At 45.8% G+C, this 121,896-nt stretch overlaps 5 protein-coding genes across 5 annotated transcripts; 3 read left to right on the top strand and 2 right to left on the bottom strand.

The window, feature by feature from the left end:
• Positions 1–26,889: 26,889 nt before the first annotated feature.
• Positions 26,890–100,515, top strand: LOC135900239 (uncharacterized). The gene is made up of 4 exons (XM_070532509.1): positions 26,890–26,997; positions 89,469–89,740; positions 97,451–97,594; positions 99,826–100,515. The coding sequence occupies exons 1-4, from the start codon at positions 26,931–26,933 to the stop codon at positions 100,405–100,407; spliced, it is 1,065 nt and encodes a 354-aa protein (XP_070388610.1). The 5' UTR covers positions 26,890–26,930; the 3' UTR covers positions 100,408–100,515.
• Positions 48,079–54,029, bottom strand: LOC139055006 (adult-specific rigid cuticular protein 15.7-like). Its single transcript, XM_070532714.1, has 3 exons — positions 53,943–54,029; positions 50,438–50,581; positions 48,079–48,660 (listed from the first exon to the last, which is right to left on the bottom strand). Exons 1-3 carry the CDS (start codon positions 53,952–53,954, stop codon positions 48,079–48,081), a joined length of 738 nt encoding a protein of 245 aa, XP_070388815.1. The 5' UTR covers positions 53,955–54,029.
• On the bottom strand, positions 65,819–87,619 carry LOC139055007 (pro-resilin-like). Its single transcript, XM_070532716.1, has 6 exons — positions 87,565–87,619; positions 85,178–85,321; positions 82,511–83,033; positions 75,405–75,511; positions 68,636–68,779; positions 65,819–66,400 (listed from the first exon to the last, which is right to left on the bottom strand). The coding sequence occupies exons 1-6, from the start codon at positions 87,574–87,576 to the stop codon at positions 65,819–65,821; spliced, it is 1,512 nt and encodes a 503-aa protein (XP_070388817.1). The 5' UTR covers positions 87,577–87,619.
• A 538-nt stretch (positions 100,516–101,053) lies between the features above and the next one.
• On the top strand, positions 101,054–101,902 carry LOC139054518 (uncharacterized). Its single transcript, XM_070531597.1, has one exon. It carries the CDS (start codon positions 101,054–101,056, stop codon positions 101,900–101,902), a length of 849 nt encoding a protein of 282 aa, XP_070387698.1.
• A 10,192-nt stretch (positions 101,903–112,094) lies between these two features.
• Positions 112,095–117,897, top strand: LOC135900238 (cuticle protein 2-like). Its single transcript, XM_065429658.2, has 4 exons — positions 112,095–112,106; positions 114,698–114,841; positions 117,083–117,626; positions 117,839–117,897. Exons 1-4 carry the CDS (start codon positions 112,095–112,097, stop codon positions 117,895–117,897), a joined length of 759 nt encoding a protein of 252 aa, XP_065285730.2.
• The last annotated feature ends 3,999 nt before the right edge of the window (positions 117,898–121,896 follow it).

Genomic DNA, 121,896 nt, shown 5'->3' on the forward strand with positions numbered 1-121,896 from the left:
GTGGTCAAAGGTAGAACCTCCACCCACTTCGAAAAGGCGTCCACCACTACCACGAAATAATGGCCGTTGAACAGTCCCCCAAAATCCACATGTAAGCAGGCCCAGGGTCTCTGTGGGAACGGCCAGGGGGTGATTTCCACATGACGTGAGGCCCACTGATGCTCCTGGCAGATTTGGCAGCTCTGCACCATGTGAGGGATGTCCTCATCCAGGCCAGGCCACCAAACATGGGACCGGGCCACCATCTTGGTCTTTTCCACGCAAGGATGACACGCGTACAGCAACTGCAGGACCCTGGACCGGAGACTTTGCGGGATCACCACCCTGGAACCCCACAGTAGGCAGCCCTACTGCAAGCTCAGCTCGGCGGCCTTGTAGCTATAGGCTTGCTGAACCAATTCCTCCCCATGGGACATCGCCTTGACCACCTGAGACAGGATTGGGTCCCAGCTGGTTGCTTGAGATACCGCAGATCTGGAGAGCACCTCCGGGTACGCGGGCTCCAGCATGAACACTTCAGCAGGTTCCGGAACAGCATTAGGCACCTCTGGCAGGGGCAGGCGGCTCAGGGCATCAGCAGGTCCCAGGTGCTTTCCGGCTTCCAGTTACCAGCTTGTAACTGTAAGCTGCCAGCCTCAAGGCCCAGCGTACCACTCGAGGTGACGCCTGCACAGGAACTGGCTTGTAAGGCGCTAGCAGCCCAAACAGCGGCTTGTGATCCATGACCGCCTGGAACTTCCGACCTCACAGATACTGGTGGAAGCGTTCGACACCGAACATGAGGGCCAAACCTTCCTTGTCGATCTGGCTGTAACATTGCTCTGCAGCATGAAGCCGGCGAGAAGCAAATGACACAGGGCGTTCCTGGCCATCCTTGTCCCGCTGCACCAAGACGGCTCCCACGCCGTACGGCGACGCATGTACGGTCTGGACAACAGGCTTGGCAGGATCGAAGTGTATAGCGCTGGAGCCTTGGTGATTAGCTCCTTGCTGCGCTGGAAGGCCCGGTCCTGCTCCTTCTTCAATGCTCATTGCTGACCATCCCGAAGCAGAAGATGGAGCGGCTGTAGATGCCCCGACAGGTTCGGCAGGAAACTCCTGTAGAAGTTGGTGAGGCCGAGATAGCTCTGAAGCTCTATCGCGTTCAGGGGCTTAGGGGCCTTGAGCACAGCATCAACTATGCGGGGAGCCGGAGCTGGGCCGGCCTGGGAAATGACATGTCCCAAGTACTCAATACTGGGGGCTAGGAAAATGCACTTTTCCAGCTTGAGCTTGAGGCGGCGTCCTGCAGTCGTGCCAGGACGTTGTGCAAGTTCTGCAGGTAGTCCCCGTCGTCGCTGCCAGTAACCAGGATGTCGGCCAAGTACACCGCCACGTGCCTCATGCCTATGAAGAGGTTGTCCATCTCCCTCTGAAATATCGCTGGGGCCGGGGCCACGCCAAACGGTAAGCGCGTGTACTGGAAGAGTCCCAATGTTGTCGACATTATTACATACTTCCGGGAGGTATCTTGGAGCACCAGCTGCTGGTAAGCATCTCTGAGGTCGAGCTTGGTGAACTTCTTTCCACCGGACAACGCTGACCACAGATCTTCAATCCGGGGCAACGGGTACTTCTCGACGGTAGTGATTGGTAGTGATTGTGCCTGAGAGAAATGGCACTATGTAGGGGAGTGGGCACAACCACAGCGACCACTACTACCCATTGTCTACTACTACCCATTGTACTACCCATTGTCGCCAACTTGTTGACCGCCGCTTCCGCCGACGGTGAACCAGTTACACGGGCAATCTCGCCGGCGTCCTTGGAGACAGCGTCCAATGCCAGCGCTGCCTTCACGGCGTCGTGCAGTGAGGGGTCGGGAAGCTGCAGGATTCACGTCTGCGTGACGGTGTTGTTGATACCGCAGACGAAACGGTCCCGGAGCGTACTAGCTTCGGCAGGCCGCCAGCCTGGCAGGCCAGCAAGCCTGGCGGGCCAACGAAAATGATGCCCGAGGGGGCGTCACCTGCTTGCTACATTTCTCTTCGTCGGTGGCGTGCTAGCTGCCCTAGACCGGCTTGAACGGCGTCATCTGCGCTATTTACTGCACAGCCATGTTTAAGCGAAAGTTACCTACAGTCGCGATCTTTTTTGAACGTGAACACAGGAACGCGTGGTTTTGTGTACTGCCAGGGCCATGGCTGGCGCAGTCAAGCGACGCCTCAAAACATCTGAGAGTAGCTTCCCTTCGTGCGCATTACATCATCAGAGCGCTCACTTGTCCACTGCTAATGTATTCTTTTGCTCGGTGGTGACTGCATTATCGCAAAACAAAATTGGGGTGCTTCCAGTTCAAATGGCGCGTTCGTCGTGCTTACCATTACCTTAGTTACTTGAAAATTGTTGCCTAGTTTTCTTGTTTGTTATTTTCGCCCGGCATCTTTTAGTCACTGTAGTCAAGAGTTCGACGAAAGTTCGTCTCGTCAAGTAACATGATGATGCAGAAATGGTGGTCGCTGACCAAGTCAAGGTGAAAATACCACAGAGACGTTTCGGACGCTTTACGCCTCCTGCGTCTTCTCAACTCAGCAGACGCCGACATACAATTTACTACAGAATACGAGTGTGACAGTAGCCTCTTCTTCCTTGACGTCCTCGTGCGGCGAAGTGGAACGAGACTCTCATTTGCTGTGCATAGGAAGGCGACTCATACCGGCCGATACTCAAACTTTGTCACCCGGCTTGCCACAAGCAATCTGTCGTCTCATTTCTCGTGACGCGGGCCACATGCATCTGCTCAAGTGACGACGAAATGCAGAACGAACTGAAGACAATTCGTCACGATTTATCCAGGAACAGGTACGCCAAGAAGTTTCTCAACAAAATGGAGACTCGTGTTCTCCATCCCAAGACGTCTCAAGGTAAGTCGCTCAAGAAACGCGCTGGCGTCCCATATGTGCCTTGCGTCAGTGAAGCTCTTCGCCGCGTTTTCTCAAGATACGATCTTCGAATAGCACACTTACCATCCAACAAGCTCAGAAATCAGCTTGTTGACGTAAAGGATCGGCTTGAAAGCAGGAATTACATCGGTGTCATCTAGAAGGTACTGTGCGCAGACTACAGCTGGAGTTACATTGGTGAAACTGGCAAATTCACGCGGAGGCTAAAAGAGCACCAAAAAGACGTTTTCAACAATAAAAAAGCATCGAACGCCCTTGCCGAACATGCCGATAATCGCAGTCACCGCATCGATTGGGAAAACGCTGCTATAATATCTAAGGAAAAGAATCCCATGACGCGACTCTTGTTAGAATGTTTATTTATTCAAACAATGGACAACAGTATCAACAGGACTGATGGAAATCTGCCTGCCAACTACACCCGTTCTCTAGGTCACGTTTTGGAATAAAAATGACTTGTGGCTCTTGCCTGCTTTTAATGTGATTAAGGAACCCGTACGTGTCCCCAAACGTCTCTGTCTTATTTTCGCCTTGACGTGGTTAGTGACCGCAATTTCTTCATCATCTTTAGTCACACAATGCAGAAAACGGGCTAAGAAATACAAACGACCGACCTTTTTTTTCTGTACTTTTCGTAAAATGTTGAAAGACTTCGAAAAGTAACAGCAGTAAACTGCAATTATTCGCTGTTTGAGTTTCGTTAATACCGGTATTTTGTCGTATCCCCTTTTGCAGCAGCCAATGCTGACATTCTAGACGGCAGTGAAGAGCACACGGCAGGCACTCAGTTATCATTTGCTCTAAGATGCTCCAAATCTTGGCAACCAACTACTCACAGCTCTCAACAGTCGCCGAATAAATACGGTGTCGCAACATGGCTGCTTTTATGCGCTCCCGCACATTTTCGCGGGTGCTTATGTCAGCGCCATTTGCCGGTCAGGGGATCAGATGTACCCTACAAGCTTTTAGGCGCTCTTTCTCAACCTTCGCAGTGTGCACTTACGCAAAGTCACGTGGAAGCACAATAGAATGGAATAGAATTTATTGACAGGAAAGACAGAGGCCCTCTCTACGGCCCATAGCTGACCAGCAAGGTTGAAGCTGTTGAGCACCTGCTCCCACTCTTCTTCCTTAGTGAGGTCGACCTGTGCTAGTGTGCTCCACTCTGCTTCTCTGCACTGGGGAAGCGGGTAGGGTAGTGAAAGTGCTGGGATGGATGATAATGATAAATAATAATATATGGGCTTTTACGTGCCAAAACCACTTTCTGATTATGAGGCACGCCGTAGTGGGGGACTCCGGAAATTTGGACCACCTGGGGTTCTTTAACGTGCACCTAAATCTAAGTACACGGGTGTTTTCGCATTTCGCCCCCATCGAAATGCGGCCGCCGTGGCCGGGATTCGATCCCGCGACCTCGTGCTCAGGGTGCATGATAATGATAAGAGAAGTGGTGAGTACTTATGTATATGAGACAGTTGCCTTTCTAGAGCCGTTCGTCAAGCTTGGTGTCCTGCAGAGACTTCAATGACACTTTAGTTGCACGCATTCAACTTGCAGTGTCAGGCCACAGGCCGAGGATTAATGAACGCCTACGGGAGCGCAAGCTTTCGCTGAAAAATGCTTATGACCCAAACTTGTCGCTTCATTGCAAGGCATGTGGGAATGAGAATAAGCAAGTATGTGAAGCCATGCGTCATGATAAAACAATCATGTTTAAAAGCAAAGACACTGTGGCGCGTGAGCTGTTGGAGACCAACCAGACTAAGACAGAGGGTACGCCTGTGTCAGCACTCCGTCTCGGAATATTTACACAAATGAATGCATGTTTTTAGATGAGGCTTAGATTTTGGTTAATCTTGTGATTCGCTTCATATACATCTTCTGTGTTCTCGCGCATGCGCATTCACATAATGAGTGCTTCTTTTCTTTCCCCTCTCCCTATGGCTATATATTAAGCCACTTTTATCTCAATAAAGAGTTGCAAGTAGCGCCTAATTGTCCTGTCTTTGTTCTTTCTTAGTGTGCTGTCTCTGTTGCACCTTTATCTTTTGAAAGGTAGTTTTTCCCCTTCCTTAAACTCATCTAGCACTGTAGAGAAGACCGAAAACAAACCACTCTACCCATTTAGTAGCCTTACTTCACGTCATTTAGGGTAAAAGGTTCCAGTGAAGCAGAATAGCTTTACTATGGTGGCTCTCACAGCAGCTAGTGTTTTACTAGTTGACAGTGTTCTCGACTGTGAGAAGTCCCTAATAAGGGGTTGATAAACTTTTAATGTCTCCTACAAAGTGCCACGCATATTGAAGGAAGCAAAACTACTACTGAAAGGCGAGCTCCGCTATCTAGGCCTCAAGATTTTTTGTGGTGAGCATCGAGCTGGAGCTATTCGTCGCATTCAAAGGTGTTTTTACCTTTTGTATTGGTGCACCCGAACACTGAAGCATGTTGCTACAGGAACACCAGAGAGCACTTTTAACACTTGGTACCACCCCGAAGGGGGGGGGGGGGGGGAGCTTCCATAACCAAGTACAATTTTTGCTTTTAACAATGCGTTCGCACTGTTTTTTGGCATGCATCGCCAAGAAGCATTTAATGGAGTTGAACGTAGCTGACGTCTCAGGTCAGACAACTTCGAGGAAGCCAAGCCCTACGACTGCTATGCAATCTGTACACAAAGGCTACCGTCAATTCAAGCAAACTGCTCGGAGAGTTGGAACTACCTTTTTATTGTCAGCGCCAGCCAATCTGGGCACGTACAAAAATGTTAAGCGGACCAGGCCAAGACGTGAAGTTTGCATCAAAAAGTATGTGCTGGAGTTCGTAGGAACCGCATTCATGGTTCGTGCTGTTTACAACATCCCACTGTCCTGCAGCAGCAATTATGTAGGACAGACCGGCCGACAATTAAAGGATTATCTTACGAAGCATGCAGAAACCCTTGACAAAACATGGGGGAGCAATGTAGCTATTGATGCTGCTTTGTGCAGTTGTGCACCAAAGCTTTAGCCGTAAGGTATCTTCATGACAGATTTTCAAAGCATACACATTTTGCAGAATAGCTCCCACTATGCTAGCGTGTCATCACTTAACCTGTTTGGCAAATTGAAGTATTCAGATCAAACTGCTGGGGCGTTCTGAATTGGGCTGCTTGTGCATGCTTAAAAGGGAATCGAACAGACAGGACAAAGAGAATATGTTGCTGTCTCTGCCGCCGTCACTTCGTACTGGCAATAGCACCGTTCATTCCATTTTAAATATTCATATATTTTGGTCGCCTGAGCATGTGACACAGCTGCGACCTCAGGCTACAATTTTACATTGTTATGTTCCCTTCCAATGTCGCATTTAATTACGTCATCGTATATTCAGCTATTACAGGTAGCTCAACGCTAGCTCACAGGGAGCTTTCTTGTGGGTTAGCTTAGTTACCATGGATCCCATGCATGACAGTGCTAGTAATCAGTATGCAGTGTTTTTGCATACTCATTAAGGCAACACTAAGCAATTATTTTATTGGTGCATGTTTTATCTGTTGCCTAAAACCATGAATTCTGGCACTATTAGTGTTTTTCAAACACCACTCATTTCCACACGCAAGTCAGGTACGAAACAATTTCAGTTTCATGTCGACGTGCTCATGCTGAACCAATTTGTTGCCACAGGAAAACAAATCATCAATTATCTTTCGAATACAACTGTAAGAATGACTCTACTTGCATAGGCCTCGTCATTGTACAAATGCAGTCACTGTTCATTAAGGTTGCATAAGCAAGACAGATATACAAAAGAATGGCACAGATTACCAGAACAAAGAACACACTGGTATTGCAAGCAGGCCCCCTTGGACGAGAAATTGGTACCTTCAGTTGTACCGTTCAACTCATTTAAAAATAAGACTTTATGAAGCGCCTTCTATTCGGCAAAACAGCAGACATTTTGCTCTACATAACTCACAACATGCATTTTAGAATAATTATTGTAATCATGCGCATATGCAGAAAGCTAGTCTACGCAACTAGAGCGTTAGTATCAGAACCAGCCTTTAACATCAGTGTTGACACATCTTTTGATTTCTTTTATACTAGTTTGGAACATTTGTAACTTTGGAATGTCCATTATACACTTTTGGCGACCGCTATGCGGTGTCAAGGTTACGTTAAAAATTACTTATCGTGTTCATTTGCTTTACCATTACCGCGGCATATGAGCAGAATTGACGCGGCAATTCACTCCCAAAATACGTCGAATGCTGACGTATTGCGCCAGAACGTTGATCGTCAGCCTGGTAGCTGTCAGAAGAAGAAACAAAATAAAGAAATTAGAGAAACATCTGATGCCGATTAGACGCTTGCGAAATAATCCATTTCTTCTGCAGCGACTCTTCATTGGTATCACGCAGACACTTTCAATTGCGACCGCGCACGATTGCTCGGGCTCGATCCCAAATTAAAGAGTACCCTGTGACACCAGTGTGACCTCACACTGCAGATCTCACGAGTTTACGGCAGCAAGCACGCTACACCGTCCTTTCATTGTAATGTAGGGGCATCGCATCCAATAAGCTCTATGAGGTCTTCATAAACAAGCAAGGTTTCAATTCCGGACAAGCAATCATTCAGTTACGGGTATGCACACAGCAATTATGCACGTCGAACCAGGACACTGCGTCCTAAGCTTACGCAAAAATGGAATTTCGCTGTGATGCAATCCGTCGCCGAGTACGGCTAACATAGTGTTACACCGCGTCGTGAGAGACTGCTAAGGGGAACACTGACTTCGCTTAATGTTTGGAATGCCGAGAACACAGCACAAAAAAATTACATTATGGGGCTTTACGTGCCAAAACCACTTTCTGATTATGAGACAGGCCGTAGTGGAGGACTCCGGAAATTTCGACCACCTGGGGTTCTCAACTACGTTGCTAACACAACATAGTTGAGCCCGTCACCGGCCATCACAGTGGACTTCGCACGCGCGTCATGCACTAACAACGAAAAAAGGACACTTAAATCACTTACCTGCGTAGCAGTCCATCGTCATTCCCTTCCTATTCTCAGAGGGAAATCCCAAATGGAACACGTATACCACCTCAGCACACCGCCATTTCCAGTCGCCGTTCGCTCTTTACTGTAGTGCCGGAGGAATACAATCCGTCGTGTAACAGCGATGAAGGGTGGTAAGCATCGTCACCACTGAAACGTCGTCCATTTGTCCGTGTGCATTTGCGATTCGCCTACGAAAAATATTCAAACAGCGTTACCTATGGTGATATTATGTAAGTGCTGGTGAGCGTGGGCCGTGTCTGTTCTTTGTATTATTTGCGTGCTGTTTTTTCGCTCTTAAAATACTGAGCTGCCCTCCCCATCAAAGTACGGACGGCTCTCCATATTTCAAAAACAGAGCTCACGTCTGTTTTTTTGTTTTTTGTGAAACTAAACGGTCTACGTAATTTTTACGGCAGGTTTGACCTATTCGTCACGCAAATTTTTTACAATGTGCTCTGTATGCTCGCGGAACGTGTGCCGGAGAAAACGCCAGTTGGCTTTAAGTTTTCCTTTTTAAGGATCTGCCACGATGCCGGAAGATCATCGGAACCACGTACCCCGGATTTGGGTTAAGTAAGGTTAAAAATAAAGTCATACGAAGCAGCGTTTATCATGAAACCCTGCAGTAACCGTTCAACCCATAAGCAATATGAATGTCACTCGTTACTTCGTCTCGTTTTTCTCTAATTGCACAGCCGTTTTCGTGAAAACTTAGTATTTGGAGATAAGGGTTTCAAGGCAGTCAGGCAGGCAATGAACTTTATTTAGGTCCTGAGGAGCGATTCCGAAACCGCCTTACTAAGGAAGAGGCGCTGCGGGGCACTCCCATGTCGCGACGGGCAGGCCGTGCCTGACCGCGGTGCCATGGGCCCTCGGTACGGCCCATAGCTGACCAGCAAGGTTGGAGCTCTTGAGCACCTCCTCCCACTCTTCCATGTTGAGATGAGAGTGGTTTCGTAACGAGGGACACCGCAAAAGCATGTGTTCTAATGTGCAGAAGGAATCTCCGCAATCCGTACAATCAGGCTCGAACGAGACCCGCCGTGGTTGCTCAGTGGCTATGGTGTTATGCTGCTGAGCACGAGGTCGCGCGATCGAATCCCGGCAGTGGCGGCCGTATTTCGATGGGGGCGAAATGCAAAAACACCCGTGTACTCAGATTTAGGTGCACGTTAAAGAACCCCAGGTGGTCGAAACTTCCGGAGTGCTCCACTACGGCGTGCCTCATAATCAGAAAGTTGTTTTGGCACGTAAAACCCCATAATTGGGCTTGAACGAGTCTGTGTACCTGCTGGCCCTGGCTAGGCTGGGATAGGACCCGGTCTGCAGCATGCGAATGGTGGAAGACTGAGGCCTGGAGAGCTTGGCGTGGGGCGGGGGATAGACCCTCCGGCCGAGCTGATAGTGCTTTGTAATCTCATTGAACGTTTGGAGAGAGTCTTTGTGGTGCCCTGCGACCGCGTCCTCGCCCGCGAGCGGCGTTTCCCCGGCTAGATGAGTAAGTTCAAGGACACGGGCGTGGGTCAGCTCGTTGGCGTTGGGAACGAAGGGGAGACCGAAGGCCCCACGTGGACTGGGAACCAATTGATGACGGGTGGGGGGGGGGGGCGACACGCCTGCAGCAAAGCAGCGCGGCCTCCCTCGAGACCGAACCCGTGGCAAAGGCCCTGACCGCCAACCGAGAATCCGTGTAGACCTGTGGTCTGCTCCCGTCCAGGCGGGCGGGGGCCATCGTGACCTGCTCCGTCAGTGCCGGAGACGAGCCTTGCATCGACGCGGCGTTAAGGGGGTTGCCCTTATGATCTACCAGGGCTGCCATGAACCGGTCGGAGGAACCGTATTGGGCGGCGTCAACAAACGCGACCGACCTTGGAGCGCTGGCGACGGATCCGAGAAGTGCGGCCACCATTGCGCGACGTCTGCCTACATTGTGTTGCGGGTGCACGTTGTGCGGGAACGGCGAGACCGTGACGGCCTTCCGCGTCCCCGCGTCGATCGCGCACCGCGTTTCTCTGACGGCAGTGGGGTTCCAATCCAGCGCCTACAGGATCCGCCTCCCCGCAGACGAGGAAGAGAGGCTCACAACCTGGACCATCTGCTGTGCCTCCACAACCTCGTCGAGGGTGTTGCGTATTCCCAGCTGCATGAGCTTCTCCGTGCCGATGCCCATGGAAATGCTGAGTACCTTTTCGATGCTCTTGCGCATCAGCGCTTCATGCTTTCCTATCCGTGCCAACGATGCAAGGCGGCCACGTACGTGATGTAACATCAGAAATTAAGCAATTTACTGAGGGCAGAGTCCAAACAACAGCCAAAAAGCAAGAAAAAGCAAAAATTAACAAATTTAGTGGTTGTTTGTAAGACTATTTATGAATCAACACCTTTTCATCTAAAGAGGAAGTAGAGAAGACGTTGCCGGAAGTGGAGTGTAATTCCGTGTGTTTGGAATGGCGCTTCTACAGCCGCGTGACGTAGCCAACTTTCTGCTGTGCTTATGTGGGTGGTTTCATAACGCAGTGGGCGCAGTACATCTATAATAGCAGCGTACTGCGCTCTGCGCGGTTGCACGGGACTAGCGGCCCTGTATCGTTACGCAACTTCCCGAATAACAATACCAGTCGGTTTCGGCAGTTAGTAGAGCAGCAAACTAGAGATTCAAAAGAACTGTGATTGTGCCGCAAATAAGCATTTCTCTATCATTCTTCCATAGCTAATTCCCTAAACGCTACTAGAAATCCTAAATTTATACTTTCGCTTGTTTACCTGTTCTTAGCAGTGGTTACTTGTTCAGGCTCATACCCCGAAAAATTGTTCTGGGTACGGGCCTGCACCAGCCAGATCTGGTCATCCGAGCAAGTGGCCCGAAGAGCGGCCTCCCACGAGGAAAAGGAGAGGTTGGGAATAGGTTCTGCCACCATGGGCTTGGGGCAGCTCCACAGACAGTGGAAAAGATCTGCCCGGGGCGCTCGGCAGGAGGTACATTGTGGATTAAGAAATGTGCTGGATAGGGGGGAAAATGCTTTGGTCTCGAGATGGCGCTAGATTGAACCCTGACGGGGGTAAGGGAAAGGCGAGGGGTAGGTAAATCTCGTCTACCTTTCCAGTATTACGTGTTAATCTGGTGCTAGGTGCTAGGTGACCATTTGCGCACTACCCAAGGGTTACCGCAGGGGTCTATATTAGGTCCACATTTGTATTTATTGTATATAAATGACATCTGTAACATAGCGGATTCTCCAGATTAGGTTATGTGTGCTGACGATACAAATATTTTTTTTCACATCACGTACTCTGCCGGAATTAGAAACTATCGTGAACGCTTATTTGGTAAAATTATACGCTTGCATGCAGGCGAATAAGTTTAGTTTAAACTTGTCAAAAACGAGGTACATAATTTTCAGACCAATTATTGCCTCTGTTCATTACTCACTTAACCTAATATACGCCAACACAAAGCTGCAACAGGTAACAACTCAGAAATTTCTTGGTGTCTGGTTTATTGAGCACTTATCATGGAACACACATATTTCAAAACTTATTACGGACCTTAGTAAAACTGTAGGTTGTCTTTACCGGATCAGCGATCTCTTGCCCATTTCCCTAAAGGTGTCCATATACTATGCACTATTTTTTCCCAAATTTTCCTATTGTGCACTGGTCTGGGGCACTACAACAATAAGTAATTTACAGAAGTTATTGCTTTTGCAAAAGAAGGCATTGCGGGCTATTGAGGGTTACCATGGTAGGCCCGAAAACCTACCAACATTACCACTCTATCATAAGCATAATTTACTCAAAGCAAACCATGTTTACATATATCGCCTGTTACAGTACATTCATCCTAATCGTTTGTATTCCACTGCTCCAAACCGCCCTCCTTTTAGATATCCCCTTCGGCAACACAGAAACTTTGTCCCTAAAACGAGGACAAATTACGGTAAACAAAAGCTCGATTACCAAATTACAGTAGTTCTCAATAAACCATCTTTAAGCGTCATGTTTGATATCCCTAAGAACAAATTCAAAAAAGATATAAAAAAGTTACTAATTAGCACTGACTCAATATAATTTCGGTTTTTTACTTAGCGAAGCATTTCTCGTTTTCGTATCAAGTTGTTTATGTGTGTGTTTTCTTTATCGACCTCATGCAATGTTTATACACTGCCTTTGATTTATGGTGCACTGTCTTTGAATTAAAAGTAATATTTTTCACGGTAATATTGTCGTTTCATGAAATGTAGTTTGTTCACTATCATACTATGATGCAATGTATTTGATGCAATGTTGTTTTGATGCAATGTATTTTTCACTATCATACTATGTTAATATTTATTTCTGTGTTGCTCACTACTGTATCGGATGTTTTGGGGAACTGTGACCTCGTCAGGCTTTACCGCCTTTTGTCGCAGTTCCCTCTTTCATCTTTGAAGGAGAATATACCTCAACTTTAGCTTCAACTTCAATTCCCCTCTCCTGGTTTCCCCATGGGGTGGGCTGAGTCGTCATCCAGGGTCCGGTTCATGGGGACGCACTCATGCCCAGGCACCGACGTGATGGTCACCCGATGTGGAAGCGAAGGGATGCTTTGTAAAATGTGTGTGACCGTCTTCGGCGCTACGCGTTAGAGGAAGTAACGGTATGCACTTTGAGAACCGGTGCAGGTTTCAGTAATGGGAGAATCCGCAGCTGCATGCGTCACTGCTAAGCCTAATGCGACCCTCTCAGCCACGTCGGTGAGCGCTGTTTTAATCAAGGCAGAAATGTTAATGTGTCCTTCCTCCGTCAAGGCAGCAGCCGCGACTGTTCCTTCGAGCGGACCGACCGCGACGTCAACGCAGATGACGTCTTCGTGGTTTTGATAACGCCGCACGTAGTAATCAGCCTGCGCCTTGTGTCGGTCCGCCTGTCGGTGCAGTTTCACGTATCTTGGCAACGGTTTGAGTAGCGTGTTAGCCGCATGTCTTAGAGGAATGGGGGAAAATGGCTCATTATTAGGCATCGTGCCGCTTGACTCGCACCCCAGAGTTTGGAGCAGGTTTCGCACAGTGGATGTTCGGGAGAGGCTCAGAAGTTGATTACTCCTCCGTACCTCTATGACTTTCTCGACGGTATTACCGATACCAGTCTGTTTCAGGCGGGCAGTGCTAATGCGCACCGGCAGCCTTTGTGCTGTCTTAACCGCCCCCCTGATTACGTTGTTTTTAAATGAGCTGGTGATATCGGCGGTAGCTGTCTACGGGTAGAATCTCGGGATTTCGTCATGGCGTAATGTCGACATAAAACTATCATCATCAATGGTTCATACCCCCAACTGCAATGGTTCGTACCACCGTAAAGCAAAATCTACAAGCGCTCAGCAAAGTGAAGGCAACGGTGCATACATTCTTTGGAACCACGCGTACAACATAGAGAACAGCATGTGTTTCAATAAAGGAGTAGTTCAAAACAAGGGTATGAACTACATATTTGATGACAGGAGCGCCTACATGCAATTCTAAGTACGCAGCGCTCCCCGGATGCCTTTCCCGGTAAAGATTTCCCGGTAAAGCGGCGACGGCAGCTTGCAACGTTGGGAGTGGCGTTACTACCCTTACGTATATAAAATAACCAGCCTATCAAGAGATTTCAGTGTTTCTAAAGCACCGCTATGGGTGGCGGTGAGCTGTCAAGATTACCATTACTCCCATTACTACCATTACTCTCAAATAGCGTCCGTTACTCCATCCATAAAGCACTGTATACCCCCCTCAGCAGTTCTAGTGGCGGTTTTCCACAGCTTCGTTGGCCATCCAAAGTCGCAAGGCCGCGATTGTGAGTCATTTTTTTTTAAATCTGACTGAACAACCACTGCATGCGCTTATTGTGTCTTGTGTATTTTTCCTCGGCTTGTTGTTTTCCCGTGAGTGTAAAAGTATGTGTACATACGTCAGCCTGTAAACAAAAGAAATTAAGAAAGGTGAAAGCGAAATGGTCTTTTGAATTCGTGCTTCCATCTTCTAGTGGACTTACGCTATATGCACGTTTACGTACTAATCTTTTTTAGGGCAGATCAGTGGTTCGGCGTTTCTATGAAACCTTTTTTCGCTACATACGCTTATAATTCTGTAATTCCACAACAAATGTAAGGTCGACATGGAACGTACTGTAAAAAATCCAGAAAACTTGGCTCGAGTGTTGAGAAAGCAATGTGTGTGGAGCTAGAAATATTTTTCACGATCAAAACCCACAACGCAAATGCCGTTTAAAGCAACTGTGTCGGGAAAGGGTACCTGGCAGATAGCCGTGTCTAAGTATCTTCAGAAGCACCTTTCTGCGTTAACCATAACAGACCCTTTCTATGCTAACAACTCCGGCATTATCTTGGAGAACCTTATCAGGAATGACCTTGCTGGCTTCACAGCCTTCAGCATTGACGTAGTTAATCTGTATTATGGCTTGCCGCACGACAAATTGTTAAGCCATGTTGAAGGATGTATTTTAGAATCTAACGACGAACTTGCCTTTAGGAATAGATGTGGCGTCTCGGTTGAGTCAATTTTGACATTTTTGACCTTCTACTTAAAGTCTACCTTCGTGCTTTGGCGCGGAAAACTATATATACAGAAATAAGGTGTTTGTATAGGTTCCTGCCTGGCGCCAATATTAAGTTCTATATTTATTGGCGCTGAAGATAGTGCTGTGAACGCCAAACATTAAGAGGGTATAGCAGTCTTCAAACATGTGGACGTATACTTGATTTTTATTGACAGATCACGTGCGTCAGACAGAACGGAAGAGATTGTCGATTGCCTGCAAAAGGAAGGCATGAGTCTAAAATTCACCTCCGAGCGACCGAGAAATAATAGATTACAGTTTCTTGACTTGTGCATGAATTTTGATTCGAATCATGTTTCCTGGCTCTACAGTCTAGGATCTGCAAAACCTTAATTAGATTTCACGTCGGGCCACTCAAAAATTGTGAAACGCGAAATTGTTCAGTCGTGCTTACGCGCGGCCTTGGAAAAAAACTTGCGTGCACAAGTTCAGCACGAGTTTTCGAATGCAAGTGGAACGCCCGATGGCCGCGGGTTACCCTATGTACCTCATCGCATCAGTTTGTTAAAACCTCGTGCGAATTGCAAAGCAAGAAAAATAGGGGCATCATCCTCCTGTTCAAAATTGAGGAAAAGGAAAATTGGCTGTGATCCCCCTGTGTGCATAAAATTTCTTACGGCCTAAAAAACGTGGCAAAGCGTTCTGGTCTTTGGGTGTCATTTTCTGCACCACACAGGCTTAGTCGTATTTGCTCCATTGTGCACAGACGGGTACAGGTCAGCCACGTCAGTGTGTGATAGAGGGTGCAACCAGAAACTTGTTAATCGTTTTGTCGATTGTGTCTCAGGAGTAGTATACCTAATTCCCCTAAGCTGTGGTAATATGTACATTGGTCAAACAGGCAGATGTGTCAACATACGCCTTAGAGAACACAGCAATTAATTAAACGGCACGCCATCCTCTCATCCCGCCTTACATTGTAAATCATGTCTGTGTAAAGCATCTTCGAAAACACAGTCATTTTGGTGTGTCCGCCTAACCAAACCACACGTGAAATCTCGGAAGCCTATCATATCACCAAAAATGCCACGCTGTGTGTAAACCAACCATCCATATTACTACATGATAAAATATTCAACCTTATTAATCGATGTTCACACGTGCCTTAGATGCATGCTGTTTTTATACCTCATCTTGACATGCGCGAAGCGTCCACTTTCTATATATGTATTTTTCGATACGTGCACCAGTTGCGAGTGAGTGCGTGTGGTGCCTGTTTCTCTATCTGGCGTCCTTGGTGTTTTTAGCGCTCGAAGTTTTTGTTAAGATATCTAGCACGTGCCGTTCATTTTCGCTGCGGAATACAGTCACATTTGCATTTGGGGTGTGCCTTCCAGGCGAAATGAATGCAGATACGTAGACCTGTAGTAATATTGTTGCACGCCGTCACCGTGCGTAAGACAAGGCGCCAGCAAGCTGACGAAGACGACGACTCAAGTAGCGCTCATGTGGTGCACCGTCTCGGCTGTAGCTTCATTGTGTTCATATTCCGTAAACATATTTTCCCTTTACTTCAGCGTACCTTTATCCCCGTCACAATACTAGTGACAATGAAAACTGCAGAGCGCAAAGTCCAGAGAACGTATTTTGAGTGCGCATATTTCTCTAACAACAGGAAAGAAGAACAGGCCTCGTATAGCATATGCGATAGGATGACATTGTTTTATTAGCAGTATTCACACAACACACAATAACTTCTGCAGAAATTCCGGTCTGAAAGAACAGAGGGGTGTTTGTTCAACGTTAATCCAAGACCGATAGAGGGAAAACAAGGGTTAGCATACGCGGGGAGCTAAACCAGACAGACAAATGGTTTGCTATCCTACTCTTGGGCAAGAGCAAATAGAGAGAAAATCTACACAACGGTCACATAGGCTTGCGCACTTCAATATTTGCAGTAGGGTGTGAATAGGTTTTATGCCAGCCATGGATGGCCCCGCCATTTTGACTGACAAATTGATCTAGAATACCGACAGTGTAAGTTGCATGGAGAGATACAGAGGTCCGACGTCATGCCGAAAACATGAGCAGAACAGGTGCTCTGTGGTTTTCTCGCACGTGCAGATGCCACCCGTATGAATATGGATCAATCCATTACGACATCAGTCTATAAGCGGCCCAGCGCTGTTGCTCCACACCAGTAGGGGCTAGTAGCCATTTGTAGCCATAGTGAACAGTTCACGTTACGCAGGAGACAATTGTAAGCACTCGAAGAACTCAAGAAAGCTTTTGACTGTGCGAGCAAGTAGACAATGTTCTTTGCATCCACATTCGCGAAAGAAACTTTACGCCACTCGGTGCCTTCGTGGGCCTTCTCAGCTAAGTCGTTGCCGACGGTGCCACAGTGAACAGGAAGCCACTGAAAGACGTGGTCGTGCCGTTTTTCCCGAGCAAGATGATTAATTTCTTTTATTTCTGGTACTATCTGCTCGTATCATCTGTGACGTAAAGCAGGCGGCAGGCTCAGAAGAGGTGCTTTAAAACCAGAAAATAGCAATCATTGCTGTGCCGGTTCATCTGTGGCGTAGCTCAAAGCGGGACGCAGCGCTGCAACTCCTTCTGCCAAAGTTGTCGTAATGTGTGGCATCTTGAATTTAAATGCGACGTGTTTCTTCCTGCCTACAAGCTAATTGAGATTTTGTGACTCCGGCGACAAAGAAAGAACGATGAAAGTGTGGGATAGCCCACAAGGCCCGTAGCTCTTGTAATGCTCGCAGAACACACATTGCCCTAACATCGAGAGTTAGCGGTCATGTGAAGTGACGTTGCCGGCACGATCGTGATGGTTTGAGACCGCCAAATTTCTTCGATGCTCTCACAATATAAGGGAACTAGTAGTACTGTGAAGCCGCCAGAAGCCTCTGGAGAGAGAGTAAGCGAAAAAGGCTCAGCAGTTTGATTTTACTCGGTTTGGTTCACAATAAAGTTTTCTTTCTTGGCCTCCATCCATGATTCCGTCTTCTAGCAAAATGCAGGAGAGAAACTTCGAAGACAGCCAGACAATAAATGGCACATTTTGAGCACGTGGTTCTGGAAATTCGAGTCTAAGTGTCCAGTAAAATGTTAGGGTTTGATTACTATACACGAACTCAATTGTGGAACTACACGACACCTTCGAATTTCGCTAATTAAGAGGTAGTTAGTAGTTAGCGCGATACGTTCATTATTTGTAACGGTCATACATCGTCGAAATTCTGAAGTTAGCGAATGCGATGAACCTTGGTAAAAAATTCCTTTTCTTTAACGCTTTGTTTTTTTTTTGAAATCCGAAACATAGATAAGAGAAACACGTGAGACGATATTCTGCCGAAACTGCGAATGTGCCTTTTTAGAACAGTCTCATTGAGATATTAGACCGTTCATTCGGCGCATGATTGTGTCCACCACAACAACGTTGCCGACGCAGCTCTTTCGAAATGGGGGCCCTGAATAAGGGGCTTGTATGATCGACGCGGTATCTACGTTTACATACCATCGCTTTAAACACATACCAAATAAGAGTTACGTGCTGTTTAGAAATTGAATGAAGTTATAGTCGGAAAGCCCAAGTATAGGACGCAAAGCTTTGAAAAACAGCTTAGTATATAGGAGGTGCCCGGTAATCTATAACCATGTCAAGTTCCTTTATTGTGCATCCACTGTGCTTTTCTTTCCTGCCAGAGTGCGTTCATATTCTGCCCTCTCATAAGTAAGTCAAAAATATTTAGATCAACACAGTTTACTCGTTGCAAGTTAAAATGGCATAATATTGCACTAGGATAATTAATTCGCACGCACCACGCATTACATTAGAATGTTGGGGGTTAGGTTATATAAATACCTGACAGGTGATAAAATTATTAGTTTCAGTACTAGGCATGTAGACGGCGAGGTCTTGAAAAAAAAAAGGGGGTAACACAACTAACCAATACACGAGCTTCTCTGCTAGCTATGTCACGCATGTGACGTCAACGCACAACGAACACCAGAAAAAAATCAAAATATTGGGTTTTACGCGTAAAATTGGCGCCCGACTGGGCGTTTGACTTGCTTTGCGTGTATTCACGGGCTTCTTTCAGGCTCGGAAAAACAATTTTATGTAGCACGTATTGTGCAACAGAAAGCTGTATCGGGAGTTTTTCATGTCGCTCTACAATTTTATCATTGACACTTTATATCAAATTTTATTATTTGAGAAGTTGGTTAATTAATTAAGTCTAATTATCTAATTAGGCGGAATGTAAAAGCAATCTGAGAATGCAAACAGTGGTACATTGGTGCTGTCCAGCTACGTGGCATTTCCGTATTTGTAAATCTTGCTGCACGATAGCTCGGACAGCCTGCATATCAGCCCTAATTGCAGCCTTTATTTGAAAGGTTTCCACGCGTGCAGAAGGAAGGGAGCCGCACGTTGCGACGACGACCGAGTATCAGCTCAAAACAAAGCACGAGAATCGCGAAAAGCATAGCGCTCGCAAACGTCGCGAAGAATGCCGATAATTGAAACACTTGCGTGACCCCCTCCTCGCTTGGGACGCCATGAGTTTGCGGGTTGCCTCTAGTGTCCCGGGTGCAACGCTGCGACCTGCCGTTGTACGGGTTCAGTGCCGTCTCGAACAATCTCTGCAGCACTTGGTCGTAGGCTCGAAAGTGAGGATAACCCTTCCGCACAGGAGTCGTGGCGAAAGCCAGGTTCAGTGCCTCGCGGGACTGCACGTAGCTGTGGCTCGCTGCTTTGGCCTCGCAAGTGCCGAGACCGCACATTAAACACACGAAGCCGCGCTCGCTTGCGCACTTAAGGCACGCGCCCGCGTGATTGAACGCGTTCTGTCTCCCCTTTTTGTTATGAAGGTACGCGTGCCTCAGCTTCCGGTGTAGCGTCTGGTTCCTGTAGGGAACGCCGCCTTCGACGACCGTCTGCAAGCATCCGTCTCTGACGATGCAAAGCCGGACTTCATCTCTGTCCAGCGCGCTTTCAAGTTTTTCGAGTGTGTCCATGTAATCGGGGGGGACGGTGACCGTCATTCGGGAGGTGAGCTCGCTGCGAAAGTACACCGACAATGGGAATATTCCCAGCATCCACGCTCCCAGAGTAAGCATGCGCGCATGTCTCCACCTGCGCCTGGTGTGTCTTGAACAAGCAGTGTGAGTCGGCGCGGAGTTGGCGAGAAAAGAAGCGACCAGAAACATTGCGGTGTCAAGCACTCGATCTGTACAAACACTTCCCGAGTACAAATAATCCCAAAGGCTCAACGCTAGCCACACGGCAATCATGACGACAATAATAATCGAGAGTTCTCGGCACGAATACCGCAGTACCGCGAAAAAGGACACTTCGGCCTTGTTTGCGTGCTTCCCCGAATAGAATGTTTCGTACGAGTACCTTGCCGGACGCGGAACGGCAAACACCTCCATGATTTCTTCGTCCGATTTGACGAACATCATGAGAACGTCGGCCTTACCACGAAATATGGCGGTAACGGCTCTGGCCGAATTTTCGTGTAGCTGCAGCGCGAACGTCGCATTGTACGCGACGAAAGCTTTCTGTATTTCCCTGAAGAAGCGAGTTTGACAGCTGTATTCTCCAGTGTGTTTTTCAACTTTCGACGGAGTGCAAGCCAGAACAATTTCCTGCCCAGCGAGAGCCTCACTCGGTTTATTTATTTCGTTGCTTTGCGTTACGCTGTACCTCCTGGACAGTACAGTCGCTCCTTCCAATGGTAGGCAAACTGGCGATTTCTCAGACAAATTAGTCAAAGTTGCACAAGCTCGGGGCGTTTGGCCAAATTCTCTCTGCGCGCTCGCGTCACTAGCATCAAGATGTATCCAATCGGTCATTTGCACCACGAAGGATCTGTTTTTGACCAACCTGAAACAACGATCGCGCTCTGCTCGACCACCCAGAAGGAGAACAAGAGTGTGCACGCCTTTCTTAGTGTTTCTTGCCAGTTTTTGGTAAAAACTCTTATGCGCAGAAGACCAGAGCATCCAGTGTCTTGGTAGAGAACGTATCAACGGGTGCTCGAAGTTGCTTGGATGGTTTGAGCACGCGAGAAATATCACTTGGTCGGAGATTTCAATGCGGTATTCAGTGAGTGAGGAATTGATTTCGACAGGAATGATTGAAGGAATAGTAGAAGCTGCATAAACATTCCTGGACGCCGTTGCTAAAATATAGAATAAAATCTGCCCACAAACAAGGAAAGTCATTTGCTTGAATAACATAGTTCAAGCACTGATTCACACTCTGCTTAGGCAGCGATACGTGCTTCCCCCTTCAATACGTTGCAAGAAATTTTAACTATAAATGTGCCCTAAGGTTTCAAAAACCTAAATAAGGGTGGATTGTTCGCAATATCCTCTTGCAGCTTATTTGCAACAGTGTTATTATTATTTTCGCTAAAGCTTCGCTTACTTTGATATCGCCAAGAACTGCAATGTCAGCAGACCTGCTGGCATTATGGCTTCCAATAGTTCACGCTTTGAGCACATGTGTTCACAAGAGGCACTTGCAAGTGAATAATATTAACGTTTGCAGAGAAGGTATTCAATACGGAACAGGCTCACGAAGTTTTTGTCCCTGCGCTTAGCGTTCACATTCTTTCTCGTGTGCAAGTCACCCACATGTCGATGCATCGATCCAGAATTGGTGAAGGCGTAGATTGAAGAAGGCGCATGCACTACTGTGAAGGACTTTAGTTTTGACGAGGAGTCCAGGTCCTGAAGAGTACTCAGCTTTGAACGTAGCTTTAGAGGCATCGGTTGTACCACCGGGAACAATGTTACTCTTGACAACGGGTCCTGGCTCCAAAAGGCACGTACAGAATCAAGCCGGCAGTAGGTTGACGAGTTTCGTTCCCATTGGATTACGGTCACTTGTCCTCGAGCCGCGCGCTGATTGGCTCTGTGTAACACTACGACCAACTCATTGGGTGTGCCCTTGTTCACTGCCCATCCAATCCCGATATACCGTGTTGCCATGCCGCAGCATGAAAACACAAGTGCTCGTTACCATGCACGAAAAACTGATCTCCTCGTGAAAATTGCTGCTGGGACAAGAGCGTGTGTTGACGAACTATTTTCCATCCACTTGTTGATTTCAATGTAGCAGTGTGCAACGTATTCCTATGTTAATGAAATAGTCCTGTATAAGTGCATATCTCAAGCAAACGCCAAAGGTAACACAATTTATTGACGCTGTCTTGGCCTGTTTATGTCGTCTCGTCGTTCCAAATTTGAAACGGGTCAATCGTTGCCTCAATCGCTCTACACTGACAGCGTGAGTAAAGTTCGGTTTTATCAAGAGTCTGGTGAAATTGCAGCATGTGTCGGCGACTTATCCGCACGAACCTAATTGACTAGCTGGGATGGCTGCGATGTCGCCAGTGGTAATGGTTGCGAAATATTTTATGTATTTCCTGCGGAAACATTATATGTGATGTGAGGCTACCCATCAACGTTTTGCCTTTTTGCTGTGCTATCAAAACTGATAAAATAGCAAATAGAAATGCGCGAATGAATTCAGGGTGAGCATCACGTCGCGAAACCAATTCGTGGGACGGTGATCGATGTTGTAGCTTAGGTCGTCTCCAATCTACTCTTTCGCTATGACGGCGAAACATCGTACACTAAGACGATTGTTTTGAAACTCCGGCACGTTCCTCTGCAGTAAGCCCTTAGTGTATTACAATATAGCGTGATAAAGCGGACGCATGCCTTCATTTTCGATCAGCTGCATTTCAAAGTAGGCACCGCTTGAATGCTATGTTTGAGATATAATGTTTAGAAATGCGTATAATAAGTGGCAATCCAAGCTTCAAAAAAAAAAGAGCCGCGATATGAGGATTCGCAGCTACCTCGACTACAGCTTCATGACCCCCCCCCCTTTTTTTTTAGAATGGAGCCCTGTATGACTTGTTTAATCATTTTTAGGAGATAAAAATTGCAGGAATGAATGTTATTGTGACGTGCGTAACATGGTTCCTCGTATTCTTTTTGTCCGCTTAATGATCTGGTGTTATGTTTGCTGTGCAACATGGTGAGGTATGCTGATCAATTTCTCATTTAACACTCGAAATCGGTGCGCTACCAAAGGTCAAAGTCATATTCATATCGCCAAGCTGCAGTTACGGTCAAGAAATATACCGCGGCACATCAGCGTGTCACAGAACCCTGTATTGTGTGGAGCTGTGCCAACAAAATCAAGTTGAACTGAGGCTGAAGGACAGTGAAAAGCACATGTATCCATTATCGCAATCTGGCCAGCTGGCCAGACGCCTTGGCTATTTCTACTTGACTCGCCGAAAGTTCTAGCATAATCACTGCTGCCAGCACATGTTCTAGAATGTAGAACACTATTCGCGTCACGCATGTAATTTGATCACAAAGGCGACAACACGCACAAAATAGATTCGGCTGCGAGAATCGAGAAAGTTCTGATACATGCAGGTACGTCTTGCGCCCAACGATACCGTTTAGCATTTGTTAGACGGTGAACAGTTCTTACTGGAAATGTATAAACTGCTACGCGTGTCAGGGGCATTTCCTAAAACATGACAATATTATTAATTTAATAGTTCGGGAGCAATCAGACAGCCTAAAGCACCATTCCTTGGGGCAAATTATTATTACTATTTAGCTAAACGTAGATTTTTAGCCGTGTAGCGCAAAGAAATTCCTAATCTCCTAGCCTTGCTGGAAACGCTTCGTTTTATGTTGTTAGACCCAGGTTGTTGGCCACTCAGAAGCGAGTGTCAAATGTTCGATGGAGATACGGCGACAAGCTGACTACGCTAACAAACGTAGAGTGGTAGGTAAGACAAAAGCCGAATGCTATATGAAGCTGTGACCAAAACTGTGTATTGAGGGGAAGTCACTACCCTCTCAAAAAGCTGCAGCCAACTTTGGCTACTTTATTACCTTAAATGCATTACTGTGACTAGACTTGTTACAATGTTCTTTAGGTTTGCGATCCCAGCTCAGCAATAATAAATATCACACTTCCTAATTACACCTTGCAAATTTCACTTGCATTTTAAGCGTTAAGAGCCCCGTGTCATTTAAAATCCGGCGTCAGCGTCCCGCGTCCAGCGTCAACCGTCTTGTAAGAGAAAAATTATACCGAACATATACTTCTCCCGCAAAAACTCCCGCTTATCGCGTATTGAGTGCAGGTTAATGAACCCCAGGTGGTAAGAGTTATTCCGCAGCCTCGCAGTACGGCGTGCCTCATAATACAATCCTGGTTTTTGCACGTGAAACCATGAAATGTTTTTTATTTTTGACTACTGTTTAGCCAGTGTAGAGCGATTTAACTTTAATTATGAAGGCTTCATACAAACGGCGGCAGTCTGTCCCATTCTGTGTGAATGGAGCCAAATATGAAGCAGTGCCGTTACTATATACGTTATCGTGAAAAACCCGTGCGCTTTTCTGGTTGGTGTGCACATTTTGTTTTTCCCTTTTAATTAGCATCAACGTTTACCGATAATATTTCTCAAGAGTTATTGATTCATTTTAACATATAATATGACAATGCTAGGCAAATAATGCCGGAAAATATATTGATGCCGTTGAAATGTTTATTACAAATTGATACCGAAAGGTGGATGGGTGCAGGCCAAAGGTGGATGTAAGCAGGCCAAAGAAACAGTCAAAAACCTTGGGTTCATATCTTTGTAAATGTCAGCTTGCTTAGTTGTGTTGCTAAACCGCACTTGTACTATATGAAATGTTGCAACCCAAATCTCATTTTATACAGTAATGCGTGCAGGCACACACATACGCATATGCGGTGTACATATTTTGAAGTATTCGCTTATGTCGTCCTATGAGAGCGAGTAGTAAGCAACACGCGGAATAAACGACATGAGCCCGTTCACTGATAGCATGACCGACAAGCGCGGTCACTGATAGCGTGATCGTACATAATGCATCTGTAGTTGAAGCTATACTCTTAGGGCGAATCACTACACACCCCTATTCGGCAGATTACTTTTCCAGGAAGGGGGGTGGGGGATCTGCATCAACGCCGACAAGCGCAACCACATCCGCCGTTCACCGCACCACCATCAAACAATTGACAGTGAAAGTGACACGCATTTTTCGAGCGAAGCCTTCTAGATAGATAGATAGATAGATAGATAGATAGATAGATAGATAGATAGATAGATAGATAGATAGATAGATAGATAGATAGATAGATAGATAGATAGATAGATAGATAGATAGATAGATGGATAGATAGATAGATAGATAGATAGATAGATAGATAGATAGATAGATGGATGGATGGATGGATGGATGGATAGATAGATAGATAGATAGATAGATAGATAGATAGATAGATAGATAGATAGATAGATAGATAGATAGATAGATAGATAGATAGATAGATAGATAGATAGATAGATAGATAGATAGATAGATAGATAGATAGATAGATAGATAGATAGATAAACTTTATTAAAAGAATAATGAGAAAAACTGCTAATGGTCGGGGTTCTTTGTCCAGGGCTCCGCTGGCTCTTGCCATCTTCTCAGCTCTCTTTATCAGCTTGAGCTGGTCGTCGAGGGCCGAGCTGGACAGCAGTGCCTCCCATTGCTCCCTCGCGGTGTTCGTGTCTGGGTGTTCATGTCTGGGTGTTCTATGTTATGTAGTGTGCACTCCCACGTAATGTGGTATAGGGTTGTTGTGGCCCCACACCATGGGCATTCGTCCCTGTAGGCTGTGAGGTGTATCCGATGTAATATGTGTAGGTTCGTGTAAGTGCCTGTCTGGAGCCTACGCCAGGCAGCGGCATCTTCTGTCTTTAGGTTTCGACGGGGTGGTGGATATCGCAAGTGACGCCCTCTGTGGTAGTTCGCGATGGCTGAATACTCCAGATCGACAGGGTCCAGGTCTTCTGCAGCCGGCGAGATGAGTGCTCGGTTGTGTACGAGTCCTCGAGCTGCTCTGCCGGCTTGCAGGTTGCCCGTGACGCCAGTGTGGCCCGGTATCCAGATGATGGTTTGGGCGGTGAAGTCCTTCTATGCCTCACTGTTTCGTGCGTGAGTGGCGTGAGCGCCGAAAACGCATCGTAGAAAAGTCAACTTACACATGTGCGTAGAACCATAGAGAAAGGATTCAACAAGAGTGGGCACTCCCACAGAGCCCAGCGGCCGAACTGACTGCAGCGCACCAAGCCGTCGACGTTAATACCTGAACCAGACTTCCGATTTCAGTTTCGGGCGCGCGCGTTTTGAGCGCTAGCCGGTACGCGTTATGCCTGCTGCGCTGATCGGTGCGTTTTCTTTTTCTCTTTGCTTCTATAGCTCAACCGCGCGTGGTCTTGGTGTGGAATCATTTTATTAAGTAAAATTGATTGCGAACGATCTTTACAAGCCTCCATCGAATATGTGCCACATCCAATTTCATAAAAACGCAAGACGCCTTGTGATATAAGGAACTGTTCATTTTATTCTATGTAAATGCTCGTTGCGGTCTTTTTGTGCAATTCATCCAACGTTGTGGTACCAGGTAAGCAGCAGTAGCTCTCGTACGAAGCTCCGCCGGACCACGTCAGCTGAAAAAATTTAATTACAGGCACCTGTTATTTTGCAATAAACACATACGAATAATGCGTGTAGAGGCGAGATGTACGAAAATGGTGAACGGGCGGCATTACAAATAAAAGCAGTTCCACTTTTACACTCTAAAAACCAGAGATGGTATTGCAGGAGTAAAGCGGCCGATTTAATCTTCAAAGAGTTCTTTTACTCTCGCAAAATGTCGAGAGGAGTGAAATGCATTGTTCGCTACGTCACCAAGGAGAGAGTGAAATCTGATTATCACTCTGCCCTTCTGGGAGATAGAGTAGAATGCCCCTTCTACTCTTGCGGCAATAGAGAACAAAACGTAGCCTAAGTTCTGCTTCAACTGTATGAGGCCGACCCTGAACATGACGATGTATCGCTGACGCACACTGAGCAAAGAACACGCCGTTTTGCTCCTAAGATAACAGGCAGCCACAGTCAGTGGCGTAGCAACAGGGGGGGGGGGGGCCGGGGGGCCGTGGGCCCCGGGTGCAAGGGGCCAGAGGGGGGGTGGGGTTGTCATATACGTCTGAAGACACCCGGAAATTGTCGATATCCTCGCCTTCTTCGACTACAGCCGGGGGAGAGGGGATGATAGAAGACCTATGGGCCCCGGGTGCCAGACGACCTAGCTACGCCACTGGCCACAGTGCAATAGAACGCGGAGCGAGCGCTTTACTTTTTTACTCGGAGTTGCTCCACCGCGTGCGCGCTCAACATCGCAGAACAACACAGCACCGGAGAAAGCTGATCCGTCCAGCGAGTGACAACGAAGGGAGATCGTGTGTCAGCCATGTCGCGTCGCTGCGAAAACACGACAGTCGTTCGTCATTCGTGGGATATAACAAAAAGCCTCCACGGTAAGTGAATTCTAACTTACGTGCACATTCCGCCTATATGACATTCTATCGCCAGGAAGTCGTCGCGGCGCTTAGCCGACGCGATGGCGCTCTTGCATTGCCCAGGGGGCACTGCGAAAAAGGTGCTAAAAAGCGCCCTCTGTCCTAAAGTGGGTCGTACCAAGCTTGGTCGTCTGCTTCGGAAAGCACGTTTACAATATGTACCCGCCACTTTCGGTTGGGTTGTAGCACGGCCTGCAGCGAATATCGGGCGCCGAAGATTTTTTCAGGTGTGGCACGCTGCGTAAAGGCAAGAAATTATGCAGTGCCGAATGCGTGTACGCCGTTCAAGAATTGAGCGGCGAAGTTTTAGCGCGGTGTCAATCGCAAGTGAAGGGAGTCGCGTACGAAGTGGAACTTCAGGTAAGGTTTGCACGCTGCTAGATTCAGGCGCACGAACGCGCGGAAATGTTTGCTATAAATGAATCCACAGCAGCGATAAGCAGACATCATGTGTACGGAACTGCTCGAGCGCACGACGCGGTACGCGCCGCCATGTACGAACTGCTCGAGCGCACGATCGTACGCGCCGCGACGGCAGCGGTCTTTCGACATGCCGCGAAACGGCGGGCCTCCTGTAATCTTTATTGACTGCATGCCGTTATACAAGTAGCTGTGTCTGCGTTGTAGTAGCGGCCATCTGTCCCTTTTAGTAACTGGTAATAACTGATGCAATGCATATGAGCTCGCACGTACGTGCGAATCGCGCTGTAGCGCGAGCTCGTGCGCTGCTCGCTTGACGTAGCTTTTAATGACAGCGCTCGAATATCGATCTGCTGTAATCAATACTACCTTGCTGCGCTGCCTCAACATGCTGGCTTGAGGTGAAGTATGAGCACATTGAACTCTCTAACCTGTGCTGCTCGTAGTGGGGTAGTGAATTGTCACCGAATCAGCCCGGCCATTTGTGATCATTTGCACACACCTGGTCACTTCACCACTTCGCATCGGTCGAATTGTTAATTGTCGCTGTGGCCGGGTTTCGAATCGTGAATTACCAGCCATGCCTGCTGCTGTGTCGGTCTGCTGTCGGGACTGTAGGTGCAAAAGACCGAAATTTAGAACGCAGATTATCAAGCAAGCTTCAAGACAGGCGAAGCAGTCAGCATGGCGCGAAGCTTCGCTTACCCAGCGCGACGAACTGCAGCTATGCAGCGCGCCCGTCGCTCCACTTCGTGAGGCCTTGAAGGAAAACAGTAGAATCTGATGTTGGGATTCAGGCCTTCTTGTTCATGGCAGCCCACGACGCAGAAGTAATGACGGTGACGCCTTTTCGAGGCTGGGCTAGGTCTCTCCGGATCGGCGTCACCGATTCCTTCTGCTCTCAGCATTACGTACCACGGCACACGGAGAGTCCGTTTTCGTTAAACTATAGGCTGTGGCGAGCTCGCAGCGTGGTCGGCATGGTCTGTGAGAAGTGACGAGCATTTTCGCACTCGCAACAGGGCAGAAAAATGTGCGAATCAACGCAAAACTCGGCCTAGAAACGTGCTTCGCCACAGCCAGGGCTCAATACGACCCCACCTGGTACGACCCAGATGTCGTTTCCCGCGCCGCTACCAGGCGCCGCTACTATACCTCAAGCTCCAGCGCAAGACGCCCATTGACAACGGGCTAGGCAAGCTCACTGTGTCTCTCGATGTCAATCGAAAAAGCCAGGCGGCGCAATAACTGCAGGTGATTTTATCACTTGCCGCTATGCAGAAGAGCTTTGAAAATCGAAAACGCTGCCAGAACCATGGTATGTTCACTAAGACGTCAGGCGAGAGGACGCTTAAAATTGTTTGTTCACCAGCCCATGATTCCGAGCCTATGCGGAGCGTGCTTAGCGAGCGTTTTGTGTGTTTGAATGTATTCACTTTTGCAGTCTACTGTGTACGGGACGCTGTTGAAATAAGGAGTCACATAACTTAAGGCGTCATTTCGCTGGCGGCTTGCTTTCGTTATAAATAAGCAGCGCTTGACACTGTTTTTCGCCAATAGGTAATCGCGACCACTGAAGTTACATGCAGCGCCAGTGCTAGTTAGGAACTTTGCCGCAGGCATTCAGCTGAATGCTGCAAGAGGTCAGTTGGGCACGTTATCTTGAACTTACTGAAAGCGCATGAGGAATTCATGTTTTATACTCAAGGAAGTATAAGCCCCATATAAGCGATCTCGCGCGTGACAGCGACAAGCGATGGCATGAAAGTGGCTGTGGCGTTCGTTCGTCGCCTACAAGTAGTACTCCGTGCGAGCGACGATATTGAGCGACGTCTTCCCTGTGTTGCCGGTATGAGGGTTGAAAATACGAGTCGAAACTAGCTTGACGCGCACTTAATAATTTAAGTTGATGTATTTTACTGTAACACGTAGCATCAAATATTTCCGAAGGTCTTGCAGTAGGTTCTTGTCCTTGCACGTATCGAAATTCAATCGTTTGCTCGTTCCGTGCGACGATCGGTAGTATTTGAGCGATTTACATCCAGTTCCGGCTTCGCGCTATTGGCTAGTCGCTCATAGCACTTCCGGGAGACGAGCGACGATTTCCAAATTTCCAGAACCGAGCGATCTGTTCAAGCGACGGCCCGTTTTGTCGCTCGTCGCCGTCGCGCACTAAATTGCTCTCACGGGTTTTTAGCCCTAAGACTGAACTGATTTTGCTCATGTATGGAGATGATTTGATTATATGTCTGATTTTATGTCTCCTGTTGCGGTTTTCGAGCATGGTGCGATTCCAAAAGGTCGCTTATGTCTACGGTTTCAGTGAATTGTCAAGCAGTGAGTTATGCATGGACATCGAATATAACGGCTGCTGTGTGAAATTACAATTGCAGGCGCGCTTCGTATTCGCTTATTATTTTGGACATGCCTGTGCATTTACTAATATGAGTTGGCGTTTCAGAGTTATGTCATCTGAACAGCTAAATCACCCTTCCTCTGGGGGTTACAAGCGTAATGTGTACATCTTGCTACTGCATGACAGATACAAATGCGTTTACCGCTTCAATAGTTTCATTGGAGAAATAAAGTATCAAAATGAAACGTCGCTCTAATTCCGTGTTACCACTCGTCTGTCGTACAAAAAAGAAAGTGTTGGTCTAATAAACTAATAACTGCGGTCTAACAGGAACTTTTACATGCATACAAGAATGTAAAATGCTAGATTTCAAACTGCAGCAGTAGAAGAGTCTGTCAAAAATGAACTCAATTGCGCACCACATCAATGAAAATAAGGTCATGCCTTTTAGTAAGCTTATATGCAAGGGCAGTGAACTTTCTTGTTATTATTGAAATGTGGCTAAGCTTGCCATAACAGGCCTTGTTGCCCTTTCTTATAGGCACATCCAGTCATATTCATTGAACGGGAAGACGATATTTTCATCGAGCGACAACGCCCGAGGTAGTTTGGTGATAGTAGCTGTGACACCACAGACGGGTGGTTTGCCATTTCTAGCGCGTTCAGTTTTGTCCCGTGGCTGTTGGCCGTCTCCATCATGTGGTTGATTTGTAGCGTTAGCCTGTCGTAACCTTCCTTGAGGGTTCCTACAGTCGTCGCAAGTTTATCTTGCCCTTCCTTCAGTGACGCGCTGGTAGTTGAAAGGCCACCGAGCAGTTCCTTGATTTCCTTATTGTCCCTGTCCATGTCCGAGGGATGTGTGTTTGTCACGGTTTTTCTCTTATGCGGATTGCGCGTGGATTCCGCGACTAGTACCTCCACTACCATGGGTTCTGATGTGGTTTCGGTTTGATTAGAGTCGGAGGGTGGTGGCATTTTGAGTTGTCCGATTTCCTCGATAAGTTGTGTGATTCTTTGCCTTAACTCTTTGTTTTCGTAATCTAGTCCTTTAATCGTATTTGCTATTTCTACTTGCTCTGGCCGTGCCGTCGGATTCACCTGGTTGGCGCCCTGCTGTTGCTGCTGCTGTTCTTGTCGCTTCTGTTGTTGCTGCTTCTGAGCTCATTGGGCCCACGTCAACCACTCATCAACGCCAACTCGTGGGCTGGGGGGAATCGTATTCTTGACGTGGATCTCTGGCTCGGGTTCCTGGAGCGCCTTCCGGACCGTGACGACGGGTGATGGCGATTCCTCAATCTCGAGCGCCCCCGCTCGCCGGACAAGTGAGCATCTGCGTTGGCGTCCACGTTGTCGTTGATGGCGCTACTGTCGCCGTTCTTGAGCGGCGGGAAGTCTTGCTGGCTCGGGGTGATTGGTACTGATCTCTTGGTGCTTTTGCTTGCGTTTGCTGCGATTCTTCTTTCAACTCGTCTTCTTCGGACGACGTAGGGAAGTTGGAAGCGGTTCGTGCATTCCTTGCTGGCCGTGACGTGATTTCCCTCGCAGAGCGCACATTTGATCGTGGTGCACACATGGTCTGCTTTAGGGTTAGCTAGTCCACAGCCTTTGCAAATGGCGTCGTCGAGCGAAGGGCATACGTTGGCACGATGGCCAAGTCTGGCGCACACATGGCACATGGCCATCTGCTTGCGGTAAAGAGAACACTTGATCAGGGCGTTGTCGTATCTGGCATAGTTCGGGACTCGAAAGCCGTCGAAGGCGATGATGACCGTGCCAGTTTCCTTGATACTCTTTCCCGCCAGTGCGAGCGGGTTCCGTGGGTTGACGATCTTGCGGTTTATGGAGTCCTGCGTCTCCTCGAGCGGAACCTCTCTTATAGCGCCTTTGCACGTTTCGTGCGGCGCCGTCCTATATGCAGTGGTTTGAAACGTTTGCTCTCCTATGGAAATGTTGCGGATCCTGAGGTATTTCGCTGCGTTCGCTTCGGACGGTGTGCTGACCACCATGATGTTTCGCCTCAAATTAGGGCATATCGTGTCCTCGCTTCGCTCGTTAGGTTCGATGCAAGCAGCCATGCAAATTGCTTTGGTAACCGTAAGTTGGCCTACCTTGGCTATGTTGATTCCGCCACGCATGCAAATCACGATCTTGATGTCGTCTTGGGGCAGCGCGGGTATCCTGCATGCTTTACATCACGGAGTTTCTCGCTGTTGAGACGGTGCGTTCGTTTTTCCTCCCTTACGCTGGAGGTTAGCGAGGTTGGGCTGGCTCAACGCAGTCTTGATTACTCACCGGCGCGGCGCCACGATAGTCCAGCCGGCGTCTGCGGTGAAGTCGTCCGGGCTCATTTCTTGGCCATTGACTTCATATGCCATCGCTCTAAGGTCGTTCTTGGGTGGAAGGCTCGTTTGTTGTAATCGCTGGAGGACCCCGCAATCGGGGTGTGGGCGGGGAGGTCTGAGGTCGGTGGTGGCTTAGTCGGAATCGAGACGGGCGTTAATGGCGGCGGCCGTACTCTTCGTTAGGCTTAGACCCCGTGGAGGGGCGGTGAGAGATGAAATCACTCGTAAAGAAGTCACGCACTTGCCGAAATGTGGTCCTCCTAGGTGGAAAAGAACTTCAAGAATGCGATTCCGAGTAGAAAATGCACAAAACTGAGCAAAAGGCACATTTAAATTGGCAAGAAAGCAGGAGCCGGCGCGGACGCATCCGCAGCAAGCACATGCTCCTTCTTTTTTCGTAAACTGTTATGGGCTCAATTCAATAACCATTTCGGTTGGCGATGTTTCTCGCTGTTCCTGTTGTCTGCCGTAGCAATTGCCATTGGAGGAGGAAGAATAAACTTTTATTTTGGAAACAGTATTCCGGGGTAAGCCCTGGTTCAACTCTCGGTGGGAGGTCTCCTCATTCCAGGAACCCTCTGGCCTTCGCTGCTTCCTTGGCCCTGGCAACGAGACGTCCTTGTTGTTCCAGGTCCTTGGAGTCTAGCTTGGCCTCCCACGTTTCCATGAGGTCATCGCTTTGTCTGGCGTTGCAACAGTCTCTCGATGAAGGCAATGCGTCTTTGTCTAGATGCCATGGACATTCGATGATCAGGTGCGCTAAGGTGTCCGGTACACCGCACATTGGGCAGTGGTATCCTTGTAGCGTTGGGTACAGTCTATGCATGATGATTCCGTGGATATAAGTATTAGTTCGCAGTCTTCTGAGTGTAGTACTTTCTTCTTTGTTGAGCTTTGGGTGAGGTGGTGGGTACACCCTGCGTTCCAGCCTGTGATGTTGAAGGATCCCTGAATACGTGATGGGTATGGTCTCTGCCTCCGCTGGCGCAGACCGGGCGTCTCGAGAGTAGGAAGGGTTGGCCCGGCAGGTGTGGCCTCGGGCCGCGGCGTGTGCCGCTTCGTTCCCCTCCAGCCCCTCGTGCCCAGGAACCCATGTCACGCAGGTGTAGGGGATCGGAATACTTCGGTGCTCCAATAGCTTCAGTGCTTGTGTTGATACGCGACCCTTAGCGTAGTTTCTGACGGCTGCTTGAGAATCGGAGAAGATGACAGCTGCGTCCATGCACGTGGTAGTCGCTAGGGCGATCGCTGTCTCTTCTGCAGTCTCGGGGTCTTGTGGATGGACTGGGGCAGACGCTAGCTCTCTGCCCTGAGAATCTACGACGCTCAGGGCGTAAGCGTTTCTTTGCGGGTATTTGGCTGCGTCGGTGTATCTGGCGTCCGGATCTTGCCTGTGTCTTCGCCGTAGAGCATCCACTCGGGCTTGTCTTCTTTCCTTGTGGTACGTGGGGTGCATGTTGCGTGGAATTGGGGCTATGCACAGGGATTCGCGGAGGTTTGCAGGAATTTGTTCTTTTCGGTCCGTGGTGGCTATAAAGGTTTCGCCGTAGCTCAGCCGTTGCAGCACTGATCTTCCGGTGGGCGTGAGCTTCAGTCATTCTAATTGACTGGCTTTGTGAGCTTCAGCTAGCTCTTGCCAGGTGTTGTGTACGCCCTGTCAGGATTGGGGGCTCAATCCCATCGTCCGTGGTCCTTTGCCAAGATTGGAGTACGGCATGAATTCGAAGGTAGCTGGCCCATGCCGTAGTCCAACTTATTTACGCTGAGATCGTTGATGAAGTGAAGAACTGTTTCTCATCGAGAACGAGGAAAAGGGTTTATTTACAGAAACTAAATCAGTTTAACATGACTGCTTGAGAAAAAGAGTATTAGTCCAACAGGACTGCATGAGAGAAGTGACTCAGTCTAACATGACTGCTCAAGAGAAGTGTCCTCAGCATTCGCACAACCACAGTTTTTATACACTCGATCCGCCGGTCCTACGACGCGGCGACTGTTCGTTTACTCATCACCAACTCGCCGCCGCTCTGCAGATCAGTTTACGTACACAAAGGCAACCGCGCTCTGATGCACGACGACGGCGTTGGCGGGGGTGCCGAAGCGTGAGACGCACCAAAATACGTTGTCCCCACGGCAGCTTGTCCATGCGTGTCAAATCAGCTCCGCGTTGGGGAACTCCGGAATCATTGTTCACACACGCCGAACTAGTCCCGTCACAATGTCGATGGGGCGGGTGGAAGGCGGCGGATTCCAGCGCAAAGGCCGCTTCTTTGAACGCCTCCCAGCTGCAGCGACGGAGAGGGAGAGGTGCGCGTCGTGTCGTCCTGTCGTAACTGTGTGGCAATCTTGTTTCGCAGCCCGCCATTCTTGACAGCGCCTCCATGGCCCGGAAAGTCTCGACTGTCTAGCGCTGACAACCGCTAGGCAGGAAGAGAACTGCTGCTGGTCAGGGGGGGGGGGGGGGGATTGATGTCTTGGCTCGCAGCGACCACTTGTGCATTGATGTCACCGCCCCAAAACATCCAACAAGGACAGGCAACTGCAAAAGGAACCCCACAACACGGCTCTGCGCCGAGATGACGTGCATTGGCTCTCACTTTAGACTCGCTAGGCTTCAAAAAAACAACAACAACATAAGTGCAGAAACAAAAAAAAATGCTACATTTCACTATGCCAATTTCTGAAGCAAATTCCTGCTGACAAATTCAGCAATTAATGGAGGGAATTCTGCTGAATGAGAGGGGATTTTCTTCGCCTAAAGAAAAGCTAACACTAGTAACCCCAAAATTTAGGCGGGACCCTCAAACGCAGAATTCAAATTAGCCTGCTCAAATCATCCGCATTGCTATGCAACTTTCCCTTCTTATATCTAACGGAGAAGTTGTACTCTTGGAGATTGAGGCTCCATCGGAGCAAGCGGCCGTTTTTGTGTGACATTTGATTGAGCCACGTCAGAGGACAGTGGTCGGTCTCGAAGATGAACTTCGCTCCGTACAAGTAACACGACAACTTCTGGGCGGCCCAAACCAAACAAGCGCATTCCTTCTCTGAAGCGCTGTAGGCTTCTTCTCTTACATTTAGTTTACGGCTGGCGTAGAGGATAGGATGCTCCTCGTTATCGTCGCCGACCTGACTAAGTACCACGCCCATACCTCTGTCGCTTGCGTCGCATTGAACTATGAATTCCTTTGTGTAGTCTGGCGCGCGAAGCACAGGGCGAGAAACCAATAGCGCTTTCAAACTTTGGAAAGCGTTCTCCTTGTCCTTATCACAGTGTACGTTACTCGGTGCTCCCTTTCGGAGGGCGTCTGTTAATGGACTTGCCAATTGCGAGTAATTCGGAATGTACCGTTGATAGTACCCCACAAGTCCCAAAAATGAACGAAGGTCCGTTTTCGTGCGCGGCTGAGAAAAATCTCCAATCGTCGCTATTTTCAGCTCAGCCGGCCGTCTCATGCCCTGACCGACAACATGGCCCAGATAAGTAACCTGCGAACAACCAAACCTACACTTTTCCGCTTTCATCGTTAAGTCGACTTTAAACGTACGAAGCCTCGCATTCTTGTCGTAATAGAATTTGGCGTTCATTTGAGCTATTGCCATGTTCTTTCCGACTAATTTCTGGGTTGCGCTTAGCCGTTCCAATAAATTTAGCACGTATTCAACCACGGTTGGACTCTCCCCTCTTTCCTCCCACATCTCTCTTAACATTCTCAGTGGAGAACGGAGTGTCCTCCCATACACTAGTTCTGCTGGTGAGAACCCTGTTGCTTCATGTGGAACCGTTCGCAAAGCAAACAAAGTTGCCGGCAGACAGTTCTCCCAGTCCTCCTTGTGCTCGTAACAGAGCGCACGCAAAACTCGCTTAAGCACCGAATGCCACCTCTCTACACTGTTTGACTGAGGGTGATAGACAGAACTGTGTATTAACTTTACCCCGCACTTTTGCAAGAATGTGGAAGTCAGTGCGCTCGTGAATACTGACCCTTGATCTGCCTGAATTTCGGCTGGAAACCCAACTCGTGCAAACACTGTCAAAAGCGCGTCTACTACTTCGGTGGAGCTGAGCTCTTTCAAAGGGATTGCTTCTGGAAACTTGGTAGCCGGACACAGCATGGTAAACAAGTACCTGTAGCCTGATTTTGTTTTTGGAAGAGGCCCTACCGTGTCTATTACAAGTCGTCTGAAAGGCTCTGTTATTAAGGGCACTACCTTCAGTGGAGCTTTCCAAGTCTCTCCTGGTTTACCAGAACGCTGGCAGGCGTCGCATGATCTTACAAAGTTTTCTACATCTTTGAAACAGCCAGGCCAGTAGTATTCCATAAGCAATCTCTCCTTTGATTTGTTTATCCCTAGGTGGCCGGACCACCCTTTTCCATGACAAAGACTCAAAAGGTCCTCCCTATACTTAGTAGGTATGACTAACTGATCTAAAATCCTACCCTTTCGATCTCTGTAATGCCGATACAACAATCCTCCTCTCTCATGTATCGTTACGTTGCGCCTAGCAATGCCTTCTTTAGCTGTGTCACGTAATCTAGCTAAGCTCTCATCATTCTTTTGCTCAGCTGCCAGGGACTCTCTATCCACGCGTAAGAGTTGATCAAAGTTCTTTGAGGCCGGTGATAATAACGACCCTGTCTCTCTAGTGAGCGCGTCTGCTTTCTCTTCCTGCAGGCTAGAACTCTGACACTCTAGTGCTACGCTCTCATTGAGCTGGTCAGCTGGCAGGCTCTCCTCAACTGTTCTTTTGTCCCTCGGGCCTAGCTCGGATTCGGGTATTGAAGTTATTCCCTTTTCTGCTTCCGCTGGAGGAGCTTGAGCATTTTCAGCCGAAAGCGCTGCGATCTTACGAGCTTGGCCTCGGGTCAATGCCTGTACTATGCCCTCTCCCAGTTTGAGCCCTCTGTCACGCAGTAACTGATTCGAACGATTCGAAAAGAGGTAGGGATACTGCAGTGACAAAAATTTGGAAACTGCATCCTCAGTCTCTAGCTCCCCGAATGGTCCACTGATTTTGACTTTGGCCATGGGCAGACACACGCTGTGTTCTTCTACAACCTGTTTTATCCATGCTACTTCTCCGGTGAAGTCATCTACCATCACGTAAGACGGATTGACAATGTCCAGCGTGGCGGCACTGTCTCTTAGCACTCGGCATGGTTTTCCATTAACTTGCAGGTTGTGGAGATACGGACTTAAAAGTTCCATATTCTCATCTTTTTCCTCCACGTAGGAAAAAACTACGCTAGACTTCTCGCAGTTTACAGCTATATGTCCCAGTTTGTGGCATTTGTAACAGCGAATTGGTCTAACAGATTCGAATTTTCTTTTCTGTTCTTTTTGTGCGGTTTCTCCGTTAAGTTTCTCCTCGCTCTTTTCTGCGGGCTTTTCCGCCATGTCTACAGGCTCTGATCGTCTAGTTTGCGCACCCTTTTTGAACGGAAATGGTTTCCGCGGTCCATTTCGACCGTCCCAGTTTCCCTCCTCGGCGTTCAACTTTCTACGGGTTGCGTACTCTTCGGCTAATTCAGCCGCCCTTTCCACAGTGTTTACATTACCTCTGTCTTGCACCCACAGTTTCACAGCTTGGGGGATGGTTTTGTAAAACTGCTCTAGACACATGCATTCAATGATCATGTCTCTGCTGTCGTACGCTTCCGCGCTTTTAAGCCACTCGACTAGGTTGGCCTTTAAGCTATATGCAAACTCCGGATAGCCCTCGCTATCTTTCTTGCCTGTGCTCCTAAACCACTGCCGGAAAGCTTCGGCTGAAAGGCGGTATTTCTTCAGGAGACTAGCCTTAACTTTTGCATAATCATATGCATCCTGCGCACTCAGCGGTATTTCTTCAGGAGACTAGCCTTAACTTTTGCATAATCATATGCATCCTGCGCACTCAATCTGGCGATTACTTCCGCTGCCTCACACGGCAACGTAGACAGCAACCGCTGTGGCCATGTACTCGGGCCGAAGTTCATCTTTTCGCAAGTCCTTTCAAAATTGCTTAGGAACAAGCCTATGTCGGTCCCGACCTCAAATGGCTTTAATAGCCTGTCCATGCGGTATGATTCTGCCTCACTTGATCGTCCCAGAGCGCCTTCACTTCCTTGAGACAACTCCAAATGTTTGCTTTCAAGTTCAAGTTGCATTTTTCTTAACTCGCGATCTTTATCGCGTTCCTCCCTTTCTTTATCGCGTTCCTCCCTTTCTTTTCTCTCTCGTTCTTCTCTCTTTTTCAGAAGTTCAAACCCCAGTTCAACTTCTTCCTCACTGGCCTGTTCGGAAATGATATGGAATAATTCTGATTTTAGCATTTCCTTACGTACATCTAGGCCCAGTTCCTCACCAACAATCAACAACTCGTCTCTCAGCAGTGTCCTTAATTCCATGACTGCTGCTTTACTGCCTTGATTCTGCTCTCTAAATCTAGCTAGGAAAACACAACCTAGCTAACACACAACAATCTAGCTTCCCTACTGTTCTAAACAGAACAACCACAAAATGAAGCCTAGAGAGTCAAAGCAAAAACCAAGCACTCACCGCAGATACAGCGCCATGTCGCAAAGTCCATCTCACCGCTGTCAGCCAGTTGTCAGGATTGGGGGCTCAATCCCATCGTCCGTGGTCCTTTGCCAAGATTGGAGTACGGCATGAATTCCAAGGTAGCTGGCCCATGCCGTAGTCCAACTCATTTACGCTGAGATCGTTGATGAAGTGAAGAACTGTTTCTCATCGAGAACGAGGAAAAGGGTTTATTTACAGAAACTAAATCAGTCTAACATGACTGCTTGAGAAAAAGAGTATTAGTCCAACAGGACTGCATGATAGAAGTGCCTCAGTCTAACATGACTGCTCAAGAGAAGTGTCCTCAGCATTCGCACAACCACAGTTTTTATACACTCGATCCGCCGGTCCTACGACGCGGCGACTGTTCGTTTACTCATCACCAACTCGCCGCCGCTCTGCAGATCAGTTTACGTACACAAAGGCAACCGCGCTCTGATGCCCGACGACGGCGTTGGCGGGGGTGCCGAAGCGTGAGACGCACCAAAATACGTTGTCCCCACGGCAGCTTGTCCATGCGTGTCAAATCAGCTCCGCGTTGGGGAACTCCGGAATCATTGTTCACACACGCCGAACTAGTCCCGTCACAATGTCGATGGGGCGGGTGGAAGGCGGCGGATTCCAGCGCAAAGGCCGCTTCTTTGAACGCCTCCCAGCTGCAGCGACGGAGAGGGAGAGGTGCGCGTCGTGTCGCCCTGTCGTAACTGTGTGGCAATCTTGTTTCGCAGCCCGCCATTCTTGACAGCCCATCTTGAGAAGCCTCGTAGTCGAAGCCGTAGATGGTAGGCCCAGGGCGATTTTGGCGGCTTTCCGTATTTCAATGTTAATTTCTACCTCTACATTCTTCAGCGCGAGGTAGGGCGTGCCGTATGTTATTCGACTGGTGAGGAGTGCTTGCATCACGCGTAGCGTGTCCTGTTCTTTAAGTCCGCTTCTATGGCTTGCAACTCTCCTGACGAGATGCGTGAGCTGTGATAGCGTTCGCTGTAGTCGAGGGAGGGTGGCCGCCCCGGACCCGTCTTTGTGTATGTGTAACCCTAGGACTCGTAGGGTTTCCACTTTTGGAATGGGCGTTCCATTGAGGGTGACGTTAGGATCGGGTTCATCGTAGCCGGGTGGTCTGCCTCTCGTTCTTGACTTGAGGACGAGGTGTTCGGACTTCTCGGGAGCACAGCAGAGGCCGCATTTGTGCAAGTAGCTCTCGACGGTATCTGCTGCTTCCTGTAGGCGTGTTTCTTGTGTTCCAGTGTTTGAGGCCCTTGTCCATAACGTGATATCATCTGCATAGAAAGCGTGTCTTACGTCTGGTATCGCGTCAAGGAGGCTGGGTAGTTTGATCATTGCGACGTTGAAGAGCAACGGCGATATGACCGAACCCTGCGGGGTGCCTTTGCTCTGTAGTCGGAAGCTGTCGCTGCGCAGGTTGTATGGGAATGAGAAAAACAAGTAAACACCCAGTCCCACGCAAACTAAAGGAGGGCTCTCTGCGCGGAAGTCAGCTACTCTACCGTGTCCACGCTTTTTTTATTATGGGGTTTTACGTGCCAAAACCACATTCTGATTATAAGGCACGCTGTAGCGGAGGACTCCGGAAACTTCGACCACCTGGGGTTCTTTAACGTGCACCTAAATCTAAGCACACGGGTGTTTTCGCATTTCGCCCCCATCGAAATGCGGCCACCGCGGCCGGGATTCAATCCCGCGACCTCGTGCTCAGCAGCCTAACACCATAGCCACTGAGCAACCACGGCGGGTCACGTCCGCACTTGCTTGCCACTGCGAAAACACTCCCCACACACGCGTCCTTGCACGCGAGGAGACATGCGACGCGAGATGCGCGCCATGCAGCATTGATACGGGCACATTGTGCATTGCAGTTGCATATTATTGCAACAAGTGGTGCAATAAAAAGTAAAAGTAAAGTTGTACAGTAAAAAGTAAAACGTCGAATTATGCACACAAGGTGACTTCGGCCTTCACCTGCACATCAAGCAACGTAGTCTACTGTCTAGAATGCGCCGTTTGTAGCAAACAATACATAGGTGAGACTGGACAACAATTTCATACAAGACTCAACGGTCACCATGCGGACACAAAACACAATTTACCCAAAGCAGTAGCGAACCACTTTAATGAACATGGTCATACATTTCACAAAGCAAGGCCCTATATACTATAAACAAATTTCCGTTCCCCTCGCGAAAGGAAATATACAGAATCGTACCTAATACACAAGTTTAATTGCCTACACTCGACGGGAATTAATTTGGCACGTGGCAACTTAGAATCTTTAAAACCGGTAACTTAAATTTGAAATTCTCATATCATCAACAAAGACACAAAACACAACATGCCACCAGGTAACCTTCATTCTTAACCTCACCTACTCTTTCAATTCGAAAATTTTTTCCTGCCTACTACTCAATTTAATATACTCTTTCAGGTTTTTGCGTTTATATCAACTGTATGACCCCCTTCTCCCATGTACACTTGACCCGCCCGTTTCTGCACACGTCACCCACCCATTAGTTATTCCGGTTTCGGTTCCCCCCCTCTCTTTTCCTTTTTATATACTTTTTGAAACACCCCCACCAACACATTCCGAAGTCAATATGACTTTCTCGGCGATCAACCCAGGGTATCGCCATTTCTGCATGCTGCCGTAGCGACACCTACGTTGAGGGCCCAGGGCAATGCCCCTTGAAAGACCATGTCGCTGCCTTTCAGTCACCCCATGCATTGCACCTCAGACTCCTCGTCGCCATCTTAACTGCTTCAAAGTTACTCGACGTATTGCTGCTATGCTACTGAAGTCACTCTTTCCACTCATGTTTTTTTTGTCTTTTGTGTTACTCGCGCACTGACCGCCCGACCGGCTCTTCTAATGCCACAAAACATGCCGCCAACGACGCCCCTGAACGCTCCCTAACCTCTCGCCTCCGCAACGCCCTCCCATGCCCCGTCTTTCTTCAATTTTTTTCTTGTTCTTGCTCTCTATTTTGTCTTGATGTCGCCATGGTTTTTTTTCTCTGCTTATTTTTTTTCTTTCCGCGTTCCCACTCTTCCGATATTCTGCCCTCGTCTTGGGAACGAAGCTCGCAGATGTCGGACGACAGCGCTCATTACCTCTGAAGTCTCTCCCTTTAAAACCAGCCGCCAGCGACAACACCCGCACGTGACGTCACTGCACTAACCCTTTAAAACTAACATGCCGAGGATGACGATGCCGCCTTTTACGAAGATAGGTCATCCTATCGAAACGTTGACCAGCCTTTCTGAGGCACGTTATCCCTGTTTACAAACTTTATACCACAGTATGGTATTCCATCTGTCAGCCCCTTTCTTGATTTTCGACTTCAAGTGACCAGTTACTTAAGAATACCAAAATTTCGACGATACAATTGAGTAAGCATGCCATCAGATTCTTGATATTGCACTCCACAGAGAAGACGCGTCATTTGATGTGCATTTCCTAATTGGACAACATAGCCCATGGATGACACGCATGACGGACCGAAACGGTGCGCCACAAATGCATTGCGCACTCGCTGCTTTTCAACGAACGTCTTTCGCGCCACGGCTTTAGCTAGCTGCGCCTTGAATGCATGTCACGCTATACAATGAAAGTCTGGCCAACTTGGGTAACGGAATGCGTACCACTGGATGTTCGGCAAAAGAGGCAACAATTGCTTCTCTAACGTACGCCTTAAGTACGTGGGTGTTTTCTCATTTCACACCCATCGAAGTACGGCTGCCGTAGCTGGGATCCGACCCTGCGACCTCGTGGTTAGCAGCCGAATTCTTCCAATCCCGAATTCTTCCAAATCCAGGCCTCTGAATACCTCCTGTAAACACGCCGTGAACAGCATTGGAGAGGTCGTATCTTCTTGCCTGACGCCTTTCATTATTGGGATTTTGTTGCTTTCTTTATGGAGGACTACGATGGCTGTGCAGCCGGTATGGATATCTTTCAGTATTTTTATATACGACTCGTCTACACTGTGATTGCGTAATCCCTCCATAACTGCTGATGTTTCGAATGAATCAAACACTTTCTCGTAATCAATGAAAGCTATATATAAGGGTTGGTTATATTCCGCACATTTCTCTATCACCTGATTGATAGTGTTAACATGGTCTATTGTTGAGTAGCCTTTACGGAATCCTGCCTGGTCCTTTGGTAGACGGAAGTGTAAGGTGTTCCTGATGATGAGATTGTTCCTTGAAAAATTTTCAATTCTTTGGCGTCCCCTTTCTTATGGATTAGGATTATGTTAGCGTTCTTCCAAGATTCCGGTACGCTCGAGTTCATCAGGCATTGCGTACACAGGTTGGCCAGGTTTTCTAGAGCATTCGGCCCACCATCCTTCCACAAATCTGCGGTTAACTGATCCTCCCCAGCTGCCTACCCTCTTTGCATAGCTCACAAGCCTTCCTTTACTTCTTCTGGCGTTGCTTGTGGGATTTCAAATTTCTCTAGACCATTCTCTCTACCATGATCATCGTGGGTACCCACATTAGTAATCCACATTAGTAATGCTAGCTCTATTAATAACTCTCCCCTGCTATTCCTAGAGCCTATACCGTATTCCCCCACTGACTTGTCTCCAGCCTGATTCTTGCCTACCATGGCATTGAGGTCGCTAATCAGTATAGTGTATTTCGTTTTGACTTTACCCATTGCCAATTCGACGTCTTCATAGAAACTTTCGACTTCCTGGTCATCATGACTGGATGTAAGGGCGTAGACCTGTACGACCTTCAATTGTAGGACAGGATGTGCCCGCTTTTAAGCACTGCTTCTTTTGTCCTCCTAACTTCATTGAGCCCTATTATATCCCATTTGCTGCCCTCTAATTCCTCCAATAGCATTGCTGGACTCCCCTCACTAGATGGCGTTCTAGCGTTAAACGTTGCCAGTTTCAGATTCCAATGGTGGCCTGTTCGGATCCAGGTATTCTTAGCAACCTCTGCTGCATCATAGGTCTGACCGCCACCGTGGTCAGTTGCTTCGCAGCCGCTGGGAACTGAGGGGCCGGGGTTTGATTGTTGTATTCATATATGAGGTTGTGGCCAAGTACTCCACAAGGGTGGCCAAATATGCTCTGGTGAGGGAGGGCGTTACCTGTTCTGGTCACCGGGATCAGGCCGCACTGCAGGCCTGTTAATGCAATTTTATCAACACGCGGATTTTTTTTAATGCGGCGGAAAATTACGCGGCACCGGAATTCGAACCACGGCTCTCTTGCACGCGAGGTGGATACTCTACGTCTACGCCGCCGCTGCACCGTTGCACTGCTGCCCCGCTAAGACGTTTATGATGACGCTACCCGGTCTTGCCGTCATTTGCACAACAGAATTTTACCCGTCAAAATTGGTGTTGCTCATGGGCAACAACCCGCATATGCGGATTAGTGATGAGGATATACTGCTTGACAGTACTTTGCATCACGTTAAACACAGCTCATTTTTGAGCTGTTTGAACTGTTGCACAAGCTCATCCTGGAAACCAACCAGTTTCTTTACTCTAGCATCGACATCATTGTATCTTCTGATTGACTCGTATTCACCTCCATTCTTATCCTTGCTCACGTATAATTTGAGGCACCCGAGAACGCTCCATGCTTGACTGTCATTTTTGTCATGTGTTGGACTTAGCTTTAAACACAGAAGGTTTCAGAGCGCGTACTTACATGCAAAGGCCGATATGCACAGAAACTAACTCCTTAAAATGCCGCACATACCTAAGGTATGACACGCGTTCGCACATGTTCAAGGATGCGGCCACGCTCTCACTGTCCTGTCAAAGCAATATTCCGGATACTAGTGCACGCACGCACGCACGCACGCACCGCACCGCACCGCACCGCACACACACACACACACACACACACACGCACACCCGCCATGGTTGCTCAGTGGCTATGGTGTTAGGCTGCTGAGCACGAGGTCGCGGGATCGAATCCCGGCCACAGCTGCCGCATTTCGATGGGGGCGAAATGCGAAAATACCCGTGTACTTAAATTAAGGTGCACGTTAAAGAACCCCAGGGGGTCGAAATTTACGGACTTCCCCACTACGGCGTGCCTCATAATCAGAAAGTGGGTTTGGCTCGTAAAACCCCATAATTTAATTTTTTTACCACTCGCTGCACACACACACACACACACACACAAACACTCACACACACACACACACACACACACACACACACATATATTAAAACCAATGATAGCTCACGATCTTGCCAGTTCCACACTACTATTCAGACACTATAAAGACTTAACGCCTCACACGCTTGCGCGTGTTGAAACACGTGGCACGAACGGAAGCTCTGACTATCCTGTGAAACCAAATAAGCACGAAACACGCCCGCGCACACGGAAAAAGAAAGAAAAAATAAACAATGAGAAAACAAGAATACTATCAAATTACTGCGGAAAGGCTAAAAAATCTGTAAATCAAGAAAACATAGGCATACTCAAAGCATGCACAAAATTTTATGGTTTCATCGCTGCCTCGGAGCCCTGGAAAAAGACGTCAGTCCACCACAAACATCTGTGACAAGTTTCAGCGCCACCCATGATTTGATCTAGATTTGCTCTAGATTTGCTTTAACAGGCTCGCCGGAAAGCAAGTTGGAATGTCTTGTCAGGTGAGTAGGCTCTCATATTTATCGTATGGCGTGGTCATGTCTAAGGGCTCGTCACTAATAGGTTCCTGCGATTCTTTTTTCCACTGCCGGCAACAGAATTTCATTTCAAATATTTCCGCCTTAAAGACTCAAAGCATTGTAAGAAGTTTGCGTTGACTTGTTTTTCTGTAACCCTGAGAATTACAAGCGCAATAAGTAACGATAACAAAAGAAACGAACGCAACTCGAGAATGAAGTTTGTCAATATAATTTCATGTTAGTATAAGTGTTTCCTTAGTTTGTGGCAATAATTCCATGGGGCGACATTAATCTACAAAATCAATGTTAGCTGCAAGTAATATTAAACATTAAATGTCTTAGAAAACAACAACTTATGAGCAGGATTAGAGAAATGTGCATGCCTCAGTTAACTCTGTCTTGCGCACAAAAAGAATGTTTAGAGCTGCGTGTCATGCAAACCGTTCAGTGATCAAAGATTGAGTGCTACAGTTCTGATTGATAACTTAACAAGAAACATTAAGAAGGCGCCTTGCTGTCAGCAACAACTATATTTGCATCCCTTGTCCCCAAATACTTGCCTTCGAAGACCGTGCTGCAGCACTCGCTGCATTTTTGAAGGGCCATCAATAGTGTAGACAATGTGACGTAGTGCTTGATCTCATTCAACAGCAGTTATATTGCAGTACTGCGCCAGAAAGTATTCATTTGGATGTTGAGATGGACGCCTTCAGGGTCGCTTGATGATTGTCAGGGAATGTTGAATTGGGTCGCCATCTGTGCCATCTTTCTGGCGTTGTCTGCTTCCAATTCACAAATTTCGACAACCACCAAGTGCGCACGCTGCTATCGTTCTTCTTTCAGTCTCACTTATTCTTCTAGGCAAAGATTCGCTTAATCAACAGTTAGTTTCGGGACTCACATTCTTGGTACGGCGTTTTTCGCCGTCGCTACAGCGTGGCAGTAAATATCACAAACTCTTCTTTATAGCAGTGCATGGCAGACCTGGGCGGTACTGAAGTCCTTGCTGTTTTTGACGACGGGTAGCTCAAAATAGTGGACCCGGTTGTAAACTCCGCGTTGATGATTGGAGCATATGGCTGGAGCACTGCCATTGTTGCTGCATCGCAACATACGCGCTGAAGTTATCATAAATGGATGCATTAAAATTGCGTTAAGCAAGCTTTCCCCTATATTGCATAAATTCTTATGTCTCTGATTGCTCGGAATTCAGGTGAAACAGTATTCGCATATTGATTCTTATCTCCTATACGAATAGATCCCCAGGTGATGGTCGCTGTAGGAACATTATGACCAGGCTGTAGAGGCCTTGCGTTTTATCATTATCGAGAAACAATTGGGGCCGACGTATGTAATTTTGGTCACTTTCTTACTGGGCTTCCGCTTTTGTGTGAGGCAGGTATTGACTATATCGCAACCATTAATACTTGGATTGCCAGTTTCTTCACTTACTAAGTATTATGAGGCACATCTTCTAAGACTGTTACATGATCTGGCACAAACCGCTGTGGTTGCTCAGTTACTCAGTGGCACTCCTGAACACGAGGTCGTTGGCTCGATCACGGTCACGGGGTTCGCGTTCCGAAGGTGAAGGACAGCAATAAAGCTGCAAGAAGGGCACAACAAACTTATCCTGCATGACAGCTCCGAATGTTCTTACGCGGTCCAGGCAGCTCTGAAATGACATATCAGCAAATAACAGCCATTACGCATGTAAATATTCGTGACATTTAATAATGATCTACCCATTTATTTATATAATTGGAAACGTTTTCTTTACGCCGATGATACACCCATTGTAGCATTTGCCATAAACCCCCTACTGAACATTTAGATAACTTAAGCTACACTGTACGCTGGCTGGAAGAGTGGCGTCATAAATATTGTATAGGCATAGACCCTGCTAAGTCTCACTTTATAGCTTTTCATTCTCCTCAAAGATCTACGACTCCTAAAATACACATACGGTACATACGGCTAAATTACGCACAAGCAATGTTGACGTTAAGCAAATAGGTTTTGCGATGTTCCTAGGAGTCAGTCTAGATTCCAATCTAAGATTTGACGCTCGCATTGATGCAGTGGTTAAGGAAACATCGACATAAGAACTTCGACATAACTTCGAGAACTTCGAGCCGTCGACATAAGAACTTCAATTAAACTGGTTCAGCTTTCAGCATCAATACATTTCTCTCACCTTACCACGCTTTCATCTACACACTGATTGAATGTTGTATTACTGCTTGGGGAAATACTTGTCATGCTCACATGTCTCGCTTTGTGAGTCTACACAAGCGGGCATTGAAAATTATAGTCAACCGACTCGGTAGCTCTACTGCTATGGCTTTGTCCTGCTAAACGTGACGCCGTTTGTTCAACCTTCCCGTGGCCGCCATGCTCCAATGGTGGGGAATGCAAGAAACGCATCAAAATGTGTACAACCGCTTGTTACAACGTGGCAGCGTCGAAGGTTCCAGCGTGTTCGAGGCGTTTCCGAAATGATATACTGCAAATAACACCCTTCAGGCTAGTAAATATGTAAAAAATACTTTGTTTCGCGTATCACATAAAATTTTTATTCGCTCTTTGCTTCAACTGTACAACATCCACCATACACACTTTACGATGCTACAAGTCTAGGTTCTCAGGCACGTGTTGCATACACAGGACAAAAGACTTCATTAACGACGGCGGTATCCATGATGATTAGAAGGCCAACCTCCGTATCCAGCTGGAGCACCATAGACACCCGGAGCGTAATCCGCTGCATATCCGGTAGCTCCGTAGCCATAGGGAACACTGCCGCCGTAAGCGTATCCTCCAAGTGCTGGACCACTGGCAACGTATCCTTGACGTCCGTAAGGGGCGTAACCACGGGCTCCAGCAGCGCCTGCGTAGGGGTTGTATCCGTATCTGCCGTACCCACTGTAGCCACCAGCATTGTAAGGCAATGCCGCCCTAGCAGCGAAGGCTGTGGGTGCACCAATCTGTGCAGCTCCCGAAGGAACCGGAGGGACGACTGGCGCAGCGTTGAAGACCGCGTCGGCGCTGCCACCAGGCGCGGTGCCCGGCTCGTTGGTGTCCACGGTGACACGGAAGCCGTTCGCATCGGCCACGTAGTTCACCCGGCGGTAGAGACCATTCGCGTCTCGATATCCATAGGAGCCGGTCTTGGCGTTGCTGGAATCACCTTGCTCACTGCGGAACTGCCGGTTGCCGTACTCGTCCACATTGTCGTAGCCGAAGCTATACGGCTGAGGTGGCTGCAAGGTATAGTGAGAACGAAATCTTAATTGCTATAGGAATTTTATGGACACTCCAGGCGAATTTTCGCCGCCGTCATCGTGAAATACCGTACCTATTTAGATATATCTGCGGTATATCATCATGCCATGTTCTATGATGTGCGGTATATGTGGGTGAGGCGGGGGCGGGTATATTGCCGGGCCATTCATTCAAAACAACAACTCATTTTTAATTAGTCAGCTTGCATTAACTTCATTTCATGCTGCCACAACAGCTATGCCTCTTCGTGTAATATTCCATGTTGCTAGCGCGTTCACTGCTTTGCACTTAGGCTAAATGGGTATTTCGTTGTTGTAACAAAACGTCGAATGGTGTGCAACTAAAATATTGGAAACATTGTAGGCAAACAAGCTCTTGACAGCTTTGCTTTTTTGACTCTTGCTGTCATAATGGCAAAGGCATGCTAAACAGTGTTAAGGCTACAAACAAAAACTTAAGGTAGCACTGGACCATGAGATATACAAGTTGACTTACTATGTACTTATTTACGTAGTACTGAAACTAAGCGATATGCTAAAGTACCTGCGTTCATGACGTTGTTATCGCAGAATTAGTAAATCGACAGCCAACCCGATAAGCGTATTACGTGCGCAGATGCCGTTGCCATGCGGCTAACACATTGGCGCTCCTCGGCAGCACTAGGGGTGCTCCCATATGCAAAGGAGACCAGGTATACCCAGAAAATGCTTGTTACGGCTGTTCCAGCGTGCTTCTGACATGTGCTTACGCCATTTTCACGAGCTCCCGCGAAATCACCAGGCTCTTATGTGATTGTCAAGCCAACTAAAACTTTATAAAAAAGCGCCGTAATTATAAAGGTTAGTGCTGGTAATGAGCTGGGCTGCCTAAGCGGTAATGGCTAAGCATAAAGAGTTTCTGAAGTTCGCCTTGTAACAGCGATGCATGAAGTCATATATGTCACACGTATCACGGCGATTCCCGCATACCACCGGGTTTTGCTATCTGAGTGGCACATTGATTGGGCAGATTAGTCCTCTTAGGCTTACTCTTCAGCAATTCATTCATTTTTCTGTTCACCATACAAACTGGACACCAAGCCTTTTTAAACGTAACATTGTAAATCAGCCGAACTGTATTGTGCCCAGTTATTTACAGAGTAGGAAAAGAAAGCTTCGCTTTTTAAAACGAACTTCTTGTGGTCTTCTGACTTCTGGAATCGAACAGCTAGGTTTCGTTAGTTTCAGGAACACAGATGCTATGACCGGCTTTAAAGCTCTCCACATATATGGAAGGTCTGTGGTACCCCGTTTACCTATCCTTGACTATAGCGTTTGTACAATAAGCGCTAGACTCCCGGCACTTCATCTCATTCATCGGGGTGGATGAGGGAAATACGTTTATTTCTATGTTCGATTGGAACGCTAGGCCCATTCAAGAGCCGCAATCATTGTGAAGTTCTCTTTGCAAGATGTTTCTAAGCTTTCCGTAAGATGAGCGTTCAAGCTGAGTTTGAGCACAAGCTTGAGATCTGACACGAAACTTCAGCATGTGCTAGAAGCCTGCTTCGTTCTTTGGACTACGCGTGACGTACGGTTTTCCTGTTTGCTTACAAAGTGTCAGCGCCGGTTTCCTGTAATGCCGAGGACTACACTGAAGAATGCAGAAGAGCGTGCATAAAGTCTCGAGTGTGACGTGAGCTATCATGGCCTCCTTAACTCTGCGGCTTCAAGTGCAAGAAAGCGTAGCGGCATAAAAGACACCCTCGATGCTCACAGAGGCATAGGCGTTGTATCTTCCGTAGGGCGCCGACGGAGTAGCATAGCCTCCAAAGCCTACACCCGTGTATCCAGCCAGGTTCGGCTGGTGATGGTCTAGGGCGTAGGCTTGAAGGACGACGCAGACGAACAGCACTTGCACCTGGGATAATTGAAAACAGTAGTGGAGTTCATGTAGGACATTATGAATGAATCTGTACAAAATTCGTAGAATTGCTTAAGTTGGTGTGGCGATCAGCGCAGCAAACTGCGTAACGCATATTGGTGTCGACCTCCGGCGATAAATTATTTGAAGACGACACCTCATCTTAAAGGCAAAGGTAATAAGGATAAGAGATGCTCGCATAGGCCAGTTACAGTAACGTCGGTGGTATACAGAATGACAATGCAAGCCATAGATTTAAAACTGCTGAAGTGGGTGGAGAAAAATTAGGTAGTGGGAGAACTACATTATGGGATCAGGCTAAGCAGGCGCTTTGAGGGTATGCTTGTACTAACGCAGTGCATAGAGATTACAGTGGCTCAAAACGGACCTTTATGGATGGCACTTCCGGATATATGGGGAGCCTATCGTAACATAGACTGGAAATTTTTATGGGATATTTCTAAGCACGAAGTTATACATCACGATATCGTGATATCACAATTTAGAGAGAACTGTGTAAAAATTTTGTGGGAAGCAGGAAAATGCAACAAAGTGGTGGAAATTCACCAATGACATAAGCAAGGCTGTCCACTATCTTTTTGCTTGTTTATCCTTTATGTTAATGGCATACAAAGACAACAACTGGAAGGCATTGAATTTGGGTTTGACTAGTCCTACATGCGTAATGGACAAATGGTGCAACAGAAGCTGCCTGGACCGATGTATGCGTACGAGATATATAGTGCTACTGGAACAAAATAAAATAGATTTACCGACACTTGCGAATATATGTATGTAGCTACACAGCAACAAATGTCCACCTTAAGCTTAGCCCAGAGAATTCGGGAATTATCATATTTAATTAGGAGACGAGTAACTACGTGGTTTCGATTTAAAAGCATGTATTATCTATAGTAAATCGATATAAATACCTCTGCACCTGTATAAATGAAGGAAAGACTTACACAATCACGCACCAACATAATAAAAATGTCACGCTGACAACAAGTATCCCCGTGACATTCTTGGTGGGGAGGAGTGAAGTCGGCGTTGTTTGTGCGGACAGCTGCATGCAATTGTCGCGCGGGGTGGTCAAAGGGGACGAGTGGTTCGACACCAAGACGGCGGCGACTTATAGCATCGTGGGTGGGGGACCCTCGGTCTACGAAGAGCGCGTAGGAGGGGTGACTGTGTGTCGGGCTTCCGCCACCCGGTTCGCGGAAGCAATGCCCTGGCCTTGAAGTCAGCCCCTCGTCGCTTAACCGCACTGTGCCGAGACATTCGCAAGCTGTCCAGATGCCCGAACAGAACGCGGAAGTGCTTTCTTCGGGAAGTGTGTTTTTTTTGCGAGGTTGTGAGACAAAAGGGGACTCGTTGCACTGCAAGGGATTTGTGGCAACGACCTGGACGTATTGGAACTCCCGATAGTGTCACCTTGGAGCCCCGTTGTGTGCACACTGCGCGCACCGCAGTGTGATTGGACGAACGATGGGGCGAGGGGGTTGCTGGGAATGCTTTTAGGTGCGTGCGGGGCCGTTGGTGGGGATTCGGTGGAGATTCGGCTGAGAAAGAAGACCAAAATTCTAACATGTTACTCGTAGTGATGTCCGTGTAAATACTTTCCTTTCTATCGCTTGCATATTCTATCTTAATAAACAGTTAACCCCATTGCAATCAGCGTCACTGGCTTGCCTACTGTAACGTGACTTCGCGACATCCATAATATCTTCAAGTTTCCCTCACTGACATCGAGGCGAACATCAACTAACGGGGAAGCGAAATTTAGCATTTATAAAACATCGTGCACTTCGGGGCACAATAAGTATGAGGTGGTGTGTGGAATATGGAAATGAGTAATGGTGCCAGTGCTAACGTTCCCAAATGCAAGTCTGCGCTTAAAATCGGAGATCTCCTCGGGGCTCGAAATTACCCAAGACCGGTAGGCACGTTGGTTTTAGGTGCTTGAAAACCACAAATGAGGCAGTGTAGGGGGACATGGGTTGAGCTGAGCATCGTTTGAACTCAGAGAAACGCAGATCAAAATTAATTTTGAAGACTCAGGAACATGGATCGAAATCAATGGGCAGATAAAGTTCACAAGCATCTTTACCCGAAAAGCGTGGACTCAGAATGGAGGAAGAGGTCAAGAATGTTGGCCACCAAGCACAGGGTAATTGACAGTGCAGATAGACAGCCAGGAGTAATCAGAAGAAAAGTTAGAGAAAGAGGGACAGCGAATTTGATGGAAAGAATGGTAACGATAAATACCATGGAGATTTACAAGAATGAGAAGATAGGAATAGAGAAACCTGTAAGATAATGGAAAGAACAGCGCCTTGCAATTTGAGGCTCGAGGTGGTTGCCTATGGAGAAAAACATACAAAAACATACCGAAGCAAACATTCGCTACTAGATTAGGCATTTCTATGCTGCAGGATAAATCTGGAGACCACTCAACACATCCTCATGAAATGCCAATGTACTACCCAGTGAAACCAGTATGCGACGAATACATCTTCCAGAAGCGCTTGGAGTTAAAGGGGACGAAAGCACCAACCGGTCAGCCGTCGATATGAGAAAAATACGTTTAGCGTATTTGCAGGAAAAAGCGGAAGGCAGAGATTGATATGACCGAATTCGTTATAGTCCTAGGCAGAGGTACACGGAAGGGGAGTTTTGAGGAAGAGAAAAAGATTTAAAGAGATGCAAATGAAAATGCCAGAATGAAAAGCATGTACAGCACACGTGATTAGCTCAACCATGCTAGGTGTTCGTTTGCCACGGCCCCGTTTCTAAGGAGATGGCAATAAATCATGATGATCATCAATTGATGTTGTTGCTTGAAATTTTAACCGCACCTAGAGAGGATGGGGTGAAAGCATTTTGCGCCTTGCAAGGATTATCTGCAAAATAAAAGCACAGTGGAGTGCGGTTTTTGCGAAAAACTGGAATCTCTAGGGTAGTGCAGCTGTAAATTCAGGCAAGTGAACTGTATTGTTCTCGTAGTGAACTTCCAGCTAAAGTTCTTAATTCTGGGCTGCATCATTAAAGGTCGTATTATTTCGCTTTGTTTGGCGTTATTGGGAAGTGAGCTGTTCGTATACCTTTAGTTAGGAAAATACATGTAAGGATTATGACAGCATTGATTTCTGATTGTTATAGCTCACGTACTCAGTAGTTGCCTCTGTCCGATGGAGGTCAATGCCTAAATTTGCTAAAAAAGTTACCTCCGTAGTAATGCACCGTTACAGTAAATCTGTCATTATTTTTTCCCGAACCTCGATTGAATCGAGGCGGAGAAGGCATACGGCAGCGGACTTCTGCTTTGTTCGGAAAATATTATCATAAACACCCTCACCTTAAGGAACATTGCGGCGGTGGCGAAGATCCCGCAAGTAGTCCGTAGAGCTACAATCTACCCTGCAACGCAGAAGGGAATGCGACTGTCTTCTGTTGGTCTCTGCCTGCGCACAGGGGGCTTTTATATTCGACACAGCGACACCTGTCTAGTTGTTGCCACACAGTGTTGCAGCCCACATGGCTCCATTGCAGTGTTCGCTTTGCTTTTGCATCTGGCAAAACTGAAATGTCGTGCGTCATGGTGCTCCAAGTTTGCTTTTACTTAAAGTTGCGTCTTCTTCCAAACACGCCACTGCGTCTAGGACACAACTAAACACACATTCGGATGTATGGACCATAAATGCGCCATCATTCATTTATTATATTAAGTGGTGGTAGGAAACAAGGGCCTCAAAAAATTGAACATAGCGAGTATCTGGATTTTTTTGAAGAAGCTGTAGCAAACGTACGAATTGCTACCAATACAATTTAGCTCGCATTATTTGTGTGAACAGTCTTAATCTAATAGCATCTTTTCCTACACTTTGCATTTTTCACATCATTTATTGCAGCTATTCCTTATAATCTTGCATATATTATTGCAGGGTGTCACAATGCAGCATCTGACTTCTGGATCTCCGACTATGTATCATTTTACTGTGTTACACATATTGCCTCAATAAACTTTTTACCACTAGTGGTTTCAACGATTGAAAATAATCATGCCATTGACTGTCGATGAAGTTGTACTGATGGATTCTGAGGTGACGGACAAAATAGTTTGGCAAACATTATCGCTATGTGTAATCCTGAATATTTGTGCTATTTAGAAAAAAGAAAATTCAGTGCACCTGCTTCTTTGAGAGTAGGTTGGCGTGTTCGGAACGTCTGGGGCGACATCTTTCCGAATTCAAATGGGCGCTAAAATATGCCTCGGTATGGACAGTTCATTGTTTCTGGTTATCTCATTCCTTTCTCATAGTGCGTCTTGGCTATAGTCTATGCGGTACATTGGAAGTTCGTGTAAAATCTGCCGTTCAGCAGTTAACGCTTACTTGTGGTTCTTTATTCGAAGAGGCTGAAATAATCTGTTTACACAAGGGAAATCACTATGTTGGGGAAGGGTATCTAGTGTTGCTACAATATAGCAACAAATTCACGACTGCTCGACGCTCGACAACAAATTGTGCGGGAATAAACTCTGAATTGCACGAGGTTTTTGGCCCGTGAGTAAATTTCCTCACGTTTGAAATAATTCGTATAAGGCGCCCCTGATTTTTCCGCAGCACGTGTGCGCGAGGAACTTAGCCCAGCAGCTGAACTTCATAGCATTAGATTTGTTCTTCTGCATCAGGGGCCCTATAACGTAAAACTAGTCCAATATGTTTTATACCAATCTCCTGACGTTACATTTACGTAGCCACCGACGCAAGTATCGGGCGGTGGCCCGCAGCGTTGCCAGAATAGCCAAATCAAACGCTATCCTCGTTAATAGAAGTTAACCTTGCTTACTTTCAAAACGAATAACATTGCTCACATTGAGCAGTTTTGCTTATTTAATTGGATGACAAGAGACCAGCAGCACCCCCAAGCGGAGAGGACCCCAATCGCACCAAGCCAGCGCATGGTAAATAGAGAACCGGATAAAGAGGGAGCTGTCGGCGTCTGCGATTAATCCGCTTTCCCTTACCTAGATGGCGATGGTTTGTCTAAGATCACTGCGACCTGCAACGGGTAGTTAAAAATGCCGCTAAAGAGGATTCTCAGGAAAGAACAGTTGGCAGATCGATCTCGTATACGTGCCGAAAAGGCTCGTAAACGTTACACGGTCACGCACAATGTTTTGTAATACGCAAATAAAGCCATACTCTCCGGCAGGTGCGAGTAGCCAGTGCCTGAGCAATCGGTGGCAGATGTCATCTATTTCTTTTGGCAGACTCCGACTATTCAGAAAAGAAGAAAAGAAATTCGATTTTGTTCGGCAAGTTAATGTATCATTAAAGCGTACACGTCGCTTGGACGCAATTAATTTTTGCGGTTTTGTGATATCGCGTGACAGACAGGTGAAGTGGGTGCAGCCTGAAACTTTTTGGCCAATAGCGGCGGGTTAATCGCAAAAAGGCGACGAATCCGAAATAATAATTTTCCTTTGTATGGTCGAAGCATGCATAGGTAGCGTGTAAACATAATGTTAGATTGGGAGCCATTGCGGTTTTCATCACGCCGCACGACAGACAGGCGACAGACAGGCGAAATAAACAAAATTTCACTGCAGAATTTTATAACCCGTTACTTCAGCGCACAATGAAATTTAGGAATTACCAGTGATTTCGCAAGGAACATCCACGTGTAAATAATTTTAAACTTCCACCAGTCTTCAGATACAGGTTGCCGAATTCTGGATAGAAACGTAACGTTGTTCCAATTACTAATTTAACAAAATGTCTTTTGATGCATTGAAAGTAAAAAAAATAATATTAACGCCAACGCATGTCGTGCACACTCTGGGAATGCACATCTCAAAACAAAGGTCATCTTCGAAATTGGTTCCTAGTGCATATGCCACGCGGACTCACAGCCACAGTTCCTAAACTTCAACATGTGCCTTAATTTTTTGGAATTCACGTAGCGAAATTTTGGTAATTCGTCATAAACGCATTTCGATTTTGCACGCAAATAATGTCCGAGTAATTGTGCCAAACAGTTGCAAGTGGGGCACCTGCCTCTGGCGTTTTATGCGATTCTGCTTATGGATGAAAAAACGAAGTGTATAAAGCAAGGTCGGATGTACGCGCGAACAGCCAATGTGTCATCTTTATTTTATTTTTTTACTTATTGATACTGTCAACCCTCATAGAGGGTCATAACAGAGAGGATAATATAATTACATACATCAAATATGTACAATGCCTATGTACGTAAAGTAGCTTAACACATATCAGTTGACAGTAACTAAGATGTTCACTTGAATGATGTTCCGCACACTTCTGACATTTATCAAAATACTTACACTGAACATCGAGTCGCACATATCACTTGGCACTTCAAAACTAAATCGGAAACTCGCGTAAATACGCCTCAGCTGCATTTTCAAAGTTGGTGACATCTTTTAGACTAACAATAATGTTTGGCGATTGGTTTCACATTTCTATTGCATCCGGGAAAAAAGAGTATCGATATGTATCAGTGTTGGTACGGTACGGCTTTATGACGTAGTCGTGGTTAGTTCGCCAGTTTCTTTTGCCTGGAGCGTGTAGATATTTGAGCTTATCAATCTTAAGTTGACCCTGCATTATTTGATAAAGCACCTTCAGCCTATATCTCTTTCTACGTACCTCAAGAAAATCCAAGTTGCAACGTTGTAACATAAGCGTGACCGATTCCTTCCTTCGGTACATCGAACAATTGAAACGCGCCGCCAGTCTCTGTATCCATTCCAACTTTCTCTTAAGCGTCACTTGATGGGGAATCCAAACGACGGCTGAATATTCTAGTATCGCCCTAATGAAGGTGGTGTATGCAATAAGTTTTACATTACGCGATGCATGTTCCAGTTTTTTTCTCAGAAAGTATAACTTTGATAGGGAGTCATGCAGACGCTATCTATATGTTGGTTCCATGTCAAATTTTGTGTTATTGTTACGCCTAGATATTTGAACTGGCGCGCATTCTCCAATAAATGTCCTCCAATGCTGTAAAAAAGGAATAGACAGTTTTCTTTTTGGTGATGTGTGTATATGTAGATCTGGGATAATTTATTTCCATTTTCCTTTTCCGACACCAGTCGTCAAAATTTTGGAAACATTTCTGAATTTTAAGCTGGCCATCAAGTTTAGTAATTGTGGTGTAAATTAAGCAGTCGTCTGCGAAAAGCTTCAACTGAACACCCTCTTCTGCCACGCTACTAATGTCATTGATATAAAGGAGAAACAATAGTTGTCCGAATACTGAGCCTTGGGACACTCCTGAGGGTATACCAATGAATCTGCTTCATAACCATCCAGTTTAAGTACCTGCGTACTGTTGGTTAAATATGCTTCAATTCATTTTATTATCAATTCATTTAATCCTGCACTACCTAATTTGAAGAATAATTGGACATGAGGTACTTTACCGAAAGCTTTCGCAAAATCCACGCAAACCACATGAACCTGTTGTTTTATATCTAAAGCACCCGCAAAGTCATGAATTGTTTCCATTAACTGTGTAACAGTTGATAACCCAGTCCTAAAGCCATGTTGATAAGGATATAGTAAATTGTTCTGATCTAGAAACCTGAGTATGTGTGTTGCTATTATATGTTCGAAGACTTTGCAATTATCTGAAGTAAGTGATACTGGACGGTAATTTGTTGCCTGTCTTCGATTACCTCCTCTAAATGCAGGTATCACGAATGCGGTGCACCAGTCTTGCAGCCATGAGTGAGTTGTATAAGATTTGCGAAATATGACAGTTAGATAATGTGACATCCATTCTGCGTATCGTTTCGTATATTATCGGCTCCGCTCGATTTTTTCGTATCTAATTTGAGTAGTTGCTGAAATATTCCTTGCTGGGTGATTTCAGGGGTTTCCATTGGAACAGTAGGGGGAATATGCAAGGCTTCTTCTAAATTCACATTAGTTCCTGGGACGTTAAATACAGATTGGAAGAAATGGTTGAGATTGGTTGGTATTTCATCATTTTCTCTTATACTGTCGCTTCCATCATGAATTTCGCCAATCATTTCTTTTCTGTCGCTAAAATATCGGAAAAATGATTGAGCTGAGGACCTAAGGAAATCACTGAGGCTTTTTTTCAGAGAATGTTTGTTTAGATTTAGCCAAAGTACGTTTGGGTTCAGTTTTAAGATTGGCCAAGACCTTTGGCGACTCGCTCCCATTACGCCATCTCTTAATTTTTCTTTTCGTATGAATTATATCTCGGGTTATCCAAGGACTTGTCTGCTTTGTTTTCTTAACCCGTGATGGAACATATTTGTCCATGCAATGACTTATAATACAGTATAATTCCTGTCATAATTCTTCTACTGTGTTTAGACCAGCGGTACTCTGGAAAGTATCAAATTGAATCTCCAAAAAATCAAGAATCGAAGTGTCATCAGCCCTAGCATAGTCCTTAATTTTTACTGGCACATAGCTCTTTATTTGCCCAGTTGCTCGGATAGGCACATCGAGACAGATCATCCTGTGATCCGATATACCATCTTCTACCGTCACATTGTAATAATTTTATTTATTGGATAGGAACACCAAGTCTAGTATTGAGCTTGGCGTCGGCGTAATTCTGGTATCTTCAAGCACGATTTGTTTCAAATTGTACGTAAACATAATGTCTAGTATTTTTTCAGCGCTTACTGATTCCACACCACTATACGAAAAATTTTTCCAGTTTATGTGTGGTAAGTTAAAATCTCCAGTCATTACCAACCTAGTGTTCCCATTTACATGAGAATATAAAAACTTGTTCAGGTTTTCGAGAAACTCAGGGGAGCTTGAGGGTGGCCGATATACAACTCCGATAAGGAAAACAGTACTTTTACAAGTTATTTTACACCACAGAGTTTCTGGTACTTCACAATCAATGAACGAAGCATTCAGAGAATATTTAACTAATATACAAACCCCACCTCCACGTGAGTCTCTGGCGTTTCTGAATATTGCCACGTCCTATATGGTCGCCGCGGGTATGTGCGAGGCGATGAGAATGACGCTGAAGTGGCGCGCGAGTGGAAAAACAGAGTCGACAACGACGTCGCGTTGACTGCTCTCATAAAAGTGCTTTTACACGTCCTCTACGCCGACTTTCCCGTCTCCTAATAGGCTGCGACACTGGTGGAGGTGCGGGGTAGGATTGTCTCATGCTCGGCACCCCTTCGTGGAGCCATACCTCGAAAGCGGAATCACCTTCGTTCATCGAAACTCCTGTTCACTGGTACATTCGCCGCCTGCTAGGCCTGACGCCCGAGTTCAACCCTTTGCAGGACCCTGCTGGAACGCGTCAACCTACTTCCGCCACGGCTACTGCAACTCCATCGCAGGTGACGCTGCAGAATCCCAAGATACCAGAAAGTTTCCACGGCGACGCTTTTGAGGATGTCCAAGATTAGCTTGACCAATTTGAGCGTGTCGCCAGTTATAATGACTGGGGCTCCCAACAAAAGCTGTCTCATGTCTATTTTGCGCTTCAAGACAGTGCGCGGACGTGGTTTGTGAACCGGGAGAGAAATTTGACCACGTGGGATGCCTTCCGCACCCAGCTGCTAGATACGTTCACAAGTAGCGACAGAAGAGACAACGCGCAGCGCCTACTTAAATCCTGTATTCAAAAACCAAACCAGAGCGTTGCCATCTTTGCAGAAGATATGGCCCGCCTTTTCCGCTGAGCAGACCCTGAGATGGCCAAAGAAAAGAAGTTGCGCTATCTCTTGCGCGGAGTGAAGGAGGAACTCTTTGCCGGGCTCGTGAGGAACCCACCGATGACAGTGGCCGAATTTACCAAGGAGGCTACCGCTATAGAACGGGCACTACAGCGATGGTACCGCCAATATGATCGCAAGAGCTCGCCGGTGAATGCTTCCATTCTACCTGAGAGCTCCAGCACGTCTTTACGTGAAGTCATCAGAGAGATTGTGCGAGAGGAGATCCTGCAGCTCGGGATCTCTCCCATGGCACCAGCGGTGGCTTCTGTCGCTGATATCGTTCGGGAGGAAGTTCGAGAGGCCTTTTCGTCGCCCGACTGGCAGGCGGTGCCGCGACGATTGACCTACGCGGAAGCTGTCTGCCGTCCACCTCCTGCCACTTCGACGCAGCCATCACCGCCACCCCCGACGCCCTATTTCCGACAGTCACAGCCGCCGCCAACTATGCCGTATCGCCGCCAGTCGATCGCTGCGCCTCGTTTCTACAGTGAATCCTCTGCCGGCTACCCGCTTCGAAAGACCTATTTGTGGCGCACCGCTGACCGCCGGCAGCTATGCTTTCATTGCGGCGAAGCCGGACATGTTTACCGCGCGTGCCACTACCGCGCAGCTGGGTATCCAAAATTTCCAGCTGCAGTTAACCTGTGTCTGATGCTGCACGTAGCCGCGACGGAAATTCTACAAACGTTCGGCCAGAAGGTTCAACGACGCCTCGACCACGTTTCCCCTCTCCGGCTCGTTAAACCCCACCGACGAAAAATCGGTGTACCAAGTCTCAATTAAATCTCTGTCTTTTTGTAGCACGGTCTTGCTTTGGACTGAACGTATGCGATGGTAAACGACGTGGTCGTTTCCGAAGAGACGCATATGAAAAGAAATACCACTGGAAAGATGAGTAACAAATAATTCCATAAGGAGAAGGCCCATAAAAGCCCTTCCTAAGCCCGGCCATGGGTTTTGTGGTGTCCGAATGAGCAGCGCCCTGCGAGGACGCAGCCAATCCAGCCAAAGACACGGGAGACAAGGGTAAGCTAGGACAGCATTAGTTGCTGCTGTGGAACACAATCAAAGGTGTTCAGTAAGTCTGGGTAGCGGAAATGGACGTCAAACGAAACGTCTAGGTATAAGTGCAGATCAGTTGTTAATTCCAGAACTCGCATTTCACATGGAAGTGCAAAACGAAAATGCTGTCGGTTGTTGAATGAAGATTTATTGTCAATGTGGGAAATGACGTGCGAATGAAGTATTATGTGCTGAATAACCTTGCAAGTCATACTGGTTAGAAACCTGTGGCAGTCTATGATTTAGTGCGATAGCTCGATCGAAAAATGGGGTGAACATGAATACCTCTCCAGTCAATTGGCAGGGAAATACGTTCAAGGGGTTGCACAAAGATATTGCTAGGATATGGCTGGGAATAGGTTTTGTGTTCTTTAATAAGTTTGGGTTCATTTTGTCTTGACCGCAGTACTGGGAGATTGTAACATCGTAAATGAGCTTGCAATGTCTTCACTGGAGATATAACTGTGGGTTTGTAGCCTGGCGAAACAAAATTGTTATGTACAAAAATTGGCGGATTAAAATCGGGACAAGTTTTAGTTCATGGCACTTGAGCATACGTCAGGTGGAACCTGAGAGCCATCTAGATAACGCAAAGAAATGACGTGTGAGCTGTTCCTTTCCTTGTAGGATATTATGTAGGTCCAAAGAAGAAAATCTGCTTGGATTTGCTTTAATGGGCTAGTGCATTAATCGAGGCGCGCCAGATAGCTTGCCAAGATTTAAGGAAACTGAGAACTCAGGGTCACAGCAGAGTGGCTTTTTACATTTCAGTAATTTTGCAACGAAATTTGAAAACAAAGGTTTTACCGTGTTGCCACGAATGCAAGCGACCGCCTCGTATAGCTTTAAACCAAAGAAGGTAACCCTTTACACACATATATATATCTGTATGTATATATATATATATATATATATATATATATATATATATATATATATATATATATATATATATATATATATATATATATATATATATATATATATGCAGTAGCGAGGTTTCGTCTGCTGTTGATAGGATGCAGTAGGCACGAAAGGACATGTACAAAACAGGAAAGAACGTAGGTTTACATGAGCAATCCTCTGTTTCAATCATTACCTGAACGCCCCTGTGGACGGCGGTCACTTTATGCCACAACGCGCGCGCAAATCCTTCCTGCGCCCTATTTAGGTAATCAAGGGTGTGAGCGTGAGAAGCAGCCGTGATGTTACAAAAGAAGCCTGATGTTAAATAACGAGCCGTGATACTACACGCAGCCGTGATGTATACGAAACAGTGATGTTATGTTGAATCGTGGCGTTAAAGAAGAGGCCTTGATGTTACAAGGAACCGTGATATTACGCGCAGCCGTGATGCTATACAGAACCATGAATGTTATGCAAGCACTCTTGATGTTACAAGGAACCGCGATGTTACAAGCAACCAGGACATTACAAGGAACTCTGATGTTAACAGAACCGTGATGTTACAAGCAGCCGTCATATAAGGAAACCGCGATGTTGCAAACTTCCGGCAAGTTACAAAGATCATAATGTAGCGCAGTATACATAATCCTTTAACTGAAGGTTTTTTAATAAAGACCAAATTATTTATAGTTTCGAATCTGATGAGGGGAGACGAGTTTGGTTTGGCATAGCGTTGTGCGGCTGTAGCGTTTCGTGGTCACATAGGAGAATAGGGTAATATTGCGATTCAAGAAAATTACATGACTGATGACATAGATTTTATTCATTGCGCAATATCCCTTTCTGAAGCCAGCATTTTGCCTTGGTTGATTGAAGTTAATTGTTGCCCTGATTCTATTGAAAATTATATTGGTGAATGTTTTATATAATACTAAAAGCAATTTTAATGGGCCTATAGCTCAATTCTCTAACGTCTCCCCTCGTATGAATTTTATTCTTGTGCTTTACGTGGCAAAACCACGATTTGATTATGAGGAACGCCGTAGTAAGGCAGTTTAGATTTATTTTGACCTCCAGGGGATTCTTAACACGCCGCCTATGCACGGGACACGGGCGTTCTTGCATTTCGCCCCCCCCCCCCTCGAAAGGCGGCTGCAGCGGCCGGGATTTGACCCCGCGACCTCTTGCATAGCAGCGAAACATCATAGCCGCTAAGCCGCCATGGTAGGTAAGCGCTGCAGATCATGCATGAATTAAGAATAAAGAATAAAGTACAGTAATCCGTGAGACCCGCAGAAATTTACATTGTTTAAGGTTCATCCCTAGGAGCGATTGGTTACACCAATTAGGGCGTCAACGTCAAAGCGGACCATATTGAAATCTTCACAACTGTTTTTATTTCTGTGTGGGTAACTTAACCATCAGTAAATAGATGAACGCTGAAGAATTTTACTTAAACGCGCTTAAAGTAAGGGGAAGCCTGAGGGGGCCCGGATTCCTCGCCATTTATTAACGAGTGGTTCGCCTCCCCCTGCTTCCCCACCCCCCTCGGAAGGTCAACTGCAGCACTGCGGCATGACTTCGATAAGCGCTGGAGGAGGTTTGGTTAGCAGTAGTGCCTTGTGCCGGATAATTCTTACGCTGCATTTTTATAGTGCAGCACTTTGGCGCCCATTCCGGCGGCGAGGGTCGGCATAACTGAGCAAACCAGCACAGCGAAGGGTAAAAGTGCTAATACGAAGCGCAGCGGGGGATGAAAGATGCAAGCAGGAAAGCTGAGGAGGAGGGTTTGGCGAAAGTGTGAGCAGAAATATAGTAGCGGATTCGCCCGCAAGGCGAAGCATCGATTTCGAGAGCAAATTAGTGCGCAGCTATGCGAAGTAAGTATGGTAGTTTTATCGGCCGTATAAGCTTGCAAACATTCGCTTTCTAACTGAATTAACAAGCGTATGGTATCAACAAGCACGAGAAAGCATGAACACATCACACTCGATGTGCGCGGACACTCGCTGTGAAAACGCTGGTGTGAGCAACACTGCTGCAGCAGCGAGCGCAGTGACCTTCGTGCTGTCTACCACTTCAACGGAAGAGTAGCGAGCACACAACGCATACAAAGGTGTGAGCAGTCTGCAGGTAATTTTCAAGACACGGCGTGCGCGACAGCGGCCGACCGTACAAAGAACACACTTGTCAAGTTAGGTGCGCGCTGTACGCAGCACCAACACTAGATCGCTTTCTGCAGGCTACGAGCCTGCGAGATAGACTGCGACTTGTGGCACTTTAATTTTCTTCGCCAATTGCCGTTTCTGAGCTCACCTTTCTCTCGTCCTATATTTTTAAATCCATTTACCTGTTTCCCCGTGCAGCTTAGCAAAGCGAAAATATTTTGGTTAACCTCACTGCCTTCTACTTGTTTCCCTCTCTATCGCCACCTAAACATTTGCGGAGGTTGCATCGCAGTCAGAGTCCCTGAGGCGCGCAATAAAATTGCAGTGATTGCACAGCGTCCCGGTTGCCGACTTTATTCATTATGAAGAAACCGCATGATCGACAGAAATGCTGCGCCAGCTCACTTGATATGGTCTGTTTCAAGAAGCTGCTGAAATGAGAAAGCGGGGTCGACACCTTCGATCGCATTCATGAGTGTCTTGCGCCCCTTAGGGCTTGTACTTGTTTGCCCGAATGTTTAAGTTTCATCGAACTCTTTCTCGTATCGTGCGTTTTTAGGTGCCTGCGTGTATACATGTAATGTATATAGTGTTCGCAAATGTTACGGAACCAATTTCCGTGCAATAAAGTAAGCAACAAGCGTGGTGGGTAGCGCACCCGAATCCGAATTGAACATTGCTCCAATAAGATTGGTTGACATCCTGGTCGTGGCGTTTGCGGGTAGTCTTTCTTAGCCCTGTAGCCATAGTGAAGCTGGAGGGCGCAGCAAATGAGTAGATTTATAGCGTTTTATCAATCTGGAGAAGCAAATCATAAGGTGTACATAACTTTGGTCACTCTTGTTTCTGTGCGTCAGCTTTCGTGGTTGACCGCTTTCGAATGTAATGGAGTTTTACAGCTCGGAATGTTAATTCCTCAGATTGCTGTTAAATATAACAAGGACGTTCTAAGGTTTTTTTTTTAGATGTGCCCCGACGCGGTAGCTCCATTGCTATGGCATTGCGCTGCTAAACGTGAGGTCGTTTGTTCAACCAGGCCATGGCCGCCATGTTCCAGTGGGGGTGGACTTCAACAAACACCGTAAAAAAGTGTACAACGATGTGTTACGACGTGGCATTTTGCAATGTTCTTGCGTTGTCCAGGCGTTTCTGAAATGACATATCTGCAAATAACACCCATCAGGCTAGTAAATATGAAAAAAATGCTTTCTTTCGCGTATCACATACCATTTTTATTCGCTTTTTGCTTCAACTATAGAACATGCACCATACACACATTACGATGCTACATGTCTAGCTTCTCAGGCACGTGTTGCATACACATGGCAAACGACTTCATTACCGACGGCGGTATCCATGATGAGCAGAAGGCCAACCACCGTATCCAGCTGGGGCACCATAAACACCCGGAGCGTAACCCGCTGCATATCCGGCAGCGCCGTAACCATAGGGAATACTGCCGCCGTAAGCGTATCCTCCAAGCGCTGGATCGCTGGCAACGTATCCCTGACGTCCGTAAGGGGCGTTACCACGGGCTCCAGCAGCGCCTGCGTAGGGGTTGTATCCGTACATGCCGTACCCACTGTAGCCACCAGCATTGTAAGGCGATGCCGCCCAAGCAGCAAATGCTGTAGGTGCACCAGTCTGTGTAGCTCCTGAAGGAACCGGAGGGACGACTGGCGCAGCGTTGAAGACCGCGTCGGCGCTGGCACCAGGGGCGGTGCCCGGCTCGTTGGTGTCCACGGTGACACGGAAGCCGTTCGCATCGGCCACGTAGTTCACCCGGCGGTAGAGACCATTCGCGTCTCGATATCCATAGGAGCCGGTCTTGGCGTTGCTCGAATCACCTTGCTCGCTGCGGAACTGCCGGTTGCCGTACTCGTCCACATTGTCGTAGCCGAAGCTATACGGCTGAGGTGGCTGCAATATATAGTGAGAACGAAAGCTTTATTGCGATAGCAATTCTATGGACACTCCAGGCGAAATTTCGCGCGCCGTCATCGTGAAATTCCCTATGTATTTAGATATATGTATGTTCTATGTCATGCCATGCTATATGACGTGTGGTATATGGGGGAGGGGGAGGGGCGGTTGTATTGCCGGGCCAATCACTCACTAAAGTTGATCATACCAGCTCTTTTTCTATTTCTTGAAAAACTTATTCCTCAGAAGTTTGAGAATGGCAGCCTACAAATAAATTCATTGGAAGAGAACAGCGACAGCGCATGCCTTTTATCTTAAATCTTCCCAGACTTAAATAATGAAAGTGCAAAAAAAAACCCAGCTCAAATCTGAACGGGATGTAAGTGTTTTGGCCCGGCTGTGCACTACCTCAGGGGTCAGCCTAGGACTGAGGCTTGAAACATACCTGAGGCCGAAAAGTTGTGGTACAGTGGCTAAGAAAGACGCTCTCTTTAATAAAAAAAAACATAAATGAAATTGTCAGGTGACATTATTCAGACATACCTGACACGGAAATGTTCTGACAAAGCCGCTAAGGACTGCATCAACTTTAATCAATAAACAAAAATTAACTTATCTGATGGCCGGATTCAAACCGAGGACCTTTGGAACAACAACTCGTTTTTAATTAGTCAGCTTCCGTTAACTTCAGTTCATGCTGGCACAACAGCTATGCCACTTCTTGTAATATTCCAACATGTGTCTATCGCGTTCACTGCTTCGAACTTACGGCTAAACGGGTATTTTGTTGGGGTAACAAAATGTCGAGTGGTGTGCAACTAAAATATTGGAAACATTGTAGGCAAGCAAGCTCTTGACGGTTGTCCTTTCTTGACTGTTGCTGTCATAATGGCAAAGGCATACTAAACAGTGTTAAGGCTGCAAACAAAAACTTAAGGCAGCACTGGTGCACGAGGTATCCAAGTTGACTTACTATGTACTTAATTACGTAGCACTGAAAGTAAGCGATATACTTAAGTAACTGCGTTCACGACGTTGTTATCGCAGAATTAGTAAATCGACAACCAAACCGATAAGCGTATCACGTGCGCAGATGCCGTTGCCATGCGGCTAACACATTGGCGCTCCTCGGCAGCACTAGGGGTGCTCCCATATCCAGGGGACACCAGGTATACGCAGAAAATGCTTGTTACTGCTGTTCCAGCGTGATTCTGACATGTGCTTACGCCATTTTCAGGAGGTCCCACGAAAGAAACATGCTTTTATGTGATGGTCAAGTCAACTTAAAAATCAGAAAAAGCGCCGTACTAATAAAGGTTGGTACTGATAATGAGCTGGCCTACGTAAGCGTTAATGCATAACCCTAAAGAGTTTCTGAAGTTCGCCTTGTAACAGCGATGCATAAGGTCATACATGGGACACGTCTCACGGCGATTCCCGCACACCACCGGGTTTTGCTATCTGAGTGGAACATTGATTGGGCTGATTAGTCCTATTAGGCTTACTCTTCAGCGGTTGATTCATTTTTCTGGTCACCATACACACTGGGCACCAAGCCTCTTCGAACGTAACATTGTAAATCAGCCGAACTGTATTGTGCCCAGTTATTTACAGAGTAGGAAAATAAAGCTTCGCTATTTAAAACGAACTTTTTGTGGTTTTCTGACTTCTGGTAATGAACAGCTAGGTTGCGTTGGCTTCAGGAACACAGATGCTCTCACCGCCTTTAAAGCTCCCCACATTTATGGAAGGTCTGGGATACCCCTTTTTCATATGTGCGACTATAGCGTTTGTACCATAAGTGCTAGATTCCCGGCATTTCTGCTCCATCATCGTGATAGATTAGGTAAATACGCTTATTCCTATGTTCGAGTGCGACGCTGGGCCCAATCAGGACCCACAATCATTGCCAAGTTTTCTTTGAAAGATGTCTCTGTGCTTTCCGTAAGATGAGCGTTCAAGCTGAATTTGAGCTCAAGCTTGAGGTCTGACACGAAACTTCATCATGTGCTAGAAGCCTGCTTCGTTCTTTGGTTTTCGCGAGACGTATGGTATTCCGGTTCGCTTACAAACTGTCAGCACCGGTTTCCTGTAACGCCGAGGACTACACTGACGAATGCTGAAGGGCGTGCATAAAGACTCGAGTGCGACGTGAGCAATCATGGACTCCTTAATTCTTCGGCTTCAAGTGCAAGAAAGTGTAGCCGCATAGAAGACACACTCGACGCTCACAGAGGTATAGGCGTCGTATCTTCCGTAGGGCGCCGACGGAGTAGCATAGCCTGCAAAGCCTACACCCGTGTATCCAGCCAGGTTCGGCTGGTGATGGTCTAGGGCGTAGGCTTGAAGGACGACGCAGACGAACAGCACTTGCACCTGGGATAATTGAAAACAGGAATGGACTTGATGTAGGACATCACGAATGCATCTGTATAAAAGTCGTAGAATTGCTTGAGTTCGTGTGGCGATCAGCGCAGCAAGCTGCGCAAGGCCAATTGGTGTCGACCTCAAACGATAAATTGCTTGAAGGCGACACCTCATTTTAAAGGAAAAGGTGATAAGGATAAGACATGCTCTCATAGGCCAGTTACAGTAACGTCGGTGGCATATAGAATGCCAATGCAAGCAATAGAATTAAAACTGCTAAATTGGGTGGAGAAATAATATTTAGTGGGTGAACAACAGTATAGGTTCAGGCTAGGCATGCGCTTTGAAGGTATGTTTGTACTGACGCAGTTCATAGAGATTTCAGTATCTCAATAAGAGCCTTTATGGATAGTATTTCTAGATATAAGGGGAGCCTATCGTAGGAAAGACAGGAAATTGTTATGGGACAATTCCGAGCACTAAGTTATACATCATGATATCGAGAAGCTGCTGAAGGAGATTTGTAGAGAGAACTGTGTAAAAATTGTATGAGAAGGCAAGAAAATGTAACGAAGTGGTGGAAATTAACCAATGACTCAAACAAGGATGTCCCCAGTCTGCATGCTTGTTTATGCTTTATGTTATGTCATACAAACACAACAACTGGAATGCATTGAATTTGGGTTTGACTAGTCCTACATGCGTAATGCACAATTGGCGCAACAGCAGCACCCTGGAATTATGGATGTGTGCGACCTCTATAGTGCTACTAGCACAAAAAAAATAGATTCAGACACTTGCGAATATATGTGGCAACGCAGCGACAAATCTAGTCCTTAAGCTTAGCCTAGAGAATTCGGCAATTATCATCTTTAATAAAGAGACGAGTAACTACGTGCTTTCGGTTCAACAGCAAGTCTTATCTATAGAAAGCAATATATATACCTCTGCGTATACATAAATGAAGGAAAGTCTTACAGAATCACTCACCAACATAATTATAAAATAACGGGGAAGCGCAATACGGCATTTATAAAGCATACCGCACTGCGGGGCAGAATAAGTATGAGGTGGTGCGTGGAATATGGAAAGGAGTAATCGTGCAAGCGCTAACATTTCCAAATGCCATTCTGCGCTTAAAATCGGACATCTTCTCGGGGATGGAAGTTAAACAAGACCGGTAGGCCCGTTGGTTTTTGGGTGCTTGAAAACCACAAATGAGGCAGTGTAGTGGGACATGGGTTGAGTTGAGCCTCGTTTGAAGTCAGAGAAAGTCAGATAAAAATTACTTTTGGGGACTCAGGAACATGGATCGAAATAAATGGGCAGATAAAGTTCACAAGCATCTTTACCCGAAAAGCGTGGACGCAGAATGGAGGAAGAGGTCAAGAAAGTTGTCAACCAAGCACAGGGTAATTGAGAGTGCAGATAGACAGCCAGGAGTAATCCGAAAGAAAGTTAGAGAAACAGAGACAGCGAATTGGATGCAAAGAATGGTAACGATAAATACCATGGAGATTTACAAGAATGAGAACATAGGAATAGAAAAATCTGTACGATGGCAGGAAGGACAGCGCCTTGCTATTTGAGGATGGAGGTGGTCGCCTATGGAGAAAATAATGCAAAAACCTACCGAAGCAAACATTTACAAGTAGATTAGGCATTTCTATGCTGCAGGAAAAATTTGGAGGCCACTCAACACATCCTCATGAAATGCCAATGTACTACCCGGCGAAACCATCAGGCGACGAATACACCTTCCAGAATCACTTAGAGTTAAAGTAGACGAAAGCACCATCCGGTCAGCCGTTGACATGAGAAAAATACGTTTAGAGCATTGCCGCGAAAAAGAGCAAGGAAGAGATTGGTATGACCGGATTCGTTACAGTCATAGGCAGCGGTACAATGTAGAGAAGTTTTGAGGAAGGGAAAAATGTTTAAGGAGGTGCCAAAAAAAGTGCCAGAATGAAAAGCGTGTGTAGCATACCTGATTAACTCAAGCATGCTAGGTGTTGGTTTGTCCCGGCCCTGTTTCAAAGGGGATGGCTGTAAATCATTATGATCAACATTGATGTTGTCACTTTGAAATTTTAACGGAACCTAGGGGCGGTGGGGTGACAAGCATTTTGCCCCTTGCAAGGATTATCTGCAGAATAAAGGCACAGTTGAGTGCGGTTTTCGCGAAAAACTGGAATCTCTAGCGTAGTGCAGCTGTAAATTCAGGCAAGTGAACTGTAATATTCTCGTAGGGAAATTCAAGCTACAGTTCTTAATTCCAGACTGCATCATTAAAGGTCGAATTATTTCGCTTTATTTAGCGTTAATGGGGAATTAGCCATTCGTACACCTTTAGTCAGGTACGTACATGTAAAGATTCTGTCAACATTGATTTCTGATGGTTATAGCTTACGTACTCAGTAGTTGCCACTGTCCGATGGAGGTCAATGCTTAAGTTTGCTAAAAAAGTTTGCTCCGCAGTCATGCACCGTTACAATAAATCTGTCATTATTTTTTCCCGAACCTCGATTGAATCGAGGCGGAGAAGCCATACGGCAGCGGATTTCTGCTTTGTTCGGAAAATAATATCATAAACACCCTCACCTTTAGGAACATTGCGGTAGTGGCGAAGATCCCGCGAGTAGTACGCAGAGCTACAATATACCCTGCAACGCAGAAGGGAAGGCGACTGTCTTCTGTCGGTCTCTGCATGCGCGCAGGGGGCTTTTATACTCGACACAGCGACACCTCTCTAGTTGTTGCCACACAATGTTGCAGCGTACTTGGCTGTATTGCAGTGTTCGCTTTGCTTTTGCATCTTGCAAAACTGAAATGTCGTGCGTCATGGTGCTCCGAGTTTGATTTTACTTAAAGTAGCGTCTTCTTTCCAACACGCCACTGCGTCTAGGACACAACTAAACGCACATTCGGACGAATAAGCAATAAATCCGCCATCATTCATTTATTATAATATATGGTGGCAGGAAACAAGGGCCTTAAGGATTGAACATAGCGAGGATCTGGATTTTGTTGAAGAAATTTCAGCAAACATGCGGATTACTACCAATACAATTTAGCTCGATTTATTTCTATTAACAGTCTTAATCCAATAATTTCTTTTCCTACACTTTGCCTTTTCACAATGATTTCTTGCAGCTTTTCCTTTTAGTCTTTCATATATTTGTGGAGGGTGTCCCAATGCAGCATCTGACTTCTGGATCTCCCACTATGTATCATATTACTGTGTTACACATATTACCTCAATAAACTTCTTACCACTAGTGGTTTCAACGATTGAAAATAATCATGCCATTGACTGTCGATGAAGTTGTACTGATGAATTTTGAGGTTCGGACGAAGTAGTTTGGCACACATTATCGCTTTGTGTAATCCTCAATATTTGTGCTGTTTAGAAAAAAGAAAATTCAGTGCATCTGCTTCTTTCAGAATAGGTCGGCGTGTTCGGAACGTATGGGGTGACATCTTTCCGAATTCAAATGTGCGCCCAATATGCCTCGGTACGGACAGTTCATTGTTTCTGGTTATCTCATCCCTGTCTCATAGTGCGTCTTGGCGATGGTCTATGCGGTACATTGGAAACTCGTGTAAAATCTTTCGTTGAGCAGTTAACGCTTAGTTGTGGTTTTATATTCAAAGAGGCTGAATTAATCTGTTTAACACAAGTGAAATCACTATCTGGCGGAAGGGTGTTTAGTGTTGCGACAAAATGGTGACGATTTCGCGACTGCTCGACGCTCGACAACAAATTGTGCGGGAATAAACTCTGAACTGCACGAGGTTTTCGACCCATGAGTAAATTTGCGCACGCTTGACATAATTCGTATAAGCCGCCCCTTATTTTTCCGCAGCACGTGTGCGCGAGGAACTTGGCCCGGCAGCTGAACTTCATAGCATTAGATTTGTTCTTCTACATCAGGGGCCCTATAACGTAAAACTAGTCCAATATGTTTTTATACCAATCTCCTGACGTGAGATTTACGTAAGCACTGAAGCAAGTATCGTGCGGTGGCCCGCAGCGTTGCTCGCACGGCCAAATCAAACGCTATCCTCCTTTATAGAAAGTAACCTTGTTTACTTTCAAAATGAATAACATTGCTTACATTGATCAGTTTTGGTTATTTAATTGGATGATAAGAGGTCAGGAGCACGCCCAAGTGGATAGGACTCCGATGGGGCCAAGCCAGCGCCATAGAATACAGAATAAAGAAACATTAGAGTAGGTAAACTGTACCTACCACAGTGGTTCGAAAATAATAAGCAGCAGCGCATGGAACTTAGGTGGACGCCAGAAGACGTTGCTCAATCCGGAAGCGGAAGTACACTTTTTTTAGAACAAAATCTAATATGGCCGCTTTTCGCCGGTCGCGTACGCGGGTACGCGCCGTGCTTGCCCTGTCGGCTATGCGGCATGCCTCAATGCATTCGCTGCCGCGTAGCTGGTGCGTTGTAATTGCCAAGAGCCTCTACTGACGCCCATACAAACAAGCCACTAGTGAGTGAACAGAACGCGCGACTTCATTGGCAGAAGACAAGCAGTGTACATTCTCGTGCAATAGCAGAAATGAAATTTGCATGTCGAGATACGCTGGAATCATTGACGCGAGCTCGTAAACGGCTCACCGTCGTCGTGGCACGTGGTTGTCAGATCAACGAGCGACAACCAGCAGTGGAAACAGATTGGACAGTGTGCCACCTGTTTGCAGCGACAGTCACCGTTAAAAATGCCCAAATTGGATTCCGAAGCAATTGGGTGACGCAGGCATCTGCTGCCGCAGACTACACAGCGACATGGACTACCCCGGATTTTAGCCGTTCACTCCATTCCAACCTACACGTTTCTTTTCTTTCGGGGGCCGCTAATGTGTGGCTCACACTTGGCGTCCCACATTGTCTCAATATGGACAAGTCGCTTTCGTGGGCATCACCTTCATCAGCCACTTTTGCGGGCCTTTCCACCCAACTTCATACACGTCCGACCATGTAAGCACGTACGCTCGTCTCCGTTCATGCTTAATCCCAGCCAAGAAAGGCAGAGGCACAATTTGCCCATGGATGCCGCAGGAAAGGGTGAACGGGGAGCACAAATCACGGTGTGAGTAAATTGGGAGTCTATGTCGCTGTGAAGACTGCAGGAGCACATGCTTACTTCGAGAGACTGCTTCTCAGTGCAACTGACCGGGCCGCAATATTCGAAAAACATAACACTGCGACCGTAACCAAGTGACATAACAGCGAAATTAAACAGCAATGAATCAACACATGACGTTCAGACAATACATTATACATTGGCTACGGACCATCTTAGAGGCATAATGCTTGCTTTTGTCGCATGTGGTGGTCTGGCAACGTGCGACAACCAGCGGTACAAACAGATTGGACAGAGCTTCGCACCTATTTGAACCAACAGTTGCCGTTGAAGATGAGCAACTTCCATTGCGAAGCAATCAAGTGACGCAGGCATCTACTGCCGCAACCAACACAGCGACATGGACTACCCGGCATTTTAGCATTAACTCCTTTCCAACATGCACATTTATTTTCTTTCGTGGGCCGCTAATGTGTGGCTCGCACTTTATGTCCCACTTTGTGTTAATGTGAACAAGTCGCTTTTGTGGGCATCACCATCGGCAGCCATTTTTGCGGGCCTTTCCACCCATACGGCTATCAACTTTATACACTTCGAACCATGTAAGCACATATGCTGGTCTCCGTTTTGAGCAAATCATGGCCGAGATAGGCGACAAGCCCAATTTGCGCTGTAGCATGCAAGAACGAACGGGGAGCACCAGTTACGGTGTGTGTGTACTGGGAGTCTATGTCTCTTTGCCGACTGCAGGAGCAGATGCTTACCTCGCGGGACTGCTTACCAATGTAACTGACCAGGCACCCACATCCGAGAAACGTAACACAGTTACCACAACCAAGTGGGGCAGCAAAACCAGATTCTGCAATCAATCACGTCACTGTAGCTTGCGCAAGGACCCAGGCTATGGAGGAAGAAGAGCAATCATCAACGAGACTAGGAATATGGGAAATGAGAAAGCTTGCATTCAAGAGAGAAGCCACTCTGCTCTGCAGGCATTAAAGGATCAAAACATCAAGAAAAGTAAAGTGGTGCATAGCACATGGTGCATAGGTTAATGCAAGACACATACCGATGCTGCATCAGCTATTTCAGGAGAGGAACTGTGCATGACAACATAAACTGGAAGATACTGCTACAGATATGTTAAGCTACTAGACAGTGACTGGTATTAAGTATCAGAGAAGAATCGGTTGACCTTTATGTTTGGATGGGGATGAATGACCTCTAACAAAAATGGGCAATGAAAAAGCTTGCATATACAGAAGAAAAATTACACTTGGCACAAACGGAATTGACATGGCTAGGAAGCTGATTAAGGGAAAACTGACGGAATTCGATCTTTTGGCCAGCGTCGTCCGTGTTTGGTCAGATGTTGCAGGTGCATCTGAAGACGAAGAATTTCTAGAAAGTACTTTTTGAGTTACCTGGATGACTCAGCCAAATGTCCGTGCTGGTGGAATGGTGGCTGAAGCTATTTTCAGTTTTAGCACAGTCCTCTGCAGACTTGATATATCATCCATATTCTTCTGCATGCGCTTCTTTGTTCGTGATGTAGAAGCCTTGCAAAGTCGGCTCCAGCCCCATCCTGTTGGTGCAGATAGGAGCTCCTGTGATGACCAAGATGTGCTTGGCATAGACTGTGTGGGGGCAGAAGGGTGACACATGAGATACAGCACAGATTAGCCAAACTCATGTGTGTTTTCATTTATGTTCGAAACAATTATACTGATCCATAAATATGAACAAACATTCATATCTGCTGCAAAAAGCAAGCCAATACAGCATATATCAAACATATTTATTTCTGAACCATGTGTTGTTTTCCTTGTAATAGTAGCCAACGTCCACACAACGACCTTGTTGTAGCAGGCAGCAGCTTCTGTTCAGTGCGTGGAGTGTGTTGCTTTATACTTGTGCGGTACTCATTACTGCATGTCAGAAACAGAAATTTTGACTGAATCAGAAAGTGAGAAAGCAAAATTTTGCAATATGACATGCAAAAACGTGTGACATATATATTGTAATGATTTGCGACAACAGAACACATGCAAATGTACACTGTCTGTTCTAAGGTGTTTAAGCAGCATGTTAAATAAATATTGCTATTGTCCATAAAATTGATGTCTGCGTAACTACAATGCATGTCAACAGCTTATGTATCATTAGGATCACAAATGAGAACATTTGTGCGTTCATTTATACACTAGAAGAGATCACACTGCTGGTTGCACAAGCAAATGCATGAAAGTAATGACGCTATTAGAACTGATGCATTATTTTTCTGAACGAACGTGATGCACCGCTTCACTACTGCAAAAATAAATGCCCTACGCTAAACCAAACTGAACAGCAAGAACATTGGAACCAACAAGTACGAAATATGGGCGCACTATCATGCTTGCAACTGCTTAATACATTAAATTCTGTACTTTCACCTCATTTTACCAAAGGATTATTCGGCTTTGTGGACGAAAGAAGTTGCCGGCGGACTCGAAAAAAAATGTTTAATATGTATACTGATACAGCAACTGAGTCACCTACGACCACAGCTACAATAAGAAGAAAAATTAGGCGCGCGTTCCGATATCGCTCTTTCCTGGTTGTGTGTGTATAACGACAGCCTCGCAAGTAAAGGTTTATTTAGGAAACAGCAACTGAGATCCTGACTGCCCATATGCAATGCAGGATCTAGTTCGTTAACTTGTGCCCGCCTGGAAGGTAATGAGACGGATGTTATATAACGACTCAAGCAGCGGTGTTAAACGACTCACCGTTATTGCCGTTGTCAGTCGCAGCAAAATCCAGCTCCCGTTTCGATGCAGACGTGTTTCGAATGGCTCACGACCAAAACCCAGTTTCCGGCCTTACATGTCCGCTTGGAAACACGTAACTTCACCCCATGTAACCCGAGACATCGAAGCACAAGAAACTAGATTTAGAAAGAAGCAACCAGTCTGAGTGTATGAATGAATGAATCCGGGCCGCCGTGCACTCGAAAATACCGGTAAAAATTTTAAATCCAGGCCAGCGGTCACCTGAAAGATCGATGATGCTGAACGCTATTTGCGTTTATAATGACGAAGACACAATAAACTTACTAACAAAGAGTACAATATCTAATTAGCAATGATAATTTTGCCCTGTTTTTTATGTAACAAGAATGTAACACGCGACAGCGCCGGTTTAATTGACAGAGCCTGTCACTAAGGAATACACGGTGACGTATGGCCGATAAATAGGTAATTGCGAGGACTGGTATTGAGTAAAATTATATTACCAAGAACGGCAGGTGCTTATACTACCGCAAAGGACGGCCGATGTTGGTCGGTGACTCTAATCGTTTACTTGCCACATCACATATCCACATTGGAATTCAACTCTCTTCACCAATTTTCGCTTATACTCTGTCGACCCTAAACTGCGACTTCGCTTCCACCCGGACTCCAGCTTTTCCTCTTTCTGTCCCCCGCTCCTTTTCTTTTGTGCTAAGACGTGCTTCCACCAACGTTTGCTCCTACTTTTTCTCAATAAATGAAGGTATTCATCCATTACGGGCTAAACTACTACAGGAAACAGCCTGTCTTCATCTCCATAACCATCCTGTCTGTGACCTGGACTCTCCCATCGCAATACAATGTTGCTGCGTTGCAAATGGCTGGACATCACATATACAAATTTGTAGCAATGACGAGCAGCGCGGTGTGCAATTTTCGGTGGGTGACAACACAGTATAGAGCACCTTCTCTGCCACTTGCACACTCGGCACTCTTCTCTGTGAGCTACTATTAGCCGGTTCGACGGTAAGCCACTCTCGGAAAAAATATCCAGGGAACTTGGCATAAGCATTACACGCTGCACAAAGCAACAAAAGACCAACTGTGCTCCTTGAAAGCACAGTTAGGCACTGTGTCCACCGTGTGTACTGCAGTGTTCACTCCCGCTACCTCTTACTTCTTTTTATCTTTTTTTCTTCTCACTTTCTTTTACTTTTAGAGCGCAGCATTAGGACTGTCGAAATGAAATGAAAACGTAAGCGCGTGAAGTATGGCAAACTGTCCACGTGGGAGGGGTAGAGAGGTGATGGGGCTGCTTCGGAAAGCGCATGTATATCCATTTGATGCCGACGGTTGCCCTGAAGCAATAGCCCGAAAATTACTTCTTTTTCTTGAATGCTGCCTCCTCCATGATACTGCTTGCGCCATCTGTGGGAATGATCAAGCATCTGGAGCTTTAAAAAAATATGTAGACATGGCAGCACCGGTTCTTTGTGTTCAAAAGTGGCGCGTTGTTGCATCTGCTGAGGGGTGCTCACGAGAGTTCCGCACACGTGAGTAAATTTCTTGAACCAAAGTGGTATAGGACACTGCTTTGGCAACTCTTAGAGTTAAAACGGTTAAAAAGACTTTGTAACACGTATCATCATCATCAGCCTGGTTACGTCCACTGCAGGGCAAAGGCCTCTCCCATACTTCTCAAGCTACCCCAGCCATGTACAAATTCTGGCCATCTTGTCCTTGCAAACTTCTCAATCTCATTCGCCCACGTAACTTTCTGCCGCCCACTGCTACGCTTCCATTTTCTTGCAATCTAGTCCGTAACACTTAATGACCACCGGTTATTTTCCCTCCTCATTACATGACCTGACCATGCCCCTTTCTTTTTCTTGATTTCAGCTAAGATGTTGCGAACTCGCTTGTTCCCCCACCCAATCTCCTCTTTTCTTATCCCTTAACGTTACACCCATCATTCTTCTTTCCATAGCTGGTTGCGTCGTCCTCAATTTAAGTAGAACCCTTTTCGTAAGCCTCCAGCTTTCTGCACCGTGCGTGAGCACTGGTAAGACACACATGTTATGCGCTTTTCTTTGGAGGGATAATGGCAACCTGCTGTTCATGATCTGACAATGCCTACCAAACACACCCCAGCCCATTCTTATTCTTCTGATTATTTCAGTCTCATGATCCGGATCCGCGGTCACTACATGCCCTAAGTAGATGTATTCCCTTACTAATTCCAGTGCCTCGCTACCCATCGTAAACTGCTGTTCTCTTCCGAGACTGTTAAACATTACTTTAGTTTTCTGCAGATTAATTTTTAGACCTACACTTCTGCTTTGCTTCTTCAAGTCAGTGAGCATGCATTGCAATTGTTCCCCTGAGTTACTAAGCAAGTCAATATCATCAGAAAATTGCAAGTTGCTAAGGTATTCTCCATTAACCATTATCCCCAAATATTCCGAATCCAGGCCTCTGAATAGCTCCTGTAAACACGCTGTGAATAGCATTGGAAAGATCGTATCTTCCTGCCTGACGCCTTTCATTATTGGGATTTTGTTGCTTTCTTTATGGAGGACTACGGTGGCTGTGGAGCCGCTACGGATATCTTTCAGTATTTTTATATACGGCTCGTCTACACTGTGGGTCCGTAATGCCTCCATGACTGCTGATGTTTCGAATGAATCACTTTCGCGTATTCAATGAAAGCTATATATAAAGGTCGGTTATATTTCTTATCACATTTCTTATCACCTCATTGATAGTGTGAATATGGTATATCGTTGAATAGCTTTACCGCATCCTGCCTGCTGCTTTCGTTGACAGAAGTCTAAGGTGTTCCTGATTGCATTCGCGATTACCTTAGTAAATACATTGAATAACTTGAAAATGAATAACGATAACAAAAGAAACAATCGCAACACGAGAATAAAGTTTGTCAATATAATTTTACGTTAGTAGTAAGTGTTTCCTTAGTTTGTGGTAATAATTCCATAGTGCGACATCAATCTCGAAAATCAATGTTAGCTGCAAGTGGTACTAAACATTAAAAATCTTAGAAAAGAACAACTTACGAGCAGGATTAGAGAAATGTGCATGCATCAGTTAACTCTGTCCTGCGCATAAAAAGAATGTTTAGTGCTGCATGTTATGCAAGCCATTCAGCGATAAAAAAAATGAGTGCTACAGTTCTGACTGATAACGTAACAAGAAACATGAACAGGGCGCCTTGTTGACAGCAACAACTATATTTGCATCCCTTGTCCCCAAATACTTGCGTTCGAAGACCGTGCTGCATCACTCACTGCATTTTCGTAAGGACATCATTAGTGTAGACAATGTGACATAGTGCTTGATCTCATTCAACAGCAGTAATATTATAGCACTGCGCCAGAAAATATTCATTTGGATGTTGAGATGGACGAATTCAGGGTCGCTTGATGATTGTGAGGGAATGTTGCCATGTGCGCCAGCTTTCTGGCGTTGTCTGCTTCCAATTCATAAATTTCGACAACCACCAAGCGTGCTCGCTGCTATCGTTCCTCTTTCAGTGTCACTTGTTCTTCTAGGCAAAGATTTGCTTAATAAACAGTTAGTTTCGCGACTCACATTCTTGGGACGGCATTTCTCACCGTCGCGACAACGTGGCAGTATAATATCCCAAACTCTTTTTTATAGCAGTGCATGACAGAACGGGGCGGTACTGAAGTCTTTTGACGACGGGTAACTCAAAATAGTGGACCCAGTTGTTGACTCCGCGTTGATGATTGGAGCATAAGTTGGAGCACTGCCATCGTTGATGCATCGCAACATACGCGCTAAAGTTAATATAAATTTATGCATTGAAATTGCGTTAAGTTAGCTTTCGCCTATATTGCGTAACTTCTTATGTCTCTTATTGCTCTGAATTCAGGTGAACCAGTATTCGTATATTGATTCTTATCTCCTATACGAATAGATCAGCAGGTGATTGTCGCTGTAGAAACATTATGACCAGGCTGTAGAGGCCTTGCGTTATATCACTGCCGAGAAACAAGTGGGGCCGATGTATGTAATTTTGGTCACTTTCTTACTGGGCTTCCGCTTTTGTGTGAGACAGGTATTGACTATATCGCACCCATTATTACTTGGATTGCATGTTTCTTCACTTACTAAGTGTTATAAGATTGTTACAAGATCTGGCACAAACCGCTGTGGTTGCTCAATTACCACAGGGTGGCGATCCAGAACACGAGGTCGTTGGCTCGATCACGGTCACGGGGCTCGCGTTCCGAAGGTGAAGGACAGCAATAAAGCTCGAAGAAGGGTGCAACAATCTTATCCTGAATGACAGCGTCGAATGTTCTAACGTAGTCCAGGCGTTTATGAAACGACATATCAGCAAATAACACCCATTAGGCTAGTAAATATTCTTGCCATTTAATAATGATCTACCCATTTATTTACATAATTGGAAACGTTTTTTTACGCCGATGATACAACCATTGTAACATTTGCCATAAACCCCATTCAACATTTAGGTAACTTAAGCTACACTGTACGCCGGCTGGTAGAGTGGTCTCATGAATATTGTATAAGCATAGACCCTGCTAAGTCTCACTTTATAGCTTTCCATTCTCCTGAAAGGTCTACGACTCATAAAATGCACATACGGCTCATACGGCTAATTTACACATAAGCAACGCTGTAATTAAACAAATAGGTTGTGCGAAGTTCCTGAGACATATTCTAGATTCCATTCTAAAATTTGACGCTCACATTGAATCAGTAGTTAAAGAAAATTGGCTTTCCCAAAAGAACTTCAATTAAACTCGTTCAGCTTTCAGCATCAATACATTTCTCTCACATTACCACGCTTTCATGCACACACTGATTGAATATTGTATTACTGCTTGGGGAAATACTTGTCATGCTCACATGTCTCGCTTGGTGAGTATACACAAACGGGCATTGCAAATTATAGCCAACTGACTCGGTAGCTCTATTGCTATGGCCTTGTGCTGCTAATCGTGAGGTCGTTTGTTCAACCTGCCCATGGCTGCCATGCTCCAGTGGTGGTCGAATGCAAGAAACGCAGCAAAAAGTGTACAGTGACTTGTTACGACGTGGCAGCGTTGAATGTTCCAGCGTTGTCGAGGTGTTTCTGAAATGATATTCTGCAAATATTCTGATATTCTTCAGGCTAGTAAATAGGTTAAGCCCAGGATGCGAAACATACTAGCTTTTATTTTAACGCGACAGCGTTAAGGAGCTCGTGTCGCAGAAAAGCCGGTGTCGTCGGCGTCGGCTCAGGCGTGCGGCGCTTGCTCAGGCGCACATTTCGTTGTCGCGCCGAACGCTGCGCTGCTCGACGCTCACCGCGTCCGATGCGGGGCGCGTAGTCGCTGCGCCGTAGCAAAGCCACCTAGAAACAGTCTCTGTAGCACGCCGCAACCTTCGCTTCTCATTCAAACGAGCAGCTCTGTCTCCAGGAGGCATCTCACCTCGTGAGTGTCTAGCAGAGGCAAGCGCAGCTGCTCATATACCGCCGCGACGCCGCGAGCGACGGCGCGAGTTGGAGCCCCGTTTCTCCTCTGTCGTAACGTCACGGTGTCACGTGGTATTGAAGGTGACACCGCCGCGCCTGAGGAGCTGGGTTGAGCTCTAGTAATATGCTTCGCATAAAAAAGACTTTCTTGTGCGTATCACATAACATTTTTATTCGCTTTTTGCTTCAACTGTACAACATCCACCGTACACACTTTGCGATGCTACAAGTCTGGCTTCTCAGGAACGTGTTGCATACAAACGGCAAAAGACTTCATTACCGACGGCGGTATCCATGATGAGCAGAAGGCGAACTTCCGTATCCAGCTGGAGTACCAAAGACACCCGGAGCGTAACCCGCTGCATGTCCGGCAGCCCCGTAGCCATAGGGATCACTGCCGCCGTAAGCGTATCCTCCAAGTGCTGGACCACTGGCAACGTATCCCTGACGTCCGTAAGGGGAGTAACCACGGGCTCCAGCAGCACCTGCGTAGGGGTTGTATCCGTATCTGCCGTACCCACTGTAGACACCAGTATTGTAAGGCGACGCCGCCCTAGCAGCAAATGCTGTGGGTGCACCAGTCTGTGCAGCTCCCGAAGGAACCGGAGGGATGATTGGCGCAGCGTTGAAGACCGCGTCGGCGCTGGCACCAGGGGCGGTGCCCGGCTCGTTGGTGTCCACGGTGACACGGAAGCCGTTCGCATCGGCCACGTAGTTCACCCGGCGGTAGAGACCATTCGCGTCTCGATATCCATAGGAGCCGGTCTTGGCGTTGCTGGAATCGCCTTGCTCAATGCGGAACTGCCGGTTGCCGTACTCGTCCACATTGTCGTAGCCGAAGCTATACGGCTGAGGTGGCTGCAAGGTATAGTGAGAACGAAAGCTTTATTGCTATAGCAATTTTATGGACGTGCGGTATATGTGGGTGAGGCGGCGGCGGGTACATTGCAGGGCCATTCATTCACTAAAGTTGCTCATACCAGGTCTTTTTTTAATTTCTTGAAAAACTTATTCCTCAGAAGTTTGAGAATGGCAGCCTACAAACAAATCCATTGGAAGAGAACACCGACAGCGCATGCCTTCTGTCTTAAATCTTCCGAGACTTCAATATTAAAAGTGCGAAAAAAACAGCTGCTCAAAGCTAAACTTGATGCAAGTGTTTTGGCGCGCCTGTGCACTACCTCCGGGCTTAGCCTAGGATAGGCTTGAAACATACCTGATCCTAAAAAGCTGTGGTAGAGTGGCTAAGAAGGACGCTCTCTTTAATCACTAAACATAAATAAAATTGTCCGATTACATTATTCAGACATACCTGATACGGAAATGTTCTGGTAAAGCCGCTAAGCAATGCATCAACTTTAAGCAATAAACAAAAATTAACTTATCTGATGGCCGGATTCAAACCAAGGATCCTTGGAACAACAACTCGTTTTTAATTAGTCAGCTTGCGTTAACTTTCGTTCATGCTGCCACAACAGCTATGCCTCTACGTGTAATATTCCAACATGTTTCTTTCGCGTTCACTGCTTCTCACTTACGGCTAACCGGGTATTTTCCTGTGGTAACAAAGCGTCGAGTGGTGGGCAACTAAAATATTGGAAACATTGTAGGCGAACAAGCTCTTGACAGTTGTGCTTTTTTGACCGTTGCTGTCATAATGGCAAAGGCATGCTAAACAGTGTTAAGGCTGCAAAGAAAAACTTAAGGCAGCACTGCTACATGAGATATCCAAGTTGACCTACTATGTACTTAATTACGTAGCACTAAAACTAAGCGATATGCTTAAGTAACTGCGGTCATGACATTGTTATCGCAGAATTAGTAAATCGACAACCAAACCGATAAGCGTATCACGTGCGCCGATGCCGTTGCCACACGGATAACACATTGGCGCTCCTCGGCAGCACTAGGGGTGCTCCCATATCCAGGGGAGGCCAGGTATACACAGAAAATGCTTGTTACGGCTGTTCCAGCGTCCTCCTGACATGTGCTTACGCCATTTTCAGCAGCTCCCGCGAAAGCAACATGCTCTGATGTGATTGTCAAGCCAACTTAAACATTAGAAAATAGCGCCGTACTAATAAAGGTTGCTACTGGTAATGAGCTGGGCTGCCTCAGCGTTAATACATAAGCCTAAAGAGTTTCTGAAGTTCGCCTTGTAACAGCGATGCATAAAGGCATACATGCCACACGTGTCATGGCGATTCCCGCGTACCGCCAGGTTTTCCTATCTGACTCGCACAGTGATTGGGCAGATTAGTCCTCTTAGGCTTATGGCTCAGCAGTTCATTCATTTTTATGGCCACCATACACATTGAACGCCAAGCCTTTTCAAACGCAACATTGTAATTCAGCCGAACTGTATTGTGCCCAGTTATTTACAGAGTAGGAAAAGAAAGCTTCGCTTTTTAAAACGAACTTGTTGTGGTCTTCTGACTTCTGGAAATGAACAGCTAGGTTTCGTTAGTTTCAAGAACACAGATGCTATGACCGGCTTTAAAGCTCTCCACATTTATGGAAAGTCTGGGATAGGCCTTTTACATATCCGTGACTATAGCGTTTGTACCGTAAGTGCTAGACTCCCGGCACTTCAGCGCCATTATCGTGGTATATCAGGGAAATACGTTTATTCCTATGTTCGATTCCGGTGCTAGGCCCATTTAGGAGCCGCAATCATTGACAAGTTTTCTTTGAAAGGTGTTTCTGAGCTTTCCGTAAGATGAGCGTTCAAGCTGAATTTGAGCTGAAGCTTGAGGTCTGACACGAAACTACAGCATGTGCTAGAAGCCTGCTTCGTTCATTGGACTGCGCGTGACGTATGGTTCTCCTGTTCGCTTTCAAAGTGTCAGCGCCGGTTTCCTGTAATGCCGAGGACTACACTGACGAATGCTGAAGGGCGTGCATAAAGACTGGAGTGTGACGTGAGCAATTCTGGCCGCCTTAACTCTGCGGCTTCAAGTGCAAGATAGCTTAGCGGCACAGAAGACACACTCGACGCTCACAGAGGCATAGGCGTCGTATCTTCCGTAGGGAGCCGACGGAGTAGCATAGCCTGCAAAGCCTACACCCGTGTATCCAGCCAGGTTGGGCTGGTGATGGTCTAGGGCGTAGGCTTGAAGGACGACGCAGGCGAACAGCACTTGCACCTGGGATAATTGAAAACAGTAATGGACTTCATGTAGGACATTACGAATGAATCTGTACAAAATTCGTAGAATTGCTTATGTTGGTGTGGCGATCAGCACAGCAAGCTGCGTAAGGCCTATTGGTGTCGACGCCAAGCGATAAATTGTTTGAAGGCCACACCTGATCTTAAAGGCGAATGTGATAAGGATAAGTGATGCTCGCATAGCCCAGTTACAGTAACGTCGGTGGCATATAGAATGAAAATGCAAGCCATAGAATTCAACTGTTAAACTTGGTGGAGAAAAATTATTTAGTGGGTATGGGAAAGCACGAAAATGTAACGAAGTGGTGGAAATTCACCAATGACTTAAGCAAGGCTGTCCCCTATTTTCATGCTTGTTTATGCTTCATGTTAATGGCGTACAAAGACAACAACTGGAATGCATTGAATTTGGGTTTGACTAGGTCTACATGCGCAATGGACAACTGGTGCAACAGAAGCTCCCTGGACCGATGTATGCGTACGACATATACAGTGCTACTAGCACATAGTAACATAGATTTACCGACACTTGCGAATATATGTATGTGGCCACGGAGCAACAAATCTCGACCTGAAGCTTAGCCCAGAGAATTCGGCAATTATCATGTTTAATTAAGAGACGAGTAACTACGTGGTTTCGATTCAACAGGAAGTCATATCTATAGTAAAGAAATATAAATACCTCTGCGTATACAGAAATGAAGGAAAGACTTACAGAATCACGCACCAACATAATCTTAAAATAACGGGGAAGAGGAATTCAGCATTTATAAAACATAGTGCACTGCGATGCACAGTAAGTATGAGTTGGTGCGTGGATAATGGAAATGAGTAATGGTGCCAGTGCTAACGTTCCCAAATGCAAGTCTGCGCTTAAAATCGGAGATCTCCTCGGGGCTCGAAATTACCCAAGACCGGTAGGCACGTTGGTTTTAGGTGCTTGAAAACCACAAATGAGGCAATATAGGGGGACATGGGTTGAGTTGAGCCTCGTTTGAAGTCAGAGAAACGCAAATCAAAATTAGTTTTGAAGACTCAGGAACATGGATCGAAATAAATGGGCAGATAAAGGTCACAAGCACCTTTACCCGAAAAGCGTGGACGCAGAATGGAGACAGAGGTCAAGAAAGTTGGCAACCCAGTAAAGGGTAATTGAAGGTGCAGATAGACAGCCAGGAGTAATCAGAAAGAAAGTTAGAGAAACAGAGACAGCGAATGTGATGCAAAAAATTGTAACGATAAATACCATGGAGATATACAAGAATGAGAAGATAGGAATAGAGAAATCTGTAAGATAATAAAATGAACAGCGCCTTGCTATTTGAGGGTGGAGGTGGTCGCCTATGGAGAAAAACATACAAAAACATACCGAAGCAAACATCACAAGCGTTTGGAGTTAAAGTGGATAAAAGCACCAACCGGTCAGCCGTCGATATTAGAAAAAGACGTTTAGAGTATTGGCGGGAAAAAGAGCAGGGAAGAGATTGATATGACCGAATTTGTTATAGTCATAGGCAGAGGTACACGGAAAAGAAGTTTTGAGGGAGAGAAAAAGATTTAAGGAGGTGCAAACAAAAATGCCAGGTTGAAAAGCACGTATAGCATACGTGATTAACTCAAGCATGCTAGGTGCTCGTTTGCCATGGCTCCGTTTCAAAGGAGATGCCAATAAATCATTATTATCATCATCGATGTTGTTGCTTGAAATTTTAACGGCACGTAGGGAGATTGGTTGACAAGCATCTTGCGCCTTCCAAGGATTATGTGCAGAATAAAAGGACAGTTGAACGCGGTTTTTGCTAAAAACTGGAATCTCTAGGGTAGTGCAGCTGTAAATTCATTTAACTGAACTGTATTATTCTCGTAGTGAACTTCAAGCTACAGTTCTTAAATCTGCGCTGCGTCCTTAGAGGTCGAATCATTTCGCTGTATTTAGCGTTATTGGGGAGTGAGCTATTCGTATATCTTTAGTTAGGAAAGTACATGTTAGGATTCTGTCAGCACTGATTTCTGATGTTTATAGTTTACGTACTCAGTAGTTACCACTGTCCGATGGAGGTCAATGCTTAAGTTTGCTAAAAAAGTTACCTCCGTAGTCATGTACCGTTACATTAAATCTGTCGATTATTTTCCCCCGAATCTCGATTGAATCGAGGCGGAGAAGGTATACGGCAGCGGATTGCTGCTTTGTTCGGAAAGTACTATGCTAAATGCCCTCACCTTTAGGAACATTTCGGCGGTGGCGAAGATCCCGCAAGTAGTCCGTAGAGCTACAATTTACACTACAACGGAGAAGGGAAGGCGACTGTCTTCTGTCGGTCTGTGCCTGTGAGCTGGGGGCTTTTATACTTGACACAGCGACATCTATCTTGTTGCCACACTATGTTGCAGCGCACTTGGCTGCATTGAAGTGTTCGCTTTGCTTTTGCATCTTGCAAAACTAAAATGTCGTGCGTTATGGCTCTCCAAGTTTGCTTTTACTTAAAGTTGCGTCTGCTTTCGAACACGCCACTGCGTCTAGGACACAACTAAACGCACATTCGGACGAATAAGCAATAAATCCGCCATCATTCATTTATTATAATATTTGGTGCAGGAAACAAGGGCCTTAAGGATTGAACATAGCGAGGATCTGGATTTTGTTGAAGAAGAAATTTCAGCAAACATGCGGATTACTACCAACACAATTTAGCTGGATTTATTTCTATTAACAGTGTTAATCCAATAATTTCTTTTCCTACACTTTGCCTTTTCACAATGATTTCTTGCAGCTTTTCCTTTTAATCTTGCATATATTTGTGGAGGGGGTCCCAATGCAGCATCTGACTTCTGGATCTTCGACCTATGTATCATTTTACTGTGTTACACATATTGCCTTAATAAGATTCTTACCAGTAGTGGTTTCAACGAATGAAAATAATCATGCCATTGACTGTCGATGATGTTGTACTGATGAATTCTGAGGCCGCGGACGAAATAGTTTGGCACACATTATCGCTATGTGTAATCCTGAGTATTTGTCCTGTTTAGAAAAAAGAAAATTCAGTGCATCTGCTTCTTTAAGAATAGGTCGGCTTGTTCGAAACGTATGGGGCAAGACATCTTTCCGAGTTCAATTGTGCGCCAAATATGCCTCGGTATGGACAGTTCATAGTGTCTAGTTGCCTCGTCTCTTTCTCATTCTATCTCATCCCTTTCTCCTTTCTCATCCCGGGCTAGTTGGTATTCCATGCTAAAGTGACTAGCGGAAGATTGGACACGGGACACTAAAGAGGCGACAAGGATAAGCGTAACCTTCCAACTGGGCGCTTGTCCTTATTGCGCTTGTCCTTGTCCACTCTTGCGCTAATCACTTCAGCCTGTGTCGTCGTCCGTTAGCATGCTATGGCTGAGGCTGCTCGCAATATAATAATAATTACAATAATACTTTATTGCGCCAAGTATTGAAAAAATGTACAAACATCCGGCCTGCCAAAGCCTCATTGGGCTTGAGTGGCAGAGTCCAACAGGCAGCGGAACCACGCAGATAAAAACACAGGCATGAACGCACATTAAGAGTTACAGAACACCAAATTAGTATAGTGGCAAAAAATAATAATAATAAAAATAGACACGGAACCCAAGTTACATATAAAAAACACAACAGAATAAAGAGCAAGGAAGGAAAATAAAATAGCATGAAAATACTCAGATAAGTGCAACAAATACTGCAGTAACCAGCGAATTCACAGGATTCATTTGATAAGTGGTGGAGCATGCGTGTACAAAATCGTACACCCACTAAGTAGCGTATCGCAGCATCTTTTTTATTTTATATTTAGTTTTTGCACGGCGAACACTTGGAGGCAACCTATTGAAGTAAAAGGGAACGTAACAATCTCTTACTCGCGTTCCATATCTTGTAAACCGTCGGGGAATACATAATGCTTCCTTCGGTCGAAGAGACCGTGTGGGAACATACGGAATTTTATAGTCACTAAACCAAAAATGTTTCAGGACAATAGTTTCCATCAAAAGTCGATCAAAATCAGGTAGCGAAAATACCTTAAAAACATCAGATCAGTGTGATGTGCAGTCAGCGGCGAAGCGCTTCTTTGTGTAACCCTGCTTTTCGCTCTTGGCAGGACGATCAGGTATGCTGCGAACTTCAAAGGGGCGGCTGCGCCCGTACGACGATCCCGGACACTTCCATCAGGATTGCCTCGTTGCGCATGCATTCACCTGGGTGGTTATCATCCACGTGCAGTCGGCAAGCCCAAAGTTCCCGGATGCAAGAAGCCGGGCGGAGGATCACGCGGTGTCTGCCAACAGCCATATAAACCGTTCAACACCCAGGCATCATCGCATTCAGCGGCGAAGCGCTTCTTTGTGTAACCCTGCTTTTCGCTCTTGGCAGGTGAGTTTGACTTGTCAATTGCTGTAACTAGTTATATTGTATTAATTTTTTTTCTCGCCGCTGACTGCAAAAATGCCTGATACATGCTCTACTTGCACCAAACCCGTAGACGGGAAGTGTTTGAGTTGTTCTCGTTGCAAAATATGTTACCACTTTGGAAAGAACTGTTCTACTATCTCGAAAAATGCGTTTTCAAAAATGTCGACTGCTGAGCGTGTAGCCTGGACATGTCCATCATGCGAATCCAGCACAAGCAATCACTCCGACTCGGATGATTGTGAAGCTTCTTTTGGTCATGAATTCTCTGCTGTTAACAGCAAGCTTGACCGACTGACTGTTACGGTTGAAGCACTCGTGACTAATGTGGCGGAACTACTTCAATTTAAGGACACAGTTGAAAAAGTGGCCGAAACTGTTACTGAAATTCAAAAGTCAATTGAGTTCCTTTCCAATAAATATGAATCTGTAAAGTCTTGCCTGGAAGCTAACCAAACACACAACTCAGCTACATGCCCGAGTGGAATCACTTTCTGAGACTGTTGACGCTCAAGCTGAGCTACTGGATAAATCAAGGTGCGTAGTTAATGATCTTGAACAGTACCGCAGGCGATGCAACTTTGAAATACATGGCCTCCGAACCAACCCTAACGAGAATTTGGTTTCTTTCATGGGTGATCTAGCTCAAAAACTAGATTTTTCGGAATTTGAAGCAAATACTATTGCTTCAATACATCGAATGCCGAACAGAGACAGTTTGACTCCCCCTATCCTTGTGCAGATACGTGACGTGGCGTCTAAAGAAAAATGGCTTGCGCTACGGACAAAGCTTCGCAATTTGCCTACTGATGAGTCTCATCCTCGGTTGTATTTCCATGAAAATTTGACAAGGACAAACACGGAGCTTTTCCGATTGGCCAGGTCCAAGGGAAAAGAAAACCAGTACAAATTTGTGTGGACACGTAACGGCAGAGTTCTGGCCAAGAAATCGGAAGAAGTGAAGTCTGTCATCCGCATTGAGAAGTTGTCTGACCTAGATAAGATCTGCTAAGCATGAGCAATCTCGAATTCCTTACGTGTGCAACTTTTTCTGAAGCTACAAAATATTTCACAAGTGACGCGCAACTTGCATTTCGCGCAACGCACGTTAATATCCGTAGTATCCGAAAGCACTGGGATGAATTCATGGCCGTGACTTCACCTTTTCGTTCTACATTTGACGTATTTGTACTGACGGAAATTAACATTTCAGCTGATATTTTTAACCAGTATGCAATACCGGGTTACCGAACAATTTCATGCACACGACGTGCAAGAAAAGGGGGCGGCGTCGCAGTTTTTGTGAGAGACAGTTGGACTATTACAGAGCTAAATTTTGGCTTCCAGCAAGCAGAAGTTGTAGCTTTGCGTATGAGCACGCCAGCTCTCTCTTTGATAGTCTTTGCAGTATAGCGACCCCCCTGTTTTAATGGCAGGCTCTTTTTGGCCGAACTTGACACCGCCCTATCAGCTCACTCGCATGGAGACTATATCTGTGTAATAGGCGATATTAACATAGATACCTTTCGCCCTTCTATGGCTCTGGTCGCAGATTACCTTGATCTGTTATGAAAATGGGGACTGCAACCAACTATCCAGAAAGCAACGCGAGAAGAATTTCTGGCAGGGCAACTGGTAGTCTCTTGCATCGACCATATAAATATAAGAGCTCCGAATTTCGCCATACAGTCTGCTATCGTCGAAGCAAAACTATCAGACCATTACTTTGTTTGTTCCTTTTTAGCCCGGAAATCTAACCCTCCAACAGCGGTTTGCGGCAAAAGGGAAATATCCATCTGTGATCCCAAAATCGTCTACAGACTGGCATCGGAATACGATTGGGAAGTGTTCTTGGAAATAGTGTCCCCGATAGACATTTATGATAAACTTGTTGAAATAGTACAAGAGTTTAAGAAAGCGGCTACTCGCGTGGTTGAAATCAGGCAGCGCAATAAAGAAAACTTGTGGATGACCTCCAAAATACTATCAGCTATAAAAGAAAAGGATTTGCTCTGGGCCCAGTCGAAGAGGGCACCTGCTTCTATCCAGCTACGGTCAAAATTTAAGGTTGCGAGAAATAAAGTGAACGCAATGATTCGTCAGGCAAAGCGAGTACATTTCCGTAACAAGTTTAAAAGAGCAGGCTCAGATACTAGAAAAACATGGTCTTTGGTTAATAATCTAAGAGGTGTCAAAAGGCGTGGCAATGATGCAAAAGATTTCGTGTCGTATTTTGGCACTGATGAAGAAAACATAGCTAATGAATTCAACAAGTTTTTCTCGCAAGTTTCGGGTAGTGCGCAACAGCATCCCTTATTTTGTACTCTTAAGCACAGCACTGTCGAATCCGCACACCTACCTTTGCTAAGTGAGGGTGATTTAGGTTCAATTATTTTCGGTCTTAAGCGAAATAGATCTATGGGAATAGATGGCATTTCAGTTGATGATCTGCGAACCTTGTTCGACATACTTAAAGGAGTGTTGTTGTCGCTGTTCAACAGCATTATCTCAAGTGGCATGATCCCGCCGAACATGAAAGCGGAAATTATTACCCCAATTCATAAATGTGGTGCACATAATAGATATGAAAATTATTGTCCTATTTCAGTCTTGCCCTGTTTGACTCAAATAGTAGAAAAACGTCTGCTGTTTACAAAGACAAGTTTCTTAGATAAGCACAAAACCCTGTCACCGCGTCAGTATGGCTTTGTACAAGGTAAAGGGACGGAAGTGCTCTTGGAGGACTTTTCTGACATGTTAAATCGTTCTTTTGAATGTAACCAAGTGGTGTGTGCACTGTTTCTGGATGTCAGCAAGCCTTTTGACAGCGTTTGTCATACTCTGTTATTGTGTAAGCTATCCAGGTTAGGCTTCCGTGGAGTGTTTCTTTCGCTTTTGAAAAATTTTTTGCAGCAGAGAACGCAGTACGTCTCGATTGGGCGGGCAAAGAGTGCTTCTTTGCTAATAAAAGCTGGCGTTCCTCAAGGTTCCATAATTAGTCCGCTGTTATTTAACGTCTACGTGAACGACCTTTCAAACGCCGTGCCTGCAGGCCTGTATCAGTACGCTGACGATACTGTCCTCGTATCCCAGTCGCCGAACTACTCTGACTCCCTTTCTTCTCTTCAAGCTGCAGCAACTATTGCTATGGACTGGTTCTCACGCAACCTAATCAAAGTACACAGCTCTAAGACCCAACTTATATGTTTTCCCAGCCCGATGAAGAAAGTAGATTTGAACCAGCAGCTGCTCTTGCACGGATCTAATTGTTCTCAATGTCAATGTCAACCCCTGAGCTATAAAACTACTGTGAAATACCTAGGATTATACTTTGACAGTGCTCTTTCTTGGAATGACCACTTATCCCACATTTGTAAAAAGCTCCGAACCGTCTCCTGTGTGCTGTATAACTATAGATACTATATGCCACTTTCAATACGCAAAGCTATTGTAAACGCTCTCGGTTATAGCGTACTGCGTTATGGCATAACGATCTATGGTCACTGTGCAGTTCGTTGGAAGAACAGGATCAATTCTCTCCTAAGATATTTGTTAAAAAATATTGGCTATGATTTAGGCCTGCGCCCCAATTCTGATGTTTTTAAGGTATTTTCGCTACCTGATTTTGATCGCCTTTTGATGGAAACTATTGTCCTGAAACATTTTTGGTTTAGTGACTATAAAATTCCGTATTTTCCCACACGGTCTCTTCGACCGAAGGAAGCTTTTTGTATTCCCCGACGGTTTACAAGATATGGAAAGCGAGTAAGAGATTTTTACGTTCCCTTTTACTTCAATAGGTTGCCTCCAAGTGTTCGCCGTGCAAAAACTAAATATAAAATAAAAAAGATGCTGCGATACGCTACTTCGTGGGTGTACGACGTTGTACACGCATGCTCCACCACTTATCAAATGAATCCTGTGAATTCGCTGGTTACTTCAGTATTTGTTGCACTTATCTGAGTATTTTCATGCTATTTTATTTTCCTTCCTTGCTCTTTATTCTGTTGTGTTTTATATGTAACTTGGGTTCCGTGTCTATTTTTATTATTATTATTTTTTTGCCACTATACTAATTTGATGTTCTGTAACTTTTAATGTGCGTTCATGCCTGTGTGTTTATCTGCGTGGTTCCGCTGCCTGTCGGGCTCTGCCACTCAAGCCCAATGAGGCTTTGGAAGGCCGGATGTTTGTACATTTTTTCAATACTTGGCCCAATAAAGTATTATTATTATTATTATTATATTGCGAGCAGCCTCAGCCATAGCATGCTAACGGACGACGACACAGGCTGAAGTGATTAGCGCAAGAGTGGACAAGGACAAGGGCAATAAGGACAAGCGCCCAGTTGGAAGGTTACGCTTATCCTTGTCGCCTCTTTTAGTGTCCCGTGTCCAATCTTCCGCTAGTCACTTTAGCATGGAATACCAACTAGCCCGGGATGAGAAAGGAGAAAGGGATGAGATAGAATAAGAAAGGGATGAGGCAACTAGACACTATGAACTGTCCATACCGAGGCATATTTGGCGCACAATTGAACTCGGAAAGATGTCTTGCCCCATATGTTCCGAACAAGCCGACCTATTCTTAAAGAAGCAGATGCACTGAATTTTCTTTTTTCTAAACAGGACAAATACTCAGGATTACACATAGCGATAATGTGTGCCAAACTAATTCGTCCGCGGCCTCAGAATTCATCAGTAAAACTTCATCGACAGTCAATGGCATGATTATTTTCATTCGTTGGAACCACTAGTGGTAAGAAGTTTATTAAGGCAATATGTGTAACACAGTAAAATGATACAAAGGTCGGAGATCCAGAAGTCAGATGCTGCATTGGGACCCGTTCCACAAATATATGCAAGATTAAAAGGAAAAGCTGCAAGAAATCATTGGGAAAAGGCAAAGTGTAGGAAAAGAAATTATTGGATTAAGACTGTTAATACAAATATATCGAGCTAAATTGTATTGGTAGTAATCCGCATGTTTGCTGAAATTTCTTCTTCAACAAAATCCAGATCCTCGCTATGTTCAATCCTTAAGGCCTTTGTTTCCTGCCACCATATATTAAAATAAATGAATGATGGCGCATTTATTGCTTATTCGTCTGAATGTGCGTTTAGTTGTGTCCTAGACGCAGTGGCGTGTTTGAAAGAAGACGCAACTTTAAGTAAAAGCAAACTTGGAGCACCATAACGCACGACATTTCAGTTTTGCAAGATGCAAAAGCAAAGCGAACACTGCAATGCAGCCATGTGCGCTGCAACATAGTGTGGCAACAAGATAGGTGTCGCTATGTCAAGTATAAAAGCCCCCAGCTCACAGGCACAGACCGACAGAAGACAGTCGCCTTCCCTTCTCCGTTGTAGTGTAAATTGTAGCTCAACGGAGTACTTGCGGGATCTTCGCCACCACCGAAATGTTCCTAAAGGTGAGGGAATTTATCATAGTACTTTCCAAACAAAGCAGCAATCCGCTGCCTTATGCCTCCTCCGCCTCGATTCAATCGAGATTCGGGGGAAAATAATCGACAGATTTAATGTAACGGTACATGACTACGGAGGTAACTTTTTTAGCAAACTTAAGCATTGACCTCCATCGGACAGTGGTAACTACTGAGTACGTAAACTATAAACATCAGAAATCAGTGCTGACAGAATCCTAACATGTACTTTCCTAACTAAATATATACGAATAGCTCACTCCCCAATAACGCTAAATACAGCGAAATGATTCGACCTCTAAGGACGCAGCGCAGATTTAAGAACTGTAGCTTGAAGTTCACTACGAGAATAATACAGTTCACTTAAATGAATTTACAGCTGCACTACCCTAGAGATTCCAGTTTTTCGCAAAAACCGCACTCAACTGTCCTTTTATTCTGCACATAATCCTTGCAAGGCGCAAGATGCTTGTCAACCAATCTCCCTACGTGCCGTTAAAATTTCAAGCAACAACATCGATGATGATAATAATGATTTATTGGCATCTCCTTTGAAACGGAGCCATGGCAAACGAGCACCTAGCATGCTTGAGTTAATCACGTATGCTATACATGCTTTTCATCCTGGCATTTTTGTTTGCATCTCCTTAAATCTTTTTCTCGTCCTCAAAACTTCTTTTCCGTGTACCTCTGCCTATGACTATAACGAATTCGGTCATATCAATCTCTTCCTTGCTCTTTTTCCCACCAATACTCTAAACGCCTTTTTCTAATATCGACGGCTGACCGGTTGGTGCATTTATCCACTTTAACTCCAAGCGCTTGTGATGTTTGCTTCGGTATGTTTTTGTATGTTTTTCTCCATAGGCGACCACCTCCACCCTCAAATAGCAAGGCGCTGTTCATTTTATTATCTTACAGATTTCTCTATTCCTATCTTCTCATTCTTGTATATCTCCATTGTATTTATCGTTAAAATTTTTCGCATCACATTCGCTGTCTCTGTTTCTCCAACTTTCTTTCTGATTACTCCTGGCTGTCTATCTGCACCTTCAATTACCCTTTACTGGGTTGCCAACTTTCTTGACCTCTGTCTCCATTCTGCGTCCACGCTTTTCGGGTAAAGGTGCTTGTGACCTTTATCTGCCCATTTATTTCGATCCATGTTCCTGAGTCTTCAAAAGTAATTTTGATTTGCGTTTCTCTGACTTCAAACGAGGCTCAACTCATCCCATGTCCCCCTATATTGCCTCATTTGTGGTTTTCAAGCACCCAAAACCAACGGGCCTACCGGTCTTGGTTAACTTCCATCCCCGAGAAGATCTCCGATTTTAAGCGCAGACTGGCATTTGGGAACGTTAGCACTGGCACCATTACTCATTTCCATATTCCATGCACCAACTCATACTTACTGTGCATCGCAGTGCACTATGTTTTATAAATGCTGAATTCCTCTTCCCCGTTATTTTAAGATTATGTTGGTGCGTGATTCTGTAAGTCTTTCCTTCATTTCTGTATACGCCCAGGTATTTATATTGCTTTACTATAGATATGACTTCCTGTTGAATCGAAACCACGTAGTTACTCGTCTCTTAATTAAACATGATAATTGCCGAATTCTCTGGGCTAAGCTTAAGGTCGAGATTTGTCGCTGCGTGGCCACATACATATATTCGCAAGTGTCGGTAAATCTATGTTACTATGTGCTAGTAGCACTATATATGTCGTACGCATACATCGGTCCAGGGAGCTTCTGTTGCACCAGTTGTCCATTGCGCATGTAGACCTAGTCAAACCCAAATTCAATGCATTCCAGTTGTTGTCTTTGTATGCCATTAACATGAAGCATAAACAAGCATGAAGATAGGGGACAGCCTTGCTTAAGTCATTGGTGAATTTCCACCACTTCGTTACATTTTCGTGCTTTCCCATACCCACTAAATAATTTTTCTCCACCAAGTTTAACAGTTGAATTCTATGGCTTGCATTTTCATTCTATATGCCACCGACGTTACTGTAACTGGCCTATGCGAGCATCACTTATCGTTATCACATTCGCCTTTAAGATGAGGTGTCGCCTTCAAACAATTTATCGCTTGGCTTCGACACCAATAGGCCTTACGCAGCTTGCTGTGCTGATCGCCACACCAACTTAAGCAATTCTACGAATTTTGTACAGATTCATTCGTAATGTCCTACATGAAGTCCATTACTGTTTTCAATTATCCCAGGTGCAAGTGCTGTTCGCCTGCGTCGTCCTTCAAGCCTACGCCCTAGACCATCACCAGCCCAACCTGGCTGGATACACGGGTGTAGGCTTTGCAGGCTATGCTACTCCGTCGGCTCCCTACGGAAGATACGACGCCTATGCCTCTGTGAGCGTCGAGTGTGTCTTCTGTGCCGCTAAGCTATCTTGCACTTGAAGCCGCAGAGTTAAGGCGGCCAGAATTGCTCACGTCATACTCGAGTCTTTCTGCATGCCCTTCAGCATTCGTCAGTGTAGTCCTCGGCATTACAGGAAACCGGCGCTGACACTTTGAAAGCGAACAGGAGAACCATACGTCACGCGCAGTCCAATGAACGAAGCAGGCTTCTAGCACATGCTGTAGTTTCGTGTCAGACCTCAAGCTTCAGCTCAAATTCAGCTTGAACGCTCATCTTACGGAAAGCTCAGAAACATCTTTCAAAGAAAATTTGTCAATGATTGCGGCTCCTAAATGGGCCTAGCACCGGAATCGAACATAGGAATAAACGTATTTCCCTAATATACCAGGATAATGGCGCTGAAGTGCCTGGAGTCTAGCACTTACGGTACAAACGCTATAATCACGGATATGTAAAAGGCCTATCCCAGACTTTCCATAAATGTGGAGAGCTTTAAAGCCGGTCATAGCATCTGTGTTCTTGAAACTAACGAAACCTAGCTGTTCATTTCCAGAAGTCAGAAGACCACAACAAGTTCGTTTTAAAAAGCGAAGCTTTCTTTTCCTACTCTGTAAATAACTGGGCACAATGCAGTTCGGTTGATTTACAATGTTGCGTTAGAAAAGGCTTGGCGTCCGATGTGTATGGTGGCCATAAAAATGAATGAACTGCTGAGCCATAAGCCTAAGAGGACTAATCTCCCCAATCACTGTGCGAGTCAGATAGGAAAACCTGGTGGTACGCGGGAATCGCCGTGACACGTGTGGCATGTATGCCTTTATGCATCGCTGTTACAAGGCGAACTTCAGAAACTCTTTAGGCTTATGTATTAACGCTTAGGCAGCCCAGCTCATTACCAGTACCAACCTTTATTAGTACGGCGCTTTTTTCTAATGTTTAAGTTGGCTTGACAATCAGATCAAAGCATGTTGCTTTCGCGGGAGCTGCTGAAAATGGCCTAAGCACATGTCAGGAGGACGCTGGAACAGCCGTAACAAGCATTTTCTGTGTATACCTGGTCTCCCCTAGATATGGGAGCACCCCTAGTGCTGCCGAGGAGCGCCAATGTGTTATCCGTGTGGCAACGGCATCTGCGCACGTGATACGCTTATCGGTTTGGTTGTCGATTTACTAATTCTGTGATAACAATGTCATGACCGCAGTTACTTAAGCATATCGCTTAGTTTTAGTGCTACGTAATTAAGTACATAGTAGGTCAACTTGGATATCTCATGTAGCAGTGCTGCCTTAAGTTTTTCTTTGCAGCCTTAACACTGTTTAGCATGCCTTTGCCATTATGACAGCAACGGTCAAAAAAGCACAACTGTCAAGAGCTTGTTCGCCTACAATGTTTCCAATATTTTAGTTGCACACCACTCGACGTTTTGTTACCACAGGAAAATACCCGGTTAGCCGTAAGTGAGAACCAGTGAACGCGAAAGAAACATGTTGGAATATTACACGAAGAGGCATAGCTGTTGTGGCAGCATGAACTAAAGTTAACGCAAGCTGAATCATTAAAAACGAATTGTTGTTCCAAGGATCCTTGGTTTGAACCCGGCCATCAGATAAGTTAATTTTTGTATATTGCTTAAAGTTGATGCATTCCTTAGCGGCTTTACCAGAACATTTCCGTATCAGGTATGTCTGAATAATGTAATCGGACAATTTTATTTATGTTTAGTGATTAAAAAGAGCGTCTTTCTTAGCCACTCTACCACAGCTTTGCAGGATCAGGTATGTTTCAAGCCTATCCTAGGCTAAGCCCGGAGGTAGTGCACAGGCGCGCCAAAACACTTGCATCACGTTTAGCTTTGAGCAGTTTTTTTTTCGCACTTTTAATATTTAAGTCTCGGAAGATTTAAGACAGAAGGCATGCGCTGTCGCTGTTCTCTTCCAATGGATTTGTTTGTAGGCTGTCATTCTCAAACTTCTGAGGAATAAGTTTTTCAAGAAATTAAAGAAAGACCTGGTATGAGCAACTTTAGTGAATGAATGGCCCTGCAATGTACCCGCCGCCGCCTCACCCACATATACCGCACGTCATAAAGCATGGCATGACAAATACCATGCATATATCTAAGTACATACGCAATTTCACGATGACGGCGGCGAAAATTCGCCTGGAGTGTCCATAAAATTGCTATAGCAATAAAGCTTTCGTTCTCACTGTACCTTGCAGCCACCTCAGCCGTATAGCTTCGGCTACGAAAATGTGGACGAGTACGGCAACCGGCAGTTCCGCAGCGAGCAAGGCGATTCCAGCAACGCCAAGACCGGCTCCTATGGATATCGAGACGCGAATGGTCTCTACCGCCGGGTGAACTACGTGGCCGATGCGAACGGCTTCCGTGTCACTGTGGACACCAACGAGCCGGGCACCGCCCCTGGTGCCAGCGCCGACGCGGTCTTCAACGCTGCGCCAGTCATCCCTCCGGTTCCTTCGGGAGCTGCACAGACTGGTGCACCCACAGCATTTGCTGCTAGGGCGGCGTCGCCTTACAATACTGGTGGCTACAGTGGGTACGGCAGATACGGATACAACCCCTACGCAGGCGCTGCTGGAGCCCGTGGTTACGCCCCTTACGGACGTCAGGGATACGTTGCCAGTGGCCCAGCACTTGGAGGATACGCTTACGGCGGCAGTGATCCCTATGGCTACGGGGCTGCCGGACATGCAGCGGGTTACGCTCCGGGTGTCTATGGTACTCCAGCTGGATACGGAAGTTCGCCTTCTGCTCATCATGGATACCGCCGTCGGTAATGAAGTCTTTTGCCGTGTGTATGCAACACGTGCCTGAGAAGCCAGACTTGTAGCATAGCAAAGTGTGTATGGTGGATGTTGTACTGTTGAAGCAAAAAGCGAATAAAAATGTTATGTGATACGCAAAAGAAAGTCTTTTTTATGCGAAGCATATTACTAGAGCTAAACCCAGCTCCTCAGGCACGGCGGTGTCGCCTTCAATACCACGTGACACCGTGACGTTACGACAGAAGAGAAACGGAGCTCCAACTCGCGCCGTCGCTCGCGGCGTCGCGGAGGTATATGAGCAGCTGCGCTTGCCTCTGCTAGACACTCACGAGGTGAGATGCCTCCTGGAGACAGAGCTGCTCGTTGGAATGAGAAGCGAAGGTTGCGGCGTGCTACAGAGACTGTTTCTAGGTGGCTTTGCTACGGCGCAGCGACTACGCGCCCCGCATCGGACGCGGTGAGCGTCGAGCAACGCAGCGTTCGGTGCGAGCTGCGAGAGGCACACTTGATGAACCAACACACGATACTCTCTAAAACGCCGTCGGGTCGCCGCCTCCTTGCCCGACTACACATCCATCATTCAATACATACGGAAGAGCACGTACATATCCCATCACAGTGGAGGTATGCCCTGCACGTGCGCCCTCTTCCGGGCAACATGACACGAGAGGACCATAGCGGCAGACGCCTCGCGCAGACGGAAGCCTTGGCTCGCCACTACGGACACAAACACGGAGTCTTCTACGTGGACGCCTCCGGCCCGTACCATGGGGGTTGGTACACGCCCGCAGTCGTCCACCAAAACACAGCAGTAAATGGACTCACTTTCCGTGCACACAACATTAAACACGCGGAGGTGGTTGCCATCGCGCTAGCCGCCGCAGATCAACACTCAAGGGTCATCATCACCGACTCGAGGGGTGCTTGCCGCAATATTGAGCAGGGGCACATACCGTACCTTGCCTACAAAATTTTGCAAAACAACGACTATCTCGGTGCCCCCTCGCACCGTACGATTATCTGGACTCCCGCTCACACGGGCCTCGAAGGAAACGAGACGGCCGATGCCGTCGCCCGCGCGCTCACTTTCCGGGCATCACCTTCGTCCCCCACCGATCCGGACCCCGAACCCAATCCCGCCTATACTTTCAAAGAGATCGTTCAGCTCTACCAATCTGGCCATGCCATCTATCCCAAGCCCTGTAAGGGCCTCACAAAGGCGGAGGAGCGCATTCTCCTTCGCCTTTATACCAAAACTCTGCTGTGCCCGGCAGGCTTAAAATACTTTGACCCCGCTTGCACGGGGGAGTGCCCGCACTGTGGGGAAAAGTCCTCAGACATTTTCCACATGGTATGGGCATGTCGAAATACCCCAAATCTAACCCCCCTACCCAACCCTTCCCGGGAGGACGGGGAGGCAGCCCTGCTCGGCTGCTCTGACCTGACGGCCCAACGGGCCTTCGTCGACCGGGCCCGGGCGGCGGCCGACGCCAATGGGCTCCCGTAAGGGGGAGCCCACCTAGTGTTGATGCAAAACCTATCTGAATAAATGTTTTTCAGACAGACAGAGACAACAAAATGTGCGCCTGAGCAAGCGCCGCATGCCTGAGCCGACGCCGACGGCACCGGCTTTTCTGCGACACGAGCTCCTTAACGCTGTCGCGTTAAAATAAAAGCTAGTATGCTTCGCTTCCTGGGCTTAACCTTAGCTAAGCCACAGCCAATTTTTTCATATTTACTAGCCTGAAGAATATCAGAATATTTGCAGAATATCATTTCAGAAACACCTCGACAAGGCTGGAACATTCAACGCTGCCACGTCGTAACAAGTCATTGTACACTTTTTGCTGCGTTTCTTGCATTCCACCACCACTGGAGCATGGCGGCCATGGGCAGGTTGAACAAACGACCTCACGATTAGCAGCACAAGGCCATAGCAATAGAGCTACCGAGTCAGTTGGCTATAATTTGCAATGCCCGTTTGTGTATACTCACCAAGCGAGACATGTGAGCATGACAAGTATTTCCCCAAGCAGTAATACAATATTCAATCAGTGTGTGCATGAAAACATGGTAATGTGAGAGAAACGTATTGATGCTGAAAGCTGAACGAGTTTAATTGAAGTTCTTTTGGGAAAGCCAATTTTCTTTAACTACTGATTCAATGTGAGCGTCAAATTTTAGAATGGAATCTAGAATATGTCTTAGGAACGTCGCCCAACCTATTTGTTTAATTTCAGCGTTGCTTATGTGTAAATTAGCCGTATGAGCCGTATGTGTATTTTATGAGTCGTAGACCTTTCAGGAGAATGGAAAGCTATAAAGTGAGACTTAGCAGGGTCTATGCGTATACAATATTTATGAGACCACTCTACCAGCCGGCGTACAGTGTAGCTTAAGTTACCTAAATGTTGAATGGGGTTTATGGCAAATGTTACAATGGTTGTATCATCGGCGTAAAAAAACGTTTCCAATTATGTAAATAAATGGGTAGATCATTATTAAATGTCAAGAATATCGACTAGCCCAATGGGTGTTATTTGCTGATATGTCGTTTCATAAACGCCTAGACTACGTTAGAACATTCGACGCTGTCATGCAGGATAAGATTGTTGCACACTTCTTGCAGCTTTATTGCTTTCGCCGCCTTCGGAACGCGAGCCCCGTGACCGTGATCGGGCCAACGACCTCGTGTTCTGGAGCGCCACCCTGTGGTAACTGAGCAACCACAGCGGTTTCTGCCAGATCTTGTAACAATCTTAGAACATGTGCCTTATAACACTTAGTCAGTGAAGAAACATGCAATCCAAGTAATAATGGGTGCGATATATTCAATACCTGTCTCACACAAAAGCGGAAGCCCAGTAAGAAAGTGACCAAAATTACATACATCGGCCCCACTTGTTTCTCGGCAGTGATAAAACGCAAGGCCTCTACAGCCTGGTCATAGTGTTTCTACAGCGACAATCACCTGCTGATCTATTCGTATAGGAGATATGAATCAATATACGAATACTGGTTCACCTGAATTCAGAGCAATAAGAGACATAAGAAGTTACGCAATATAGGCGAAAGCTAGCTTAACGCAATTTCAATGCATACATTTATATTAACTTTAGCGCGTATGTTGCGATGCATCAACAATGGCAGTGCTCCAACCATATGCTCCAATCATCAACGCGGAGTCAACAACTGGGTCCACTATTTTGAGTTACCCGTCGTCAAAAGACTTCAGTACCGCCCCATTCTGTCATGCACTGCTATAAAAAAGAGTTTGGGATATTATACTGCCACGTTGTCGCGACGGTGAGAAACGCCGTCCCAAGAATGTGAGTCGCGAAACTAACTGTTTATTAAGCAAATCTTTGCCTAGAAGAACAAGTGACACTGAAAGAGGAACGATAGCAGCGAGCACGCTTGGTGGTTGTCGAAATTTATGAATTGGAAGCAGACAACGCCAGAAAGCTGGCGCACATGGCAACATTCCCTCACAATCATCAAGCGACCCTGAATTCGTCCATCTCAACATCCAAATGAATATTTTCTGGCGCAGTACTGTAATATAACTGCTGTTGAATGAGATCAAGCACTATGTCACATTGTCTACACTAATGATGTCCTTACGAAAATGCAGCGAGTGATGCAGCACGGTCTTCGAACGCAAGTATTTGGGGACAAGGGATGCAAATATAGTTGTTGCTGTCAACAAGGCGCCCTGTTTATGTTTCTTGTTACGTTATCAGTCAGAACTGTAGCACTCATTTTTTTGATCGCTGAATGGTTTGCATGACATGCTGCACTAAACATTCTTTTTATGCGCAGGACAGAGTTAACTGAGGCATGCACATTTCTCTAATCCTGCTCGTAAGTTGTTCTTTTCAAAGACTTTTAATGTTTAATATTACTTGCAGCTAACATTGATTTTCTAGATTAATGTCGCACTATGGAATTATTACCACAAACTAAGGAAACACTTACTACTAACCTAAAATTATATTGACAAACTTTATTCTCGTGTTGCGATTGTTTCTTTTGTTATCGTTATTCATTTTCAAGTTATTCAAAGTATTTACTAAGGTAATCGCGAATGCAATCAGGAACACCTTAGACTTCTGTCAACGAAAGCAGCAGGCAGGATTCCGTAAAGCTACTCAACGATATACCATATTCACACTATCAATGAGGTGATAAGAAATGTGATAAGAAATATACCCGACCTTTATATATAGCTTTCATTGAATACGCGAAAGTGATTCATTCGAAATATCAGCAGTCATGGAGGCATTACGGACCCACAGTGTAGACGAGCCGTATATAAAAATACTGAAAGATATCCGTAGCGGCTCCACAGCCACCGTAGTCCTCCATAACGAAAGCAACAAAATCCCAATAATGAAAGGCGTCAGGCAGGAAGATACGATCTCTCCAATGCTATTCACAGCGTGTTTACAGGAGGTATTCAGAGGCCTGGATTGGGAATAATTGGGGATAATGGTTAATGGAGAATACCTTAGCAACTTGCAATTTTCTGATGATATTGCCTTGCTTAGTAACTCAGGGGAACAATTGCAATGCATGCTCACTGACTTGAAGAAGCAAAGCAGAAGTGTAGGTCTAAAAATTAATCTGCAGAAAACTAAAGTAATGTTTAGCAGTCTGGGAAGAGAACAGCAGTTTACGATGGGTAGCGAGGCACTGGAATTAGTAAGGGAATACATCTACTTAGGGCATATAGTGACCGCGGATCCGGATCATGAGACTGAAATAATCAGAAGAATAAAAATGGGCTGGGGTGCGTTTGGGAGGCATTGTCAGATCATGAACAGCAGGTTGCCATTATCCCTCCAAAGAAAAGCGCATAACATGTGTGTCTTATCAGTACTCACGTACGGTGCAGAAAGCTGCAGGCTTACGAAAAGGGTTCTACTTAAATTGAGGACGACGCAACCAGCTATGGAAAGAAGAATGATGGGTGTAACGTTAAGGGATAAGAAAAGAGGAGATTGGGTGAGGGAACAAGCGAGTTCGCGACATCTTAGCTGAAATCAAGAAAAAGAAATGGGCATGGTCAGGTCATGTAATGAGGAGGGAAAATAACCGGTGGCCATTAAGTGTTACGGACTAGATTGCAAGAAAAGGGAAGCGTAGCAGTGGGCGGCAGAAAGTTAGGTGGGCGAATGATATTGAGAAGTTTGCAGGGACAAGATGGCCAGAATTTGTACATGGCCGGGGTAGCTGGAGAAGTATGGGAGGGGCCTTTGCCCTGCAGTGGACGTAACCAGGCTGATGATGATGATACGTCTTACAAAGTCTTTTTAACCGTTTTAACTCTAACAGTTGCCAAAGTAGTGTCCTATACCAACTTGGTTCAAGAAATTTACTCACGTGTGCTGAACTCTCGTGAGCACCCCTCAGCAGATGCAACAACGCGCCACTTTTGAACACAAAGAACCGGTGCTGCCATGTCTACATATTTTTTAAAGCTCAAGATGCTTGATCATTCCCACAGATGGCGCAAGCAGTATCATGGAGGAGGCAGCATTCAAGAAAAAGAAATAATTTTCGGGCTATTGCTTCAGGGCAACCGTCGGCATCAAATGGATATACATGCGCTTTCCGAAGCAGCCCCATCACCTCTCTACCTCTCCCACGTGGACCATTTGCCGTACTTCAGGCGCTTACGTTTTCATTTCATTTCGACAATCCTAATGCTGCGCTATAAAAGTAAAAGAAAGTGAGAAGAAAAAAAGATAAAAAGAAGAAAGAGGTAGCGGGAGTGAACACTGCAGTACACACGGTGGACACAGTGCCTAACTGTGCTTTCAAGGAGCACAGTTGGTCTTTTGTTGCTTTGTGCAGCTTGTAATGCTTATGCCAAGTTCCCTGGATATTTTTTCCGGGAGTGGCTTACCCTCGAGCCGGCTAATAGTAGCTCACAGAGAAGAGTGCCGAGTGTGGAAGTGGCAGAGAAGGTGCTCTATACTGTGTTGTCACCCACCGAAAATTGCACACCGCGCTGCTCGTCATTGCTACAAATTTGTATAGGTGGCGTCCAGCCATTTGCAACACAGCAACATTGTATGGCGATAGGAGAGTCCAGGTCACAGACAGGATGGTTATGGAGATGAAGACAGGTTGTTTCCTGCAGTAGTTTAGGACGTAATGGATGAATACCTTCATTTATTGAGAAAAAGGAGGAGGAAACGTCGGTGGAAGTACTTCTTAGCAAAATAGAAAAGGAGCGGGGGACAGAAAGCGGAAAAGCTGGAGTCCGGGTGGAAGCGAAGTCGCAGTTTAGGGTCGACAGAGTATAAGCGAAAATTGGTGAAGAGAGTTGAATTCCAATGTGGATGTGTGATGTGGCAAGTAAACGATTAGAGTCACCGACCAACATCGGCTGTCCTTTGCGGTAGTATAAGCACCTGCCGTTCTTGGTAATATAATTTTACTCAATACCAGTCCTCGCAATTACCTATTTATCGGCCATACGTCACCGTGTATTCCTTAGTGACAGGCTCTGTCAATTAAACCGGCGCTGTCGCGTGTTACATTCTTGTTACATAAAAAACAGGGCAAAATTATCATTGCTAATTAGATATTGTACTCTTTGTTAGTAAGTTTATTGTGTCTTCCTCATTATAAACGCAAATAGCGTTCAGCATCATCGATCTTTCAGGTGACCGCTGGCCTGGATTTAAAATTTTTACCGGTATTTTCGAGTACACGGCAGCCCGGATTCATTCATTCGTACACTCAGACTGGTTGCTTCTTTCTAAATCTACTTTCTTGTGCTTCGATGTCTCGGGTTACATGGGGTGAAGTTACGTGTTTCCAAGCGGACATGTAAGGCCGGAAGCTGGGTTTTGGTCGTGAGCCATTCGGAACACGTCTGCATCGAAACGGGAGCTGGATTTTGCTGCGACTGACAACGGCAATAACGGTGAGTCGTTTAACACCGCTGCTTGAGTCGTTATATAACATCCGTCTCATTACCTTCCAGGCGGGCACAAGTTAACGAACTAGATCCTGCATTGCATATGGGCAGTCAGGATCTCAGTTGCTGTTTCCTAAATAAACCTTTACTTGCGAGGCTGTCGTTATACACACACAACCAGGAAAGAGCGATATCGGAACGCGCGCCTAATTTTTCTTCTTATTGTAGCTGTGGTCGTAGGTGACTCAGTTGCTGTATCAGTATACATATTAAACATTTTTTTTCGAGTCCGCCGGCAACTTCTTTCGTCCACAAAGCCGAATAATCCTTTGGTAAAATGAGGTGAAAGTACAGAATTTAATGTATTAAGCAGTTGCAAGCATGATAGTGCGCCCATATTTCGTACTTGTTGGTTCCAATGTTCTTGCTGTTCAGTTTGGTTTAGCGTAGGGCATTTATTTTTGCAGTAGTGAAGCGGTGCATCACGTTCGTTCAGAAAAATAATGCATCAGTTCTAATAGCGTCATTACTTTCATGCATTTGCTTGTGCAACCAGCAGTGTGATCTCTTCTAGTGTATAAATGAACGCACAAATGTTCTCATTTGTGATCCTAATGATACATAAGCTGTTGACATGCATTGTAGTTACGCAGACATCAATTTTATGGACAATAGCAATATTTATTTAACATGCTGCTTAAACACCTTAGAACAGACAGTGTACATTTGCATGTGTTCTGTTGTCGCAAATCATTACAATATATATGTCACACGTTTTTGCATGTCATATTGCAAAATTTTGCTTTCTCACTTTCTGATTCAGTCAAAATTTCTGTTTCAGACATGCAGTAATGAGTACCGCACAAGTATAAAGCAACACACTCCACGCACTGAACAGAACCTGCTGCCTGCTACAACAAGGTCGTTGTATGGACGTTGGCTACTATGACAAGGAAAACAACACATGGTTCAGAAATAAATATGTTTGATATATGCTGTATTGGCTTGCTTTTTGCATCAGATATGAATGTTTGTTCATATTTATGGTTCAGCATAATTGTTTCGAACATAAATGAAAACACACATGAGCTTGGCTAATCTGTGCTGTATCTCATGTGTCACCCTTCTGCCCCCACACAGTCTATGCCAAGCACATCTTGGTCATCACAGGAGCTCCTATCTGCACCAACAGGATGGGGCTGGAGCCGACTTTGCAAGGCTTCTACATCACGAACAAAGAAGCGCATGCAGAAGAATATGGATGATATATCAAGTCTGCAGAGGACTGTGCTAAAACTGAAAATAGCTTCAGCTACCATTCCACCAGCACGGACATTTGGCTGAGTCATCCAGGTAACTCAAAAAGGACTTTCTAGAAATTCTTCGTCTTCAGATGCACCTGCAACATCTGACCAAACACGGACGACGCTGGCCAAAAGATCGAATTCCGTCAGTTTGCCCTTAATCAGCTTCCTAGCCATGTCAATTCAGTTTGTGCCAAGTGTAATTTTTCTTCTGTAAATGGAAGCTTTTTCATTGCCCATTTTTGTTAGAGGTCATTCATCCCCATCCAAACATAAAGGTCAACCGATTCTTCTCTGATACTTACTACCAGTCACTGTCTAGTAGCCTAACATATCTGTAGCAGTATCTTCCAGTTTATGTGGTCATGCACAATTCCTCTCCTGAAATAGCTGATGCAGCATCGGTATGTGTCTTGCATTAACCTATGCACCGTGTGCTATGCACCACTTTACTTTTCTTGATGTTTTGATCCTTTAATGCCTGCAGAGCAGAGTGGCTTCTCTCTTGAATGCAAGCTTTCTCATTTCCCATATTCCTAGTCTCGTTGATGATTGCTCTTCTTCCTCCATAGCCTGGGTCCTTGCGCAAGCTACAATGACGTGATTGATTGCAGAATCTGGTTTTGCTGCCCCACTTGGTTGTGGTAACTGTGTTACGTTTCTCGGATGGGGGTGCCTGGTCAGTTACATTGGTAAGCAGTCCCGCGAGGTAAGCATCTGCTCCTGCAGTCGGCAAAGCGACATAGACTCCCAGTACACACACACCGTAACTGGTGCTCCCCGTTCGTTCTTGCATGCTACAGCGCAAATTGGGCTTGTGGCCTACCTCGGCCATGATTTGCTCAAAACGGAGACCAGCATATGTGCTTACATGGTTCGAAGTGTATAAAGTTGATAGCCGTATGGGTGGAAAGGCCCGCAAAAATGGCTGCCGATGGTGATGCCCACAAAAGCGACTTGTTCACATTAAGACAAAGTGGTACATAAAGTGCGAGCCACACATTAGCGGCCCACGAAAGAAAATAAATGTGCAGGTTGGAAAAGAGTTAATGCTAAAATGCCGGGTAGTCCATGTCGCTGTGTTGGTTGCGGCAGTAGATGGCTGCGTCACTTGATTGCTTCGCAGTGGAAATTGCTCATCTTCAACGGCAACTGTTGGTTCAAATAGGTGCGAGGCTCTGTCCAATCTGTTTGTACCGCTGGTGAGTTTTTCCAGCCGAAAGGAAGCCGGTTATACTCGTACAGGTCGAAGGGCGTGATACACGGCACTCGCACGTTGCCAGACCACCACATGCGACAAAAGCAAGCATTATGCCTCTAAGATGGTTCGTAGCCAATGTATAATGTATTGTACACTGTCCAATCTGTTTCCGCTGCTGTTTGTCGCTCGTTAATCTGACAACCACGTGCCACGACGACGGTGAGCAGTTTACGAGCTCGCGTCAATGATTCCAGCGTATCTCGACATGCAAATTTCATTTCTGCTATTGCACGAGAATGTACACTGCTTGTCTTCTGCCAATAAAGTCGCGCGTTCTGTTCACTCACTAGTGGCTTGTTTTTATGGGCGTCAGTAGAGGCTCTTGGCAATTACAACGCACCAGCTACGCGGCAGCGAATGCATTGAGGCATGCCGCATAGCCGACAGGGCAAGCAGGGCGCGTACCAGCGTACGCGACCGGCGAAAAGCGGCCATATTAGATTTTGTTCTAAAAAAAGTGTACTTCCGCCTCCGGATTGAGCAACGTCTTCTGGCGTCCACCTAAGTAAGCTCCATGCGCTGCCGCTTCTTATATTCGAACCATTGTGGTAGGTACAGTTTACCTACTCTAATGTTTCTTTATTCTATATTCTATGGCGCTGGCTTGGCCCCATCGGAGTCCTATCCACTTGGGCGTGCACCTGGCCTCTTGTCATCCAATTAAATAACCAAAACTGATCAATGTAAGCAATGTTATTCATTTTGAAAGTAAACAAGGTTACTTTATATAAACGAGGATAGCGTTTGATTTGGCTGTGCGAGCAACGCTGCGGGCCCCTGCCCCATACTTGCGTCAGTGCTTACGTAAATCTCACGTCAGGAGATTGATATAAAAACATATTGGACTAGTTTTACGTTATAGGGCCCCTGATGTAGAAGAACAAATCTAATGCTATGAAGTTCAGCTGCCGGGCTAAGTTCCTCGCGCACACGTGCTGCGGAAAAATCGGGGGGGGGGGGGGGGGGGCTTATACGAATTATGTCAAGCGTGCGAATTTACTCATGGGTCGAAAACCTCATGCAGTTCAGACTTTATTCCCGCACAATTTGTTGTCGAGCGTCGTGCAGTCGCGAAATTGTCACCATTTTGTCGCAACACTCAACACCCTTCCGCCAGATAGTGATTTCACTTGTGTTGAGCAGATTATTTCAGCCTCTTTAAATATAAAACCACAAGTAAGCGTTAACTGCTCAACGAAAGATTTTACACGAGTTTCCAATGTACCGCATAGACCATCGCCAAGACGCACTATTAGACAGGGATGAGATAACCAGAAACAATGAACTGTCCGTACCGAGGCATATTGGGCGCACATTTGAATTCGGAAAGATGTCACCCCATACGTTCCGAACACGCCGACCTATTCTTTAAGAAGCAGATGCACTGAATTTTCTTTTTTCTAAACAGCACAAATATTGAGGATTACACAAAGCGGTAATGTGTGCCAAACTACTTCGTCCGAACCTCAAAATTCATCAGTACAACTTCATCGACAGTCAATGGCATGATTATTTTCAATCGTTGAAACCACTAGTGGTAAGAAGTTTATTGAGGTAATATGTGTAACACAGTAATATGATACATAGTGGGAGATCCTGAAGTCAGATGCTGCATTGGGACACCCTCCACAAATATATGCAAGATTAAAAGGAAAAGCTGCAAGAAATCATTGTGAAAAGGCAAAGTGTAGGAAAAGAAATTATTGGATTAAGACTGTTAATAGAAATAAATCGAGCTAAATTGTATTGGTAGTAATCCGCATGTTTGCTGAAATTTCTTCTTCAACAAAATCCAGATCCTCGCTATGTTCAATCCTTAAGGCCCTTGTTTCCTGCCACCATATATTATAATAAATGAATGATGGCGGATTTATTGCTTATTCGTGCGAATGTGCGTTTAGTTGTGTCCTAGACGCAGTGGCGTGTTTGAAAGCAGACGCAACTTTAAGTAAAAGCAAACTCGGAGCGCCATTACGCACGACATTTGAGTTTTGCAAGACGCAAAAACAAAGCGAACACTGCAATACAGCCAAGTGCGCTGTAACATTGTGTGGCAACAACTAGAAAGGTGTCGCTGTGTCGAGTATAAAAGCCCCCTGCGCGCATGCAGAGACCGACAGAAGACAGTCGCCTTCCCTTCTGCGTTGCAGGGTAGATTGTAGCTCTGCGTACTACTCGCGGGATCTTCGCCACCGCCGAAATGTTCCTAAAGGTGAGGGTATTTATCATAGTACTTTCCGAATAAAGCAGAAATCCGCTGCTGTATGCCTTCTCCACCTCGATTCAATCGAGGTTCGGGAAAAAATAATGACAGATTTATTGTAACGGTGCATGAATGCGGAGGAAACTTTTTTAGCAAACTTAAGCATTGACCTCCATCGGACAGTGGCAACTACTGAGGACGTAAGCTGTAACCATCAGAAATCAATGTTGACAAAATCTTTACATGTACGTACCTGAATAAAGGTATACGACTGGCTAATTCCCCATTAACGCTAAATAAAGCGAAATAATTCGACCTTTAATGATGCAGCCTAGAATTAAGAACTGTAGCTTGAATTTCACTACGAGAATAATACAGTTCACTTGCCTGAATTTACAGCTGCACTACGCTAGAGATTCCAGTTTTTCGCGAAAACCGCACTCAACTGTGCCTTTATACTGCAGATAATCCTTGCAAGGCGCAAAATGCTTGTCACCCCACCGCCCCTAAGTTCCGTTAAAATTTCAAAGCGACAACATCAATGATGATCATAGTGATTTACAGGCATCCCCTTTGAAACGGGGCCATGGCAAACGAGCACCTAGCATGCTTGAGTTAATCAGGTATGCTACACACGCTTTTCATTCTGGCACTTTTGTTGGCAGCTCCTTAAATCTTTTTCCCTTCCTCAAAACTTCTCTACATTGTACCGCTGCCTATGACTGTAACGAATCCGGTCATACCAATCTCTTCCTTGCTCTTTTTCGCGGCAATACTCTAAACGTATTTTTCTCATGTCAACGGCTGACCGGTTGGAGCTTTCGTCTACTTTAACACTAAGTGATTCTGGAAGATATATTCGTCGCCTGCTGGTTTCACTGGGTAGTACATTGGTATTTCATGAGGATGTGTTGAGTGGCCTCCAGATTTTTCCTGCAGCATAGAAATGCCTAATCTACTTGTAAATGTTTGCTTCGGTATGTTTTTGCATTATTTTCTCCATAGGCGACCACCTCCATCCTCAAATAGCAAGGCGCTGTCCTTCCTGCCATCGTACAGATTTTTCTATTCCTATGTTCTCATTCTTGTAAATCTCCATGGTATTTATCGTTACCATTCTTTGCATCCAATTCGCTGTCTCTGTTTCTCTAACTTTCTTTCGGATTACTCCTGGCTGTCTATCTGCACTCTCAATTACCCTGTGCTTGGTTGACAACTTTCTTGACCTCTTCCTCCATTCTGCTTCCACGCTTTTCGGGTAAAGATGCTTGTGAACATTATCTGCCCATTTATTTCGATCCATGTTCCTGAGTCCCCAAAAGTAATTTTTATCTGACTTTCTCTGACTTCAAACGAGGCTCAACTCAACCCATGTCCCACTACACTGCCTCATTTGTGGTTTTCAAGCACCCAAAAACCAACGGGCCTACCGGTCTTGTTTAACTTCCATCCCCGAGAAGATGTCCGATTTTAAGCGCAGAATGGCATTTGGAAATGTTAGCGCTTGCACGATTACTCCTTTCCATATTCCACGCACCACCTCATACTTATTCTGCCCCGCAGTGCGGCATGCTTTATAAATGCCGTATTGCGCTTCCCCGTTATTTTATAATTATGTTGGTGAGTGATTCTGTAAGACTTTCCTTCATTTATGTATACGCAGAAGTATATATATTGCTTTCTATAGATGAGACTTGCTGTTGAACCGAAACCACGTGGTTACTCGTCTCTTTATTAAAGATGATAATTGCCGAATTCTCTAGGCTAAGCTTAACGTCTAGATTTGTCGCTGCGTTGCCACATATATGCGCAAGTGTCTGAATCTATTTTTTTTGTGCTTGTAGCACTATATAGGTCGCACGCATCCATCATTCCAGGGAGCTGCTGTTGCGCCAATTGTGCATTACGCATGTAGGACTAGCCAAACCCAAATTCAATGCATTCCAGTTGTTGTCTTTGTATGACATAACATAAAGCATAAACAAGCATGAAGACAGGGGAATCCTTGTTTGAGTCATTGGTTAATTTCCACCACTTCGTTACGTTTTCTTGCCTTCCCATACAATTTTTACACAGTTCTCTCTACAAATCTCCTTCAGCAGCTTCTCGATATCATGTTGTATAACTTAGTGCTCGGAAATGTTCCATAACAATTTCCTGTCTTTCCTACGATAGGCTCCCCTTATATCGAGAAATACTATCCATAAAGGCTCTTATTGAGATACTGAAATCTCTATGAACTGCGTCAGTACAAACATACCCTCAAAGCGCATGCCTAGCCTGAACCTCTACTGTTGTTCACCCACTAAATAATTTTTCTCCACCCACTTTAGCAGTTTTAATTCTATTGCTTGCATTGGCATTCTATATGCCACCGACGTTACTGTAACTGGCCTATGAGAGCATGTCTTATCCTCATCACCTTTTCCTTTAAGATGAGGTGTCGCCTTCAAGCAATTTATGGTTTGAGGTCCACACCAATTGACCTTGCGCAGCTTGCTGTGCTGATCGCCACACGAACTCAAGCAATTCTACGACTTTCATACAGATGCATTCGTGATGTCCTACATCAAGTCCATTCCTGTTTTCAATTATCCCAGGTGCAAGTGCTGTTCGTCTGCGTCGTCCTTCAAGCCTACGCCCTAGACCATCACCAGATGAACCTGGCTGGATACACGGGTGTAGGCTTTGAAGGCTATGCTACTCCATCGGCGCCCTACGGAAGATACGACGCCTATGCCTCTGTGAGCGTCGAGTGTGTCTTCTATGCGGCTACACTTTCTTGCACTTGAAGGCGAAGAATTAAGGAGTCCATGATTGCTCACGTCGCACTCGAGTCTTTATGCACGCCCTTCAGCACTCGTCAGTGTAGTCCTCGGCGTTACAGGAAACCGGTGCTGACAGTTTTTAAGCGAACAGGAATACCATACGTCTCGCGCAGTCCAATGAACGAAGCAGGCTTCTAGCACATGCTGAAGTTTCGTGTCAGACCCCAAGCTTGAGCTCAAATTCAGCTTGAACGCTCATCTTTCGGAAAGCACAGAGACATCTTTCTAAGACAACTTGTCAATGATTGCGGGTCCTGAATGGGCCCAGCGTCGCACTCGAACATAGGATAAGCGCATTTCTCTAATCTACCACGATGATGGAGCAGAAATGCCGGGAATCTAGCACTTATGGTACAAACGCTATAGTCGCACATATGTAAAAGGGGTATCCCAGACCTTCCATAAATGTGGGGAGCTTTAAAGCTGGTGACAGCATCTGTGTTCCTGAAGCCAACGCAACCTAGCTGTTCATTTCCAGAAGTCAGAAAACCACAAAAAGTTCGTTTTAAATAGCGAAGCTTTATTTTCCTACTCTGTAAATAACTGGGCACAATACAGTTCGGCTGATTTACAATGTTACGTGCCCAGTGTGGCTTGGTGCCCAGTGCGTATGGCGACCAGAAAAATGAATCAACCGCTGAAGAGTAAGCCTAATAGGACTAATCTGCCCAATGAATGTTCCACTCAGATAGCAAAACCCGGTGGTGTGCGGGAATCGCCGTGAGACGTGTCCCATGTATGACTTTATGCATCGCTGTTACAAGGCGAACTTCAGAAACTCTTTTGGGTTATGCATTAACGCTTAGGTAGCCCAGCTCATTATCAATACCAACCTTTATTAGTACGGCGCTTTTTCTAATTTTTAAGTTGGCTTGACCATCACACAAAAGCATGTTTCTTTCGCGGGACCTCCTGAAAATGGCGTAAGCACATGTCAGAATCACGCTGGAACAGCCGTAACAAGCATTTTCAGCGTATACCTGGTGTCCCATGGATATGGGAGCACCCCTAGTGCTGCCGAGGAGCGCCAATGTGTTAGCCGCATGGCAACGGCATCTGTGCACGTGATACGCTTATCGGTTTGGTTGTCGATTTACTAATTCTGCGATAACAACGTCATGAACGCAGTTACTTAAGTATATCGCTTACTTTCAGTGCTACGTAATTAAGTACATAGTAAGTCAACTTGGATATCTCGTGCACCAGCGCTGCCTTAAGTTTTTGTTTGCAGCCTTAACACTGTTTAGCATGCCTTTGCCATTATGACAGCAACAGTCAAGAAAGGACAACTGTCAAGAGCTTGCTTGCCTACAATGTTTCCAACATTTTAGTTGTGCACCACTCAACATTTTGTTACCCCAACAAAATACCCGTTTAGCCCTAAGTTGGAAGCAGTGAACGCGATAGACACATGTTGGAATATTACAAGAAGAGGCATAGCTGTTGTGCCAGCATGAACTGAAGTTAACGGAAGCTGACTAATTAAAAACGAGTTGTTGTTCCAAAGGTCCTCGGTTTGAATCCGGCCATCAGATAAGTTAATTTTTGTTTATTGATTAAAGTTGATGCAGTCCTTAGCGGCTTTGTCAGAACATTTCCGTGTCAGGTATGTCTGAATAATGTCACCTGACAATTTTATTTATGTTTTTTATTTTATTAAAGAGAGCGTCTTTCCTAGCCACTGTACCACAACTTTTCGGCCTCAAGTATGTTTCAAGCCTCAGTCCTAGGCTGACCCCTGAGGTAGTGCACAGCCACGCCAAAACTCTTACATCACGTTCAGATTTGTGCTCTGTGTTTTTTTTTCGCACGTTTAATATTTAAGTCTGGGAAGATTTAAGATAAAAGGCATGCGCTGTCGCTGTTCTCTTCCAATGGATTTATTTGTAGGCTACCATTCTCAAACTTCTGAGGGATAAGTTTTTCAAGAAATAAAAAAAGAGCTGGTATGATCAGCTTTAGTGAATGAAAGGCCCGGCAATACACCCACCCCTCCCCTTCCCCCATATACCGCACGTCATATAGCATGGCATGACATATAACATACATATAGCTAAATACATAGGGAATTTCACGATGACGGCGCGCGAAAATTCGCCTGGAGTGTCCATAGAATTGCTATCGCAATAAAGCTTTCGTTCTCACTATACATTGTAGCCACCTCAGCCGTATAGCTTCGGCTACGACAGTGTGGACGAGTACGGCAACCGGCAGTTCCGCAGCGAGCAAGGTGATTCCAGCAACGCCAAGACCGGCTCCTATGGATATCGAGACGCGAATGGTCTCTACCGCCGGGTGAACTACGTGGCCGATGCGAACGGCTTCCGTGCAACCGTGGACACCAACGAGCCGGGCACCGCCCTTGGTGCCAGCGCCGACGCGGTCTTCAACGCTGCGCCAGTCGTCCCTCCGGTTCCTTCAGGAGCTGCACAGACTGCTGCACCCACAGCATTTGCTGCTAGGGCGGCATCGCCTTACAATGCTGGTGGCTACAGTGGGTACGGCAGATACGGATACAACCCCTACGAAGGCGCTGCTGGAACCCGTGGTAACGCCCCTTACGGACGTCAGGGATACGTTGCCAGCGATCCAGCACTTGGAGGATACGCTTACGGCGGCAGTGTTCCCTATGGCTACGGGGCTGCCGGATATGCAGCGGGTTACGCTCCGGGTGTCTATGGTGCTCCAGCTGGATACCGAGGTTGGCCTTCTGCTCATCATGGATACCGCCGTCGGTAATGAAGTCTTTTGCCGTGTGTATGCAACACATGCCCGAGAAGCTAGACATGTAGCATCGTAATGTGTGTATGGTGCGTGTTGTATACTTGAAGCAAAAAGCGAATAAAAATGGTAGGTGATACGCGAAAGAAAGCATTTTTTCATATTTACTAGCCTGATGGGTGTTATTTGCAGATATGTCATTTCAGAAACGCCTGGACAAGGCAGGAACATTCCACGTAGCCACGTCGTAACACGTCGTTGTACACGTTTTTACGGTGTTTCTTGAAGTCCACCCCAACTGGAACATGGCGGCCATGGCCTGGTTGAAGGAATAACCTCACGTTTAGCAGCGCAAGGCCATAGCAATGGAGCTACCACGTCGGTTGGTGGCACATCTAAAAGAAACCTTTGAACGTGCTTCTTATATTAAATAGCAAGCTGGGGAGTTAACATTCCCAGCTGTATAGCTCCATTACATTCGAAAGCGGTCAAACACGAAAGCTGACGCACAGAAGAACAAGTGAGCAAATCTATGTACACCTTATCATTTGCTTCTCCAAAATATTAAAAAACTGTACATCTACTCATTTGCTGCGCCCGCCAGCTTCACTATGGCTACAGGGCTAAGAAACACTACCCGCAAACGCCACGACCAGGATGTCAACCAATCTTATTGGAGCAATGTTCAATTCGGATTCGGGTGCGCTACCCACCACGCTTGTTGCTTACTTTATTGCACGGAAATTGTTTCCGTAACATTTGCGAACACTATATACATTACATGTATACACACACGCACTTAAAAAATGCACGCTACGCTAAAGAGTTCGATGAAACTTCAACGTTCGGGCAAACAAGTACAAGCCCTAAGGGGCGCAAGCCACTCCTGAATGCGATCGAAGGTGTCGACCACGCTTTCTCATTTCAGCCGCTTCTTCTTGAAACAGACCATGTCAAGTGAGCTGGCGCAGCATTTCTGTCGATAATGCGGCTTCTTCATAATGAATAAAGTCGGCAACCGGGACGCTGTGCAATCACTCCAATTTTATTGCGCGCCTCAGGGACTCTGACTGCAATGCAACCTCCGCAAATGTTTAGGTGGTGATAGAGAGGGAAACAAGTAGAAGGCAGTGAGGTTAACCAAAATATTTTCGCTTTGCTAAGCTGCACGGTGAAACAGGAAAATGGATTTAAAAATATAGGACGAGAGAAAGGTAAGCTCAGAAATGGCAATTGGCGAAGAAAATTAAAGTGCCACAAGTCGCAGTCTATCTCTCAGGCTCGTAGCCTGCAGAAAGCGAACGAGTGTTGGTGCTGCGTACAGCGCTCACCTAACTTGACAAGAGTGTACTTTGTACGGTCGCGCACGCCGTATCTTGAAAATTACCTGCAGACTGCTCATACCTTTGTATGCGTTGTGTGCTCGCTACTCTTCCGTTGAAGTGGTAGACAGAACGAAGGTCACTGCGCTCGCTGCTGCAGCAGCGATGCTCACGCCAGCGTTTTCACAGCGAGTGTCCGTGCACATCGAGTGTGATGTGTTCATGCTTTCTCGTGCTTGTTGATACCACACGCTTGTTAATTCAATTAGAAAGCGAATATTTGCAAGTTTATATGGCCGATAAAATCACCATACCTACTTCGTATAGCTGCGCACTAATTTTCTCTCGAAATCGATGGGCGGGGGGGGGGGGGGCGAACTGCAGGAACGCCCGTGTCCCGTGCATAGGCGGCGTGTTAAGAATCCCCTGGAGGTCAAAATAAATCTAAACTGCCCCACTACGGCGTTCCTCATAATCAAATCGTGGTTTTGCCACGTAAAGCACGCGAATTAAATTCATACGAGGGGAGACGTTAAAGAATTGAGCTATATGCCCATTACAATTGCTTTTAGTATTATATAAAACATTCACCAATATAATTTTCAATAGAATCAGGGCAACAATTAACTTCAATCAACCAAGGCAAAAGGCTGGCTTCAGAAAGGGATATTGCGCAATGAATAAAATCTATGTCATCAGTCATGTAATTTTCTTGAATCGCAATATTATCCTATTCTCCTATGTGACCACGAAACGCTACAGCTGCACAACGCTATGCCAAACCAAACTCGTCTCCCCTCATCAGATTCGAAACTATAAATAATTTGGTCTTTATTAAAAACCTTCAGTTAAAGGATTCTGTATACTGCGCTACATTATGATCTTTGTAACTTGTCGGAAGTTTGCAACATCGCGGTTTCCTTTATATGACGGCTGCTTGTAACATCACGGTTCTGTTAACATCACAGTTCCTTGTAATGTCCTGGTTGCTTGTAACATCGCGGTTCCTTGTAACATCAAGAGTGCTTGCATAACATTCATGGTTCTGTATAGCATCACGGCTGCGCGTAATATCACGGTTCCTTGTAACATCAAGGCGTCTTCTTTAACGCCACGATTCAACATAACATCACTGTTTCGTATTCATCACGGCTGCTTGTAGCATCACGGCTCGTTATTTAACATCAGGCTTCTTTTGTAACATCACGGCTGCTTCTCACGCTCACACCCTCGATTACCTAAATAGGGCGCAGGAAGGATTTGCGCGCGCGTTGTGGCATAAAGTGACAGCCGTCCACAGGGGCGTTCAGGTAATGATTGAAACAGAGGATTGCTCATGTAAACCTACGTTCTTTCCTGTTTTGTGCATGTCCTTTCGTGCCTACTGCATCCTATCAACAGCAGACAAAACCTAGCTTCTGCATACATATATATATATATATATATATATATATATATATATATATATATATATATATATAAAGGGTTACCCTCTTTGCTTTAAAGCTATACGAGCCGGTCGCTTGCATTCGTGGCAACACGGTACAACCTTTGTTTTAAAATTTCGTTGCAAAATTATTCAAATATAAAAAGCGATTCTGCTGTGACCCTGAGTTCTCAGTTTCCTTAAATCTTGGCAAGCTATCTGGCGCGCCTCGGTTAATGCACTAGCCCATTAAAGCAAATCCAAGCAGATTTTCTTCTTTGGACCTACATAATATCCTACAAGGAAAGAAACAGCTCACACGTCATTTCTTTGCGTTATCTAGATGGCTCTCAGGTTCCACCTGACGTATGCTCAAGTGCCATGAACTAAAACTTGTCCCGGTTTTTATCCGCCAAATTGTGTACATAACAATTTTGTTTCGCCAGGCTACAAACCCACACTGATATCTCCAGTGAAGACATTGCAAGCTCGTTTATGATGTTACAATCTCCCAGTACTGCGGTCAACACAAAATGAACCCAAACTTATTAAAGAACACAAAACCCATTCCCAGCCATATCCTGGCAATATCTTTGTGCAACCCCTTGAACGTATTTCCCTTCCAATTTACTGGAGAGGTATTCAAGTTCACCCCATTTTTCGATCGAGCTATCGCACTAAGTCATAGACTGCCACAGGTTTCTAACCAGTATGACTTGCGAGGTTATTCAGCACATAATACTACATTCGCACGTCATTTCCCACATTGACAAAAAATCTTCATTCAACAACCGGCAGCATTTTTGTTTTGCACTTCCATGTGAAATGCGAGTTCTGGAATTAACAACTGATCTGCACTTATACCTAGACGTTTCGTTTGACGTCCATTTCCGCTACCCAGACTTACTGAACACCTTTGATTGTGTTCCACAGCAGCAACTAATGCTGTCCTAGCTTACCCTTGTCTCCCGTGTCTTTGGCTGGATTGGCTACGTCCTCGCAGGGCGCTGCTCATTCGGACACCACAAAACCCATGGCCGGGCTTATGAAGGGCTTTCATGGGCCTTCTCCTTATGGAATTATTTGTTACTCATCTTTCCAGTGGTATTTCTTTTCATGTGCGTCTCTTCGGAAACGACTGCGTCGTTTACCATCGCATACGTTCAGTCCAAAGCAAGACCGTGCTACAAAAAGACAGAGATTTAATTGAGACTTGGTACACTGATTTTTCAATGATGCTCAACTTTAGAAAACGTAAGCTCATGCAAATAACGCATGAAAATTAAATTCTTAGCTGCCCCTGCTCCTCTAAACCAACACTCATAGCACAATGTCACCCACATCTTTACGTGCGCTTCACTATAACAGATAAATTTGCTTGGTCTGAACACATCCAGAAATTAGGAGCTAACATATCAAAGTCATTTGGATATATAGGATCAATCCTTATGCTGATCCCTCTCTAATACCTAGCATACGAAGTTTTCTTCAATCGATGCTTG

The sequence above is a fragment of the Dermacentor albipictus genome, chromosome 1, assembly GCF_038994185.2.
Source record: "Dermacentor albipictus isolate Rhodes 1998 colony chromosome 1, USDA_Dalb.pri_finalv2, whole genome shotgun sequence".
Taxonomy (NCBI): domain Eukaryota; kingdom Metazoa; phylum Arthropoda; class Arachnida; order Ixodida; family Ixodidae; genus Dermacentor; species Dermacentor albipictus.

What these genes read in the sequence shown, in the direction of transcription:
- LOC139055007 (XM_070532716.1), bottom strand. An exon ending in TTACGCTCCGGGTGTCTTTG is followed by an intron (nt 75,512 to 82,510) that starts GTACTCCAGCTG and finishes GCCCCCACACAG; the next exon opens with TCTATGCCAAGCACATCTTG. An exon ending in GATACGACGCCTATACCTCT is followed by an intron (nt 66,401 to 68,635) that starts GTGAGCGTCGAG and finishes TATATATTGCAG; the next exon opens with CCACCTCAGCCGTATAGCTT.
- LOC135900239 (XM_070532509.1), top strand. Translation starts at nt 26,931, where the DNA reads ATGTCGCGTCGCTGCGAAAACACGACAGTCGTTCGTCATTCGTGGGAT. An exon ending in TATAACAAAAAGCCTCCACG is followed by an intron (nt 26,998 to 89,468) that starts GTAAGTGAATTC and finishes CGCTCTTGGCAG; the next exon opens with GACGATCAGGTATGCTGCGA. An exon ending in GATACGACGCCTATGCCTCT is followed by an intron (nt 97,595 to 99,825) that starts GTGAGCGTCGAG and finishes TGTACCTTGCAG; the next exon opens with CCACCTCAGCCGTATAGCTT.
- LOC135900238 (XM_065429658.2), top strand. An exon ending in GATACGACGCCTATGCCTCT is followed by an intron (nt 114,842 to 117,082) that starts GTGAGCGTCGAG and finishes TATACATTGTAG; the next exon opens with CCACCTCAGCCGTATAGCTT. An exon ending in TGCTCCAGCTGGATACCGAG is followed by an intron (nt 117,627 to 117,838) that starts GTTGGCCTTCTG and finishes TGTTATTTGCAG; the next exon opens with ATATGTCATTTCAGAAACGC.
- LOC139054518 (XM_070531597.1), top strand. Translation starts at nt 101,054, where the DNA reads ATGACACGAGAGGACCATAGCGGCAGACGCCTCGCGCAGACGGAAGCC.
- LOC139055006 (XM_070532714.1), bottom strand. An exon ending in GATACAACGCCTATGCCTCT is followed by an intron (nt 48,661 to 50,437) that starts GTGAGCATCGAG and finishes TATACCTTGCAG; the next exon opens with CCACCTCAGCCGTATAGCTT.